This window comes from Canis lupus, chromosome 24 (assembly GCF_048164855.1).
Source record: "Canis lupus baileyi chromosome 24, mCanLup2.hap1, whole genome shotgun sequence".
Classification (NCBI taxonomy): domain Eukaryota; kingdom Metazoa; phylum Chordata; class Mammalia; order Carnivora; family Canidae; genus Canis; species Canis lupus.
The window spans coordinates 827482-971660 of record NC_132861.1 but is presented as its reverse complement, the minus strand read 5'-3'; the positions used below and the strand labels follow the sequence as shown (position 1 = coordinate 971660).

The 144179-nt window shown below is 43.1% G+C and overlaps 1 long non-coding RNA gene across 4 annotated transcripts; it reads right to left on the bottom strand.

Moving 5' to 3' along the window:
* Positions 1 to 45266: 45266 nt before the first annotated feature.
* Positions 45267 to 137817, bottom strand: LOC140616581 (uncharacterized). Of its 4 annotated transcripts, none has more exons than XR_012017002.1 (3): positions 136527 to 137817; positions 95088 to 98155; positions 45267 to 47683 (listed from the first exon to the last, which is right to left on the bottom strand). It is a non-coding gene; the product is annotated as an uncharacterized lncRNA (long non-coding RNA). The 4 variants fall into 4 exon arrangements; XR_012017001.1 differs by lacking the exon at positions 45267 to 47683 and adding an exon at positions 48399 to 48536; XR_012017000.1 differs by lacking the exon at positions 45267 to 47683 and adding an exon at positions 50522 to 51597.
* Between the last annotated feature and the right edge of the window lie 6362 nt (positions 137818 to 144179).

Genomic DNA, 144179 nt, shown 5'->3' with positions numbered 1-144179 from the left:
CTAAATTCTGCAGTCATGAAGTCTCTTGAGTCCTTTATACTTTTTTCTCGAGCCACCAGTAGCTGTATAATAGTGCTTCTGAATTGGCTTTCTGACATTGAATTGTAATCCAGATTTTGTAACTCTTTGGGAGAGAGGACTGTTTCTGATTCTTTCTTTTGAGGTGAGGTTTTCCTTCTAGTCATTTTGCTCAGTGCAGAGTGGCCAAAAGCAAATTGTATTGGGAAAAAGAGAAAAAGAGAGGAGAGAAAGAAGGAAAGAAAAGAGAAAGAGAAAAAAAAAGGGAAGAAAAAGAAAAAAAAACGAAAAAAAAAGAAGATAAAGAGAAAGAAAAAGAAAGGAGAAAAAAGAGGGTGGGGGAAGGAAACAAATCAAAAAGCAAAACAAAACAAAAAAAAAGGAACCACAGGGGAGTATCTTCTGATTCTGTGTACTTTAAGTCCCTTGGCTTCTCCTGGAAGTTGTCAGTCTAGCTGATCTTCTGGGGGAGGGGCCTGTTGTGCTGATTTTCAGGTGTTAGCAGTTGGGGGAGCTGCTGTGCCCCTGCCTGGTGCAGGGCTCAGTGGGGGTTGTTTACCCCGTGAGGCCGCAGGAGGAACAGCCCCAGTGGCGGGGCCAGCTCTGGAAACCTGGATTCAGCTCTGGCAGGAACTCCGTCTGCAGGGCCTGGAGGCTCCGGGGCGGGGCCGCTGATCTGCTCAGCTGGGGCAGGAGCGTCCTCGCTGTCCTGGGCCCTCCTGGCCTCTGCCTGTCCCGGGGGAGGCGGGATCCTGGGCTGTGTCCCGGCGCCCTGTGCTCCGGAGCCTGCGCTGTTGGATTCGCGCTCCCGGGCCGCGCAGCCCCCTCCGCGGAGCTGCCGCCCGAGCCCCTCCGAGCTGCTCCTGGAACCGCGCAGCCCCCTCCGCACGGAGCCTCTTCCTCCGTCCGAGCCCCTCCGAGCTGCTCCGGGTCCCGCCATGCGCGCTGCAGCCCTTAGGGAGCTCGGTGCACTCTCCTGGGCGCGCAGTTGCTCTGTTACTGTCCCAGGGAGCCCGAGGGCTTCTCCGCCCTCCTGGGTCCTGCTCCAACTCCCTGCGAGCCCCTTTCCCCCGGGAAGGTCGGTGCAGCTCCTGCGTCTCCGGGACGGGGCTCTCCTGTCCTGGGGACACTCGCCCCGGCCTCAGCCTGGCTCCTCGCGGGGCCCCTCCCCCTTGGAGGCCTTTGTTCCTTTATTTATTTTTCCCAGTCTTCCTACCTTGATAGAAGCGCGAACTCTTCTCACTGTAGCATTCCAGCTGGTCTCTCTTTAAATCTCAGGCCGAATTCATAGATTTTCAGGATAATTTGAAGGTTTTCTAGGTAGTTTGGTGGAGACAGGTGATTTGGGGACCCTACTCTTCCGCCATCTTGCTCCTCCCCCCCATTCAATTCTTTTCGATTCGAATTGATTCGATGCAATTCTTTCAATTCGATTCTTATCGATTCGATTCTTTTCGATTCGATAGATTCTTTTCTATTCGATTCAATTTGATTCGATTCGATTCATCTTTTTGATTCGATTCGTTTCGATTCGATTCTTTTCAGTTCGATTCGATTGAAATCTTTTCGATGTGATTCAATTCGATTCTTTATGAATCAATTTGATTCTTTTCAATTCGACTCGATTTTTTTCGATTCAATTCGATTCTTTTCCATTCGATTTGATTCGATTCTTTTCGATACAATTCGATTCTATTCTTTTCGATTCGATTCTCTTCGATTCGATTCTATTCTTTTTGATTCGATTCGATTTTTTCAATTCGATTCGATTCCTTTAGATTCGATTCAATTCGATTCAAATCTTTCGTTTCGATTCGATTCTTTTCAATTTGATTCTATCTTTTTCGATTAGATTCGATTCTTTTCGATTTGATTCAATTCAATTCGAATCTTTTCGAATCGATTCTATTCTTTTCGATTCGATTCGATTCTTTTCGATTTGATTCGATTCTTTCGATTCGATTCAAATCTTTTTAAGTTTTTTTTTAAATTTTTTATTATTTACTTATGATAGTCACACAGAGAGAGATAGAGAGAGAGGCAGAGACATAGGCAGAGGGAGAAGCAGGCTCCATGCACCGGGAGCCTGACGTGGGATTCGATCCCAGGTCTCTAGGATCGCGCCCTGGTCCAAAGGCAGGCGCTAAACTGCTGCGCCAACCAGGGATCCCACGATTCAATTCTTTTTGATTCAATTCGATTCGATTTGATTCGATACTTTTCAATTCGATTCAATTCTTTTCGATTTGATCGATTCTTTTCAATTTGATTCGATTCGATTCGATTCAATTTGATTCTTTTCGATTCGATTCGATTATTTTTGATTTGACTCAATTCAATGGTTTGATTCGATTATTTTTGATTCGATTTGATTCGATTCGATTATTTTCGATTCAATTCGATTTTATTCGAATATTTTCGATTCGATTCGATTGCATTAGATTCGATTATTTTTTATTAAATTCAATACGATTATTTTGATTTGATTCGATTCATTGCGGTTCGATTCAAATATTTTCGATTCGAATCGATTCTTTTCAATTCGATTCGATTCTTTTCAATTCGATTCGATTTGATGCGAATCGATTATTTTCGATTCAATTCGATTCGATTCGATTATTTTCGAATCAATTTGATTCGATTCGATTCTTTTCAATTTGATTAGATCATTTTCGATTCGAATCAATTCGATTCTTTTCGATTGGAATCTTTTCGATTCGATTCGATTATTTTCGATTCAATTCGATTAGATTATTTTCGATTCGATTCGATGCTATCGATTATTTTCGATTCAATTTGATTCGATGCAATTATTTTCGATTCAATGCAAATCAATTTGATTATTTTTGATTCGATTTGATTCGATTATTTTCGATTCGATTCAATTCTTTTTGATTCGATTTGATTCTTTTTGATTCAATTCGATTATTTTCGATTCAATTCGGTTCGATTCGAATCGATTATTTTCGATTCAATTCGATGTGATTCGGTTCGATTATTTTCGATTTGATTCGATTATTTTTGATTCAATTCGATTCGATTCAATTCGATTATTTTCGATTCAATTTGATTCGATTATTTTCGAATCAATTCGGTTCGATTCGATTCGATTATTTTAGATTCAATTCAGTTCGATTCGGTTCGATTATTTTCGATTTGATTCGATTGGATTAGTTTAGATTATTTTCGATTCAATTCGATTCTTTTCAATTCATTTTGATTATTTCCGATTCGATTCGATGCGAATTGATTATTTTCGATTCGATTACATTCAATTCGATTCGATTATTTTTGAATCAATTCGGTTCGATTCAATTCGATTATTTTATTTTTATTTTTATTTTTTTTAATTAATTAATTTATTTATTTATGATAGTTACAGAGAGAGAGAAAGGCAGAGACACAGGCAGAGGGAGAAGCAGGCTCCATGCACCGGGAGCCCGATGTGGGACTCGATCCCGGGTCTCCAGGATCGCGCCCTGGGCCAAAGGCAGGTGCCAAACCGCTGCGCCACCCAGGGATCCCCAATTCAATTATTTTAGATTCAATTCGGTTCGATTCGGTTCGATTATTTTCGATTTGATTTGATTGGATTAGTTTAGATTATTTTCGATTCGATTCGATTCTTTTCAATTCATTTCGATTATTTCCAATTCGATTCAATGCGAATTGATTATTTTCGATTCAATTACATTCGATTTGATTCGATAATTTTTGATTCGATTCGATTCTTTTCAATTCGATTCAATTCTTTTCAGTTCAATTCAATTCTTTTTGATTCGATTCAATATTTATGATTCAAATGACTCAATTCTTTTCGATTCAATTATTTTTGATTCGATTTGGTTATTTTCAATTTGATTATTTTCAATTCGATTCGATTCGATTATTTTTGATTCGATTCGATGTGAATCGATTATTTTCTAATCGATTCGTTTTAATTCGATTCGATTCGATTCAATTCGATTTGATTATTTTCGATTAGATTCGATTATTTTTGATTCGATTCGATTCGATTATTTTTGATTCGATTCGATTATTTTCGATTTGATTCTTTTCAATTCGTTTCGATTATTTTCCATTCGAATCGATTCGATTATTTTTGATTCGATTCGATGTGAATCGATTATTTTCTAATCGATTCGTTTTAATTCGATTCGATTCGATTCAATTCGATTTGATTATTTTCGATTAGATTCGATTATTTTTGATTCGATTCGATTCGATTATTTTTGATTCGATTCGATTATTTTCGATTTGATTCTTTTCAATTCGTTTCGATTATTTTCCATTCGAATCGATTCGATTATTTTCGATGCGATTATTTTCAATTCGATTCGATTACTTTCGATTCGGTTTGATTATTTTCGATTCAATTCAATTCAATTCTATTATTTTCTATTCGATTCGATTTGATAAGAATCGATATTTTGATTCGATTCGATTATTTTTGATTCGATTTGTTTCGATTATTTTTGATTCAATTCGATTTGATTCGATTATTTTCGATTCAATTCGATTCTTTTCAAATCTATTCGATTCTTTTGGTTTCCATTTATTTGATTGTTTTCGATTCTATTGATTTGATTCGATTATTTTCGATTCGATTCTCTTCGATTCGATTTGATGATTCGATTAGATTATTGATTCGATTTGATTTGATTCTTTTCGATTCAATTCGATTATTTTCGATTCGATTATTTTTTATTCAATTCGATTATTTTTTATTCGTTTCGATTCAATTATTTTTGATTCGATTCGATTCTCTTCGATTCCATTCTTTTCGATTTGAATCCATTCGATTATTTTCGATTCGATTCTTTTATATTTGATTCGATTATTATCGATTCGATTCGATTATTTTCGATTCAATTATTTTTGATTTGATTCAATTTGATGCGAATCGATTATTTTTTATTCGATTCGATTCGATTTGATTATTTTCGATTCGAATCGATTTGATTCTTTTCGATTCGATTGGATTATTTTCGATTCGACTCGATTTGATTCGATTCGATTATTGATTCCATTCAATTTCAATTATTCTCGATTCAATTCGATTTGATTCGATTATTTTTTATTCAATTCGATTCAATTATTTTCTATTCGATGTGATTCAATTCGATTTGATTCTTTTCGATTCAATCAATTCGATTTGATTCTTTTCAATACAATTCTATTCTTTTCGATTCGATTTGATTCTTTTCGATTTGATACGATTCGATTCTTTTTGATTCAATTCAATTCAGTTTGATTATTTTCAATTCGATCTTTTCCATTTGATTCGATTCTTTCCGTTTCGATTCAATTCTTTTCGATTCGTTGCTTTTCGATTCAATTCGATTCTTTTCAATTCAATTCAATTCTTTTCGTTTCTATTTGATTCTTTTCTATTTTATTTGATTCGATTCATTTCAATTAGATTCGATACTGTTCGATTCGATTCTTTTCGATTCAATTCAATTGTAATCAATTCGATTCTTTTCGATTCAATTTGATTCGATTCGATACGATTCTTTTCGATTCGATTCTTTTCGGTTCTGTTCAATTCGATTCACTTTGATTCGATTCTTTTCGATTCGATTCGATTCTTTTCGATTTGATATGATTCGATTCGTTTCGATTTTTTTCGATTCTTTTCTATTCGAATCTATTCGATTCTTTTTTATTCAATTCGATTTGATTGATTCTTTTCGATTCAATTCGATTCGATTCGATTCCATTCAATTCGATTCTTTTAGATTCAATTCGATTCTTTTCAATTCGATATGATTCGATTCGATTCTTTTCGATTCGATTCAATTCAATTTGATTCTTTTCGATTCGATTCTTTTCAATTTGATTCTTTTTGATTCGATTCGATTCGATTCGACTCTTGTCGTTTCGATTCGATTCTTTTTGATTCGATTCGATTCTTTTCATTTCGATTAGATTCTCTTCGATTCAATTCTTTCCGATTCGATTCTTTTCGATTTGATCCGATTCGATTCTTTTTGATTCGATACGATTCAATTTGATTCTTTTCACTTCGATTAGATTTGATTCGATTCTTTTCAATTCAAATCGATTCAACACGATTCGATTAGATTATTTTTGATTCGATGCAATTTGATTCGATTTTTTTTGAATCGATTTGATTGGATTCGATTATTTTCGATTCGACTCGATTTGATTCAATTATCAATTCAATTCAATTCCAATTATTTTCGATTCGATTCGATTATTTTTTATTCAATTCGATTCAATTATTTTTGATTCGATGTGATTCAATTCGATTCGATTCTTTTCGATTCAATCAGTTCGATTTGATTCTTTTTAATTCGATTCGATTCGATTCTTTTCATTTTGATTGCATTCGATTCAATTCTTTTCGATTCGATTCGATTCTTTTCGATGCAATTGGATTCTTTTCAATACAATTCTCTTCTTTTCGATTCGATTCGATTCTTTTCGATTCGATTCAATTTGATTCTTTTCGTTTCGATTAGATTCTCTTCGATTCGATTCTTTTCAATTCAATTCTCTTCGATTATATTTGATTCTTTTCGATTCGATTCGATAATATTCTTTTCGATTCGATTCGATAAGATTCTTTTCATTCGAATCATTTCTGTTCGATTCTATTCTATTCTATTCGATTCGATTCTTTTCAATTTGATTCTTTTCGTTTCGATTCGATTCTTTTCGATTTGATTTGATTCGACCATTTGGATTCGATTTGTTACATTTCGAATTGATTCTTTTCGATTCGATTCGATTCTTTTTGATTCAATTGGATTCGTTTAGATAATTTTTTTATTTTTCGTTTAGATAATTTTTGATTCGATTCGATTCTTCGCCTAGCTTCGATTCATTTCTACTCGATTCGATTCATATTGATTCTTTTTGATTCGATTCTATTCGATTCTTTTCAATTCGGTTCGATTCTTTTCGATTCAATTCGATTCTTTTTTATTTGATTCGATATGATTTGATTCGATTATTTTTAATTCGATCCGATTTGTTTCGATTGTTTTTGAATCTATTTGATTTGATTCGATTATTTTCAATCGACTCGATTTGATTTGATTCGATTCGATTATCGATTCGATTCAATTCCAATTATATTCGATTCGATTCGATTCGATTATTTTTTATTCAATTTGATTCAATTATTTTCGATTCGGTGCAATTCAATTCAATTCTTTTCGTTTCAATTCAATTCGATTTGATTCTTTTCAATTCGAATCGATTCAATTCTTTTCGATTCCATCTCATTCGATTCTTTTCGAATCGATTCATTTCGATTCTTTCTGATTCGATTCGATTTGATTCTTTTTGATTCGATTCGATTCTTTTCGATTCTTTTTGAGTCGATTTGATTCGATTCTTTTTGTTTTGATGCGATTCTTTTAGATTCGATACTTTTCGATTCTATTCATTTCGATTCTTTTCGATTCATTTCAATACGATTTGGTTCTTTTCAATTAGATTCTATATGATTCTATTCTTTTCAATCCGATTCGATTCTTTTCGATTCAATTTGATTAGATTCGATTCTTTTTGATTCGAATCAATTCAATTCGATTCGATTCGATCTTTCCGATTCGATTTGATTCTTTTCGCTTCGATTCGATATATTTCAATTTGATTCATTTTATTCAATTCGATTATTTTCAATTCGATTCGATTCAATTCTTTTTGTTTCGATTCAATTCTTTTCTATTTTATTTGATTCGATTCTTTTCAATTCGATTCGATTCGATTCTTTTCCTTTCGATTTGATTCTTTTCTATTTTATTTGATTCGATTCATTTCAATTAGATTCGATACTGTTCGATTCGATTCTTTTTGATTCAATTCGATTGGAATTGATTCGATTCTTTTCCATTCAATTCGATTCAATTCAATACGATTCTTTTCAATTCAATTCGATTCGATTCTTTTTGGTTCTGTTCAATTCGATTCTTTTCGATTCAGTTCGATTCGATTCTTTTCGATTCGATTCGATTCTTTTCCAGTCGATATGATTCAATTCGTTTCGATTTTTTTCAATTCGTTTCAATTCGAATCTATTCGATTCTTTTCGATTCAATTCGATTCGATTGATTCTTTTCAATTCAATTCGATTCAATTCCATTTGATTCGATTCTTTTCGATTTGATTCGATTCTTTTCTATTCGATACGATTTGACTCAATTCTTTTCGATTCGATTCAACTCAACTCGATTCTTTTCGATTCGATTTTTTCAATTCGATTCTTTTCTATTCGATTCGATTCTCTTCGATTTGATTCTTTTCGTTTCGATTCGATTCGATTCTTTTCAATTCTATTCGATTCAATTCGATTCTTTTCATTTCAATTAGATTCTTTTCGATTTTATTTGATTCGATTCTTTTCAATTTGATTCGGTACTGTTCGATTAGATTCTTTTCGATTCAATTCCATTGGAATCGATTCTTTTCGATTCAATTCGATTCGATTCGAATTCGATACGATTCTTTTCGATTGTATTCGATTCGATTCTTTTCAGTTCTATTCGATTCAATTTTCAATTCAATTCAATATGATTCGATTCTTTTTTATTCCATTCGATACGATTTGATTCTTTTCGATTCGATTAGATTCGATTCTTTTCATTTTGATTCGATTCGTTTCGATGCTATTCAATTCGATTCTTTTCGATTCGATTTGATTCTTTTCGATTCGATTAGATTTGATTCTTTTCTATTCATTTCGATTCTTTTCGATGCTATTCGATTAGATTCTTTTTGATTCGATTCGATACGATTCGATTCTTTTCGATTCGATTCGATTCCATGCTTTTCAGTTCTATTCGATTTGATTCTTTTCAATTCAATTAGATATGATTCAATTCTTTTCGATTCAATTCGATACCATTCGATTCTTTTCGATTCAATTCAATTCGATTCTTTTCGATTCGATTCGATTTGATTGTTTACGATTTGATTCAATATAATTGGATTCTTTTCGTTTCGATTCGATTCTTTTCGATTCGATTCATTTCGATTTGATTCAATTCGATTCTTTGGATTCGATTCGATACTGTTCGATTCAATTTAATTCTTTTGGATTCAATTCGATTGGTTTCGATTCTTTTCAATTCGATTCAAATCTTTTCACTTTGCTTAGATTAGATTCTACTCTTTTCATTTCAAATCGATCGATTCTTTTTGATTCGATCTATTCGATTATTTTGATTCGGTTCGATTAGATTCAATTTTCGATTTGATTCGATTCTTTTCCATTCGATCTGATTAGATTCGTTTCAAATTTTTTCGATTCGATTCGATTTGAATCTATTCGATTCTTTTCGATTCAATTCGATTCAATTCAATTCTTTTCGATTCAATTAAATTCTATTCGATTCCATTCGATTTGATTCTTTTCGGTTCGATTCGATTCTTTTCGATTCGATTCAATTCAATTGAATTCTTTTCGATTCGATTCAATTCAATTGAATTCTTTTCGATTCGATTCAATTCGATTCTTTTCGATTTGATTCGATTCTTTTCGATGCTATTCAATTTGATTCTTTTCAATTCGATTCGATTCGATACGATTCGATTCTTTTCGATTCGATTCGATTCGATTCTTTTCGGTTCTATTCGATTTGATTCTTTTCAATTCAATTAGATATGATTCGATTCTTTTCGATTCAGTTCGATACCATTCGATTCTTTTCGATTTGATTCAATTTGATTCTTTTCGATTCGATTCGATTTGATTGTTTACGATTTGATTCGATACAATTGGATTCTTTTCGTTTCGATTCGATTTTTTTCGATTCGATTCTTTTTGATTTGATTAGATTCTTTGCATTCGATTCTTTGCATTCGATTCTATACTGTTCGATTCGATTCAATTCTTTTGGATTCAGTTCGATTCATTTCAATTCTTTTCAATTCGATTCGAATCTTTTCACTTCGCTTCGATTTGATTCTACTCTATTCATTTCAAATCGATTCGATTCTTTTTGATTCGATCTATTTGATTATTTTTGATTCGGTTTGATTCGATTCAATTCTTTTCTATTTGATTTGATTCTTTTCCATTCGATCTGATTAGATTCGTTTCAAATTTTTTCAATTCAATTCGATTCGAATCTATTCGATTCTTTTCGATTCAATTCAATTCAAATTCCTTTCTTTTCGAATCGATTTGATTCGATTCGATTCCTTTTTATTCCATTCGAATCTATTTTTTCAATTCAATTCTTTTAGATTCAATTCAATTCAATTTTTTTCGATTCGATTTGATTCTTTTCGATTCGATTCGATTATATTCAATTCGATTCAATTCGATTTGAACCTATTCGATTAGATTCTTTTCAATTTGATTCTTTTCGATTTGATTCGATTTGGTTCTTTACGATTCGAATCGATTCTTTTCGATTAGATTCTATTCTCTAAGGTTCAATTCGATTTTTTTGATTCAATTCGATTCTCTTCGATTCGATTTGAGTCGATTCTTTTAGATTCGAATCGACAGTTCTCTATTCTTTTCGATTCCTTTTGATTCGATTCGATTCTTTTAGATTCGATTCTTTTAGATTCGATTCAATTCCTTTTGATTCAATTCGATTCGATTCTTTTCCACTCAATTCTTTTCCATTTGATTCGATTCTTTTCCATTTGATTCGATATTTTCGATTCGATTCGATTCTTTTTTATTAGATTTTTTTATTCTTTTCTATTCAATTCGATTCGATTCTATTCAAATTGATTTGATTCTTTTCAATTTGATTTGATTCTTTTCTATTCGATATGATTCAATTTGATCCTTTTCGATTTGATTTGATTCTTTTCGATTCGATTTTTTTATTTCGATTTGATAGTTTTTGATTCGTTTCTTTTTGATTCGATTCGATTCGAATCTTACGATTCGAGTCTTTTCGATTCGAATTCCTTTCTTTTCCAAACGATTTGATTTGATTCTTTTTTATTTGATTCTATTCTTTTCGATTCGATTCGATTTGATTTTTTTCGATGCGATTCAATTCGGTTCAATTTTTTTTCGATTTGATTCGATAGTTTTTTATTCGTTTCTTTTCGATTTGAATCTTTCGATTCGATTCAATTCTTTTCGATTCGATTCGATTCTTTACACTTCCATTCGATTTGATTCTTTTATTCCATGTGATTCGATTCAATTTTTTTTCCAATCGCGTTGATTCGATTCTTTTTGATTCGAGTCTTTTCAATTCGAATTCCTTTCTTTTCTAATGGATTTGATTTGATTCGACTCGATTCTTATCTATTTGATTCGATTCGAATCTTTCTATTCGAGTCTTTTTGATTTGAATTCCTTTCTTTTCGAATCGATTCGATTCCATTCTTTTCGATTCGATTCCATTCTTTTCGATTCGACTCTTCGATTCGATTATTTTGGATTCTATTCTTTTCGATTTGATTCGATTCTTTTCGATTCGATTATGTTCGATTCTTTTTGATTCAATTCGATTCGATTCTCTTCGATTCGATTCTTTCTATTCTTTTCAATTCGATTCGATTTGATTATTTTCGATTCGATTCGATTCTTTTTGATTCTTTTTTTCTAAACGATTCGATTCTTTTCGATTCCACTCCTTTCGACTCGATTCATTTGGATTCGATTCTTTTCGATTCGATTAGATACGATTCTTTTCGATTCCATTCAATTCGACTCGAAACTCTTCGATTAAATTCTTTTCAATTCGATTCGATTCAATTGTTTTCGGTTCGATTCGATTTAATTATTTTTTATTCGATTCGATTCTTTTCGATTCGATTTGATTTTTTTCTATTCGTTTTTTATTTGATTTGTTTCAATTATTTTCGATTCGATTCGATTCAATTCGATTCTTTTCCATTCGATTCGACTCTTTTTGATTCGTTTCGAATCAATTCGATCCCTTTCGATTCGATTCGATTTGATTTATTTCGATTCGATACAATTTTTTTCATTTCGATATGATAGTTTTTGATTCGTTTCCTTTCAATTCGATTCGATTTGATTCGATTGTTTTCGGTTCGATTCAATTTAATTCTTTTCGATTCGATTCGATTCTTTTCCATTCAATTCAATATTTTCAATACAATTTTTTATTAGATTTTTTCTTTTCGATTCGATTCGATTCTTTTCGATTTGGTTTGATTCTTTTCTATTCGATACGATTCGATTCAATCCTTTTCGATTCGATTCGATTTTTTTCGTTTTGATTCGATAGTTTTTGATTCGTTTCTTTTTTATTTGATTCGATTCGAAACTTATGATTCGAGTTTTTTCGATTCGAATTCCTTTCTTTTCCAAACGATTTGATTCGATTCGATTCTTTTCGATTCGATTCCATTGGATTTTTTTTGGATGTGATTCAATTCGATTAGATTTTTTTCAATTTGATTCGATTGTTTTCGATTCATTTCTTTTCAATTTGATTCGATTCGAATCAAATGTGTCGACTCGATTCTTTTCGATTCGATTCGATTCGATTCTTTTTGATTCGATTCTTTTCGATTCGATTCGATTCTTTACACTTCCATTCGATTTGATTCTTTTGATTCCATGCGATTCGATTCGATTTTTTCGAATCGATTCGATTCTTTCGATTCGATTTGATTCTTTTCGTTTCGGTTCGATTCGATTCTTTTCGATTCGATTCTTTTCTATTCTTTTCAATTCGATTCAATTCAATTATTTTTGATTCGATTCGATTCAATCGATTCGTTTTTTTCAAATCGATTTGACTCTTTTCAATTCCACGCCTTTCGACTCGATTTATTTTGATTCGATTCTTTTCAATTCGATTAGATTCTATTCTTTTCGATTCGATTCGATTCTTTTTGATTCGTTTCTTTTCGATTCGATTCTTTTCGATTCAATTCTTTCTGATTCATTTCGAATCGATTTGATCCTTTTCAATTCGATTCGATTCGATTTTTTTCGATTTGATATGATTTTTTACGTTTCGATATGATAGTTTCAATTCGCTTCTTTTCGATTCTATTCGATTCGATTCTTTTTGTTTCGATTCGATTTGATTCGAATCTTACTATTCGAGTCTTTTTGATTCGAATTCTTTTCTTTTAGAATTGATTCGATTAGATTCTTTTCGATTTCATTCGATTAGTTTCGATTCTTTTCAATTTGATTCGTTTCAGTTGTTTTGATTCGATTCGATTTGATTATTTTCGTTTCGATTCGATTCTTTCCGATTCGATTCGATTCATTTCGATTGGATTTGATTCTTTTCGATTCAACTTGATTCAATTCTTTTCGATTCGATCCGATTCTTTTCTATTCGATTTGATTCGATCTTTTTCAATTCGTTTCTATCCTTTTCTTTTTCTTTTTTTTTTATTTATGATAGTCACAGAGAGAGAGAGAGAGGCGGAGACACAGGCAGAGGGAGAAGCAGGCTCCATGCACCGGGAGTCCGATGTGGGATTCGATCCCGGGTCTCCAGGATCGCGCCCTGGGCCAAAGGCAGGCACCAAACCGCTGCGCCACCCAGGGATCCCGATTCGATCCTTTTCGATTTGATTTGATTCTTTTCTATTCAATACAATTCAATTCGATTCTTTTCGATTCGATTCAATTCTTTTTGATTCGATTCGATTCAATTCTTTTATTCGATTCGATTCGATCTTTTTCGATTCGATTCGATACGATTCGATTCGATTTTTTTGTTTCGATTTGATAGTTTTCTATTCATTTCTTTTCTATTCCATTCGATTCGGTTCTTTTCGATTCGATTCGATTCTATTCGAATCTTTCTATTCGAGTGTTTTTTATTTGAATTCCTTTCTTTTCGAGTCGATTCGATTTGATTCTTTTTGATTTGATTCTTTTTGATTCGATTGGATTCGATTCGATAATTTTCACTTCCATTGATTTTGATTCAGTGCGATTTGATTCGATTTTTTTATTCGATTCTATTCATTTCTTTACAATTCGAGTCTCTTCTATTCAAATTTCTTTCTTTTTGAATCGATTTGATTCGATTATTTTCATTTTGTTTCGATGCGATTCGATTCTTTTCGATTTGATTCGATTCTTTTCGATTTGATTTGATTCTTTTTTATTTGATTCTTTTCGATTCAATTCGATCGATTCTTTTCAATTCGATTCGATCCTTTTCGATTCGATTCGATTCTTTTCGATTTGATTTGATTCTTTTCTATTCGATACAATTCGATTCAATCCTTTTCGATTCGATTCTATTCTTTTCGATTCGATTCTTATATTCGATTTGATTCGATGTTTTTGATTCGATACGATTCTCTTTTATTCGATTCGATTTTTTTCGTTTCCGTTCGATAGTTTTCTATTCATTTCTTTTCTATTCAATTCGATTCAATTCTTTTCGATTCGATTCGATTCGAATCTTTCTATTCGAGTTTTTTTGAATTCCTTTCTTTTCGAATCGATTCGATTCGATTCTTTTCGATTCAATTCGATTCTTTTTGATTCGATTTGATTCGATTAATTTCACTTCCATTCTATTCGATTATTTTGATTCGGTGCGATTCAATTCGATTATTTTCGATTCCATTCGATTCGATTCTTTTCGATTCGAATTTCTTTCTTTTCGAATCGATTTGATTTGTTTCTTTTCTATTTGATTCGATTCGATTCTTTTTGATTCTATTTGATTCTTTTTTATTTGATTCGATTCTTTTCGAGTCGATTCGAATCAATTCGTTTTTTTCAAATCGATTCGATTCTTTTCGATTCGACTCTGATTCAATTCTTTTCAATTCGATTCGATTCTTTATGATTCGATCCTTTTCGATTCGATTCTTTTCGATTCAATTTGATTCGATTCTTTTCGATTCAATTTGATTCTTTTCATTTCGGTTCGATTCGATTGTTTTCGATTCGATTCGATTCTTTTCTATTCTTTTCAATTCGATTATTTTCGATTCGATTCGATTCAATCGATTCGTTTTTTTCGAATCGATTCGATTCTTTTCAAATCCACGCCTTTCGACTTGATTTATTTTGATTCGATTCTTTTCGATTCGTTTAGATTCTATTCTTTTCAATTCGATTCGATTCTTTTTGATTCATTTCTTTTCGATTCGATTCTTTTTGATTCATTTCGAATCGATTCGATTCTTTTCAATTCGATTCGATATGATTATTTACGTTTCGATATGATAGTTTTCAATTCGTTTCTTTTCAATTCTATTCGATTCGATTCTTTTTGTTTCGATTCGATTTGATTCGAATTTTTCGATTCGAGTATTTTTTATCTTTTAGAATTGATTCGATTAGATTCTTTTCGATTTCATTCGATTAGTTTCGATTCTTTTCAATTTGATTCGATTCAGTTCTTTTTGATTCGATTCGATTTGATTATTTTCGTTTTGATTCGATTCTTTCCGATTCGATTCGATTCATTTCAATTGGATTTGATTCTTTTCGATTCAATTTGATTCCATTCTTTTCGATTCGATCCGATTCTTTTCTATTCGATTTGATTCGATTCGATCCTTTTCAATTCGATTCGATTCTTTTCGATTTGATTTGATTCTTTTCTATTCGATACAATTCGATTCGCTTCTTTTCGATTCGATTCAATTCTTTTCGATTCGATTCGATTCGATTCTTTTATTCGATTCGATTCGATTTGATCTTTTTCGATTCATTCGATATGATTCGATTCGATTTTTTTGTTTCAATTCGATAGTTTTCTATTCGTTTCTTTTCTATTCCATTCGATTCCGTTCTTTTCGATTCTATTCGATTCTATTCTAATCTTTCTATTCGAGTGTTTTTGATTTGAATTCCTTTCTTTTCGAATCGATTCGATTTGATTCTTTTTGATTTGATTCTTTTTGATTCGATTGGATTTGATTCGATGATTTTCACTTCCATTGATTAGGATTCTTTTGATTCGGTGCGATTTGATTCGATTTTTTTATTCGATTCTATTCGTTTCTTTACAATTCGAGTCTCTTCTATTCAAATTTCTTTCTTTTTGAATCGATTTGATTCGATTATTTTCAGTTGGTTTCAATGCGATTCGATTCTTTTCGATTTGATTCAATTCTTTTCGATTTGATTTGATCCCTTTTTCTGATTTGATTCTTTTCGATTCAATTCGATTGATTCTTTTCGATTCGATTCGATTCTTTTCTATTTGATTCGATTCGATTCTTTTCTATTCGATTTGATTCGATCCTTTTCAATTCGATTCATTTTGATTCGATTGGATTCGATTCGATAATTTTCACTTCCATTGATTTTGATTCTTTTGATTCGGTGCGATTTGATTCGATTTTTTTTATTCGATTCTACTCGTTTCTTTTCAATTCGAGTCTCTTCTATTCAAATTTCTTTCTTTTCGAATCGATTTGATTCGATTCTTTTCGTTTTGATTCGATTCTTTTCGTTTTGATTCTATTTTCGATTTGATTTGATTCTTTTTGATTCAATTCGATTCGATTCTTTTCTATTTGATTTGATTCGATTCGATCCTTTTCGATTCAATTCAATTCTTTTCGATTTGATTTGATTCTTTTCTATTCAATACAATTCGATTCAATCCTTTTCGATTCGATTATTTTTGATTCGATTCGATTCGATTATTATATTCAATTTGATTCGATTTTTTCGATTCGATACGATTCTCTTCGATTCGATTCGATTCGATTTTTTTCGTATCCATTCGATAGTTTTCTATTCGTTTCTTTTCTATTCATTTCGATTTGATTCTTTTCGATTCGATTCAATTCGAATCTTTCTATTCGAGTGTTTTTGATTTGAATTCCTTTCTTTTCGAATCGATTCGATTCGATTCGATTCTTTTTGATTCAATTCGATTTGATTCTTTTTGATTCAATTCGATTCAATTCGATTATTTTCACTTCCATTCAATTCGATTCTTTTGATTCGGTGTGATTCGATTCTATTTTTCCCGATTTGATTCGATTCTTTTTGATTTGAGTCTCTTCGATTTGAATTTCTTTCTTTTCGAATCGATTTAATTCGGTTCTTTTCAATTTGATTCGTTTCGATTCTTTTCGATTTGATTCGATTCTTTTCGATTTGATTTGATTTTTTTCGATTAGATTCTATTCTTTTCGATTAGATTAGATTCTTTTCTATTCAATTTGATTCGATTCGATCCTTTTCGATTCGATTCAATTCTTTTCGTTTTGATTTATTTTCTATTCGATACAATTAGATTCGATCCTTTTCTTTTCGATTCGATTCTCTTCGATTCGATTCAATTCTCTTCGATTCGATTTTTTTCATTTACATTCGATAGTTTTCTATTCGTTTCTTTTCTACTCGATTCAATTCGATTCTTTTCGATTCGATTCGATTCAATTTGAATCTTTCTATTCGAAAGTTTTTGATTTGAATTCCTTTCTTTTCGAATCGATTCAATTCGATTCCTTTCGATTTGATTCGATTCGATTCTTTTAGATTCGATTCGATTTGATTCGATTATTTTCACTTCCATTAGATTCGATTCTTTTGATTCGGTGCAATTCGATTCGATTTTTTTCGATTCGATTCTTTTCGATTCGATTCTTTTCAATTCGAATGTCTTTCTTTTCAAATCGGTATGTTTCGATTCTTTTTGATTCAATTCGATTCGATTCTTTTCAATTCGATTCGATTCTTTTTGATTTGATTCGATTCGATTCTTTTCGAGTCTCTTTGATTCGGTTTATTCGAATCGTTTCGATTCGACTCTTTGATTCAATTATTTTGAATTCGATTCTTTTCAATTCGATTTGATTCTTTTTGATTCGATTTGATTCTTTTCAATTCGATTTGATTCGATTATTTTGGAATCGATTCGATTCAATTCGATTCATTTCTTTTAAATCTTTATTTTATTTAAACGATTCGATTCTTTTCCATTCCACTCCTTTGGACTCAATTCATTTGGATTCGATTATTTTTGATTCGATTAGATTTGATTCTTTTTCATTCATTCCGATTTGATTCTATTTAATTAATTTCTCTTTGATTCTATTCGAATGTTTTCGGATCGATTAGATTCTTTTCGATTCGAATTCCTTTCTTTTCTTTCAATTGTTTTCGATTGGATTCGATTGTTTTTGATTCGATTTGATTCAATTCTTTTCAATTCGACTTGATTCTTTTCGATTCGATTCAATTTTTTTCTATTCGATTCTTTTTAATTTGATTTGTTTCGATTATTTTCTATTCGATTCGATTTGATTCTTTTTGATTCGATTCGATGCTTTTTGATTTGTTTCGAATTGATTAGATACTTTTCAATTCGATTCAATTCGATTTTTTTAATTCGATATGATTTTTTTATTTTCGATATGATACTTTTCGATTAGTTTCTTTTTGATTGTATTCGATTCGATACTTTTTGTTTCAATTCGATTTGATTCTAATCTTTCGATTCGAGTCTTTTCGATTCGAATTCCTTTCTTTTAGAATCGATTCGATTCAATTCTTTTCGATTCAATTCAATTCGTTTTTTCTGAAGCAATTCAATTATTTTTTATTCTACTCTTTTCAATTAGATTCTTTTGGATTCGATACTTTTCGATTCGATTAGATTCAATTATTTTCGATTCGATTCTAGTCGATTACATTTCATTTGTTTCTTTTTGATTCCATTCAAATCTTTTCGGTTCGATTAAATTCTTTTCGATTCAATTCGATTTGATTCGAAATACTTCGATTCGATTCTTTTCGATTCGATTCTTTTCGATTCGATTCGATTCGATTTGATTCTTTTCAATTCGATTCAATTCATTTCATTTCGATTCGATTTTTTCCATTCGATTCCTTTTTATTTTTGTTTCAATTATTTTCTATTCGATTCGATTCTTTTTTTTTAAACCACAGAATATATTTAATTTAAATTAAACATGAAACTAAAATAATGTTCGGTCCTTATCAAGTAGCAATTACATTGTTAAAAAAAAGGAACAGTACATTTCTTTCTATATTCTGGCAATCAAAAAAGGCACAAGTCACATCCAGTTTGCTGAGGTGACAGATCCAGCAGTCAACATCGATGCTCATGGTTTTCAGGGGGTCGGGGAGGCACGACCATACTTCATACAAAACGATTCTGCAGCAATTGTGAAAGAGAGGAACCTCCTCCTAATCTATAAGAATGAGAGTCCAAGTAGCAGGAATTAGGAGAATTGCATAATGAATGTATTTTATTAAATAGACAGTTAACATGTTCCTGCTACTTCATTCCAGATTGTCTTTTGTGTAACCCACCTTGATGGCAGTGGCAAAGCTTCCTACACATGTCTCAGCGATAATACTCTTTCCATTATAGGTACTTTTTCTTTTTCTTTCTTTTTAATTTTTTTTGGCATGATATCTTTCCCAAGTAAAGAAAGCCAACTTCTTCAAGACACAGGTCATTCAGCTTAAAGTGTCACCCTCCACCTTCTCCTCGGGCTGTGGGGAGGTACAAGCCACAAGCTCAATCCAAAGGAGTGTGCATGCCTTGCAGGCAGGGGTCTGCTAGGCGCGAACCTGACAAGGCAGACACTTGGTTCTCACTTCGCTACTGTCCCGCATACAACGAAATGCTGTGGAAGCAGACCGCACAGGCAGTCAGGATGGCCGAGGTCAAGGCCATGAGCTCAACTCTCAAACTGTGTATGCTTTGCAGGCCGATGTCTGCTAGGCACTTATTCAGGGGAGCTAGAACCGAGCTACACTCCAACTGAACAAGGACGTTGGCAATTGCTGTGTTGAACTCAGATACACGAGAGTGCAGGCCTGTCACTTCCACAAGATTTTCACAAAACCCCTTCCAGCACCTCACGTACTTATGCTACGACCTATGTCTACAGGCAGTCAGGATGCGGGAGGGTTCTGCCCTGACCTCAGCTCTCACAAGGAAGCATGCCTCGAAGCCAGCTTTCAACCAGCTGCGTTCTCATGGCAGTGAGAACGCAGCAGTATTCTGAGTCAGGAGGTTCCCAGATTACCACTCTCCTGCACCTGGACACACCCTCCAGGTCTGCATTGTTCCACTTGTGTCTCAGAAGCCTCTGTCAAACGTCTCTGGTGAAGATGTTGGAAACTCATTCTGCAGGCAGTGTGGAACTGTGAGGGACTGAGCGTGAGCTCAACTCTCAGAAGTAAGTTGCCTTTGGACAGGGCGTTCAGCTAGCTTCTCACCTATGGAACTTAGTATGTAGCACCAGTCTCAGAGAGAAGTTACTAAGAAATCGCTGGGTTGAGCTTGGAGGCACTTGTCTTGTGTGCCCAGACATTCCACTTACGTCTCACAACACTTGAGTCACGCATCGAGCCTAGGCCTGTTTGCAGCGAAGTGTACCTGCAGGCAGGATGTGGGAAGTACAGGCCATAAGCTCAACACTCAAAAGTGTGTACGCCTGGGAGGCAGATGTCTGCTATCCACTCGTACATGGGAGGTAGAAACTAGCTACACTCTGATAGAAGAAGGCCGTTGGAAATCGCTGTATTCAACTCAGATAGGCGTGAGATCCGGCCCAACGCTTCCACATGCTTTTCTCACCACCTCTGCCAGCACCTAACCTAAGGATGTTAGCCTCTACGTCTACAGTCTGGCAGGATGCGGGAGGGTCCTGCCATGAGCTCTGCTCTCAAAAGGAAGCATGCCTGCAAGCTAGCTTTCCACTAGCTGAGTTGTTATGGCCGGGAAAACGAAGCAGCATTGTAAGTCAGGACGTTCCGTCAATACCGCTCTACCACCCCTGGAGACACAAACATTGAAGACTGCACCTTGGCCCTTGTGTCCCACGAGCTTCCGACAAACAAGTCTGGTGAGGATATTCGTAAATCCATGTGCAGGCAGAGTGGAACTGGGAAGTACCGTGTGTCAGCTCACCTCACAGGAGGAAGTTCCCCAGAGAGATAGCTTTCAACAAGGTACTAGGGTTTGGAAGTTAGTATGCGGCTCCCTTCTGAGGGAGGAATTGCTCAGAAGTCGCTGGATTGAGCGAAGAGTCACTTGCCGATCACAAAGCTTGCGTCCCGTATCGAACGAAATCCTTTGGAAGCGAAGCATACAGGTGGTCAACGTGTGGGAGGTACAAACCATAAGCTCAATCCAAAGGAGTGTGCATGCCTTGGAGGCAGCCGTCTGCTAGGCGCGAACCTGACAAGGCAGACACTTGGTTCTCACTTCGCTACTGTCCCGCATACAACGAAATGCTGTGGAAGCAGACCGTACAGGCAGTCAGGATGGCCGAGGTCAAGGTCATGAGCTCAACTCTCAAACTGTGTATGCTTTGCAGGCTGATGTCTGCTAGGCACTTATTCAGGGGAGCTAGAACCGAGCTACACTCCAACTGAACAAGGACGTTGGCAATTGCTGTGTTGAACTCAGATACACGAGAGTGCAGGCCTGTCACTTCCACAAGATTTTCACAAAACCCCTTCCAGCACCTCACGTACTTATGCTACGACCTATGTCTACAGGCAGTCAGGATGCGGGAGGGTTCTGCCCTGACCTCAGCTCTCACAAGGAAGCATGCCTCGAAGCCAGCTTTCAACCAGCTGCGTTCTCATGGCAGTGAGAACGCAGCAGTATTCTGAGTCAGGAGGTTCCCAGATTACCACTCTCCTGCACCTGGACACACCCTCCAGGTCTGCATTGTTCCACTTGTGTCTCAGAAGCCTCTGACAAACGTCTCTGGTGAAGATGTTGGAAACTCATTCTGCAGGCATTGTGGAACTGTGAGGGACTGAGCGTGAGCTCAACTCTCAGAAGTAAGTTGCCTTTGGACAGGGCGTTCAGCTAGCTTCTCACCTACGGAACTTAGTATGTAGCACCAGTCTCAGACAGAAGTTACTAGGAAATCGCTGGGTTGAGCTTGGAGGCACTTGTCTTGTGTGCCCAGACATTCCGCTTACCTCTCACAACACTTCAGTCACCCATCGAGCCTAGGCCTGTTTGCAGCGAATTGTACCTGCAGGCAGGATTTGGGAGTACAGGCCATAAGCTCAACACTCAAAAGTGTGTACGCCTGGGAGGCAGATGTCTGCTATCCACTCGTACATGGGAGGTAGAAACTAGCTACACTCTGATAGAAGAAGGCCGTTGGAAATCGCTGTATTCAACTCAGATAGGCGTGAGATCCGGCCCAACGCTTCCACATGCTTTTCTCACCACCTCTGCCAGCACCTAAACTAAGGATGTTAGCCTCTACGTCTACAGTCTGGCAGGATGCGGGAGGGTCCTGCCATGAGCTCTGCTCTCAAAAGGAAGCATGCCTGCAAGCTAGCTTTCCACTAGCTGAGTTGTTATGGCCGGGAAAACGAAGCAGCATTGTAAGTCAGGATGTTCCGTCAATACCACTCTACCACCCCTGGAGACACAAACATTGAAGACTACACCTTGGCCCTTGCGTCCCACGAGCTTCCGACAAACAAGTCTGGTGAGGATATTCGTAAATCCATGTGCAGGCAGAGTGGAACTGGGAAGTACCGTGTGTCAGCTCACCTCACAGGAGGAAGTTCCCCAGAGAGATAGCTTTCAACAAGGTACTAGGGTTTGGAAGTTATTATGCGGCTCCCTTCTGAGGGAGGAATTGCTCAGAAGTCGCTGGATTGAGCGAAGAGTCACTTGCCGCTCACAAAGCTTGCATCCCGTATCGAACGAAATCCTTTGGCAGCGAAGCATACAGGCGGTCAACGTGGGGGAGGTACAAAGCATAAACTCAATCCAAAGGAGCGTGCATGCCTTGGAGGCAGCTTTCCTCTAGGCGCGAAATTGACAATTCAGACACTTGGTTCTCGCTCTGCTACTCTACCGCATACATTGAAATGCTGTGGAAGCGAAACGTACAGGCAGTCAGGATGGCGGAGGTTGAGGCCATAAGCTCAACTCTCAGAAGTGTGTATGCTTTGCAGGCCGATGTCTGCCAGGCACTTATTGAGGCGAGGTATTCCCCAGCTGCACTCTAATTGAACAAGGGCACTGGCAATCGCTGTATTGAACCTAGATACATGTGAGTAGAGTCCTGACACTTCCACTCGCGTTTCTCCAAACTCTCCCAGCACCTCACTTAAGGATGTTAGCAGCTATGACTATGGGCAGGCAGGATAGGGGAGAGTCTTTCCCTGAGCTCCGCTCTCACAAGAGAGTATGCCTAGAAGCCAGCTTTCAATCAGCGGCGTTCTAATGGCTGTGAGACTAAAGCAGTCTTCTAACTCAGGAGGTTTGAAGAATACCACTCTACTGCACCTGGAGATGCCTTCCAGGCCTGCCTTATTCCACATGTGTCTCACAAGCTTTTGACAAATGTCTCAGGTGTAGATTTTTAAAACTCATTCTGCAGGCAGTGTGGAACTGTGAGGGACTGAGTGTGAGCTCAACTCTCAGAACAGAGATTCTTTTGGACTCGGGGTTCAGCTAGCTTCTCTCGTATGGAACTTAGTATGTAGCACCTGTCTAAGACAGGAATTACTGGGAATCGCTGGATTGAGCTTGGAGGCACTAGTTTTGTGTGCCCGAGACTTTCCACTTACCTCTCACAGTACTTCAGTCACGCATCGAGCCTAGGCCTGTTTGCAGCGAAGTGTACCTGCAGGCAGGATGTGGGAAGTACAGGCCATAAGCTCAACTCTCAAAAGTGTGTACGCCTGGGAGGCAGATGTCTGCTACCCACTCGTACATGGGAGTTAGAAACTAGCTACACTCTTTGAAGAAGGCTGTTTGAAATCGCTGTATTCAACTCAGATAATCGTGAGTACAGGCCTGACACTTTCACATGCATTTCGCCACCCTGTCCCAGCACCTAACATAAGGATATTAGCAGTTACGTCTAGGGGCAGGAAGAATGCAAGATGGTCCTGCCCTGAACTCAGCCTCAGAAGGAAGCATGCCTAGAAGCCAATTTTCTACTAGCTCGTTCTGATGGCCGTGATAACGTAGCAGCATTGTAAGGTGGGATGTTCCATGACTACCACTCTACTGCACCTGGAGACACAACCATTGAAGCCTGCCGCTGGCCCTTGCATCCCATGAGCTTCTGACAAACATGTCTAGTGAGGATATTTGTAACTGTATCTGCAGGCAGTGTGGAACTGGGAAGGACCATGTTTCAGCTTATCTCCGAGCGGGAAGTTCCCCAAGAGAGAGCTTTCAGCTACGTTCTCAGTTTGGAAGTTAGTATGTAGCTCCCATCTTAGGGAGGAATTCCTCAGAAGTCGCTGGATTGAACTAAGAGACACTTGGCTCTTGCAAAATTTGCATCCCAAATTGAACGAAATCCTTTGGAAGTGAAGCATACAGGCGGTCAGCATGTGGAAGGTACAAGCCATAAGCCCAAGCCAAAGGAGTGTGCATGCCTAGTAGGCAGCTGTCCACTAGGCGCGATTCTGACAAGGGAGACACTTGGTTTATACTCCGCTTCTCTCCCGTATACAACGAAATGCTGTGGAAGCCGAACTTTCAGGCAGTCAGGATTGGGGAGGTACATGCCATAAGCATAACTCTCAGCAATGTGTATGCTTTGCAGGCTGATGTCTGCTAAACACTTATCGAAGCATGGTATAGCCAAGCTACACTCTAATTGAACAAGGACGTTGGCAATCGCTGTATTGAAGTCAGATGCACGTGAGTACAGTCCTGGCACTTCCACTTGCATTTCTCCAACCTCTCCCATCATCTCACTTAAGGATGTTAGCAGGTATGACTATGGGCAGGCAGGATGCGGGAGGGTCCTGCCCTGAGGTCAACTCTCACAAGAGAGCATGCCTAGAAGCCAGCTTTCAACTGGCTGCGTTCTAATGGCCGTAAGATCATAGCAGTCTTCTAACTCAGGAGGTTCGAAGAATACCACTCTACTGCACTTGGAGACACCTTCCAGGCCTGCATTATTCCACTTGCTTCTCACAAGCTTCTGACAAACGTCTCTGGTGAAGATGTTCAAAACTCATTCTGCAGGCAATGTGGAACTCTGAGGGTTTGGGTGTGAACTCAACTCTTGGAAGAGAGATGCTTTTGGACTTGAGGTTCAGCTAGCTCTCACATATGGAACTTAGTATGTAGCACCTGTCTAAGACATGAATTACTAGGAAATCGCAGGATTGAGCTTCGAGGCCCTAGTCTTGTGTGCCGGGACTTTCGTCTTATCTCTCACAACACTTCAGTCACGCATCGAGCCTAGGCCTGTTACCAGTGCAGTGTACCTGGAGGAGGATGTGGGAAGTACAGGCCATAAGCTCAACTCTCAAAATGTGTACGCCTGGGAGGCTGATGTCTGCTACCCACTCGTACATTGGAGTTAGAAACTAGCTACACTCTGATTGAAGAAGGCCGTTTGAAATCGCTCTATTCAACTCTGATAATGGTGAGTACGGGCCTGATACTTCCACATGCAAATGGAATCGAAACAAATAGAATCACATCGAATAGAATCGAAAAGAAAGAATCAGAAACTATCGTACTGATACGAAAAAAAATGGAATTGAATCGAATTGAATCCAAAAGGATCGAATCGCATCGAATTGAAAAGAATCGAATCGAATCGAAAATAATTGAAACAAATCAAATAAAAAGGAATTGAATAGAAAAAATTGAATCGAAAAGAAATGAATTGAATCGAATCGAAAAGAATCGAATTGAATCGAATTGAAAAGAATCAAATTGAAAAGAATTCAATCGAAGAGTTTCCATTCGAATCAAATTGAATTGAAAAGAATCTAATCGAACCAAAAAGATTAGAATGGAATCAAAAAGAAACGAATCAAAAAGAATCTAATCAGGGATCCCTGGGTGGCACAGCGGTTTGGCGCCTGCCTTTGGCCCAGGGCATGATCCTGGAGACCCGGGATCGAATCCCACGTCGGGCTCTCGGTGCATGGAGCCTGCTTCTCCCTCTGCCTCTGTCTCTGCCTCTCTCTCTCTATGACTATCATAAATAAATAAAAAAATTTAAAGAAAAAGAGAATCTAATCGAATCGATTCATAAGAATCGAATCTAATCGAATTGAAAAGTTTCAAATCCAAATGAATCTAACCGAAAAGAATGGAATCAAAAAGAATAGGATTTTTTCAGAAAAAACGAATCGAAGTGAATCGAATCGAAAAGAATTGAATCGAATTGATTTTAAAAGAAAGGAATTTGAATTGAAAAGACTCGAATCCAAAGATTCGAATCAAATCGAATCGAAACCAAAAGAATCGAATCGAATAGAATCGAAAAGAAATTAATCGAAAACTATCATATCGAAAAGAAAAAAATAGTATCGAATCAAAAAAATCGAATCGAATTATATCGAAAAGGATCTAATCAATTCTAAACGAATCAAAAAGAATAGAATCGAATCAAAAAGAATCGAATCGAATAGGAAATAATTGAAATAAATCAAATAAAAAAGAATCGCATAGAAAAAATCGAATCGAAAAGAATCAAATCAAATCGAAAAGAATTGAATCAAATCGAATCGAAAACAATCGAATCCAATCGAATCGAAAACAATTGAATCGAAGAGTTTCGAATCGAATTGAATTGAATCGAAAAGAATCTGATCGAACCGAAAAGATTCGAATGGTTTCAAAAAGAAACGAATCAAAAAGAATTGAATCGAATCGATTCGAAAAGAATCGAATCTAATCGAATCGAAAACTATCGAATCCAAATGAATCTAATCGAAAAAAAGTAGAATCAAAAAGAATCGAATTGTTTCAGAAAAAACGAATCGAATTGAATCAAATCGAATAGAATTAAATGGAATCGATTTTAAAAGGAATTCGACTCGAAAAGACTCGAATCAAAAGATTCGAATCAAATCTAATCGAAACAAAAAGAATCGAATCGAATAGAATCGAAAAGAAACTAATCGAAAACTAACATATCGAAAAGAAAAAAATCGTATTGAATCAAAATAATCGAATTGAATCGAATCGAAAAGGATCTAATCAATTCTAAATGAATCAAAAAGAATCGAAACGAATCGAAAAGTATCGAATCGAATAGAATAGAAAATAATCAAAACAAATCAAATAAAAAAGAATCGAAGAGAAAAACATCGAATCGAATCGAAAAGAATCAAATCGAATCGAAAAGAATTGAATTGAATGGAATCGAAAACAATCGAATCCAATCGAAAACAATCGAATCGTAGAGTTTCAAATCGAATCGAATTCAATCGAAAAGAATCTAATTGAACCAAAAACATTCAAATGGAATCAAAAAGAAATGAATTAAAAAGAATCAAATCGAATTGAATCGAAAAGAATCGAATCAAATCGAATCGAAAATAATCGAATCCAAATGAATCGAGTCGAAAGGAGTGGAATCGAAAAGAATCGAATCGTTTAGAAAGAAACAAATCGAATTGAATTGAATCAAATAGAAAATAATCGAATCGAATCGCACCAAATCAAAAGAATTGAATCGAATGGAAGTGAAAATAATCGAATCAAATCGAATCGAATCAAAATAATCGAATCAAATCGAATTGAAAAGAATCGAATCGATTCAAAAAGAAAGGAATTCAAATCAAAAACATTCGATTAGAAAGATTCGAATCGAATCGAATTGAATAGAAAAGAATAGAATCAAATCAAATAGAAAAGAAACGGATAGAAAACTGTCGAATGGAAATGAAAAAAAATCGAATCGAATCGTATCGAAGAGAATCGAATCGAATCGAAAAAGATCGAATGGAATCGATATAAGAATCTAATCGAATCGAATCAAAAAGAATCGAATCGAATCGAAAAGGATCGAATCGAATTTTATCGAATGGAAAAGAATCAAATCAAATCGAAAAGAATCGAATCGAATCGAAAAGGATTGAATCGAATCAAATCGAAAAGAAAAGAATCAAATCAAATCGAAAAGAATCGAATCAGGGGATCCCTGGGTGGCGCAGCGGTTTGGCGCCTGCCTTTGGCCCAGGGCGCGATCCTGGAGACCCGGGATCGAATCCCACGTCGGGCTCCCGGTGCATGGAGCCTGCTTCTTCCTCTGCCTGTGTCTCTGCCTCTCTCCCTCTCTCTTGGTGACTATCATAAATAAATAAAAATTTAAAAAAAAAGAATCGAATCAAATCGAAAAGAATCGAATCAAATTGATTCAAAAAGAAAGAAATTCATATAGAAGAGGCTAGAATCGAAAAGAATCGAAACGAATCGAATCGAAAAATATCGAATTGAATCGCACCGTATCAAAAGAATCGAATCGAATGGAAGTGAAAATAATCGAATTGAATCGAATCGAATAAAAAAGAATCGAATCGAATCAAAAAGAATTGAATCGAATCGAATCGAAAAGAATCAAATCGAATCGATTCGAAAAGAAAGGAATTCAAATCAAAAACACTCGAATAGAAATATTCGAATCGAATCGAATCGAAAAGAATCGAATCGAATAGAAAAGAAACGAATAGAAAACTATCGAATGGAAACGAAAAAAATCGAATCGAATCGGAGAGAATCGAATTGAATCGAAAAAGATCAAATCGAATCGAATATAAGAATCGAATCGAATCGAATTGAAAAGAATCGAATCGAATCGAAAAGGATCGAATCGAATTGTATTGAATAGAAAAGAATCAAATCAAATCGAAAAGAATTGAATCGAATAGAAAAGAATCGAAAAAATCTAATAAAAAGGAATCGAATCGAATTGAATCGAAAAGAATCAAATCGAATGGAAAAGAATCGAATAGAAAAGAATCAAATCGAATCGAAAAGAATTGAATCAAAAAGAATCGAATCGAATCAAATCGATTGAAAAGATCGAATCAAAAAAATCAAAGAGAATCGAAACTAATCAAAACGAATCAAATCTAATCGAATTGAAAAGAATCATATTGAATCAAATCGAAAAGAATCTAATTGAATCGTATCGAATCAAAAAAAATCAAATTGAATCAAATAGAAAAGAATAGAATAGTATTTAATTGAATCAAAATAATCGAATCGAATTGAATCGAAACGAATCAAATCAAATCGAAAAGAATCGTATTGAATTGAATTGAATCGTAAAGAATCCAATCAAACGTAATCAATTCGAATTGAAAAGAATCGAATCGAAAAGAATCAAATCGAACCAAAAAGAAAGGAATCGAATCGAATAGAATCGAATCGAATGGTATCATTGAATCGAAAAGAATCGAATCATATCGAATTGAATTGAAAAGAATCAAATCGAATAGAATCGAAAAGATTCGAATTGAATCAAAAAGAATCGAATCGTATCGAATCAAATCGAATAGAATCGAGTCGAATACAACGAAAAGAATCAAAATGAATCGAAAAGAATCGAATCAAATCGAATCGAAAAGAATCGAATTGAATAGCATCGAAACGAATCGAATCGAAAAGAATCAAATTGAATAGCATCGAAATGAATCGAATCAAAATGAAAAGAATCGAATCGAAAAGAATCTAATCGTATCGAATGGAATCGAAAAGAATCGAATCATATCGAATTGAATTGAAAAGAATCGAATCGTATCGAATGGAATCGAAAAGAATCGAATCATATCGAATTGAATCGAAAAGAATCGATTCCAATCGAATTGAATTGAAAAGAATCGAATCGAACAGTACTGAATCAAATTGATAAGAATCGAATCAAATAAAATCGAAAAGAATCGAATTGAAACGAAGAGTCGAATCGAATGGAATTGAAAAGAATCGAAAAAATCGAATCAAATAGAATCGAGTTGAGTTGAATCGAATAGAAAAGAATCGAATCGAATCATATCGAATTGAAAAGAATCGAATTGAATCGAATTGAATTGAAAAGAATCGAATCAAACTGAATCGAAAAGAATCGAATCGAAATGTAACAAATTGAATCCAAATGATCGAATCGAATCAAATCGAAAAGAATCTAATCGAAACGAAAAGAATCGAATAGAATCGAACTGAAAATAATCGAATCTAATCGAATCGAATAGAATAGAATCGAACAGAATTGAATCGAATGAAAAGAATCTTATCGAATCGAATCGAAAAGAATCGAATCGAATCGAATGGAGAAGAATCAAATCGAATCGAATCGAAAAGAATTGAATTGAAAAGAATCGAATCGAAAAGAATCGAATCGAATCGAATGGAGAAGAATCAAATCGAATCGAATCGAAAAGAATTGAATTGAAAAGAATCGAATCAAAGAGAATCTAATCGAAACGAAAAGAATCAAATCGAATCGAAAAGAATAGAATCAAAACGAAAAGAGACGAATTGAATCAAATCGAAAAGAATCGAATAGAAAAAAATCGAATCGAATCGAATCGAAAAGAATCGAATTGAAAAGAATAGAATCAAAAAATTCGAATCGAATCGAATCGAAATGAATCGAATCGAATCAAATTGATTGAAAAGATCAAATCAAAAAACATCAAAGAGAATCGAAACGAATCAAAACTAATTGAATCGAATTGAAAAGAATCGTATCAAATCAAATCTAAAAGAATCGAATCGAATCGAAAAGAATCGAATCGAATTTAATTGAAAAGAATCGAATCGAATTGAATTGAGTTGAAAAGAATTGAATCGAACAGTATCAAATCGAATTGAAAAGAATTGAATCAAATGAAAAAGAATCGAATCGAAACGAAAAGAATCGAATCGAATCGAATTCGAAAGAATCGAATTGAATTGAAATGAGAAGAATCGAATCGAATTGCATCGAAACAAAAATAATTGAATCGAATTGAATAAAAAATAATCGAATCAAATCGAAAATAATTGGAATTGAATCGAATCGATAATCGAATCGAATCAAATCGAGTCAAATCGAAAATAATCGAATCGAATCAAATGGATTCAAAAACAATTGAATTGAATCGAATCGAAAAGAATCGAATTGAATCAAAAAGAATCAAACCGAATCAAAAAGAATCGAAAAGAATTGAATCGAGTAGAATCGAATCGAAGCTAGGGGAAAAGAATTGAATCGAATCAAAAATTATCTAAACGAATCCAATGAAATCCAGAAGAATTGAATCGAAAAGAATCGAATCGAAATGTAACAAATCGAATCCAAATGATCGAATCGAATCAAATCAAAAAGAATCGAATCGAAAAGAATCGAATTGAATTGAATCGATTCAAGAAGAATCGAATTGAATGGTATCAAATCGAAAAGAATTGAATTGTATCAAATCGAATCGAATCGAAAAGAATCGAATCGAAGAGAATCTAATCGAAACGAAAAGAATCGAATCGAATCGAATTGAAAAGAATCAAATCGAATCGAAAAGAATCGAATCAAATGGAATCGAATCGAATGAATCGAAAAGAATCAATCGAATCGAATTGAATAGAAAAGAATCGAATAGGGGATCCCTGGGTGGCGCAGCGGTTTAGCGCCTGCCTTTGGCCCGGGGCGCAATCCTGGAGACCCGGGATCGGATCCCACATCGGGCTCCCGGTGCATGGAGCCTGCTTCTTCCTCTGCCTGTGTCTCTGCCTGTCTCTCTCTCTCTCTGATGACTATCATAAATAAATAAAAATCTTTTTAAAAATGTTTTAAAAAAAGAATCGAATAGATTCGAATCGAAACGAAAAAATCGAAACGAATGGAATCATATCGAATGGAAAAGAATCCAATCGAATTGAAAAGAATCGAATCGAACGTAATCGAAAAGAATAGAATAGAAATGTAACAAATTGAATCCAAATGATCGAATCGAATCAAATCGAAAAGAATCGAATCGAAACGAAAAGAATCGAATAAAATCGAATTGAAAACAATCGAATCAAATCGAATCGAATGGAATAGAATCGAACAAAATTGAATCGAACGAAAAGAACCTTATCGAATCGAATCGAAAAGAATCTAATCGAATCGAATGAAGAAGAATCAAATCGAATCGAATCGAAAAGAATTGAATAGAAAAGAATCTAATCGAAACGAAAAGAATCAAATCGAATCGAAAAGAATCAAATTGAAATGAAGAGTCGAGTCGAATCGAATCGAAAAGAATCGAATAGAAAAAAAAATCGAATCGAATCGAATCGAAAAGAATCGAATTGAAAAGAATAGAATCGAAAAATTCGAATCGAATCGAACTGAAATGAATCGAATCAAATTAAATCGATTAAAAAGATCGAATCAAAAAGCATCAAAGAGATTCGAAACGAATCGAAACGAATCGAATCGAATCAAATCGAATTGAAAAGAATCGTATCAAATCAAATCTAAAAGAATTGAATCAATCGAATCAAAAAGAATGGAATCGAATTGATTCGCATCGAAAAGAATCGATCGAATCGTATTGAATCGAAAAGAATCGAATCAAATTGAAAAGAATCGAATCGAATGGAATCGAATCGAATCGAAATTAATCGAAAAGAATCGAATCGAATCGAATTGAATCAAAAAGAATTGAATCGAAGAATATCAAATCGAATTGAAAAGAATTGAATCAAATCGAAAAAAATCGAATTGAAACGAAAAGAATCGAATCGAATCAAATTCGAAAGAATCGAATTGAATTGAATGAGAAGAATCGAATCAAATTGCATCGAATCGAAAATAATTGAATCGAATTGAATAAAAAATAATCAAATCGAATCGAATCGAAAATAATTGGAATTGAATCGGATCGATAATCGAATCAAATCAAATCAAGTCGAATCGAAAATAATCGAATCGAATCAAATGGATTCAAAAACAATTAAATCGAATCGAATTGAATCGAAAAGAATCGAATTGAATCAAAAAGAATCAAACCGAATCAAAAAGAATCGAAAAGAATTGAATCAAGAAGAATCGAAATGAATTTAATCGAGTAGAATCAAATCGAAGCTAGGGTAAAAGAATCGAATCGAATCAAAACTTATCTAAACGAATCCAATTAAATCCAAAAGAATTGAATCAAATCGAATCGAAAAGAACCGAATCAAAATGTAACAAATCTAATCCAAATGATCGAATCGAATCAAATCGAAAAGAATCTAATTGAATCGAAAAGGATCAAACCGAATCAAAAAGAATCAAAAAGAATTGAATCAAGAAGAATCGAAATGAATTGAATCGAGTAGAATCAAATCCAAGCTAGGGTAAAAGGATCGAATCAAATAAAAAATTATCTAAACGAATCCAATTAAATCCAAAAGAATTAGGGATCCCTGGGTGGCGCAGCAGTTTGGCGCCTGCCTTTGGCCCAGGGCGCGATCCTGGAGACCCGGGATCGAATCCCACATCGGGCTCCCGGTGCATGGAGCCTGCCTCTCCCTCTGCCTATGTCTCTGCCTCTCTCTCTCTCTCTCTATCATAAATAAATAAAAATTAAAAAAAAATCCAAAAGAATTGAATTGAATCGAATCGAAAAGATTCGAATCAAAATGTAACAAATCGAATCCAAATGATCGAATCGAATCAAATCGAAAAGAATCGAATCGAATCGAAAATAATCGAATTGAATCGATTCGAGAAGAATCGAATCGAATGGTATCAAATCGAAAAGAATCGAATCGTATCGAATCAAATCGAAAAGAATCGAATCAAAGAGAATATAATCGAAACGAAAAGAGTCGAATCGAATCGAATCAAAAAGAATCGAATTGAAACGACAAGAGGCGAAGCGAATCAAATCGAAAAGAATCAAATTTAAAAGAATCGAATCGGGGATCCCTGGGTGACGCAGCGGTTTGGCGCCTGCCTTTGGCCCAGGGCATGATCCTGGAAATCCGGGATCGAATCCCACATCAGGCTCCTGGCGCATGGAGCCTGCTTCTCCCTCTGCCTATGTCTCTGCCTCTCTCTCTCTCTCTGTGACTATCATAAATAAATAAAAAATAAAAGAATCGAATCGAATTGAAAAGAATCGAATCGAAAAATTGAATCAAAAAGAATCGAATCGAATCATATCGAATCGAAAAGAATCGAATCGAATCGAAAAGAATCGAATCGAATCGAATCGAATTGAATCGAAAAGAATCGAATCGAATTGAATAGAAAAGAATCGAATAGATTCGAATCGACATGAATCGAAAAAAATCGAAACGAATCGAATCATATCAAATCGAAAAGAATCGAATCAAATCAAAAAGAATCGAATCAAACTGAATCGAAAAGAATCGAATCGAACAGACCGAAAAGAATCGAATCGAAAAGAATTGTATCGAATCGAATCAAATAGAATCAAAAGAATCGAATCGATTCAAATCGACTTGAATCGAAAGGAATCAAATCGAACAGTATCGAATCTAATTGAAATGAATCGAATCAAATAAAATAGAAAAGAATCAAATCGAAACGAAAGGAATCGAATCGAATTGAAAAGAATTGAATCGAATCGAAAAGAATCGAATCGAAATGAAAAGAATCGAATTGAATCGATCGAAATGATCGAATTGAAAAGTATCGAATTGAATCGTATCGAATCAAAAAGAATCAAATCAAATTGAATCGAAAAGAATAGAATCGTATTTAATTGAATCGAAAAGAATTGAATCGAAAAGAACCGAGTCGAATCAAAATGAATCGAATCAAATCAAATAGAATCGTATCAAATCGAATCGAATTGAATCGAAAAGAATCGGATCGAATCTTATATACTTGAATCAAAAAGATTCCAGTCGATTTGAATCGAAAATATCAAACCGAATAGAAAAGAATCGAATCGAAAAGAAAAGAATCGATTCAAATCGAAAATAATCGAATTGAATCAAAATGATTCGAATCGATACAAAACGAATCGAATCGAAAATAATAGAATCGAATTGAACCGAATCGAAATGAAAATAATCAAATTGAATCGAATTGAAAATAATCGAATCAAATCAAATCGAAAATAATTGAATCGAATCTAATAGAAAATAATCGATTCGCATTGAATTGAATCGAAAATAATCGAATTGAATTGAATTGAAAATAATGAAATCGAATCGAAAATAATCGAATCGAAAGTAATCTTATCGAATCGAAAATAATCGAATCGAATCTAATCGAAAATAATTGAACCGAATCAATCGAATTGAGTTGAAAATAATCGAATCGAACCGAATTGAATTGAAAATAATCGAATCGAATCGAAAAGAATCGAAACGAAACAAAAAGAATCGATCGAATCAAAAATAATCGGATCAAGTCGAAAATAATCGAATCAAATCCAATCAAATCGAATCGAAAATAATCAAATTGAATTCAAATGAATCGAAAATAATCGAATCGAACCGAAATGAATCGAATCAAATAAAAAATTATCGAATCGAATTGAATAAAAAATAATCGAATCTAATGCAATCGAATTGAATCGAAAATATTCTAATAGCATCGAATTGAATCGAAAATAATCGAATCGAATCGATAATAATCGAATCAAATCGAATCGAAAATAATCGAATCAAACCATCGAATTGAGTCGAATCAAAAATAATCGAATCGCATCAAAAAGAATCAAATTGAATCGAATCGAATCGAATTGAAAAGAATCGATCAAATCAAAAAGAATCGAATCGAAAAGAATCGAATCGAAAAGTATCGAATTGAATCAAATCAAATCGAACAGAATTGAATCGAATCGAATCGAAAAGAATCAAATCGAATCGAAAATAATAGAATCGAAAAGAATAGAATTGAATCGAATTGAAAAGAATAGAATTGATTCGAAAACATTCGAATCGAATTGAATCAAACCGAAAAGAATCAAATCGAAATCGAAATCAATCAAATCAAATCGAATCGAAAAAAATCTAATCAAATCGAAAAGAATCGAATCAAAACAAAAGATTTGAATCGAATTGAATCGAATCAAAAGGAATCGAATCAAAAAAATCCAAATTGAAAAGAGTAGAATCGAATTGAATCGAAGAGAATCAAATCGAAAAGAATAGAATTGAATTGTATCGAAAAGAATCGAATCAAATCGAATGGAAAAAATCGAATCGAATCGAAAAAAAATCGAGTCGAATTGAAAAGAATCGAATCGAATAGTAAAGAATCGAATTGAATCACATCAAAAAGATTTGAATCGAATCGAACTGAAAGGAATCGAATTGAAATGAATCGAATCAAAAAGACTCGAATCGAATCAAAAAGACTCGAATCGAATAAAATTGAATTGAATAGAAAAGAATCTATCTAATCAAAAAGAATCAAAACGATAAGAATCGAATTGAAAGAATTGAATCGAATCGATTCGAATCGAAAAGAATTGAATCATATCGAATCGAATCGAAAAGAATCGAATCGAATCAAATCCCTAACCTTAACCCCTAACCCCTAACACTAAACCTATCCTAACCCTAAGCCTTAACCCTAACACTTAACCCTAACCCTAACCCTAACCGTAATGCTAACCCTAACCCTAAACCCTAACCCTACCCCGAACACTAACCCTAAACTTAACCCGTACCCTAACCAAACCCATACCCTAACCCTAACAGGTACACTAACACTAACCTGTACCCCAACCCTAATCCGGACCCTAACCCGTACCCTAACCCTAAGCCTGTCCCCTAACCTGTACACTAACCCGTCCCCTAAACCTAACCTAACCAGTACTCTAACACTAACCCATACCCTAACCCATACCCTAACCCGTATCCTAACCCGAACACTAACACGTACCTAACCATAACCCTAACCCTAACCCTAACCCTAACCCCTAACCCTAACCCTAACACCTAACCACTAACCCTAACCCTAAACCAAAACCTAACCCCTAACCCTAACCTTAACCCCTACCCCTACCCCTAACCCTAACCTGAACCCCTAACCACTAACCCTAAACCTAACACTAACCTTTAACCCTAACCCTTAACCCTAACCCTAACCCTAACCCTAATCCTAACACTAACCCTAACCCAACCCTAAACACTAACCCTAACCTTAACCCCTAACCTTAACCCTAACACTAACACTAACCCTAACACCTAACCACTAACCATAGCCCTAACCCCTAACCGCTAACCCCTAACCCTACCCCTACCCCTACCCCTTAACCCTAACCCTTAACCCGAACCCTAACCCAAAACCTAACCCCTAACCCTAACCAAAACCCGTAATCCCTAACCCTAACCCTTAACCCTACCCTTAACCATAACCCTAACCCAAACCCTAACCCTAACCCCAAACCCTATCAGTAACCCCAAACCTTAACCCTAACCCTAACGCTAACACTACCCCTAACCCTAACCCCTAACCCTAACCTCTAATGCTCTCCGTAACCCTTAAACTCAACACTTAACCCTAAACCTAAACCTAAACCTTACCCTAACCTGTACCCTAACCCTAACCGAACCCTAACCGTAACCCGTACCCTAACCCTAACCCGTACCCTAACCCTGAACCATACCCTAACCCCAACCTTAACCCGTACACTAACCCTAACCCGTATCCTAACACTAACCCATACCCTAACCCTAACACGTAACCTAAATCTAACCCTGACCCTAACCCAAACAATAACCTAAACCTAAACCTAACCCTAATCCGTGCCCTAACCCTTACGCTAACCCCAACCCTAACGCTAACCCGTACACTAACCCTAAATGGTACCCTAACACTAACCCTAACCCGTACCCTAAACCTAACCCTAAAATTAACCCTAACCCGTACCCTAACCCTATACCATACCCTACCCTAGCCCTAAACATAACCCGTACCCCAACACTAAAACTACCCCTAAACCAAACGCTAACTCTAATCATAACCCTAACCCTTTCTCTAAACCTAACCCTAAACCTAACCTAAATGTAACCTTCACCCTAACCGTATCCCTAACACATAAACTAACCCTAACCCTAACCCTAACCCATAAACTAAACCTAACCCTAACCCTAACCCTAAACAGTGTCCTAACCCTAACATGTACCTTAACCCTAACCCTAACCCTAAACCTAACCCTAAGCCGTACCCTAACCCTAACCCTAATCCGTACCCTAACCCATACCGTGACCCTAAACCTAACCCGTACCCTAAACCTAACCCTAACCCTAAACTGAACCCTAACTCTAACCTGTACCCTAACCCTAAACCATAACGTAACCTGTACCCTAACCTGTACCCTAACCCGTACCCAAACCCTAATCCTATCCCGTTCCCTAACCCAAACCCTAACACTAACCCGTACACTAACCCGTAACCGTAGCCATACCCTAACCCATAAACAAAACTATACCCTACCCCTAACCTTAACCTGAACCCATACCCTAAGCCTAACCCTAACCCCAACCCTAACCCTAACCCGTTCCCTAACCCTAACCCAAAACATATCCCATACCCTAACCCGAACCTTAACCCTAACCCATAACCTAACCCTAACCCGTAACCTAAACCTAACACTATACCTAACCCTAAACAGTACCCTAACCCTAGCCCTAACCCTAAAGACTAACCCTACCCCTAACCCTAACCGAAACCTAACCCTAACACTAACCCTAACCGTAACCTACCCTAACCCTAACCCGTACCCTAACCCAAACCCTAACACCGTAAACCTAACCCTATCCTGTACCCTAACCCTAACTCTAACCCTAACCCTAACCCAAACCCTAACCGTTACCAGTACACTAACCCATACCTTAACCCGTACCGTGATCCATACCATATCTCTAAACTGTACCCTAACCCTAACCCTAACCCATACCCTAACCCTAATCTGTACCCTAACCTAAGCCTAAACCGAACCCTAATCATAACCCTAACACTAACCCTAACCCGTAGCCTAACCCGAACCCGAACCCTAAACATAACCCAAACTCTAACTCTAACCCTAACCTGTACTCTAACCCTAACCGTAACCCTAGCCTGTAACCTAACCCTAACCCTAACGCTGAACAGTACCCTAAACCTAACCCTATCCCATACACTAACCCTAAACCTAACCCTAAACCTAACCTTAACCCGTACCCTAATCCTAACCCGTACCGTAACGCTTACCCTAAGCCTCACCCGTACCCTAACCCAAACTCTAACCCATACCCTAACCCTAATCTTACCCCAACCCTAAACCTAACGAAACCCAATCCCTAATCCTAACCTTAACCCTAACCTAATCCTAACCTTAACCCTTACCCTATCCCTAACCCTAACTCGTAACCTAACCCTAACCCTAAACAGTACCCTAACTTTAACCCTAACCCGTACCCTAACCCTAACCCTAACCGTAAACCTAAACCGAACCCTAACCCGTACCCTAACCCTAACACTAACACTAACCCGTAACCTAACCCGTAACCTAACCCTAACCCTAAACCTAATCCTAACCCGTAGCCTACCCCTAACCCTAACCTGAACCCTAACCCTAACCCTAACCCTAACTCTAAGCTTAAACAGGACCCTAACCCTAACCCTAACCCGTAACCTAACTCAAACTTTACAGCGTTGGAAGTCAGGTCGTTCCATGAATAAAGCTCTACTGCACCTGGAGACACAACCTTGAAGCCTGCAGCTTGCCCCTTGTGTCCCATGAGCGTCTGACAAACATGTCTAGTGAGGATGTTCGTAACTCCATGTGCAGGCAGTGTGGAACTGGGAAGGACCGCGTGTCAGCTCATCTTTCAGAAGGAAGTTCCCCAGAGAGACAGCTTTCAACTAGGTACTCAGGTTTGGAAGTTAGTATGTAGCTCCCTTCTGAGGGAGGAATTACTCAGAAGTTGGATTGGGCTAGGAGACACTTGCCTCTCACAAAACTTGTGTTCCGTATCAAACGACGTCCTTTCGAAGTGAAAGGTACAGGCGGTCAGCATGTGGGAGGAACAAGCCATAAGCTCATCCAAAGGAGTGTGCATCACTTGGAGGCAGGTGTCCGCTAGTCGTGAATTGACAATGCAGACACTTGGTTCTCACTTGGCTATAGTCCCGCATAGAACGGAATGCTGTGGAAGCGATCCGTACAGGCCATCAGATCGTGGGAGGTACAGGCCATAAGCTCAACTCTGAGAAGCGTGTATGCCTTGCAGGCTCTGCTAGCCACTCTTTTATGGGAGTTAGAACCTAGCTACACTTTAATTGAACAAGGCTGTTGGAAATCGCTGTATTGAACTCAGTTACAAGTGACTACAAGCCTGAAATGTCTACATGCTTTTCACAACCTCTTCCAGCACCTAACATAAGGATGTTAGGACCTATGTCTACAGGCAGTCAGGTTGTGGGAGGGTCCTGTCCTCACCTCAACTCTCACAAGGAAGCATGTCTAGAAGCCAGCTTTCAACTAGCTGCATTCTTCTGGCCCTGAGAATGCAGCAGCATTCTAACTCAGGAGGTTCCAAGAATACCACTCTACTTCACCTGGAGACACCTTCCAGGCTTGCATTATTCCACTTGCGTCTCACAAGCTTCTGACAAGCTTCTCTGGTGAAGACGTTGGAAACACATTCTGCAGTCAGTGTGGAACTGTGAGGGACTGCGTGTGAGCCCAACTCTCGGATGTAAGTTGCCGTTGGATGCAGGGTTCAATTAGCTAGTATGGAACTTAGTATGTAGCACCAGTCTAAGACAGGAATTATTAGGAAGTCGCGGGATTGAGCTTGGAGGCACTACTCTTGTGGGCCTCACCTGGACGAGGTGACTGGTTCTCACCTGGGACTCAACTGGACCTGATAACTTCACTCCACACTTTGGCCTCACCTGGCCCTGATGACTCTGGGCCCCACCTAGGCCTCAATCTGGACTTGGTGACTGTGGTCCCCACCTGGGTCTCACCAGGACCTGGTGACTCTCGTTCCCACATGACCCACACCTGGACCTGGTGACTGTGGTGTTCTTGTAGACTCACATTTACCTGGTGATTCCAGTCCCCACCAGGGCCTCACCTGGATCTGGTGACTCTGGCCTGCAGGTTGGCCTCACCTGGACCTGGTGAGTGGGGTTGCCACCTGGGCCTCACCCATACCTGGTGACACAGGTCCCCACGTGGGTCTCAGTTGGACCTGGTGAATCTGGTCCTTACCTGGTCCTCACCCGGAACTGGTAACTCTGGTCACCACCTGGGCCTCACCTGGACCTGGTGAATCTGGTCCCCATCTGGGCCTCATGCAGTCCTGGTGACTTTGTTCCCCACCTGGACCTGATTGCTGTGGACTCCTTCTTGGCCTCACCTGGAACTGGTGACTCTGATCCTAACTGGGCCTCACCCAGATCTGGTGACTCTGGTCCTCACCTGTGGACCATTATGACCTGGATACTCTGTTCCACACCTGAGCCTCACCTGGACATGATGACTCTGGATCCCCTCTGGGCCTCACCCTGACATGGTGACTCTGGTCCCCATGTAGGGGGGTGATGCCACATGGACCAGGTGAATCTGGTACCCCTCTAGGCCTCAACTAGACCTGGTGACTCTGGTCCTCAACTGGGCCTCACCGGGACCTAGTGAATATGCTCCCCACCTGTGCCTCATCTGGACCTGGTGACTCTGGTTCTACCTGGGCATCATCGGGACATGGTTACTCTATTCCCCACTGGGACTGACCTGATCCTGGTAACTCTGGTCCTGACTTTGGCCTCTTCTGTACCAGGTGACTCTGGCTCCACCTGGGCCTCACCTGTAACTGGTGACTCTGATCCTCAGCATGGCCTCACCTGACCTGGTGACTGTGGTTCCCATCGGGACCTCACCTGGACCTCATGTCTCTGGTCCCACCTGGGCCTCACCAGGACCTGGTGTCTCTGGTACCCACCTGGATAGCATCAGGATATAGTTACACTGTTCACTAACAGTGACCCAGCTGGACCTATTAACTCTGGTCTTCACCTGGGCCACACCTGGACATTGTGACACTGGTTCCCACCTGGGTCTCACCTGGACCTGGAGAGTCGGATCTCCACCTGGTCCTCACCTGTAACTGGTGATTCTCATTCCCACATGGACATCATGTGGACCTGGTGTCTGCAGTGTTTCTAGCTTCTCATGTACCTCGTGACTCTGGTCCCCACCAGGGCCTCACTGGGACCTGGTGAGTGTGGTTGCCACCTGCACCTCACCTGGACCTGGTGATTCTGGTCTGCAACTGAGACTACCCTGGATCTGGTGACTGTGGTCCCCACCTGGGCTTCACCTGGATTTGGAGACTCCGATCCCCATCTGGGCCTCACCTGGCCCTGTTGACCATGGTCCTCAACTGGGCATAATTGGGACCCGGTGACTGTGTTCCACAACTGGGCCTCACCTGGACCAGGTGACTTTGGTCCCCCTCTGGGTCTCACCGTGCCCTAGTGACTGTGAACCCCACTTTGGCCTGACTTGGACCTGCTGACCCTGGTTGCCACCTGCGCCTGACCTCGAACTGTTGACTCTCGTTCTTTCAAGGGCCTCCCCTGTACCTGGTGATCCTGGTCCCCACCTGGGCCTCACCTGGATGTGGTGACTTGTCACCACCGGGGACTCACCTGGACCTGGTTACTGTGTTCCACACCTGGGCCTCAAGTAGACCTGTTGACCATGGTCCCCAAGCCGGCCTCACATGGACCTGTTGCCTCTGATCCCCACCGGGGCCTCACGTGTACCTGGTAACTCTGGTCCTCACCTGGGCCTCATCTGGACCTAGTGACTCTGGTCCCCACCTGGGCTTCACCTGGATCTGGTGACTCTGGTCCCCACCTGGACTTCACCTGGATCTGGTGACTCTGGTCCCCACCTGGACCTCTCCTGGACCTGGTGACTCTCTTTCCAATATGGACCTCACCTGGATCTGGTGACTCTGGTCCTCAGTTTGGCCTCACCTGGACCTGGTGTCTCTCGTCCCCACTTTGACCTAACTCAGAACTGCTGAATCTTGCCCCACCTAGGCCTCACCCAGACCTGGTGACTCTTGTCCCCAGCTATGCCTCAATTCGACCTGATGAATCTGGTCCTCATGTGGGCCTCACATGGACCTGGGACTCAGCTGGATAGATGGCTCTTGTTCCCACAAGGGGCTCACCTGATACTGGTGACTGTGGTCTTATTCTATGCCTCACCAGGACCTAGTGATTCTGATCCCCATCTGGGCCCTGCATGGCCCTAGTGACTCTGGTCCTCACCCAGGCATCATTGGGACCTGGATACTCTATTCCACACCTGGGCCTCACTTTGACCAGGGATCTCTGGTCCCATTCTGGGCCTCAAACTAAAATGGTTACTCTGATTCCCCCTCTGGGCCTCACCCTTACCTGGTGACTCTGGTCACCCCTTGGGCTTCACTTGGACCTGGTGAATCTGGTCCTTAGCTGGTCCTCACCTGGATCTGGTGCTGGTCACCACCTGGGCCTCACCTGGACTTGGTGAATCCTGTTGCCACCTGGGCCTCACCTGGACTTTGTGACTGTGGTCCCACCTAGACCTCACCTGGATCTGGTGGCTCTGGTTCCAATATGGGGCTCACCTGGACCTGGTTCCTGTGGTCTCCATCTGGCCTCACCTGGAACAAAATGACTCTGATCCATATTTGGGCCTCACCTGGACTTGTTGACTCTGGTCCTTACCTGGGCATCATTGGGACCTGGTTACTCTCATATATACCTGGGCCTCACCTGGACCTGGTGACTCTGGTCTCCCTCTGGACCTCACCCTGACCTGGTGACTGTGGTCTCACCTGGGCTTCACCTGGATGAGGTGACTGGTTCCCACAGGGACCTCACCTGGACCTGGTGACTCAGGTCCTCATATGGGCATCATGGGACCTGGTTTCTCAGTTCCACATCGGGGCCTCACCAGGACCTAGTGATTCCCGTCCCCCTCTGGGCCTCACCCTGACGTGGTGACTCTGGTCCCCACCTGGATATCACCAGAACCAGGTGACTCTGGTCCCCCTCTGGGACTCACCTGGAGCTGGGGACACTGGTCCTCAACTGGGCCTCAACAGGACCTGGTGAATCTACTCCTCACTTAGGCCTCGTCTGGACCTTGTGACTCTTGTCCCACCTGGCATCAATGGGACATGGTTACTCTGTTCCCCACCTGGGCCTCACCTGGACATGATAACTTTGCTCCACACTTTGGCCTCACCTGGCCTTGATGACTCTGGGCCCCCCACCTAGGCCTCAATCTGGACCTGGTGACTGTGGTCCCCACCTGGGTCTCACCTGGACCTGGTGACTCTCGTTCCCACATGAACCACACCTGGACCTGGTGACTGTGGTATTCTTGTAGACTCATATTTACCTGGTGACTCCAGTCCCCACCAGGGCCTCACCTGGATCTGGTGACTCTGGCCTGCAGGTTGGCCTCACCTGGACCTGGTGAGTGGGGTTGCCACCTGGGCCTCACCCATACCTGGTGACCCAGGTCCCCACGTGGGCCTCTTGGACCTGGTGAATCTGGTCCTTACCTGGTCCTCATCCAGACCCGGGGACTCTGGTCACCACCTGGGCCTCACCTGGACCTGGTGAATCTGGTTCCCATCTGGGCCTCACCCAGTCCTGGTGACTTTGTTCCCCACCTGGACCTGATTGCTGTGGACTCCTTCTTGGCCTCACCTGGAACTGGTGACTCTGATCCTATCTGCGCGTCACCCAGATCTGGTGACTCTGGTCCTCACCTGGGCATCATCGGTACCTGGTTACTCTGTTCCACACCTGAGCCTCACCTGGACATGATGACTCTGGAACCTCTCTGGGCCTCACCCTGACCTGGTGACTCTGGTCCCCATCTGGATGTCACCTGGACCAGGTGATTCTGGTACCCCTCTAGGCCTCGACCAGACCTGGTGACTCTGGTCCTCAACTGGGCCTCACCTGGACCTAGTGAATATGCTCCCCATCTGGGCCTCATCTGGACCTGGTGACTCTCGTCCCTACCTGGGCATCATCGGGACATGGTTCCACTGCATGGCCTGCAGGTTGGCCTCACCTGGACCTGGTAACTCTGGTCCGTACCTGGGCATCATCGGGATATGGTTCCTCTGCATGGCCTGCCGGTTGGCCTCACCTGGACCCGGTAACTCTTGTCCTCACTTTGGCCTCTTCTGTACCAGGTGACTCTGGCCCCACCTGGGCCTCACCTGGAACGGGTGACTCTGATCCTCAGCAGCATGCCTCAAATGCACCTTTCCACTAGCTGCGTTCATATAGCCATGAGAATGTAGCTACATTGTAAGTCAGGAGGTTCCATGTATACCGCTCTACTGCACCCAGAGACACAAACATTGAAGCCTGCAGCTAGCTCTTTTTGTCCTATGAGCTTCTGACCAACACGTCTAGTGAAGATGTTCAAAATTTCATCTGAAGCCATGTGGAACTGTGAGGGACTGGAGGTGAGCTCAAGTCTCAGAAGAAAGTACCCTTTGGACACTGCGTTCCACTAGCTTCTCATGTACTTACTATGTAGCACCAATCGTAGAGTGCAGTTCCTCACATATCTCTGGATTGGGCTTGGAGACACTAAGCGTGTGGGCCGGCACCTTCCACTAACCTCTCACAACCCTTCTGTCACGATTCAACCTAGGCCTGATAGGAGCGAAGTGTACCTGCAGTCAGCATGTGGGAGGTACAGGGAATAATTTCAACTCTCAGAAGTGTGTATGCTTTACAGGCAGATGTCTGCTAGACACTTACTTATGAGAGGTAGAACCGAGGTACACTCTAATTAAATAAGGACGTTGGCAATCGCTGCATTTAACTCAGATATTCGTGAGTCAGGCCTGTCACTTCCACATGCTTTTCACACAACCTCTTCCAGCACCTAACATAAAGATGCTAGAACTTATGTCTACAGGCAGTCAGGATGCGGGACGGTCCTGCCCTGACCTCAGCTCGTACAAAGAAGCATGCCTAGAAGTCAGCTTTCAACTAGCTGCGTTCTTATGACAGTGAGAATGTATCAGTATTGTAATTCAGGAGGTTCCAAGATTACCACTCTACTGCACCTGGAGACACCTTCCAGGCCTGCATTATTCCACTTGCGTCTCACAAGCTTCTGACAAACGGCGCTGGTGAAGATGATCAAAACTCATTCTGCAGGCAGTGTGGAACTGTGCGGGACTCGGTGTGAATTCAACTCTCAGAAGAGAGACTCTTTTGGACTCGGGGTTCAGATAGCTTCTCACGTATGGAAATTAGTATGTAGCACCTGTCTAAGACAGGAATTACTAGGAAGTCGCTGGATTGAACTTGGAGGCACTAGTCTTGTGTGCCAGGACTTTCCACTTACCTCTCACAACACTTCAGTCACGCCTCGAGCCTAGGCCTTTTAGCAGCGAAGTGTACCTGCAGGCAGGATGTGGGAAATACAAGCCATAAGCTCAACTCTCAAAAGTGTGTACGTCTGGGAGGCAGATGTCTGCTACCCACTCGTCCATGGGAGTTAGAAACTAGCTACACTCTTTGAAGAAGGCCGTTTGAAATAGCTGTATTCAATTCAGATAATCAGGAGTATGGGCCTGAAACTTCTACATGCATTTCACCTACCTCTCCCAGCACCTAACATAAGCATATTAGCAGGTACGTGTATGGGAAGGCAGGATGCGGGAGGGTCCTTCCATGAGCTCAGCTCTCAGAAGGAAGCATGCCTAGAAGCCAGCTTTTTACTAGCTCGTTCAGATGGCCGTGAGAACGTAGCAGCATTGTAAGGCAGGACGTTCCATGAATACTGCTCTACTGCACCTGGAGACACAACCATTGAAGCCTGCAGCTGGCCCTTGCATCCCATGAGCTTCAGACAAACATGTTTAGTGAGGATTTTCGTAACTGCATCTGCAGGCAGTGTGGAACTGGGAAGGACCGCGTGTCAGCTCATCTCCGAAAGGGAAGTTCCCCAGAGAGAGAGCTTTCAGCTAGGTACTCAGGTTTCGAAGTTAGTATGGAGATCCCATCTGAGGGAGGAATTCCTCAGAATTCGCTGGATGGAGCTAAGAGACACTTGCCTCTCACAAAACTTGCATCCCATATCGAACGAAATCCTTTAGAAGCATAGCGTACAGGCGGTCAACCTGTGGGAGGTTCAAATCCTAAGCTCAATCCAAAGGAGTGTGCATTCCTGGGAGGCAGCTGTCCCTAGGCGCGAAATTGACAAGGCAGACACTTGGTTCTCACTCCGCTCCTCTCCCGCATACACCGAAATTCTGTGGAAGTGGAACGTCCATGTAGTCAGGATGGGGGAGGTACAGGCCATAAGCTCAACTCTCAGAAGTGTGTACGCTTTGCAGGCCGATGTCTGCTAGACACTTATCGAGGCGAGGTATATCCGAGCTACACTCTAATTGAACAAGGACATTGGCAATCGCTGTATTGAAGTCAGATGCACGTGAGTACAGTCCTGGCACTTCCACTGGCATTTCTCCAAACTCTCCCAGCACCTCACTTAAGGATGTTAGCAGCTATGACAATGGGCAGGCAGGATTCGGGAGGGTCCTGCCCTGAGCTCAGATCTCACAAGTGAGCAAGGCTAGAAGCCAGTTTTCCACTAGCTTCATCCTAATGGCCGTGAGACCATAGCAGTCTTCTAACACAGGAGGTTCGAAGAATACCAGTCTCCTGCACCTGGAGATACCTTCCAGGCCTGCATTATTCCACTTGCATCTCATAAGCTTCTGACAAACGTCTCAGGTGAAGATGTTCAAAACTCATTCTGCAGGCAGTGTGGAACTGTGAGGGACTGGGTGTGAATTCAACTCTCAGAAGAGAGATGCTTTTGGACTCAGGGTTCAGCCAGCTTCTCACGTATTGAACTAAGTAGGTAGCATCTGTCTAAGACAGGAATTACTAATAAATCGCTGGATTGTGCTTGGAGGCACTAGTCTTGTGTGCCAGGACTTTCCACTTACCTCTCACAACACTTCAGTCACGCCTCGAGCCTAGGCCTGTTTGCAGCGAAGGGTACCTGTAGGCAGGATGTGAGAAATACAGGCCATAAGCTCAACTCTCAAAAGTGTGTACGCCTGGGAGGCAGATGACTGCTACCCAGTCATACATGGGAGTTAGAAACTGGCTACACTCTTTGAAGAAGGCCGTTTGAAATCGCTGTAATCAACTAGATAATCGTGAGTACAGGCCTGACACTTCCACAAGCATTTTGCCGCCCTCTCCCAGCACCTAACATAAGCATATTAGCAGTTACGTCTACAGGCTGAAGGATGAGGGAGGGTCCTGACCTGAGCTTAGCTCTCAAAAGGAAGCATGCCTAGAAGCCAGCTTTCTACTAGCTTGTTTTGATGGCCATGAGAACGTGACAGCATTGTAAGGCGGTACACTTACAATGAATACCGCTTTACTGCACCTGGAGACACAACCTTGAAGCATGCAGCTGGCCCTTGCGTCCCATGAGCTTCTGAAAACCTGTCTAGTGAGGATGTTCATAACTGCATCTGCAGGCAGTGTGGAACTGGGAAGGACCGCGTGTCAGCTCATCTCGCAGAAGGAAATTCCGCAGAGAGAGAGCTTTCAGCTAGGTACTCAGGTTTGGAAGTTAGTATGTAGCACCCCTCTGAGGGAGGAATTCCTCAAAAGTCGCTGGATGGAACTAAGAGACACTTGCCTCTTGCAAAACTTGCGTCCCGTATTGGACGAAATCCTTTGGAAGTGAAGCATACAGGCCATCAGCATGTGGGAGGTACAAGCCATAAGCTCAATCCAAAGGAGCGTGCATGCCTTGATGGCAGCTGTCCGCTACGCACAAAATTGACAAGGGAGACACGTGGTTTTCACTCCGCTACTGTCTCGGATACAACGAAATGCTGTGGACGTGGAACATACAGGCAGTCAGGATGGGGGAGGTACAGGCCATAAGTTGAACTCGGAGAAGTGTGTTTGCTTTGCAGGCCGATGTCTGCTAGACACTTATCGAGACGAGGTATACAGGGGCTACACTCTAATTGAACATGGATGTTGGAAATCGCTCTATTGAACTCAGATACATATGAGTACAGTCCTGACACTTCCACTGACATTTCTCCAACCTCTCCGAACACCTAATATAAGGATGTTAGCAGCTACGACTACGGGCAGGCAGGATGCGGGAGGATCCTGCCCTGAGCTCAGCTTTCAAAGGAGGCATGCCTGGAGGCCAGCTTTCTACTAACTGCGTTCTGATGGGCATGAGAACATGGCAGCATTGTAGTTCAGGATGTTCCATGAATACCGCTTTACTGCACCTGGACACAACCTTGAAGCCTGCAGCTTTCCCCTTGCATCCCATGAGCTTCTGACAAACATGTCTAGTGAGGATGTTTATAAGTGTATCTGCAGGCAGTGTGGAACTGGGAAGGACCACGTTTCAGCTCATCTCCGAGAGGGAAGTTCCCCAGAGTGAGCTTTCAGGTAGGTTCTCAGGTTTGGAAGTTAGTATGTAGCTCCCATCTGAGGGAGGAATTCCTCAGATGTTGCTGTATTGAAAAGAAAGAAAAGAAAGAAAGAAAAAGAAAGAAAGAAAGAAAGAAAGAAAGAAAGAAAGAAAGAAAGAAAGAAAGAAAGAAAGAAAGAAAAGAAAGAAGGAATGAAGGAAGGAAGGAAGGAAGGAAGGAAGGAAGGAAGGAAGGAAGGAAGAAAGAGTGGCACCTGTGTGGCTCTGTCAGTTAAGCTTCTGCCTTAGGCTCAGATCATGATCCAGGTCCCAAGGCAGGCTCCCTGTTCAACAGAGAACCTGCTTCTCCCTCTCCCTCTTCCCCTCTCGCTCATGCTTTATCTCTACTCTCTCTCTCAAATAAATAAAAAACATCTTTGAAAAAGAAACAAACAAATCCACAAGAAAGAGAAATTGCCATGTAGAATAATTTCAAACAATTTGTGAAGACATTCCACCCTCAAGTTCATGAGCATAGCTTCCCACTCTTAAGTGTGGAATACACATAGTAACTTCCTTCTACAAAATATAATATGAAAACCTTAACATAATAATGATAATATAATAATAATAATAATAATTAATAATAATAATAAAGAATCAGTTTACTACTGAGAAAGCTGACAAACACTACATCAGCAAGATGATCAGATCGATACCAAGACTGATAAATCATGTTGATAGTATCTATCCTTTATATGATATAATGAAAATGGCAGTATATCTCTGTATATAATCCACAAAAACAGTTCAGTCATGAGATAAACAACAGACATGTCCCAACTGAGGGAAATTTTACAAAATACTCTACATGTCAAAGTGTTCCAGTTCAACAACAAGAAAAGGCTGAAAGACTGTCACAATCCAGATGAGCCTAAGGAAAGAGGACAAATGGAATGTGATTTGAGGATTGGTAACTTAGCAAAAACTAAGGAAATCTGAATAAACTATGGTCTTTGTTTTTTTTTTTTTGTCTTTGTTTAATGCGAATTTTTTAATATTCATTCATTAGCTCATATTTGTACCGTATTAATATAAGATATCAATAATTGGAGAAATTGAGTGCAAGTGCATGCGAATGCTCTGTACTATCTTCTCAGTTTCCCTATAAATCTTTGTTTTTTTCCTAATAAATAAGATTTATTTTGAAAATGACTTAAATGAATCAGGCTCCAAGTGTGAAGACATTTTAAGAATTGTTGAATTAACTTTTGCCTTATTCTTAAAGAGTTCCTTTGATGGAAACAATTAAGAATTTTAGATCAAAGGAAAGAAAAACACTTATGAACACGTATAATGCCTCCTCAACCTGAAAAGCAGGAAAGGATAATAAATAGCAAAAATCAGATAAAAATACTTCTAGTACAATAGACACCATATTGCAAGTGCATTTAAAATTAGCGATGCATAACATTTATTTCCTTGACATTTGACTTCCAAAGAGTTCAAAGTGTTTCAGTGTCAGTTGAAACAGGGGAAGAATCTCAGGGAAGGATTCTTCACATAAATAATAGGACCACGGTAATAATGACTCTCAGTTCTTTCCAAATCCATAAAGATGCATTTCCTGATGAGTGACTGAGCTGTGAAGAAAGAGATGAGAAACCCTCATCCCTCTGAATTACTTGTGTCAGAATATTTTGACCATAGTACCACGGATAGTAAATTATCCTTATTAACAGGAAATATGTCTCAGATTGGAATCTGAGCAATCAGATGGGCAGAGAAAAAATGCTTTGACTCGCTCTTCATCTTTTAAAGACAAAGGAGAGCTTTTTTATGTACAAAGTCTATTGTCAAGATAGCCTTAGGGAATAAGAGTCTGCAGCATGGAATCCCCCTGCACATCTGGGAAGCCCGTGCCCCAGGTCTTCCTGATTCGAAATCCCTGGGCCTGTCCCCCAACACAGGCTGCCACGCTGAGGTCATTTTCAATTGCTCTCTTAGGAGCTCTGGGGAAGGGGGAAGGAGCTAGATAGGATGTGACTGGAAGCCTGGAGGCCTAGAAAATTAAGGCCATACCAATTTAAATTCAGTGTTAGCACAAGTCCAGCCATCCCAGGTCCCTGTGAAGAACAGCTGAAATTAACATTACTTCAGTTACCGGAAAAAGCAAAAGTTTACAGATTAATGTCCTAGAAAGCCCCACAATAGAAACAAAACTGAGTCAAGGCCAAGGACAGGAAGCCTCTATTAGAATGAGAACAGAGCTCAATGCCCTTGAATGACCCATATCAAAATGTAAACAGAACTTGAGGAATTGCTCCACCCCTTCTGGAGGTCCCTGAGACCAGCCCTTAAAACTAAGCTAAAACCCACCTCTGGGTCCAAGTCCCTGCTCCACTCTGTCAGGTATACTTGCACATAAGCTCTAGCTTGTAAATAAACCCTCATGTGTTTGCATCAGTGTCGGCTTCTTGGTGGTTTCTCGGATTCACAATCTTGGGCACAACACTCTGAGATAAAAAAAACAAAGCCAAAAGAAGCTCAGACGCAGGTAGAGTAAATGCAGGGTTCTGAGAGAATCGGTGGAGACCCAGGGGCTTGGGAGCTCTTCTGTGGAGGCCCATGCAGACTGGGGGGCAGGATGCTCAGCCCCAGAGCCAGAGGACCCAGAGACCCCACCCGCATCCGGCCCATCAGGGGGGGTCTCAAGGAGCAGCACTCTGCCGCTCACTGGAGGCCAGAGGTGCTGATGCCCACCCCACCTCTGACCCGCAGGTGCATCTACCACACAGATGTGCACCTGATAATCAGCGCCAGAGCCCATCCCCAGACCCTGCACAGACCACTCACTGCCACCATGTTGTCGGACCACAGAGGATGCAGAGATTCAGCTCTGCCTGGAAAGTAGGATATACCTTCCTTTGTACTTTGTGCTTTACTGTCATTTATTTTCCTTGATTTTTTTATTAATTGACTTATTTTAATTTTATGTATGTACCTTATATATTTCTTAATTTTACTTTCATGGTACTTTAATTGTGTTTCATATTTGGGGTTTAGAATCTTTTGAAATGCAGGCCAAAATAATCTGGTGGTTTTTTTTTGGAGAGCAGTTATTATTGTTTTCCTTGGTTTTCTTTTTCTTCCCTCTTTCTTTTCTGGAAAAGGTAATGAGATGGAGAAATTCACCTCCATAAAATAACATGAGATAGTACTCACAGCCAGGAAGTCCATCAATACACATATATGATGTCTAACTACATTTTAAAACAATGATTATAAAGATAGCAGCTGGGCTGGATAAAGAGCACAGAGGAAAACTAGAGAATCCCTTACTGTAGAAGTAAAACAACTAAAATCAGTCAGGCCAACGTTAAAAATGCTATAACTGAGATGCAGTCCCACGTGGAAGCCATAAAAACAAGAAAGGTTATGGACCACAGAGACAGACGTAGGGAAGTCAGCCACTTATTAAAAAATAACATTCATATCTTAGGAGACTCAGAAGCTGAAGAGAGAGAACAGGTGGGCCTTGCTCAGACATTAGAAACGACAAATAACCACCATTTGCTTCAACGTGGATGTAACTGGAAGGTATTATGCTGAGTGAAGTAAGTCAATCAGAGAAGGACAAACATTGTATGTTCTCATTCATTTGGGGAATATAGATAATAGTGAAAGGGAATATAAGGGAACGGAGAAGAAATGTGTGGGAAATATCAGAAAGGGAGACAGAACATAAAGACTCCTAACTCAGGGGATCCCTGGGTGGCGCAGCGGTTTAGCGCCTGCCTTTGGTCCAGGGTGTGATCCTGGAGACCCGGGATCGAATCCCACATCGGGTTGCCGATGCATGGAGCCTGCTTCTCCCTCTGCCTATGTCTCTGCCTCTCTTTCTCTCTCTCTCTGTGTGTGACTATCATAAATAAAATTTAAAAAAAAGGGATCCCTGGGTGGCGCAGCGGTTTAGCGCCTGCCTTTGGCCCAGGGCGTGATCCTGGAGACCCGGGATCGAATCCCACGTCAGGCTCCCGGTGCATGGAGCCTGCTTCTCCCTCTGCCTGTGTCTCTGCCTCTCTCTCTCTCTCTCTCTGTGTGTGACTATCATAAATAAATAAAAAAAAATTAAAAAAAATTAAAAAAAAAAGACTCCTAACTCAGGGAAATGAACTAGGGGTGATGGAAGGGGAGGAGGGCGGGTGGTGGGGGTGAATGTGTGATGGGCACTGAGGGGGGCACTTGACGGGATTAGCACTGGGTGTTATTCTGTATGCTGGCAAATTGAACACCAATAAAAAATAAAATTATTATTAAAATAAAAGAAAGAAATAAAGAAGAAAGAAATCGAAAGAATGAAAGAAAGAAAGATGAAAGAAAGAAAGAAAGAAAGAAAGAAAGAAAGAAAGAAAGAAAGAAAGGAAGGAAGGAAGGAAGGAGTGGCACCTGGGTGGCTCAGTCAGTTAAGCTTCTGCATTAGGCTCAGATCATGATCCAGGTCCCAAGGCAGGCTCCCTGTTTAGCAGGGAACCTGCTTCTCCCTCTCCCTCTGCCCCTCTCGCTCATGCTTTTTCTCCTCTCTCTCTCTCTCTCATATAAATAAATAACATCTTTGAAAAAGAAACAAACAAACTCAGAAGGAAGAGAAATCTCCCAAGTAGAAGAATTTCAAACAATTCGTGCAGACATACCACACTCAAGTTCATGAGCATAGCTTCCCACTCTTATGTGTGGAAAACACATAGTAACTTCCTTCTGCAAAATATATTATGAAAAACCTAAAATAATAATGATAATGATAATAATAATAATAATAATAATAATAATAATAATAGAATCACTTTACTACGGAGAAAGCTGACAAACACTACCTCAGCAAGATGATCAGATCGATACCAAGACTGATAAATCATGTTGATAGTATCTATCCTTTATATGATATAATGAAAATGGCAGTATATCTCTGTATATAATCCACAAAAACAGTTCAGTCATGAGATAAACAACAGACATGTCCCAACTGAGGGAAATTTTACAAAATACTCTACTTCTCAAAGTGTTCCAGTTCAACAACAAGGAAAGGCTGAAAGACTGTTACAATCCAGAGGAGCCTAAGAAAACAGGAGGACAAATGGAATGTGATATGAGGGATGGTAACTTAGCAAAAGCTAAGGAAATCTGAATAAAGTATGGTCTTTGGTTAATGCGAATATTTTAATATTGATTCATTAGCTCATATTTGTACTGTACTAATATAAGATATCAATAATTGGAGAAATTGAGTGCCAATGCATGCGAATGCTCTGTACTGTCTTCTCAATTTCCCTATAAATTCCCTCAATTCCCTATAAATCTTTGTTTTTTTCCTAATAAATAAGATTTATTTTGAAAATTGACTCATTTCTTGATGAGTGACTGAGCTGTGAATAAAGAGATGAGAAACCCTCATCCCTTTGAATTACTTGTGTCAGAATATTTTAACCATAGTACTACGGATAGTAAATTATTCTTAGTAACAGGAAATACATCTCAGATTGGAATCTGAGCAATTAGATGGGCAGAGAAAAAAAACTTTGACTTGCTCCTCATCTTTTAAAGATAAAGGACAGCTTTTCTATGTACAAAGTCAGTTGTCAAGATAGCCTTAGGGAATAAGAGTCTGCAGCATGGAATCCCACTGCACAGCTGGGACGCCCATGCCCCAGGTCTTCCTGATCCCAAATCCCTGGGCCTGTCTCCCAACATAGGCTGCCAAGCTGAGGTCATTTGCAATTGCTCTCTTAGGAGCTCCAGGGAAGGGGAAAGAGCTAGATAGGATGGGACTGGATGCAAGGAGGCTGAGAAAATGAAGGCCTTTCTACTTTAAGTTCAGTGTTCGAACAAGACCAGCCATCCCAGGCCCCTGTGAAGAAGAGCTGAAATTTACATTACTTCAGTTACAGGAAAAACAAACAAACAAACAAAAGTTTACAGCTTAATGTCCTAGAAAGCCCCACAATAGAATGAAACTGAGCCCATGCCAAGGGCTGGAAGCGCCTATTAGAATGAGAGCAGAGTTCAATACCCTTGAAGGCCTTATAACAAAATGTAAACAGAACTTGAGGAATTGCTCCAGCCCTTCTGGAGGACCCCGAGACAAGCCCTTAAAACTAAGCTAAAACCCACCTCAGGGTCCAAGTCCCTGCTCCGCAGTGTTGGGTGTACTTGGACGCAAGCTCGAGTTTGGAAATCAACCCTTGTGTGTTTGCATTGGTGTCAGCTCCTTAGTGGTTTCTTGGATTCGCAATCTTGGGCACAACATCGCCATGTTCCCTCCCACCTTGGTTGAACCGCTATCCCCTCCCACCCAGGGTGACACTCAGTCACCTCCCTCCCTACAACAGCTGGGCACAGGCCGTCACACAGGTCCCATGGGCACAGTGGGCACTCTCACCGTCCCTGGCCTCCCAGAGGAAGGAAGGAGGTTTTGGCAGTACCCACTCCATGGTGGCCTCAGGGCTCCCTGCCCAGGACAGACAGGATAGGGTCTGTGTCCCTGACGCCAGCTCCTCCTCCCCGGTTTTCCCACAGGAAATGAAGGAGGAGGCCCTGGTCTCCTCTAGGGACATCACACTGGGGGACCTGGACGTCAACAGGATATTCAGCAGTCACGTCATGTTTTGGGACTACTATGGGTTAGGGTGAAGCTGAGGGGCCAGGGGGATCGGGACCCGGGAGGACCGGGGGCTTCTGGGTAGGGAACATGGGGCTTCAGAGCCTGGGAGAGAAGAACAGCAGCCAACAACACATGGCTGCATGGTAGGTTGTTGGGGATGAACACCGTGCCCCCATCCTCGGGGTCTCAGGGATGAGGAGGCCACTAGGACGCGGCCTCCAGGGATTGCCATGTTAGCTGAACCCCAAAAGGGTGAGGGACAGCCGCCTGAAAAGCAGGGGGCTGGGGAGGGGGCCGTCGGGCCAGTAAGGGGACCTGGGGGCAGGGTGCATGGCCGTGACTGGAGGAAGACACACATCGATCTGATGAGGGTCGGACGGGTCAGGGTGATACCCACCCTCAGGACTTCATATATTTCTAAATTCTATGCAGTAAATTTGAGACAATTTGAAATTTGTAAACATACATTGTATGATGACCCCCAGATAATGCCCCTGGTCCAGCCAGGGCCCTGTACTCACCACACGGGGCCCCAGGGGCAGGTGTCACAGCATACCCCAGACTGGGGTCGCTTATATCTGTGGACGTCTCAGTGTGCATCTTAGAGAAAGAGGATGCCATGTGTCCGCCGGCCCCCCACACCATCCTCCCATTCCCCAGACCCACACCATCCCCTAACATCATCATCCCCCATGGCATAGCCCCTACACCATCCCCCTCACACACACACAGCCTCACACAATCCCCACCCACACTATACCCCAACACCATCCCCCCTACACCATCCCCCACACCCCACCACCATCATACCCATGCCCCCAAACCATCCACCCCCACACAATCGGCCCCGAGCAAGGACCCAGTGCAGCTGCACCCTGTGGGACATGCTCAGACTCCCCAGGGTTCTCTGGATACCCTGCTCCCATCAGAAGCCTGGGTGTCCCATTGAGTACCAGGGGTTGCAGGGAGGAGGGAAGGCAGGGAGCCCCGGACAGTGTGTGTGCAGGAGAGTGGTGCAGAGGACACACTGTGCCCTGCCTCCACCCTCTGTCCCTCCTGGAGGGTGGGACACCCTGCACAGGACACCAGGCCCTAACCCAGAGGGACCTGGGCTGACTTGGGCCCAGGCTCTGTGGGGGCTGGGTTGATTTGAGCCCACACCAGTCCCAACTCAAAGACTAATGGAATCAGGCCCCCATGGCCCTCGACAACCCTGGATTCTGGCGCCGGGCTCAGCGAGCCCTCTCAAAGCTGGATGTGGCCTACTGGGCCCTGGGCATGTCACACAGATACAGGTCGCTTATCTAGGGCAGCCCTGGGGATCCCAGGACACACCAGTGTGGGGAGTGGTGGGGTAAGCCGGTGGGCCACACCCGCACCCACACCATGAGGCAGGCTCCTCCAGGTGCTGGGACCCTAGAGGGCCCGAGGCCGGGGTCCAGCTGCCCTGCGGGGACCCAGAGCAGGAGCCCATGAGCTAGAGGTCCAGGTCAGCTCTGCTGTCCGCAGAACCGTCACTCAGGCTGAAACCTCAGGACACACGCCCCCACCCGGAGTCCACACATGCTCCCAGGTGGGGGACTCCATCACCAGCCCACCCACCCCGTGTGATTCTTGCCCCCACTTAAAGGATAGAAAAGTCTCCTTCCCCAGGGGAAGGCACGCACCCACGGCTCTGAGCCTGTTTGCTGTAGAAAGTCAATAAAGTGATGCGGTGCGAAAATGCACAGCCAGCCCATTTTTGTGTCTCCCAGAACTCTGTGCAAGGGGCGTGGAGAGACCCCCAGAGAGGAGGAGGGGGCACAACCTAGGCCCCAACCAGCCCCTGCAGGGGTACCGCCAGGCAAACACAGCTGACGTCCCCACGTGCCTTCCAGGGAAGGCCTGACCCACTGCCGGACATGGGAATGTGGCCGAGCCGGAACTTCCGCTCAGCTGGCCCTCCAGCTGAAAGTTCCTGCACGAGTTAGCCCCGGCGTAGCCAGGAGAGCTCAGCTAGCCGCCAAGCGCCAGCATCAGAAATGATATTCTGCTAACCATTTTGGGGTTTTGGGTGACCCAGACAGAGGATCCAATAGCTGCATGGGATAGCTGCATGTGATAGACACACACGCACCTCAAAACCAACAAAAGTCAGAATCCCCCCAATGTTGTCAAACAGCAGCCAGATGGTTACATACACTAAGCTGTGGTCCCCAATAGGATACATGGAAAACGCTATAAGCCATGACTGCAGAGGTGCTGGAGGCACGTAGATGTGCCTGCTTGTGTTCCAACAAGGAGGGCAGAGGGGCAGGAAGCATCCTCAGGATTGGGGGCACTCCTAGGAAAGGACACCAGGTCCCTATGAAGGCTACGGAGGGTGAAATCTGTCCTCCTCTCTTTCTGCTTCTGGTTTTCCTCCTAAATGCCATTTTCCTCAATCATATTAGCAAGAATTTTTTTTGTTTTTAAATTTCTTTTTATTGGAGTCTAATTTGTATGAATTCTTTCTTCAGCAAGTGTGTCATTCAGGAGGGAAAGAGAGATAAAGATTTTCCCAGACAGGGAACATATAAAGGAGTTCAGGACCACTTAACCAGTCCAGTAAGGAATTTTAAGACGGACTCTTCTAGTGGGGGAAAAAAAGAGACCAAAAGCAACAAAGACTAGAAAGGCCGAGAGAACGTCACCAGAAACACTAACTCTTCTGGTAACACAAATGCACAAAGTTCATATCTTTGAATAATCACTCTGAATGCTGATAGACTAAATGCTTCAATCAAAACATATAGGGTATCAGAGTGGCTTAAAAAGCAGGATCTGGGATGCCTGGGTGGCTCAGGGTTTGACCCTCTGCCTTTGACTCAGGGTGTGATCCTGGAGTCTGGGATCGAGTCCCATATTGGGCTCCTGGTGGGGACCCTGTTTCTCTCTCTGCCTAATTTTCTGCCTCTCTCTCTCTCTCTCTCTCTCTCTCTCTCTCTCACACACACACACTATCATAAATAACATTATTATTAAAAAACAACATCCATCTGTACGCTGCCTACTAGATGCTCACCTTAGACCTATAGACACCAACAGATTGAAAGTCAGGGGATAGAAAATCATTTATGACGCTAATAGATATCAAAAGAAAGATGGAGGACCCATACTTATATCAGACAAACGAGATTTGAAACCAAACCCTGGGGGACACCTGGTGGCTCAGTGGTTGAGCATGTGCCTTCGGCTCAGGGTGTGATCCTGGGATCCCAGGATCGAGTCCCACATCAGGCTCCCTTTGGGGAGCCTGCCTCTCACTCTGCTATGTTCCTTCCTCTGCTTTTCTGTGTATCTCTCATGAATAAATAAGTAATTTAAATTTCAAAAAAGAAAGAACAAATACTGTAAGAAGAGATGAAGAAGGGCATTATTTCATAATTAAAAAGACTATCAAGATCAAACAACTAAATATTTATGCTGCCAACATGGGAGTATCTAAATATAGAAACCACTGTTGGTGGGAATGTGAACTGGTGCAGCCACTCTGGAAAACTCTGTGGCAGTCCCTCAATGAGAAAAAAATAGACCTGCACAACGACCCAGAAATTGCACTGTTGGGGATTTACCCCAAAGATTCAGATGCAATGAAACGCCGGGACACTGGCACCCTGATGTTTATATTAGGAATGTCCACAATAGACAAACTGTGGAAGGAGCCTCGCTGTCCATCAAAAGATAAATAGATACAGAAGATGTGGTTTATGTATACAATGGAATATTACTCAGCCATTAGAAATGACAGATACCCACCATTTGCTTCAATGTGGATGGAACTGGAAGGTATTATACTGAGTGAAGTAAGTCAATCGGAGAAGGACAAACAGTGTGTGTTCTCATTCATTTGGTGAATATAAATAATACTGAAAGGGAATATAAGGGAATGGAGAAGAATTGTGTAGGAATTATCAGAAAGGGAGACAGAACATAAAGACTCCTAACTCTGGGAAACGAACTAGGGGGTCTGGGAGGGGAAGAGGGTGGAAGTGTGGGTGAATGGGTGATGGGCACTGAGGGGGACATATGATGGGATGAGCACTAGGTGTTATTCGGAATGTTGGTCAATTCAACATCAATACAAAATAAATTTATTTAAAAAAAAATCCAACAACTAAATATTTATGCTGCAACATGGGAGTACCTAAATATAGAAACGAATTAACAACAAACATACAGGAACTCACTGATAATAATACAATGACAGGGGTTTTAACACCCACTTATGGCAATGGACCGATCGTCTATGCAGAAAATCAACAGGGGAACAATAGCCTTGACACACTGGACCACAGGGACTCAACAGATATAGTCTGAACATTTCTTCCTAAATCAAAATACACATTCCTTTCAAGTGCACATGGGACATTCTCCAGAACAGATCATATCATGGGCCACAAATCAGCCCTCAACAAGTACAACAGGTACAAGAAGGTTAATATAACATGCTGTACATTTTCGGAACATGATGCTATGAAACTCGAAGTCAACAGTAAGAAAAAAAATTTTGGACAGACAAAAAATATGTGGAGATTATGAACATCCTACTAGAGAATGAATGGATCAACCAGGAAATTAAACAGGAAATTTAAAACAAATGAAAATGAAAATATGTTTTTCCAAAACTCTGGGATGTAGCAAAGGCAGTCCTAAGAGGTAAGTACATAGCAATACAGGACTACCTCAAGAAACAAGAAGTCTCCAATACACAACCTAACCCTACACCTAAAGGAGCTGGAAAAGAAATAGCAAACAAAGCCTAAAGCCTACAGAAGAGGGAAAAAATAATGATGAGAGCAGAAATAAACAATACAGAAACAACAAAACAGTAGAATGGAATAACGAAACTAAGAGCTGGTTCTTCAAAATAATTAATAAAATGGATCAAGCCCTAGCCAGCTTTATCAATGAGAAAAGAGAAAAGACCTAAATAAATAAAGTAACAGATGAGAGAAGAGAGATCACAATCAACACCAGCAAAATTAGACAATTATAAGGGAATACTATGAAATTATACGCAAACAAACTGGAAGACCTGGAAGAAATGGACAAATCCCTAGAAATGTGCAAACGAGCTGAACTGAAATAGAAAGAAATAGAAAATGTGAACAGACCTATAATGAGCAAAGGAATTGAATCAGCAAGGTACCTGGGTGCATCAGGGGTTGAGCATCCGCTTTGGCTCAGATCATGATCCCGGGGTCCTGGGAAATCATGTCCAACATCAGGGCCAGCTGGAGCCTCATTTTCCCTCTGCCTTTACCTCTGCCTTTCTGTGTCTCACATGAATACATAAATAAAATATTTAAAAAAGAAAAAAGATAAAAAGTGAGAAAGGACCCAAATAAAATCATAAATGGGAAAAGAGAAATAACAACCAACACTAGAGAAATAGAAACGATTATAAGAGAACATTATGAAAAATTATATGCCAGCAACCTAGAACCTGGAAGAAATAGATCAATTCCTGGAAATATATAACATAGCAAAAATGAAAAAGGAAGAAATAAGAAACTTGAACAGACATATAACCAGCAACGAAATTGAATCAGCAATCAAGGATCTCCCAACAGGAGATGCTTAGATCAACAGAACAGAATAGAAAGCCGAAACAAGATACAAACCTGTAACTCTATGATCCATTAATTGACAACAAGGCAGCAAGGAATATCCAATGGCACAAAGACAGTCTCTTCAACAAACCCTAACCCTGACCCCAGGAAAGGAACAAATAGTGTTGGGAAAACCAGGCAGCCACATGCAGAAGAATCAAACTGGACCACTTTCTTACACCATATATATAAAAAATAAATTCAAAATGGATGAAAGACCTAAATGTGAGACCTGAAACCATATACAAAGAAGAAAAGGTAGGCAGCAACGTCTTTGATATTGGTCATTGGATCTTCTTTCTAGATATGCCTCTGACGTGAGGGAAACAAAAGCAAAAATACTATTGGGACTTCATCAAATTTAAAAGCTTCTGCAAAGTGAAGGAAACAACCAAAGCTAAAAGGCAACATACAAAATGAGAGGAGATATTTATAAACAACCCATCCAATAAAGAGTTAGTATGCAAAATACATAAAGCAAATATAAATCTCAGCATCCTAAACACAAATTATCCAACTACAGATGGGCAGAAGAGATGAATGGACTTTGTCTCTGACAAGACATCCAGATGGCCACCAGACACACGGAGAGACACTCAGCGTCACCCATCATCAGGGAAATGCAAACCACAATGAGATGTCACCTGACAGCCATCAGAATGGCTAAAATTAACAACACAAGAAACAACAGGTGTTGGTGAGGCTATGGAGAAGGAGAGGCCCCTTACACTCCTGGTGGGCATGCGAAAATGTACAACCACTGTGGAAAACAGTGTGGAGGGTCCTCGAAATTTTAAAAATAGGGGATCCCTGGGTGGCGCAGCAGATTGGCACCTGCCTTTGGCCCATGGCGCAATCCTGGACACATGGGTTTGAATCGTACTTCGGACTCTTGGTGCATGGAGCCAGCTTCTCCCTCTGCCTGTGTCTCTGCCTCTCTCTCTGTGACTATCATAAAAAAAATAAAATAAAAAGAAGTTAAAAATAGAGCTAACCTATGATTCCAAAATTGCACAGCTAGGTATTTACCAAAAGGATACAAAAGTAGTTTAGTAGATTGGAAGAGGGACACGGAGCCCAGTGTTTGCAGCAGCGTTATCAACAAAAGCCAATCTGTGGATACAGCCCAGATGTCCATCGACAGAAGAATGGGAAGAGACGATGTTCTAAATATACACACTGTGACATCACTGGGTCATCAGAAGGGATGAAATGAAGCCATTTAAAATGACGTGGGAGAAGTGGAAAGGACTTATGCCAAATGAACTCAGTCAGTCAGAGAAAGACAGATACCAAATACCATACAATGGCATTCACATGTGAATTTTAAAAAACCAAACAAACTGGCAAAGGGGCAGAGGGGGGTTGAGAGAAGCAAACCAAGATACACACTCTTAACCACAGAGAATAAACTAATCAACACCAGATGATGGTGGGGGAAAGGGGAATCGGGGGATGGGGATACTGGAGGGCACCTGTGACCAGTACCAGGAGTTGTATCCAAGGATTAAATCACTATGTGGTAAACCTGAAAGTATATCATACTGTGTTTACAAACAGGAATTCAAGTAAAACTTTAAAATGATAATTGGTAGTATTGAGGAAACATGTGCACACAAGAGATAAAATCAGAAAGGCAACTGAAAATCCAAATAGAGTATTTAGAGGCACAAATCCCCTCCTTAGCTCAGCTCGGGAGAAGCCTGCCATCTCTATTCTGACCCCTGGAGAAGCCTGGATTTTGATTCTCTGGGGAGGCCACTGACTTGGTGGAGTCAGGCTATCTTTGAACCCAAAACCTAAATAGAGTGCATAAAACTAAACTGCCCAAGATACTAGGAGTCCCAGTGAGGCACATGCCAAGACCCAAACTCTAACCATACACAGACATAACCCTAACCCTACACTTAATCCTAATGTTAACCTAAACCTTAAACAAGACCCATCACTAATCAAAAACCAAACACAAACCACAAGACCAAAATACATTCACTAAACCTTCCTGCCAACCCTCACCCTAACTCCTAAACCTATTCTAAACCCTTAAGCCTGACCCCTACCTTAAATCTAAACTTAAGCTTACCCTCTAACCCTAAACTTAACTTAATATACTCAAATACTATTCCTAACCTTAACCAGTACCCTAACCCTAACACTCTAATACTAATCCTATCTCATACCCCAAACTGTACCCTAACCCGTACCCTAAAACTAACCCCTAACCCACTCCCTAACCATATCTCTTACCCTTTTCCAAATCCATACCCTGACCCTGACCTAAACCTAAACCTAACACCTAACCAAACACATCCTAACCCCTAACCTTAAATGCAAACCTAAGCCCAACCCTAACTCTAACCATAACCCTAACCCCAACTCCAAACCTCCTGCCCTAATCCCTAGAGCCTAAACCCTAACCCTAACTCTAAATCCTGTCCCTAACCCTAACCCCCATCCTAACTCTTAACTACTGACCCTTACACTTATGCCTCACCTAACCTCTAATCTGTAACCATAAGCATAATCATAACTCCTAACATCTAACCTAAGCCTAACCACCAACTGCCTCCCCACCCCTGACCCTACCATTTATTCTACCCATTCACTTACCCTATGCTTGTGAGTAGTCCCTTCTGATATGGACGTGGCCCCCAATGGCGCCTCCAGAGTCCTCCACGGGGTCCTGAGTAATCCAGGATCATGTGAGTGCGGACGTGGCCCCACATGTTCCTGAGTCATAGTCAGCAGGTCCTGAGGACGCTGGGTCTCCTATCACTGTGGACTATGCCTCACATCCTCTGGAACCCTCACAGCAGCTCCTTAGGAGGCCGGGGGTCCTGTCAGCCTGGGCATGGCCCCACGTCCCCCAGAAAACTCACCGCAAGTCCTGAGGAAGGGCTCCTATCAGCATAGACACATCCCCATACGTCCCAAAGCCAAAGTGCAGGTGCTGAGGATGATGGGGGTCCTGTCACTGTGAATGGGGCACCCAGCTTCCAGAAGCCTCAACTTATGTCCGGAGGGGGCCTGGAGCTCCTGCCAGAGTGGAAGCGGTGCCACATCTTCCTGAAGTGTCCCCGTGGGTCCTGAAGCAGCTCAGGGGCTCCTGTCAGCGTAGATGCGGGCCCACAATTTCCTGAAGCCTCCCCGCAGGACCTGAGGCGGCTCAGGGCTCCTGGCAGCGTGATGCGGGCCCACATCTTCCTGAACCTCACTGCTGGTCCTGAGGAGACCAGGGCTCCTGTCAGAGTGAACGTGGCCCAATTTCCCCATGAGACTTCCCGCGGGTCCTGAGGAGGCTGGGATTCATCAGCGTGGACTCGTCCCCATGTCCTCCTCAGGCCTCCCCAGCACAGGCTGGCTCCCGTTAGTGAAGGCAGAGGAGGCCTACTGCACATGCGCACCCCTGGGTGAGGCCTGGGGTCGGGCGCCCCCTGCGGGACGCTCAGGCGCTGCAGGAGGCCATGCAGGAAGAGTGGGGTGCTCCAGAGGCCACACCTGTCTCATCCAGGTTCCAGCTGTGGCCTGTTAGCTTTGGAAACATCTCGCTGAAATGGAGCCCAACACCCGGATTCCCCAGAAATACTTAAGGACAAGGAATTGCAGCCACAGGACACGAAATGAAATGTGGACCAGACTTTTACCACGTCCTGCAAAACTCACTCAACACTCTTCCACTGTGGGTGGGACTGCGGGCTAGTGTAGCGCCCTGGACAGTGTGGAGGCTCCTCAGGAAGTTACAAATAGAGCCGTCCTGCGACCAGCAGGTGAACGGCCTGGAGCTCACTCCGAAGATACAGATGCAGTGAGACTCAGGACACCTGCACCCCAATTTCCACTGCAGCCGTGTCCACAGTAGCCACACTGTGGGAGGAGCCTTGGTGCCCTCGGGCAGATGATGGATAAAGAGGACGGGAGATAGATGATGGTCATAGAGAGAGGAATGGTACTCAGCTATCAAAGAGAAGGAAATCTTGCCATTTGCAATGATGTGGATAGAACTAGAAGGATCATGTTAAGTGAAATAAATCAGTCGGGAAAGAGAATGACCGTGTGGTGTCATTCATAGGTGGAATTAAAGAAGCAAAGCAGATAACAACTGTAAAGGGAAGGAAAAACAAATATGATAAAAAAAGATGCAGGAAATACAGACTCTTAATGATAGGAAACAAACTGAGGGGCGCTGGAGGTTGGGGATAACAGGGGACCGGCATGAAGGAGGGCACGTGATGTCACGTGCACTGCTGTTATCTCCAACTGGTGAATCCCTGAATTCTTCCTCTGAAAGTATAATACACTATACATTAATTAATTGGGTTTAAATTAAATTAAGTTAAAAAATCATTTGTATCAGAGCACATTTCCTTCTAGACTCTCAGTTTTGCTCATTCAGCTTATGACCACCCACCGTGGGACCACCCACCGTGGGTCTGGTTTGTCTAAATAGGCTCCATGCCTCATCCATGGCCCAGCCCAGGGCTAGAACTCATGACCCCTGAGATCAGGACCGGAGGTGAGGTCAGGAGTCAGATGCTTAACCAACAGAGCCAGCTGGGGGCCCGAGAACCACACTGCTTTATCCTGTGTCTCTGTGACATCATTTGAAATAGGAAAGTGCTGCGTTCTGCTCTCTCCTGCTTCTCCAATACTGATTTGCTGTCCGGGGTCATTTGTGGGGGCGGATGGATGTTATGGTTTTTTTTTTTTCCTATTTCGAAGATCTGCCACCATGATTTTGATAGGAATGACATTGAATCTGAGGGTGGATTCAGGAACTGCGGACATTTTCACAAGATGAGGCTCTCACCCCACGAGCCCAGGACGGCCTCCCAGAGCCTGGTATGGCTCAGTGCAGAAGTCTTGTGCTCCTTTGGTTCAGTCTCATTATTAAATCTCCTTGATGCTCCTGAGAAGGGAGTCACATACTTCATTTTTTTCCTGAGTGCTCATTGTCGGGACACAGCAAGGCTACTCTGCTCTGTAGGGTCAGTTTGTGTCCGTGACTTTACTGAACTCACTCCTTAGTTCTAACAGGTTTTGGTGGAGGCTCTCGGGTGTCCTTCTTCTAGCACCGCATCTTCAGCATATAGGGACAGTGTACGTCCCCCTTCCAGGTGTGGAACCTTTGCTGATTAAAGTTTAATGTCCTAGAAAGACCCATAATAGAATCAAAACTGAGCCCAGGACAAGGACAGGAAGGCCCTATTAGAATGAGAACAGAGCTCAATGCCCTTGAAGGCCCTATATCAAAATGTAAACAGAACTTGAGGAATTGCTCCAGCCCTTCTGGAGGTCCCCAAGACCAGCCCTTAAAACTAAGCAAAAACCCACATCGGGGTCCAAGTCCCTGCTCCACTCTGTCGGGTATACTAGGACACTAGCTTGATCTTGTAAATAAACCCTCATGTGTTTGCATTCGTGTCGGCTTCTCAGTGGTTTCTCGAATTCGCAATCTTGGGCACAACAGACTGAGATAAAAAACAAAACCAAAAGAAACTCGGATGAGAGCAGAGTGAAAGCAGGATTCTGAGAGAAGTAGCAGAGACCCGGGGGCTTGGCGGCTCTTCTGTGGTGGGCCTGCAGACTGGGGGGCGGGATGCTCAGCCCCAGAGCTAGAGGACCCAGCGTCCCCACCTGCATCCCTCCCATTAGCATGGAGTCTCAGGGAGCAGCACAGTGCCACCCGCTGGAGGCCAGAGGCGCTGAAGACCACCCCACCTCTGACTCCACAGGTGCATCTCCCAGGCAGATGTGCACCTGACAATCAGCGCCACGGGCCATTCCCAGACCCCGCACAGACCACTTGCTGCCACCAAGTTGTTGGACCGCAGAGGCTGCAGAGCTTGAGCTCTGCCTGGAAAGTAGGGTCTAGCTTCCTTTGTACTTTGTGCTTTATTTTCATGTATTTTCTTTGATTCTAGTTTATAAATTGCCTTATTTTAAATTTTATGTATGTACCTTATATATTTCTTATGTTTAGTTTCATGGTACTTTAATTGTGTTTCTTATTTTGGGATTTAGAATCTTTTAACAAGCAGGCCAAAATAATCTGGTGTTCTTTTAGGAGGGCAAATTTATTGTTTTAATTGGTTTTTCTTTTTCTTCCTTCTTTCTTTTTTGGAAAAAATAATGAGATGGAGAAATTCACCTTCATAAAATAACATGAGGTAGTACTCACAGCCAGGAAGTTCATCCATTCACATATATGATGTCTAAATACAGTTTAAAACAATGATTATAAAGACAGCAGCTGGGCTGGAAAAAGAGCACAGAAGAAAACTAGAGAACCCCTTACTGTAGAAATAAAAAAAGTAAAATCTAGTCAAGCCAATGTTAAAAATGCTATAACTGAGATGCAGTCCCAAGTGGAAGCCTTAAAAACAAGGAAGGTTATGGACTACAGAGGCAGACATAGGGAACTCAGCCACTTATTAAAGCAATAACATTCATATCATAGGAGACTCAGAAGATGAAGAGAGAGAAAAGGTGGGCCTTGATCAGCCATTATAAATGACAAATACCCACCATTTGCTTCAACGTGGATGTAACTGGAAGGCATTACGCTGAGTGAAGTAACTCAATCAGAGAAGGACAAACATTGTATGTTCTCATTCACTTGGGGAATATAAATAATAGTGAAAGGGAATATAAGGGAAGGAAGAAGGAATGTGTGGGAAATATCAGAAAGGGAGACAGAACATAAAGACTCCTAACTCTGGGAAACGAACTAGGGGTGATGGTAGGGGAGGAGGGCTGGGGTGGGGGTGAATGTGTGATGGGCACTGAGGGGGGCAGTTGATGGGATGAGCACTGGGTGTTATTCTGTATGTGGGCAAATTGAACACACACACAAAAAATAAATTTATTATTAAGAAAAAAAAAAGAAGGAAGAAAAAGTGGCACCTGGGTGGCTCAGACAGTTAAGCTTCTGATTTAGACTCAGATCATGATACAGGTCCCAAGGAAGACTCCCTGTTCAGCAGGGAACCTGCTTCTCCTTCTCCCTCTGTCCCTCTCGCTCATGGTTTTTCTCTCCTCTCTCTCTCAATTAATTAAATAGCGTCTTTGAAAAAGACACAAACAAACCCAGAATGAAGAGAAATCTCCCATGTAGAAGAATTTCAAACAATTTGTGCAGACATTCCACCCTCAAGTTCATGAGCATAGCTTCCCACTCTTATGTGTGCAATACACATAGTAACTTCCTTCTACAAAATATATTATGAAAAACTTAAAAAATAATGATAATATAATATTAATAATAATAATAACAATAACAATAAAGAATCACTTTACTACGGAGAAAGCTGACAAACACTACATCAGCAAGATGATCAGATGGATACCAAGACTGATAAATTATGTTGATAGTATCTATCCTTTATATGATATAATAAAAAAGCAGTATATCTCTGTATATAATCCACAAAAACAGTTCAATCATGAGATAAACAACAGACATGTCCCAACTGAGGGAAATTTTACAAAATACTCTACTTCTCAAAGCATTCCAATTCAACGACAACAAGGAAAGGCTGAAAGACTGTCACAATCCAGAGGAGCCTAAGAAAACATGAGGACAAATGGAGTGTGATATGAGGAATGGTAACTTAGCCAAAACTATGGAAATCTGAATAAAGCATTGTCCTTGGTTAATGCAAATATTTTAATATTGATTCATTAGCTAATATTTGAACCATACTAATATATCAATAATTGGAAAAATTGAGTGCAAGTGAATGAGAATTTTCTTACTATCTTCTCAATTTCCCTATAAATCTTTGTTTTTATTCCAATAAATAAGATTTATTTTGAAAATTGAGTTAAATAAATCAGGCTCCAAGTGTGAAGACATTTCAAGAATAGTTGAAGTAACTTTTGCCTTATTCTTAGAGAGTTCCTTTGTTGGGAACAAAGTAAAAATTTTATATCAGAAGAAAAGAAAAACAGTTATGAACCCGTACAAGTCCTTCTCAACCTGAAAAGCAGGAAAGGATAATAAATAGCAAAAATCAGATTAAAAAACTTCTATTATAATAGACACCATATTGCAAGTGCATTTAAAATTAGCAAGGCATAACATTTATCTCCTTGACATTTGTCTTCCAAAGAGTTCACAGTGTTTCAGTGTCAGTTGAAACAGGGGAAGAATTTCAGGGAAGAATCCTTCACATAATAATAGGACCATTGGTAATAATGTCTCTCAGTTATTTCCAAGTCCATAATGATGCATTTTCTGATGAGTGACTGAGCTGTGAAGAAATAGTTGAGAAAGCCTCATCCCTCTGAATTACTAGTGTCAGAATATTTTAACAATACTACTACGGATAGTACTTTATCCATATTAACAGTCAATACGTCTCAGATTGGAATCTGAGCAATCAGATGGGCAGAGAAAAAACGCTTTGACTTTCTCCTCATCTTTTAAAGGCAAAGGAGAACTTTTCTATGTACAAAGTCAGTTGTCAAGATAGCCTTAGGGAATAAGTCTGCAGCATCAAATCACGCTGCATAGCTGAGACGCGGATCTCCAGGTCTTCCTGATCGCAAATCCCGAGGCTTGTCCCCCAACACAGGCTGCCACGCTGAGGTCATTTGCAATTGCTCTCTTAGGAGCTCTGGGGAGGGCGGCAGGAGCTAGAGAGTATGGGACGGGCCGCGTGGAAGCCGAGAACATTACGGCCATTCCACTTTAAGTTCAGCATTTGCACAAGTCCAGCAATCCCAGGCCCCTGTGATGAAGAGCTGAAATTTGCATTACTTCAGTTACAGGAAAAAAACAAAAATTTACAACTTAATGTCCAGAATGCCCCAGAATAGAATAAAAACTGAGCCAAAGCCAAGGGCTGGAAGCCCCTATTAGAATGAGAAGAGTGCTCAATGCCCTTGAAGGCCCCATATCAAAAAGTGAACAGAACTTGAGGAATTGCTCCAGCCCTTCTGGAGGTCCCTGAGACCAGGCCCTTAAAACTAAGTTAAAACCGTCCTCGGGGTCCAACTCCCTGCTCCACTCTGTGGGGTATACTTGGACCCATGCTCGAGTTTGTATAACAACCCTCGTTGTTTGCATCAGTGTCGGCTCCTTAGTGGTTTCTCGGATTCGCCATCTTGTGCACAACACCCCCATGTCCCCTTCCCACCTGGACTGACCCCCTGTCCCCTCCCACCCAGGCTGACCCTAAGTCACCTCCCCGCACACAACAGCTGGGCACAGGCCCTCACACAGGTCCATGGGCATGCTGGGCACTCCTGCCATCCCCAGCTTCCCAGGGGAAGGAAGGAGGATTCGGCAGGACACAGTCCCATGGTGGCCCCTGGGCTCCCTGCCCAGGATGGCACCTGGTGACATGTCGGGGTCTGAGTCCCTGACGCTGGCTCCTCCTCCATGGTATTCACACAGGAAATGAAATAAGAGGCCCTGGTCTCCTCCAGGGACATCAATCATGTGGACCTGGACATCAACATGACGTTCAGCAGTCACATCATGTTTTGGGACTACTACGGGGTAGGGTGAGGCTGAGGTGCCAGGGGGGATTGGGACCCAGGAGAGGACTGGTGGCTTCTGGGAAGGGAACATGGGGCTTCTGAGGCCAGGGGAAGAACAGCAGCCAACAAAACACAGCGGCATGGTAGGGTGCTGAGGATGACCTCCGTGTCTCTACCTCTGGTGTCTCAGGGATGAGGAGGCCACTAGGATGGGGCCTCCAGGGGTTGCCATGTGAGCTTATCTCCAAAGGGGTGACGGACGGCACCCTGAAAACCAGGTGCCTGGGTGGGGGCCATGGGGGGCATTAAGGGGACCTGGGGGCAGGTTGCATGGCTGTGACTGGAGGAGGACACACATTGATCTGATGAGGGTCTGAAGGGTCAGAGTGACACCCACCCTCGGTGCTTTATATATTTCTAAATTCTATGCATTTAATTTGAGACAACTTGCAATTTGTAAACATACATAGTATGATGACCCCCAGATAACGTGCCCAGTCCAGCCAGGGCCCTGAACTGACCACACGGGGCCCCTGAGACAGGTGTCACAATAAACCTAAGACTGTGGTCGCCTTTATCTGTAGATGTCTCGGTGTGCATCTTAGAGAAAGGGGATGCCCTGTGTCCGCAGGCCCCCCACGCCATCCCCTTCATTCCCCACTCACACACTATCCCCCTACATCATTATCCCTCATGGCATCCACCCTACACCATCCCCCTCAAACCCACACAACCCCAAACAAACCCCACCCACACTATACCCCAACACCATCCCCCCTACACCATCTCCCTCAATCCACCACCATCATACCCCTGCCCCCACACCATCCACTCACACACCATCGCACATCAGCAAGGACCGGGTGCAGCTGCCCCCTGTGGATCATGGTCAGCCTCCCCATGGTTCTCTGGACAGCCTGCTACCATCAGAAGCCCGGTGTCCCATAGTGTATCCAGGGGTTGCAGGGAGGAGGAAAGACAGGGAGCCCCCGTCAGGGTGGGTGCAGGTGCATGGAGCAGAGGAAGCACTGTGCCCTGCCTCCTCCTACTCTTCCTCCTGGAGGGCGGCACAACCTGCACAGGACACCAGCCCCTAACCCAGAGGGACCTGGGCTGACTTGGGCCCAGGCTCTTTGGGGGCTGCGTTGATTTGAGGCCACACCAGTCCCAACTCAAAGACTAATGGAATCAGGCCCCCATGGCCCTGGCCAGCCCTGGATTCTGGCCCTGGGCTGAGTGAGCCCTCTCAGAGCTAGATGTGGCCTCCTGGGCCCTGGGCGTGCCCCACAGATCCAGGTCACTGATCTAGGGCAGCCCTGGGGATCCCAGGACACACCAGTGTGGGGAGAAGAGGGGTAAGCCAGTGGGGCCCACCCACACCCACACCAGGAGGCAGACTCCTCCAGGTGCTCCAGCGCCAGAGAGCCTGAAGCCGGGGTCCTACTGCCCTGCGGGGACCCAGAGCAGGAGGCCATGAGCGACAGGTCCAGGTCAGCTCTGCTGTCCTCAGAACCGTCACTCAGGCTGAAACCTCAGGACACTTGCCCCCACCCGGAGTCCACACATTCTCCCGGGTGGGGGACTCCAGCACCCGCCCCCCCCGTGTGATTCTTGCCCCCCCCTTAAAGGACAGAAAGGTCTCCTTCCCCAGGGGAAGGCACGAACTCATGGCTCTGAGCCTTTGCTGTAGAAAGTCAATAAAGTGTTGTGGTGTGAAAATTCAGAGCCAACCCAATTCTGTGTCTCCCAGAACTATGTGCACGGGGCATGGAGAGACCCCCAGAAAGGAGGAGGGAGCACCACCTAAGCCCCAACCAGCCCCTGCAGGGGCACCTCCAGGCACACACAGCTGACCTCCCCACATGCCTTCTAGGGGAGGCCGGATCCACTGCTGTACATGGGAATGTGGCTTTGCCGGAACTTCCAGCTCTGCTGACCCTCCAGCTGAAAGTTCCTGCAGTAGTGAGCCCCAGCATGGCCAGGAGAGCCCAGCTAGCCGCCCAGCGCCAGCACCAGAAATGATGTTCTGCCAACCATTTCGGGGTTTTGCGTGACCCAGCCAGAGGATCTGATGGCTGCACGGGATAGCTGCATGTGATAGACACACACGCAGCTCAAAACTACAAAAGTCGGAATCCCCCCAATGTTGTCAAACAGCAGCCAGATGGTTACATACACTACAATGTGGTCCCCAATAGGATATTTGGAAAACGCTATAAGCCATGACTGCAGAGGTGTTGGAGGTACGGAGATGTCTTTGCTGTGTTCTAAAAAGGAGGACAGAGGGGCAGGAAGCATCCTCCGGAGGTGGGGGGCCCTCCTAGGAAAGGAAACCAGGTCCCTATGAAGGCTACGGAGGGTGAAATCTGTCCTCCTCTCTTTCTGCTTCTGGTTTTCCTCCTAAATGCCATTTTCCTCAATCAAAATAGCAAAAATTTATTTTATGTTTTTAAATTTCTTTTTATTGGAGTCCATTTGTATCAATTCTTTCTTCAGCAAGAGTGTCATACAGGAGAGAAGGAGGGAGAAAGATTTTCCCAGACAGGCAACATATAAAGGAGTTCATGACCAATTAACCAGTCCAGTATGGAATTTTAAGATGGACTCTTCTAGTGGGGGAAAAAAAGAGACCAAAAGGAACAAAGACAAGAAAGGCCCAGAGAACATCACCAGAAACACCAACTCTTCCGAGAACACAAATGCACAAAGTTCATATCTTTGAATAATCACTCTGAATGCTGATAGACTAAATGCTCCAATAAAAAGATATAGGGTATCAGTGGGGCTTAAAAAACAGGATCCGGGATGTCTGGGTGGCTCAGGGGTTGAGCCTCTGCCTTTGAATCAGGGTGTGATCCTGGAGTCTTGGAACGAGTCCCATATTGGGCACCTGGTGGGGAGCCTGTTTCTCTCTCTGCCTAATTTTCTGCCTCTCTCTCTCTCTCTCGCTCTCTCTCACACTATCATAAATAAAATTATTATTAAAAAAACAACATCCATCTGTACGCTGACTACAAGATGCTCACCTTAGACCTATAGACACCAACAGATTGAAAGTCAGGTGATAGAAAATAATCTATGAAGCTAATGGATATCAAAAGAAAGCTGGAGGATCCATACTTATATCAGACAAATGAGATTTGAAACCAAACCCTGGGGGACACCTGGTGGCTCAGTGGTTGAGCATCTGCCTTCAGCTCAGGGTGTGATCCTGGGATCCCAGGATCAAGTCCCACATTAGCCTCCCTTTGGGGAGTCTGCCTCTCACTCTATGTTCCTTCCTCTGCTTCTCTGTGTAATTCTCATGAATAAATAAATAAAGATTTTAAATTTCAAAAAAGAAAGAACAAATACTGTAAGAAGAGATGAAGAAGGGCATTATTTCATAATTAAAAAGACTCTCTATCATGATCAAACAACAAAATATTTATGTTGCCTACATGGGAGTACCTAAATATAGAAACCACTGTTGGTGGGAATGTGAACTGGTGTAGCCACTCTGGAAAACTCTGTGGAGGTTCCTCAATGAGATAAAAATAGAATTGCACAAGGACCCAGAAATTGCACTGTTGGGGATTTACCCCAAAGATTCAGATGCAATGAAACGCCGGGACACTGGCACCTCGATGTTTATATTAGGAATGTCCACAATAACCAAACTGTGGAAGGAGCCTAGGTGTCCATTGAAAATTGAATGGATAAAGAATATGTGGTTTATGTATACAATGGAATATTACTCAGCCATTAGAAATGATACCTACCATTTAATTCAACATGGATGGAACTGGAAGGTATTATGCTGAGTGAAGTAAGTCAATCAGAAAAGGACAAACAGTGTATGTTCTCATTCATTTGGGGAATATAAATAATAGTGAAAGGCAATATAAGGGAATGGAGAAGAATTGTGTAGGAAATATCAGAAAGGGAGACAGAACATAAAGACTCCTAACTCTGAGAAATGAACTAGGGGTGCTAGAAGGGGAGAAGGGCGGGAAGTGGGGGTGAATGGGTGATGGGCACTGAGGGGGACACTTGATGGGATGAGCACTGGGTGTTATTCGGTATGTTGGTCAATTCAACACCAATAAAAAATAAATTTATTTAAAACAAAGATCCAACAACTAAATATTTATGCTGCCAACATGGGAGTACCTAAATATAGAAACCAATTAACAACAAACATACAGGAACTCACTGATAATAATACAATGACAGGGGATTTTAACACCCACTTATGGTAATGGACCGATCGTCTATGCAGAAAATCAACAGGTGAACAATAGCCTTGACACACTGGACCACAGGGACTCAACACATATAGTCTGAATATTTTTTCCTAAAGCAGAATACACATTCCTTTCAAGTGCACATGGGACATTCTCCAGAATAGATCATATCATGGCCCACAAATCAACCCTCAACAGGTACAAGAAGGTTGATATCACACTCTGTACATTTTCGGACCACGACACTATGAGACTCGAAGCCAACAGTAAGAAAAAAAATTGGACAGACCAAAAATACTTGGAGATTATGAACATCCTACTAGAGAATGAACGGAGCAACCAGGAAATTAAAGAGGAAATTTAAAACAAATGAAAATGTAAACATGTTTCTCCAAAACTCTGGGATTTAGCAAAGGCAGTCCTAACTGGGAAGTACAAAGCAATACAGGCCTACCTCAAGAAACAAGAAGTCTCCAATACACAACCTAACCCTACACCTAAAGGAGCTGGTAAAGGAATAGCAAACAAAGCCTAAAGCCTACAGAAGAAGGGAAAAAATAAAGATGAGAGCAGAAATAAACAATACAGAAACAACAAAACAGTAGAATGGAGTAACAAAACTAAGAGCTGGTTCTTCAAAATAATTAATAAAATGGATCAAACCATAGGCAGCCTTATCAATGAGAAAAGAGAAAAGATCTAAATAAATAAAATCACAAATGAGAGAAGAGAGATCTCAATCAACAGCAGAAAAATTAGACAATTATAAGGGAATACTATGAAATTATACGCAAACAAATTGGGAGACCTGGAAGAAATGGACAAATCCCTAGAAATCTGCCAATGAGCAAAACTGAAATAGGAAGAAATAGAAAATGTGAACAGACCCATAACTAGCAAAGGAATTGCTAGCTAGGAATTGCACCTAGTCACCTAGGTGCCTCAGTGGTTGAGCATCTTCTTTGGCTCAGGTCATGTTCCCAGGGTCCTAGGGGATCACATCACACATCAGGCTCCCTGCATGGAGCCTCATTTTCCCTCTACCTATACCTCTGCCTCTCTGTGTTTCTCATGAATAGATAAATAAAATCTTTAAAAAAGAAAAAAGATAAAAAGATGAGAAAGGACCCAAATAAAATCACAAATGGGAAAAGAGAAATATCAACCAACACTACAGAAAAACAAACGATTATAAGAGAACATTAAGAAAAATTATATGCCAGAAACCTAGAATCTGGAAGAAATAGATCAATTCCTGGAAATATATAACAGCAAAAATGAAAAAGGAAGAAATAAGAAACTTGAACCGACAGATAACCAGCAGAGAAATTGAATTAGCAATCAAGAATCTCCCAACAGGAGACACTTAGATCAATAGAACAGAATGGAAAGCCGAAACAAGATACAAACCTGTAACCCTATGATCCATTAATCGACAACGAGGCAGGAAGGAATATCCAAAGGCACAAAGACAGTCTCTTCAAGAAACCCTAACCCTGACCCCAGGATAAGAACAAATGGTGTTGGGAAAACCAGGCAGCCACATGCAGAAGAATGAAACTGGACCACTTTCTTACACCATCTATATAAAAAATAAATTCAAAATGGATGAAAGACCTAAATGTGAGACCTGAAACCATACAAAGAAGAAAAGATAGGCAGCAACGTCTTTGACATTGGCCATTGGATCTTCTTTCTAGATATGCCTCTAAGGTGAGGGAAACAAAGCAAAAATACTATTGGGACTTCATCAAATTGAAAATCTTCTGCAAAGTGAAGGAAACAAACAAAGCTAAAAGGCAACATACAGGAGGAGGGGCAAGATGGCGGAAGTGTAGAGTCCCCAAGTCACCTGTCCCCACCAAATTACCTAGATAACCTTCAAATCATCCTGAAAATCTACGAATTTGGCCTGAGATTTAAACAGAGCCCAGATCGAATGCTACAGTGAGAAAAGTTCATGATTCTATCAAGGCAGGAAGACGGGAAAAAAAATAAAGAAACAAAAGGCATCCAAGTGTGAAGGGCCCTGAGAGGAGCCCGGCTGAGGCCGGGGTGAGTGTCCACAGGACAGAAGAGCTCTGTCCTGGGAGAAGGAGGAGCTGCACCAATCTTCCAGGGCGGAATGGCACCTTCAAGGAGTCAGAGAAGAACCCCAGGAGGGCGGGGGTGCTGTAGGGCTCCCTGGGACACTAACAGAGACCTGCACTCCCAGGAGAGTGCACCGAGCTCCCTAAGGGCTGCAGGGAACATGCATTGACCAGGGAGTAGCACTGAGGGGTCCGGCGGTGGCTCTGCGTGTAGGGGTTTGAGGGGCCCCGGGAGCATCTTGGCGGTGGCGTCTCCTGCAAAGGAAGAGGCGCCGTGTGGAGGGGGCTGCGCGGCTCCAGGAGGAACTCGGAGGGGCTTGGGCGGTGGCTCTGCAGTGAGGCAGCTGTATGGCCAGGAGTGAGAATCCAACAGCGCAGGCCCCGGAGCACAGGGCGCCAGGACACAGCCCAGGATTTGGCCTCTGCTGGGACAGGCAGAGGCACGGAGGGCCCAGGATAGCAAGGACGCTCCTGCTCAGAGCTGAGCAGATCACCGGCCCTGCCCAAGAGCCTCCAGGCCCTGCAGATGGACTGCTACCGAGTTACTGCGGGGGCTGAATAGAGGTTTCCAGAGCTGACCGCTGCCACTGGGGTTGTTCCTCCTGGGGCCTCACGGGGTAAACTAACTGCACTGAGCCCTGAACCAGGCAGGGGACAGAGCAGCTCCCCCACGTGCTAACACCTGTAAATCCACACAACAGGCCCCTCCCCTGGAAGACCAGCTAGACGGACAAGTCCAAGGGAGGTCAAGAGACTTAAAGTATACAGAATCAGAAGATACTCCCCCATGTTTTTTTTTTTTTATTTCTGATTGCTACCCCCACCCTCTTTCTCCACTTTCTTTCTTTTCTTTCTCTCTTTATTCTCTTTTTTCCTTCTTTCTTCCTTTATTCTTTTTTCTTTTTCTCTTTTCTTTCCTTCTTTCTCTCCTCTCTTTTTGTCCTATTCCCAATTCAATTTGTTTTTGGCCAATCTGCACTCAGCAAAATGACTAGAAGGAAAACCTCACCTCAAAAGAAAGAATCAGAAACAGTCATCTCTCCCACAGAGTTACAAAATCTGGATTAAAATTCAATGTCAGAAAGCCAATTCAGAAGCACTACTATACAGCTACTGGTGGCTCTAGAAAAAAGCATAAAGGACTCAAGAGACTTCATGACTGCAGAATTTAGATCCAATCAGGCCGAAATTAAAAAGCAATTGAATGAGATGCAATCCAAACTGGAAGTCCTAACGACGAGGGATAACGAGGTGGAAGAACGAGTGAGTGACATAGAAGACAAGTTGATGGCAAAGAAGGAAACTGAGGAAAAAAGAGACAGACAATTAAAAGACAAGGAAGACAGATTAAGGGAAATAAACGACAGCCTGAGGAAGAAAAACCTACGTGTAATTGGGGTTCCCGAGGGTGCCAAAATGGACAGAGGGCCAGAATATGTATTTGAACAAATCCTAGCTGAAAACATTCCTAATCTGGGAAGGCAAACAGGCATTCAGATCCAGGAAATAGAGAGATCCCCCCTAAAATCAATAAAAACTGTCCAACACCTTGACATTTAATAGTGAAGCTTGCAAATTCCAAAGATAAAGAGAAGATCCTTAAAGCAGCAAGAGACAAGAAAATCCTGACCTTTATGGGGAGGAGCATTAGGGTATCAGGAGATGTCTCCAAAGCGACCTGGCAGGCAAGAAAGGGCTGGCAGGATATATTCAGGGTCCTCCATGAGAAGAACATGCAACCAAGAATACTTTATCCAGCAAGGCTCTCATTCAAAATGGAAGGAGAGATAAAGAGCTTCCAAGACAGGCAGGAACTGAAAGAATATGTGAACTCCAAACCAGCTCTGCAAGAAATTTTATGGGGGACTCTTAAAATTCCCCTTTTAGAAGAAGTTCAGTGGAACAATCCACAAAACAGGAGCTGAAAAGATATCATGATGACACTAAACTCATATCTGTCGATAGTAACTCTGAACGTGAACAGGCTTAATGACCCCATCAAAAGGCGCAGGGTTTCAGACTGGATAAAAAAGCAAGACCCATCTATTTGCTGTCTACGAGAGACTCATATTAGACAGAAGAACACCTACAACCTGAAAATGAAATGTTGGAGAAAAATTTACCATTCAAAGGGTCCTCAAAAGTGAGCAGGGGTAGCCATCCTTGTATCAGATAAACTAAAATTTACCCAGAAGACTGTAGAGAGAGATGAAGAGGGACACTAAATCGTACTTAAGGGATCTATCCAACAAGAGGACTTTACAATCCTCAATATATGCCCAGAATGTAGGAGCTGCCAAATATTTAAACCAATTAATAACCAAAGTGAAGAAATACGTAGATAATAATACACTTATACTTGGTGACTTCAATCTAGCTCTTTCTACCCTCGATAGGTTTCTAAGGACAACATTTCCAAAGAAAGAAGAGCTTTAAATGATACACTGGAGCAGATGGATTTCACAGAAATCTACAGAACTTTACATCCAGACTGAACTGAATACACATTCTTCTGAAGTGCACATGGAACTTTCTCCAGAATAGACCACATACTGGGTCACAAATAGGGTCTGAACCAATACCAAGGGATTGGGATCGTCGCCTGCATATTCTCAGACCATAATGAATTGAAATTAGAACTAAATCACAACAAGAAGTTTGGAAGGACCTCAAACATGTGGAGGTGAAGGATCATCCTGCCAGAAGACGAAAGGGTCAACCAGGAAATGAAGGAAGAATTAAAAAGATACATGGAAACTAATGAGAATGAACATACAACCGTTCAAAATCTTTGGGATGCAGCAAAAGCAGTCCTAAGGGGAAAATACATCACAATACAAGAATCCATTCAGAAACAGGAAACTACTCAAATACAAAAGCTAACCTTACACATAAAGGGGCTAGAGGAAGAAAAAGCAGATATATCCTACACCCAACAGAAGAAGAGAGTTAATTAAAATTCGAGCAGAACTCAAGGAAATCGAGACCTGAAGAAATGTGGAACAGATCAACAGAACGAGTAGTTGGTTCTTTGAACGAATTAATAAGATAGATAAACCATTAGTCATCCTTATTAAAAAGAAGAGAGAGAAGACTCAAATTAATAAAATCATGAATGAGAAAGGAGAGGTCACTACCAACACCAAGGATTTACAAACGATTTTAAAAACATTATGAACAGCCATACGCCAATAAATTAGGCAATGTAGAAGAAATGGACGCATTCCTGGAAAGACACAAACTACCAAAACTGCAACAGGAAGAAATAGAAAACCTAAACAGGACAATAACCAGGAAGGAAATTGAAGCAGTCATCGAAAACGTCCCAAGACACAAAAGTCCAGGGCCAGATGGCTTCCCAGGGGAATTCTATCAAACGTTTAAAGAAGAAACCATACCTATCCTACTAAAGCTGTTTGAAAAGATAGAAAGAGATGGAGTACTTCCAAATTCGTTCTATGAAGCCAGCATCACCTTAATTCCAAAACCAGACAAAGACCCCACCAAAAAGGAGAATTATAGATCAATAGCTCTGATGAACATGGATGCAAAAATTCTCAACAAGATACTAGCCAATAGGATCCAACAGTACATTAAGAAAATTATTCACCATGACCTAGTAGGATTTATCCCCGGGACACAAGGCTGGTTTAACACTCGTAAAACAATCAATGTGATTCATCACATCAGCAAGAGAAAAACCAAGAACCATGTGATCATCTCATTAGATACAGAGAAAGCATTTGACAAAATAGAGCATCCATTCCTGGTCAAAACACTTCAGAGCATAGGGATAGAGGGAACATTCCTCGACATCTTAAAAGCCATCTATGAAAAGCCCACTACAAATATCATTCTCAATGGGGCAGCACTGGGAGCCTTTCCTCTAAGATCAGGAACAATACACGGATGTCCACTCTCACCACGGTTATTCAACATAGTACTGGAAGTCCTGCCTCAGCAATCAGACAACAAAAAGAAATAAAGGCATTCAAATTGGCAAAGAAGAAGTTAAACTCTCCCTCTTCACCGATGACATGATACTCTACATAGAAAACCCAAAAGCCTCCACCCCAAGGTTGCTAGAACTCATACAGCAATTTAGTAGCATTCAAGGATACAAAATCAATGCCTGGCAATCAATGGCATTTCTATACACTAACAATGAGACTGAAGAAAGAGAAATTAAGGAGTCAATCTCATTTAAAATTGCACCCAAAAGCATAAGATACCTAGGAATAAACCTAATGATGGAGTTAAAGGATCTATACCCTAAAAACTATAGAACACTTCTGAAAGAAATTGAGGAAGACACAAAGAGATGGAAAAATATTCCATGCTCATGGATTGGCAGAATTAACATTGTGAAAATGTCAATTTTACCAAGGCAATGTTCACCTTTAATGCAAACCCTATCAAAATACCATGGACTTTCTTCAGAGAGTTAGAAATAATTATTTTAATATTTGTGTGTAATCAGGATCCCTGGATGGCGCAGCCATTTGGCACCTGCTTTTGGTCCAGGACACGATCATGGAGACCTGGGATAGAATCCCATGTCAGGCTCCCGGTGCATGGAGCCTGCTTCTCCCTCTGACTGTGTCTCTGCCTCTCTCTCTCTCTCTGTGTGTGTGTGACTATCATAATAAAGACTTGTGTGGAATCAGAAAAGACCTTGAATAGCGAGGCGAATTTTAAAAAAGACAGCCATATCTGGGGCTTCACAATGCCAGATTTCAGGGTGTACGACAAAGCTGTGGTTCAAGACAGTGTGGTACTGGCACAAAAACAGACAAATGGATCAATGGAACAGAAGAGAGAACCCAGAAGTGGACCCTGAACTTTATGGTCAACTAATATTCAATAAAGGTGGAAAGACTATCGATTGGAAGAAAGACAGTCTCTTCAATAAATGGTGCTGGGAAAATGGACATACACATGCAGAAGAATGAAACTAGACCACTCTCTTTCAGCATACACAAAGTTAATCGCAAAATGGATGAAAGATCTAAATGTGAGACAAGAGTCCATCAAAATCCTAGAGGAGAACACAGGCAATAAGTTTTTTGAACTTGGCCACAGTAACTTCTTGGAGATACATCCACAAAGGCAAAATAAACAAAAGCAAAAATGAACTATTGTGATTTCATCAAGATAAGAAGCTTTTGCATAGCAAAGGATACAGTCAACAGAACTAAAAGATAACCTAAAGAATGGAGAAGATATTTGCAAATGACGTATCAGATAAAGGGCTAGTTTCAAAGATCGATAAAGAACTTCTTAAAATCAACAACAAAGAGACAAAGAATCCAATCATGAAATGGGCAAAAGACATGAAGAGAAATCTCACAGAGGAAGACGTTGCCATGGCCAACATGAACATGAAAAAGTGCTCTGCATCACTTGCCATTAGGGAAATACAAATCAAAACCACAATGAGAACCACCTCACACCACTGAATGGGGATAATTAACAGGGCAAGAAAAAACAAATGTTGGAGAGGATGCGCAGAAAAGGGAAGACTCTTACACTTTTGGTGGGAATGGGAACTGGTGTAACAACTCTGGAAAACTGTGTGGAGGTTCCTCAAAGAGTTAAAAATAGACCTGCCCTACGACCCAGCAATTGCACTGTTGGGGATTTACCTCAAAGATTCAGATGCAATGAAACGCGGGGACACCTGCACCCCGATGTTTATAGCAGCAATGTCCACAATAGCCAAAATGTGGAAGGAGGCTTGGAGTCCTTTGAAAGATGAATGGATAAGGAACATGTGGTTTATGTATACAATGAAATATTACTGAGCCATTAGAAACGACAAATACCCACCATTTGCTTCAACATGGATGGAACTGGAGGGTATTACACTGAGAGAAGTAAGTCAATCGGAGAAGGACAAACATATGTTCTCATTCAATTGGTTAATATAAATAATAGTGAAAGGGAATATAAGGGAATGGAGAAGAAATGTGTGGGAAATATCAGAAAGGGAGACAGAACATAAAGACTCCTAACTCTGAGAAAGAAACAAAGGATGCTGGAAGGGGAGGAGGGCAGGGGGTGCGGGTGAATGGGTGATGGGCACTGAGGGGGGCACTTCCCTAGATGAGCATGGGTGTTACTCTGCTTGTTGGTAAATTGAACACCAATAAAAAATAATTAAAAAAAAAAAGTTCAAACAACTAAATATTTATGCTGCCAACATGGGAGTACCGAAATATAGAAACCAATTAACAACAAATGTAAAGGAACTCACTGATAATAATACAATGACAGGGGATTTTAACACCCACATATGGCAACGGACCAATCGTCTATGCAGAAAATCAACAGGGGAACAACAGCCTTGACACACTGGAACACAGGGACTCAAAGATATAGTCTCAACATTTCATCCTAAAGCAGAATACACATTGCTTTCAAGTGCACATGGGACATTCTCCAGAACAGATCATATAATGGGCCACAAATCAGCCCTCAACAGGTACAACAGGTACAAGAAGGTTGGTATCACATCATATACATTTTTGGACAATGAGGCTATAAAACTCGAAGTTGACAGTAAGAACAAATTTGGACAGACCAAAAATACGTGGAGATTATGAACATCCTACTAGAGAATGAATGGATCAACCAGGAAATTAAAGAGGAAATTTAAAACAAATGAAAATGAAAACATGTTTCTCCAAATCTCTGGGATGTAGCAAAGGCAGTCCTAAGAGGGAAGTACATAGCAATACAGGCCTACCTCAAGAAACAAGAAGTCTCCAATACACAACCTAACCCTACACCTAAAGGAGCTGGTAAAGGAATAGCAAACAAAGCCTAAAGCCTACAGAAGAAGGGAAAAAATAAAGATGAGAGCAGAAATAAACAATACAGAAACAACAAAACAGTAGAATGGAATAGCGAAACTAAGAGCTTGTTCTTCAAAATAATTAATAAAATGGATCAAGCCCTAGCCAGCCTTATCAACGAGAAAAGAGAAAACCTAAATAAATAAAATCACAAGTGAGAGAAGAGAGATCACAATCAACACCAGAAAAATAAGACAATTATAAGCGAATACTATGCAAGATTATACGCTAACAAACTGGGAGACCTGGAAGAAATGGACAAATCCCTAGAAATGTGCAAACGAGCAAAACTGAAATAGGAAGAAATAGAAAATATAAACAGACCCATAACTAGCAAAGGAATTGAATCAGCAAGGCACCTGGGTGCCTCAGTGGTTCAGCATGTGCTTTGGCTCAGGTCATGATCCCGGCGTCCTGGGGAATCAAGTCACACATCAGGCTCCCCGCATGGAGCCTCATTTTCCCTCTGCCTATACCTCTGCCTCTCTGTGTCTCTCATGAATACATAAATAAAATCTTTAAAAAAGACAAAAAGCCAAAAAGATGAGAAAGGACCCAAATAAAATCACAAATGAGAAAAGAGAAATAACAACCAACACTAGAGAAATAGAAACGATAATAAGGGAATATGATGAAAAATTATATGCCAACAACTGAGAACCTGGAAGAAATAGATCAATTCCTAGAAATATATAACATAGCAAAAATGAAAAAGGAAGAAACAAGAAACTTGAACAGACAGATAACCAGCAGAGAAATTGAATCAGCAATAAGGGATCTCCCAACAGGAGATGCTTAGATCGATAGAACAGAATGGAAAGCAAAAAAAGATAAAAACATGTAACTCTATGATCCATTAATTGACAACAAGGCAGGAAGGAATATCCAATGGCACAAAGACAGTCTCTTCAAGAAACCCTAAACCTGACCCCAGGATAAGAACAAATGGTGTTGGGAAAACCAGGCAGCCACATGCAGAAGAATGAAACTGGACCACTTTCCTACACCATCTGTATAAAAAATAAATTCAAAATGGATGAAAGACCTAAATGTGAGACCTGAAACCATACAAAGAAGAAAAGATAGGCAGCAACATCGTTGACATTGGCCATTGGATCATCTTTCTAGATATGCCTCTTAGGTGAGGGAAACAAAAGCAAAAATACTATTGGGACTTCATCAAATTGAAAAGCTTCTGCAAAGTGAAAGAAACAACCAAAGCTAAAAGGTAACATACCGGAGGAGGGGCAAGTTGGAGGAAGAGAAGGGTCCCCAAGTCACCTGTCCCCACCAAATTACCTAGATAACCTTCAAATCATCCTGAAAATCTAGGAATTTGACCTGAGATTTAAACATATACCAGCTGGAATGCTACAGTGAGAAAAATTTGTGCTTCTATGAAGGTAGGAAGATGGGAAAAAGAAATAAACAAAAGGCATCTAAGGGGGAGAGGCCACCGAGGAGCCGGGCTAGGCCAGGGCAAGTGTCCCCTGGTCAGGAGAGCTCTGTCCCAGAGAATCAGGAGCTGCACCAATCTTCCAGGGTGGAATGGCGCTCGCAACAATTCAGAGCAGGACCCCAGGAGGATGGGGAACCCTTGGGGTCCATGGAACACTAACAGACACCTGCACTCCCAGGAGAGTGCACCGAGCTCCCTAAGGGTTACAGGGCACATGCATTGACCCAGGAGCAGCTCTGAGGGGCTCGGGTGGCCGCTCTGTGCAGAGGGGGCTGTGGGTCCCTGGGAGGAGCTAGGTGTCAGCACCTAGGGCAAAGGAAGAGGCGCCGTGTGGAGGGGGCTGCGCGGCTCCTGGAGCAGCTCAGAGGGGCTAGGGCGGCGGCTCTGTGGAGAGGTGGCTGCACGGTGGGGAGCGAGAATCCAACAGCGCTGGCCCCGGAGCACAGGGCGCCGAGACACAGCCCAGGATTCGGCCTCCCCCGGTACAGGCAGAGGCCTGGAGGGCCCAGGACAGCAAGGACGCTCCTGCCAAGAGCTCAGCAGACCAGCAGCCCACCCTGGAACCTCCAGGCCCTGCAGATGGATTTCTCCGGAGTTACTGCAGGGCTGAATACCGGTTTTCAGACCTGGCCACTGCCACTGGGGTCGTTCCTCCTTGGGCTTCACGGGGTAAACAACCTCCACTGAGTGCTTCACCAGGCAGGGGGAGAGGAGCTCCCCCAAGGGCTAACACCTGAAAATCAGCACAACAGGCCCCTCCCCCAGAAGACCAGCTAGACGTACAACTTCCAGGGGAAGTCAAGGGATTTAAAGTATACAGAATCAGAAGATACTCCCCCATGGTTTTTTTTTTATTTCTGATTGTTTCCCCCACCCTTTTTCTCCCCTTTTCTTTCTATAATTTCTCCTTTTATTCTTTTTTCTTTTTTTCTTCCTTTTTACTTTTTTCTTTTTCTCTTCTCTTTCCTTCTTTCTCTCCTCTCTTTTTCTCTTAAGCCCAATACAACTGGTTTTTGGCCACTGTGCACTGAGCAAAATGACTAGAAGGAAATGCTCACCTCAAAAGAAAGAAACAGTCCTCTCTCCCACAGAGTTACAAATCAGGATTACAATTCAATGTCAGAAAACCAATTCAGAAGCACTATTATACAGCTACTGGTGGCTCTAGGAAAAAGCATAAAGGACTCAAGAGACTTCATGACTGCAGAATTTTGATCCAATCAGGCCGAAATTAAAAATCAATTGAATGAGATGCAATCCAAACTAGAAGTCCTAATGACGAGGGATAACGAGGTGGAAGAACGAGTGAGTGACATAGAAGACAAGTTGATGGCAAAGAAGGAAACTGAGGAAAAAAGAGACAGACAATTAAAAGACAAGGAAGACAGATTAAGGGAAATAAACGACAGCCTGAGGAAGAAAAACCTATGTGTAAATGGGTTTCCTGAGGGCGCTGAAAGGGACAGCGGGCCGGAATGTGTATTTGAACAAATCATACCTGAAAACTTTCCTAATCAAGGAAGGGAAACAGGCATTCAGATCCAGGAAATAGAGAGATCCCCCCTAAAATCAATAATAACCATCCATCACCTCGACATTTAATAGTGAAGCTTGCAAAGTCCAAGGATAAAGAGAAGATCCTTAAAGCAGCAAGAGACAAGAAAATCCTGACCTTTATGGGGAGGAGCATTAGGGTATCAGGAGATGTCTCCAAAGCGACCTGGCAGGCAAGAAAGGGCTGGCAGGATATATTCAGGGTCCTCCATGAGAAGAACATGCAACCAAGAATACTTTATCCAGCAAGGCTCTCATTCAAAATAGAAGGAGAGATAAAGAGCTTCCAGGAAGGGCAGGAACTAAAAGAATATGTGACCTCCAAACCAGCTCTGCAAGAAATTTTAAGGGGGACTCTTAAAATTCTCCTTTAAGAAGAAGCTCAGTGGAACAATCCACAAAAACAAGGACTGAATACATATCATGATGACACTAAACTCATATCTGTCGATAGTAACTCTGAACGTGAATGGGCTTAATGACCCCTTCAAAGGCGCAGGGTTTCAGACTGGATAGAAAAGTAGGACCCAACTATTTGCTGTCTACAAGAGACTCATATTAGACAGAAGGACACCTACAATCTGAAAATAATGTGTTGGAGAACCATTTACCATTCAAATGGTCCTCAAAAGAGAGCAGGGTTAGCCATCCTTATATCAGTAAACTAAAATTTACCCTGAAGACTGTAGTGAGAGATCAAGATGGACACTAAATCATACTTAAGGATCTATCCAACAAGAGGACTTACCAATCCTCAATATATATGCCCTGAATGTGGGAGCTGCCAAATATTTAAAACAAATAATAACGAAAGTGAAGAAATATTTAGATAATTATTATCTTATACTTGGTGACTTCAATCTAGGTCTTTCTACCCTCGATACGTCTTCTAAGCACAACATCTCCAAAGAAACGAGATCTTTAAATGATACACTGGAGCAAATAGATTTCACAGATATCTACAGAACTTTACATCCAAACTGAATTGAATAAACATTCTTCTCAAGTGCACATGGAACTTTCTCCAGAATAGACCACATCCTGGGTCACAAATCGCATCTGAACTGATACCAAAAGATTCAGATCATCTCCTGCATATTCTCAGACCATAATGGATTAAAATTAGAACTAAATCACAACAAGAAGTGTGGAAGGACTTCACACATTGGAGGATAAGGACCATCCTGCTTAAAGATGAAAGGGTCAACCAGGAAATTGAGGAAGAATTCAAAAGATTCATGGAAACTAATGAGAATGAAGACACAAACGTTCAAAATCTTTGGCATGCAGCAAAAGCAGTCCTAATGAGGAAATACATCACAAAACAAGCATCCATTCAAAAACTGGAAAGAACTCAAATACAAAAGCTCACCTTACTCATAAAGGAGCTAGAGAAAAAAACAGCAGCTATATCCTACACCCAACAGTATAAGAGAGTTAATGAAAATTTGAGCAGACCTCAAGGAAATCGAGACCAGAAGAAATGTGGAACAGATCAACAAAACCAGGAGTTGGTACTTTGAAAGAATTAATAACATACATAAACCATTAGCCAGTCTTATTAAAAAGAATAGAGAGAAGACTCAAATTAATAAAATCATGAATGAGAAAGGAGAGATCACTACCAACACCAAGGAAATACAATCGATTTTAAAAACATATTATGAACAGCCATACGCCAATAAATTAGGCAATCTAGAAGAAATGGACGCATTTCTGGAAAGCCCCAAACAAGCAAAACTGGAACAGGAAGAAATAGAAAACCTGAACAGGCCAATACCCAGGAAGGAAATTGAAGCAGTCATCAAAAACCTCCCAAGACACAAAAGTCCAGGGCCAGATGGCTTCCCAGGGGTATTCTATCAAATGTTTAAAGAAGAAACCATACCTATCCTACTAAAGCTGTTTGGAAAGATAGAAAGAGATGGAGTACTTCCAAATTCGTTCTATGAAGCCAGCATCACCTTAATTCCAAAACCAGACAAAGACCTCACCAAAAAGGAGAATTACAGACCAATAGCCCTGATGAACATGGATGCAAAAATTCTCGACAAGATCCTAGCCAATAGGATCCAACAATACATTAAGAAAATTATTCACCATGACAAAGTAGGATTTATCCCCAGGACACAAGGCTGGTTCAACACTCGTAAAACAATCAATGTGATTCATCATATCAGCAAGAGAAAAACCAAGAACCATATGATCATCTCATTAGATGCAGAGAAAGCATATGACAAAATAGAGCATCCATTCCTTATCAAAACACTTCAGAGAGTAGGGTAGAGGGAACAATCCTCGACATCTTAAAAGCCATCTAGGAAAAGCCCACTACAAATATCATTCTCAATGGGGCAGCACTGGGAGCCTTTCCCCTAAGATCAGGAACAAGACAGGGATGTCCACTCTCACCACTGCTATTCAACGTAGTATTGGAAGTCCTAGCCTCAGCAATCAGACAACAAAAAAACATTAAAGGCATTCAAATTGGCAAAGAAGTCAAACTCTCCTTCTTCGCCGATGACATGATACTCTACCTAGAAAACCCGAAGCCCTCCCCCGCAAGATTGCTATAACTCATAGCAATTTGGTAGCATTGCAGGATACCAAAATCACTGCCCAGAAATCAATGGCATTTCTATACACTAACAATAAGACTGAAGAAAGAGAAATTAAGGAGTCAATCTCATTTACAATTGCACCCAAACCATAAGATACCTAGGAATATACCTAATCAAGGAGGTAAATGATCTATACCCTAAAAACTATAGAAAACTTCTGAAAGAAATTGAGGAAGACACAAAGAGATGGAAAAATATTCCATGCTCATGGATTGGCGGAATTAATATTGTGAAAATATCAATGTTACCCAGGGCAATGTATACGTTTAATGCAATCCCTATCAAAATACCATGGACTTTCTTCAGAGAGTTAGAACAAATTATTTTAAGATTTCTGTGGAATCAGAAAAGACCCCGAATAGTCAGTGGGATTTTACTTTATTTTTTTAAAATTTATTTATTTATGATAGACATAGAGAGAGGCAGAGACACAGGAGGAGGGAGAATCAGGCTCCATGCAGGAGCCTGATGTGGGACTCGATCCCAGGTCTCCAGGATCACGCCCTGGGCTGCAGGCAGCACTAAACTGCTGTGCCACTGGGGCTGCCCAGTCAGTGGGATTTTTAAAAATAAAACCATATCTGGGGGCATCACAATGCCAGATTTCAGGATGTACTACAAAGCTGTGGTCATCAAGACAGTGTGGTACTGGCACAAAAACACACATAGATCAATGGAACAGAATAGAGAACCCAGAAGTGGACTTTGAACTTTATGGTCAACTAATATTCGATAAAGGAGGAAAGACTATACATTGGAAGAAAGACAGTCTCTTCAATAGATGGCGCTTGGAAAATTGGACATCCACCTTCAGAAGAATGAAACTAGACCACTCTCTTTCACCATCAACAAAGATAAACTCAAAATGGATGAAAGATCTAAATGTGAGACAAGAGTCCATCAAAATCCTAGAGGAGAACACAGGTAACACCCGGTTTGAACTTGGCCACAGCAAGTTTATGCAAGGTACATCCATGAAGGCAAAAGAAACAAAAGCAAAAATGAACTATTGTGACTTCATCAAGATAAGAAACTTTTGCACAGCAAAGGATACAGTCACCAAAACTAAAAACAACCTTCAGCATGGGAGAAGATATATGCAAAAGACGTATCAGATAAAGGGCTAGTTTCCAAGATCGATACAGAACTTCTTAAAATCAACACCAAAAGACATACAATCCAATCACGAAATGGGCAAAAGACATGAAGAGAAATCTCACAGAGGAAGACATTGACATGGCCAACATGCACATGAAAAAATGCTCTGCATCACTTGTCATTAGGGATATACAAATCAAAACCACAATGAGATACCACCTCACACCAGTGAGAATGGAGAAAATTAACAAGGCAGGAAACCGCAAATGTTGGAGAGGATGCGGAGAAAAGGGAACCCTCTTACACTGTTGGTGGGAATATGAACTGGTGCAACCACTCTGGAAAACTGTGTGGAGGGTCCTCAAAGAGTTAAAAATAGACCTGCCCTACGACCCAGCAATTGCAGTGTTGGGGATTTATCCCAAATATTCAGATGCAATTCAACGCTGGAACACCTGCAACCCGATGTTTATAGCAGAATGTCCACAATAGCCAAACTGCGGATGGAGCCATGGTGTCCATCGAAAGATGAATGGATAAAGAAGATGTGGTTTATGTATACAATGGAATATTACTCAGCCATTAGAAACGACAAATACCCACCATTTGCTTCAAAGTGGATGGAACTGGAGGATAGTATGCTGAGTGCAGTAAGTCAATCGGAGAAGGACAAACTGTATGTTCTCATTCATTTGGGGAATATAAATAATAGTGAAAGCGAATCTAAGGGAATGGAGAAGAAACGTGTGGGAAATATCAGAAAGGGAGACAGATCATAAAGACTCCTACCTCTGGGAAATGAACTAGGGGTGCTGGAAGGGGAGGAGAGCAGGGGGTGGGGGTGAATGGGTGACGGGCACTGAGGGGGACACTTGCCAGGATGAGCACTGGGTGTTATTCTGTATGTTGGTCAATTGAACACCAATAAAAAATAAATTTGGGATCCCTGGGTGGCGCAGCAGTTTGGTGCCTGCTTTTGGCCCAGGGCGCGATCCTGGAGACCCGGGATCGAGTCCCACATCAGGCTCTCAGTGCATGGAGCCTGCTTCTCCCTCTCCCTCTGTCTGTGTCTCTGCCTCTCTCTCTCTCTCTCTCTCTCACTGTGTGCCTATCATAAGTAAATAAAAATAAATAAAAATAAAAAAAATTTATTTAAAAAAAAGACCAAACAACTAAATATTTATGCTGCCAACATGGGAGTACCAAAATATAGTAACCAATTAACAACAAAAGTACAGGAACACACTGATAATAATACAATGATAGGGGATTTTAACACTCACTTATGTCATGGACCGATCGTCTATGCAGAAAATCAACAGGGGAACAGCCTTGACACACTGGACCACAGGGACTCAACAGATATAGTCTGAACTATTATTCCTAAAGCAGAATACACATTCCTTTCAAGTGCACATGGGACATTCTCCAGAACAGATCATATCATGGCCCACAAATCAGCCCTCAACAGGTACAACAGGTACAAGAAGGTTGGTATCACACCATATACATTTTTGGACAATGAGGCTATGAAACTCGAAGTCGACAGTAAGAACAAATTTGGACAGACCAAAAATACGTGGAGATTATGAACATCCTACTAGAGAATGAATGGATCAACCAGGAAATTAAAGAGGAAATTTAAAACAAATGAAAATGAAAACATGTTTCTCCAAACCTCTGGGATGTAGCAAAGGCAGTCCTAAGAGGGAAGTACATAGCAATACAGGCCTACCTCAAGAAACAAGAAGTCTCCAATACACAACCTAACCCTACACCTAAAGGAGCTGGTAAAGGAATAGCAAACAAAGCCTAAAGCCTACAGAAGAAGGGAAAAAATAAAGATGAGAGCAGAAATAAACAATACAGAAACAACAAAACAGTAAAATGGAATAGCAAAACTAAGAGCTTGTTCTTCAAAATAATTAATAAAATGGATCAAGCCCTAGCCAGCCTTATCAACGAGAAAAGAGAAAACCTAAATAAATAAAATCACAAATGAGAGAAGAAGATCTCAATCAACACCAGAAAAACAAGACAATTATAAGCGAATACTATGCAAGATTATACGCTAACAAACTGGGAGAATTGGAAGAAATGGACAAATCCCTAGAAATGTGTAAACGAGCAAAACTGAAATAGGAAGAAATAGAAAATATGAACAGACCCATAACTAGCAAAGAAATTGAATCAGCAAGGCACCTGGGTCCCTCAGTGGTTGAGCATGTGCTTTGGCTCAGGTCATGATCCCGGGGTCCTGGGGGAGCACGTCCCACATCAGGCTCCCCGCATGGAGCCTCATTTTCCCTCTGCCTATACCTCTGCCTCTCTGTGTCTCTCATGAATACATAAAGGTGCAGCCACTGTGGAAAACAGTCTGGAGGGTCCTCGAGAAGTTAAAAATAGGGGATCCCTGGGTGGCGAAGCCGTATGGCACCTCCCTTTGGCCCAGTGCGTGATCCTGGAGACCGGGGATCGAATCCAACATCAGACTCCCGGTACATGTAGCCTGCATCTCCCTCTGCCTGTGTCTCTGCCTCTCTCTCTGTGACTATCATAAAAAAACTTAAAAAAAAAGAAGTTAAAAATAGAGCTACCCTACGATACCAAAATTGCACAGCTAGGTATTTACCCTGAGGATACAAAAGTAGTTTAGTAGATTTGAAGAGGAACACACAGCCTAGTGTTGGTAGCAGCGTTATCAACAATAGCAAAACTGTGTATACAGCCCAGATGTCCATCGACAGATGAATGGGCAGAGACGATGTGGTAAACATACACACTGTGACATCACTTGGTCATCAGATGGGATGAAAGGAATCCATTTACAATGACGTGGGAGAAGTGGAAGGGACCTATGCTAAATGAACTCAGTCAGTCAGAGAAAGACAGATACCAAATACCATACAATTGCATTCACATCTGAATTTTAAGAAACCAAACAAATTGGCAAAGGGGCCAAGGGAGGGATGAGAGATGCAAACCAAGAAACACATTTTAACCACAGTGAATAAACTAATAAATACCAGAGGAAGGAGGGGGGGATGGGGAATAGGGGATGGGGATAGTGGAGGTCACCCCTGACCAGAACCAGGCGTTGGATTCAAGGGTTGAATCACTATGTGTAAACCTGAAACTACATCATACTGTGTTTATAAAGAGGAATTCAAATAAATCTTTAAAATAATAATTGGTAGTATAGAGAAAACATGTGCACAAAAGAGATAAAGTCAGAAAGGCAACTGAAAATCCAAACAAAGAGTCTTTAGAGCCACAAATCCCCTCCTTAGCTCAGCTCAGGAGAATCCTGCCATGCCTATTCTCACCCCAGCAGAAGCATGGATTTTGATTCTCTGGGGAGGCCACTGACTTGGTGGAGTCAGGCTATGTTTGAACTCAAAACCTAAATAGAGTGCATAAAACTAAACTGCCCAAGATGCTAGGAGTCCCAGTGCAGGCACATGCCAAGACACAAACTCTAACCATACACAGACATAAGCCTAACGCTCCACTTAAGTCTAATGTTAACATAACCCTTAAACAAGAAATATCACTAATCAAAAACCAAACACAAACCCCAAGACCGAAACACATTCACTGAACCTTCCTGCCAACCCTCACCCTAACTCCTAAACCTATTCTAAACCCTTAACCCTGACCCTTACCTTAAATCTAACCCTAACCCTAACCTCTAACCCTAACCTTATCTTAATGTACTCAAATCCTATTCCTAACCTTAACCTGTACCCTAACCCTAACCCTCTAATACTAATCCTATCTCATATCCCAAAGTGTACCCTAACCCTACCCTAAAAGAAATCCCTAACCCACTGCCTAACCCTCTCTTACCCTTTTCCAAAACCGTGCCCTGACCCTGACCTAACCCTAACCATAACCCCTAATCAAACACTAACCCTAACCCTAGCCCTAACCCCTACCCTAAAACTAACCCTCGCCCTAACCCTAAACCTAGCCCTAACTTTAACTCTAAACCCTAAAACTAACCCCTGACCCTAACTCACACCCTAACCCCTAACCCCAACTGCAAACCTAGCCTAAACCTAACTCTAACCATAACCCAAACCCCAACTCGTAACCTCCTGCCCTAATCCCTAAATTCTAAACCCTAACCCTAAGTCTAACTCCTGTCCCTAATCCAAACCCCAATCCTAACTCCTAACAAGTGAACCTTACCCTTATCCCTCACCGTAGCCTTTAATCCGTAACCATAAGCATAATCACTAACCCCTAACATCTAACCTAAGACTAACCACCAACTGCCTCCCCTCCCCTGTCTTACCATTCATTCTACCCATTCACTTACCCAGAGTTCTGAGGAGTCCCTTCTGACATGGACGTGGCCCCCAACGGCACCTCCAGAGTCCTCCAAGGGGTCCTGAGGAAGCCGGGCTCCTGTGAGTGGGGACGTGGCCCCACGTGTTCCTGAGTCATAGTCAGCGGGTACTGAGGACCCGGGTCTCCTGTCAACCTGGATTATGCCTCACATACTCTGGAAGACTCACAGCAGGTTCTCAGGATGCTGGAGGCTCCTGTCAGCCTGGACATGGACCCACGTCCCCCAGAAAACTCACAGTGGGTCCTGAGGAGGCTGTGGGTTCCTGTCAGCCTAGACGCAGCCTCATGTGTCCCGAAGCCAAAGTGCAGGTCCTGAGGAGGACATGGCCCCACATTTTCCTCTGCCTCACCATAAGACTTGAGGAGCCTGGGAGCTCCTGTCAGCACGGACATGGCCCCAAATCATCCCGATCCTTCACAGTGCATCCTGAGGAGGCTGGAGACTCCTGTCAGTGTGGATTCAGCATCCACATCTTCCTTAGGCTTCACCACAGGCTCTGACAAGGCTGGAGTCTTCTGTCTGCATGGACGCATCCCCATATTTCCTGAAGACTACACCGGGTGTCCTGAGGACATCAGTGTCTGTTGTGTGGACGTGGCCCCACGTCCTCCCAAAGCGACACCACAGGATCTGAATGGCTGCGGCTCCTGTCACTGTGGATGCTGCCCCCAGCTTCCAGAAGCCTCAACTTATGACCTGAGGAGCCAGTTAGCTCCTGCCAGAGTGGACACAGCGCCACATCTTTCAGAAGCCTCCAGGCATGTCCTCAGGTGGCCCAGGGGCTCCTGTCAGCATGGATGCAGGCCCACATCTTACTGAAGCCTCCCCGCGGGTCCTGAGGCAGCCCAGGGGCTCCTGTCAGGGTGGGTGCAGGCCCACAATTTCCTGAAGCCTCCCCGCAGGGCCGGAAGCGGCCCAGGGTCTCTTGTCAGGGTGGATGTTGGCCCACATCTTCCTGAAGCCTCACCGTGTGTCCTGAAGAGACTGAGGCTCCTGTCATCATGAACGCTGCCCAATATCCCCCTGAAGACTCCGCGTAGTTTCTGAGGAGGCTGTGGCTCATCCACGTGGACATGTCCCCACGTCTTCCTCAGGCCTCCCCAGCACAGGCTGGCTCCTGTTAGTGCAGGCAAAGGAGGCCTACTGCACATGCATGCCCCCTGGGCGGTGCCTGGGCTCGGGCACCCACTGCGGGATGCTCAGTCACTACAGGAGGCTGTGCAGGAGGCAGCGTGCCCGTCTCTGGGCCCACCTCTGCCTCCTTCCAGGCTCTAGCTGTGGCCTGTTATCTTCGGAAACATCTGCCTGAAAAAGAGCCCAACACCCAGCTTCCCCAAAAATATTTAGGGAGAAAGAATTGGAGCCCAAAGGACGCGAAACAAAATGTGGACCAGACTTTTACCACGTCCTGTAAAACTCACTCAACCCTCTTCCACTGTGGGCGGGACCGTGGGCAGCTGCAGGCACCCTGGAAACAGTGTGGAGGCTCCTCAGGAAGTTGCAAATAGAGCCGTCCTGCGACCAGCAGGTGTACGGCCTGGAGCTCACTCCGAAGATACAGATGCAGTGAGACATGGGACAACTGCACCCCAATGTCCACAGCAGCGGGGTCCACATTGCCACACTGTGGGAGGAGCCTCGGTGCCCTGTGGCAGATGAGGGATAAAGAGGATGGGAGATAGATGATGGTCATAGAGAGAGGAATGGTACTCAGCTATCAAAGAGAAGGAAATCTTGCCATTTGCAATGTCATGCATAGAACTAGAGGGATCATCCTAAGTGAAATAGGTCATTCGGAAAACAGAATGACCCTGTGGTGTCATTCATAGGTGGAATTAAAGAAGCAAAGCAGAAGATCTGTGAAGGGAAGGAAAAACAAATAAGATGAACACAGATGCAGGAAATACATACTCTTAAGTATAGGAAACAAACTGAGTGTTGCTGCAGGGGAGGGGATGGGGGAGGGGATAACAGGGGACCAGCATGAAGGAGGGCATGTGATGTCACGAGCACTGCGGTTATCTCCAACTGGTGAATCCCTGAATTCTTCCTCTGAAAGTATAATACACTATACGTTAATTAATTTGGTTTAAATTAAATTAATTTTAAAATATCAGTTGTATCAGAGCACGTTTCCTCTGGACTCTCGGTTCTGCTCCTTCAGCTTATGCTGGGACCAACCCTCGTGGGTCTGGTTTGTTTAAGTAGGCGTCAGGCCTCATCCATGGACCAGCCCAGGGTTAGAACTCACGACCCCGTGATCAGGACCGGAGGTGAGGTCAGGAGCCGGATGCTTAACTTACAGAGCCAGGTGGGATCCCGAGGACAACACTGCTTTATCCTGTGTCTCTGTGACATCGTTTGAAATAGGAAAGTGCTGCGTCCCGCTCTGTCCTGCTTCTCCAATACTGATTTGCTGTCCGGGGTCATTTGTGGAGGCGGATGGGTGTCACAGGTTTTTTTTTTTTTTCCTATTTATAGGATCTGCCACCATGATTTTACAGGAATGACATTGAAATTGAGGGTGCCTTCAGGAACTACCGACATTTTCACAAGATGAGGCTCCCAACCCACGAGCCCAGGACGGCCTCCCAGAGCCTGGTGTGGCTCAGTGCACAAGTCTTGTGCTCCTTTGGTTCAGTCTCATTATTTATTCTCTGTGATGCTCCTGAGAAGGGAGTCATGTCCGTCATTTCCTTCCTGAGTGCTCATTGTCAGGACACAGCAAGCCCAACAGTAGAATAAAAATTGAGCCCAGGCCAAGGGCAGGAAGGCCCTATTAGAACAGATCTCAATGCCCTTGAAGGCCCCATATCAAAATGTAAACAGAACTTTAGTAATTGATCCACCCTTCGGGAGTTCCCCGAGACCAGCTCTTAAAACTAAGCTAAAACCCACCTGGGGGTCCAAGTCCCTGCTCCACGGTGTCGGGTATACTTGGACACAAGCTCGAGCTTGTAAATAAACCCTCGTGTGTTTGCATCAGTGTCGGCTTCTCGATGGTTTCTCGGATTCGCAATCTTGGGCTCAACAGTCTGAGATAAAAAAAAAAAAAAAAGAAGCTCGGACACAAGTCGAGTGAATGCAGGGTTCTGAGAGAAGAGGCGGAGACCCGGGGGCTTGGGGGCTCTTCTGTGGAGGCCCCAGCAGACTGGGGGGCGGGATGCTCAGCCCGAGAGCCAGAGGACCCAGCGTCCCACCCGCATCCCGCCCATCAGGGCCAGGTCTCAGGGAGCAGCACAGCGCTGCCCGCTGGAGCCCAGAGACGCTGATGCCCACCACGCCTCTGCCCCCGCAGGTGCTACTCCCAGGGAGATGTGCACCTGACAATCAACACCACGGCCCATCTGCACACCCACACAGACCATTCGCTGCCACCAAGTTGTTGGACCACAGAGGCTGCTGAGCTTCAGCTCTGCCTGGAAAGTAGGGTCTAGATTCCTTTGTACTTTGTACTTTGTGCTCTATTTTCAATCATTTTCTTTTACTTTTTTATTAATTGCCTTATTTTAATTTTTATGTATGTACCTTAGATATTTCTAATTTTTACTTTCATGGTACTTCATTGTGTTTTTTTTTAAATTTTTTTCAATTTATTTATGATAGTCACAACAGAGAGAAAGAGAGAGAGAGAGAGAGAGGCAGAGACACAGGCAGAGGGAGAAGCAGGCTCCATGCACTGGGAGCCCGATGTGGGATTTGATCCAGAGTCTACAGGATCATGCCCTGGGCCAAAGGCAGGCGTTAAACCACTGCACCACCCACGGACCACCTTAATTGTTTCTATTTTGGGATTTAGAATCTTTTAACAAGCAGGCCAAAATAATCTATTGGTTTTTTTGTGGGGGGGGAGGGCAGTTGTTATTGTTTTTCTTGTTTTTTCTTTTTCTTCCTTCTTTCTTTTCTGGAAGAAATAATGAGATGGAGAAATTCACCTCCATAAAATAACATGAGGTTCTACTCACAGCCAGGAAGTTCATCAATACACATATATGATGTCTAACTACAGTTTAAAACAATGATTATAAAGATAGCATCTGGGCTGGAAAAAGAGCACAGAGGAAAACTAGAGAATCCCTTACTGTAGAAATAAAACAACTAAAATCTAGTCAGGCCAATGTTAAAAATGCTATAACTGAGATGCAGTTCCAAGCGGAAGCCTTAAAAACAAGAAAGGTTCTGGACCACAGACACAGAAATAGGGAAGTCAGTCACTTATTAAAACAGTAACATTCATACCATAGGAGACTCAGAAGATGAAGAGAGAGAAAAGGTGGGCCTTGCTCAGACATTAGAAACAACAAATAACCACCATTTGCTTCAACGTGGATGTAACTGGAAGGTATTATGCTGAGTGAAGTAAGTCAATCAGAGAAGGACAAACATTGTATGTTCTCATTCATTTGGGGAATATAGATAATAGTGAAAGGGAATATAAGGGAACGGAGAAGAAATGTGTGGGAAATATCAGAAAGGGAGACAGAACATAAAGACTCCTAACTTAGGGAAACGAACTAAGGGTGATGGAAGGGGAGGAGGGCGGTTGGTGGGGGTGAATGTGTGATGGGCACTGAGGGGGACACTTGACGGGATGAGCACTGGGTGTTTTTCTGTAGGTTGGCAAATTGAACACCAATTCAAGAATAAAATTATTATCAAAAACAGAAAGAAAGAAAGAAAGAAAGAAAGAAAGAAAGAAAGAAAGAAAGAAAGAAAGAAAGAAAGAAAGAAAGAAAGAGTGGCACCTGTGTGGCTCAGTTAGTTAAGCTTCTGCATTAAACTCAGATCATGATCCAGGTCCCAAGGCAGGCTCCCTGTTCAGAAGGGAACATGCTTTTCTCTCTCCCTCTGCCCCTCTCGCTCATGCTTTTTCTCTCCTCTCTCTCTCAAATAACTAAAAAACATCTTTGCAGAAGAAACAAACCCACAAGGAAGAGAAATCTCCCATGTAGAAGAATTTTAAACAATTTGTGCAGACATTGCACCGTCAAGTTCATGAGCATAGCTTCCCACTCTTAAGTGTGGAATACACATAGTAACTTCCTTCTACAAAATATAATATGAAAAAGTTAAAATAATATTGATAATATAATAATAATAATAAAAATAATAATTAATAATAATAAAGAATCAGTTTACTGTGGAGAAAGCTGACAAACACTACCACAGCAAGGTGACCAGATTGATACCAAGACTGCTAAATCATGTTGATAGTATCTATCCTTTATATAATATAATGAAAATGACAGTATATCTCTGTATATAATCCACAAAACAGTTCAATTATGAGATAAATGACAGACATGTCCCAACTGAGGGAAAGTTTACAAAATACTCTACTTCTCAAAGTGTTCCAGTGCAACAACAAGGAAAGGCTGAAAGACTGTCACAATCTAGAGGAGCCTAAGAAAACAGGAGGACAAATGGAATGTGATATGAGGGATGGTAACTTAGCAAAAACTAAGGAAATCTGAATAAACTATGGTCTTTTGTTAATGCGACTATTTTAAATTTGATTCCTTTGGTAATATTTGTACCATAGTAATATAAGATATCAATAATTGGAGAAATTGAGAGCAAGTGCATGTGAATGCACTGTAATATCTTCTCAATTTCTCTATAAATCTTTGTTTTTTTCCTAATTAATAAGATTTATTATGAAAATCGACTTAAATGAATCAGGCTCCAAGTGTGAAGACATTTTAAGAATCGTTGAATTAACTTTTGCCTTATTCTTAAGAGTTCCTTCGATGGAAACAAAGTAAGAATTTCATATCATAAGGAAAGAAAGACAATTATGAACACGTATAATGCCTCCTCAACCTGAAAAGCAGGAACAGATAATAAATAGCAAAAATCAGATAAAAATACTTCTAGTATAATAGACACCATATTGCAAGTGCATTTAAAATTATCAATGCATAACATTTATTTCCTTGACATTTGTCTTCCAAAGAGTTCAAAGTGTTTCAGTGTCAGTTGAAACAGGGGAAGAATCTCAGGGAAGAATCCTTCACAAAATAATCGGACCATTGGTAATAATGACTCTCAGTTCTTTCCAAATCCATAAAGATGCATTTCCTGAGGAGTGACTGAGCTGTGAAGAAAGAGATGAGAAACCCTCATCCTTCTGAATTACTTGTGTCAGAATATTTAACCATAGTACTACGGATAGTAAATTATCCTTATTAACAGGAAATATGTCTCAGATTGGAATCTGGGCAATTAGATGGCCAGAGTAAAAACGCTTTGACTCGCTCCTCATCTTTTAAAGATAAAGGAGAGCTTTTCTATATACAAACTCAGTTGTCTAGACAGCCTTAGGGAATAAGAGTCTGCAGCATGGAATCCCGCTGCACAGCTTGGATGCCCACGAGCCAGGTCTTCCTGATCCCAAATCCCTGGGCCTCTCCCCCAACACACGCTGCCAAGCTGAGGTCATTTGCTCTCTTAGGAGCTCTGGGGAAGGGGGAAAGAGCTAGATAGGATGGGACGAAATGCAAAGAGGCCGAGAAAATGAAGGCCTTTCTACTTTAAGTTCAGTGTTCGAACAAGTCCAGCCATCCCAGGCCCCTGTGAAGAAGAGCTGAAATTTACATTATTTCAGTTACAGGAAAAAAACAAAGTTTACAGCTTAATGTCTTTGAAAGCCCCACAACAGAATGAAACCGAGCCCATGCCAAGGGTTGGAAGTGCCTATTAGAATGAGAGCAGAGCTTAATACCCTTGAAGGCCCCATATCAAAATGTAAACAGAACTTGAGGAATTGCTCCAGCCCTTTTGGAGGACCCCAAGACAAGCCCTTAAAACTAAGTTAAAACCCACCTCGGGGTCCAAGTCCCTGCTCCGCTGTGTTGGGTGTACTTGGTCGCAAGCTCGAGTTTGGAAATCAACCCTTGTGTGTTTGCATTGGTGTCAGCTCCTTAGTGGTTTCTCGGATTTGCAATCTTGGGCACAACACCCCCATGTTCCCTCCCACCTTGACTGAACCCCTATCCCCTCCCACCCAGGGTGAAACTCAGTCACCTCCCTGACTACAACAGCTGGGCACAGGCCGTCACACAGGTCCCACGGGCACGGTGGGCACTCCCGCCTTCCCTGGCCTCCCAGAGGAAGGAAGGAGGTTTCGGCCGGACACACTCCCATGGTGGCCCCAGGGCTCCCTGCCCAGCACGGCACCTCGTGACAGGTCGGGTCTCTTTCCTGACGCCTGCTCCTCCTCCCCGGTTTTCCCACAGGAAATGAAGCAGGATGCCCTGGTCTCCTCCAGGGACATCACGCAGGTAGACCTGGACGTCATCAGGAAGATCAGCAGCCACACCATGTTTTAGGACTGCTAGGCGGACGGGTGAGGCTGCTGGGCCAGGGGGCTTCCGGGCCTCAGAGGCTTTTGGGTAAGGTAAATGGGGCCTCTGAGGCCAGGGGGAGCAATAGCAGCCAACAACACATAGCTCCATGGTAGGGTGATGGGGATGACCACACCTCCGGGGCCTCAGGTATGAGGAGGCCACAAGGATGTGGCCTCCAGGGGTTCCCATGGGAGCTGAACACCAAAGGGGAGAGGGACGGCCCCCTGAGAAGCAGGGGATGGGGTGGGAGACATGGGGGATAGGAACCGGACCTGGGGTCTGAGCGGCATGTCCGCGGCTGGAGCAGGACACACATCGATCCCATGAGGGTCGGACGGTTCAGAGTGACACCCACTCTCAGTGTTTTATATATTTCTAAATTCTGTGCATTTAATTTGAGACAATTTGCAATTTGAAAACATACATATTATGATGACCCCCAGATAATGCCCCTGGTACAGCCAGGGCCCTGCACTCACCACATGGGGCCACAGGGGCAGGTGTTACAACAAACCCCAGAATGGGGTCGCCTTTATTTGTAGACGTCTCTGTGTGCATCTTAGAGAAATGGGATGCCCTTTGTCTGCCGGCCCCCACGCCATCCCCCCATTCCCCAGACCCACATCATCCCCTAACATCATCATCCCCCATGGCATCGCCCCTACCCCATCCCCCTCAAACACACACAGCCTCACACAATACCCAACCACAGTATACCCCAACACCATCCCCCCTACACCATTCCCCACATTCCACCACCATCATACCCATGCCCCCACACCATCCACCACCACACCATCGGCCCCCAGCAAGGACCCAATCTAGCTGCCCCCTGTGGGACATGATCAGCCTCCCTGGGGTTCTCTGGATACCCTCTCCCATCAGAATCCCGGGTGTCCCATAGAGTACCCAGGGGTTGCAGGGAGGAGGGACGGCAGGGAGCCCCCAACAGTGTGTGAGCAGATGAGTGAATCAGAGGAACCACTGTGCCCTGCCTCCACCCACTGTCACTCCTAGAGGGCAGGACACCCTGCACAGGACACCAGGCCCTAAACCAGAGGTACCTGGGCTGATTGGGCCCAGGCTCTGTGGGGGCTGGGTTGACTTGAGCCCCCACCAGTCTCAACACAAAGACTAATGGAATCAGGCCCCCATGGCCCTGGCTAGCCCTGGATTCTGGCCCCAGGCTGAGCAAGCCCTCTCACAGCTGGATGTGGCCTGCAGGGCCCTGGGCGTGCCCCACAGATCCAGGTCGCTGATCTAGGGAAGCCCTGGGGATCCTGGGACACTCCAGTGTGGGGAGAGGAGGGGCAAGCTGGTGGGCCCCACCCACACCCACACCAGGAGGCAGGCTCCTCCAGGTGCTGGGACCCAAAGAGGCTCCAAGGCCGGGATCCAGCTGCCCTTCAGGGACCCAGCACAGGAGCCCATGAGTTGTAGGTTCAGGTCAGCTCTGATATCCTCAGTACCATCACTCAGGCTGAAACCTCAGGACACACGCCCCCACCCGGAGTCCACACATGCTCCCAGGAGGGGGACTCCAGCACCTGCCCCCCCACCCTGTGTGATTCTTGCCCTCCCCTTAAAGGACAGAAAGGTCTCCCTCCCCAGGGGAAGACACAAAACCACGGCTCTGAGCCCGTTTGCTGTAGAAAGTCAATAAAGTGTTGTGGTGCCATAATGCATTGCCAGCCCGTTTCTGTGTCTCCCAGAACTCTGTGCACGGAACGTGTAGAGACCCCCAGAGAGAGGAGGGGGCACCACCTTGGCCCCAACAAGCCCCTGCAGGGGCGCCACCAGGCACACACAGCTGAAGTCCGCACGTGCCTTCCAGGAGTGGCCAGACCCACTGCCGGACATGGGAATGTGGCCGGCTGGAACTTCAAGCTCAGCTGACCCTCCAGCTGAAAGTCACTGCACGAGCGAGCCCCGGCACTGCCAGGAGAGCCCAGCTAACTGCCCAGAGACAGGACCAGAAATGATTTTGTACCAACCATTTCGGGGTTTTTTGGTGACCCAGCCAGAGGATCCGATTGCTGCACAGGATAGCTGCATGTGATAGAGACACACACACCTCAAAAGCAACAAAAGTCAGAATCCCCCCAATGTTGTCAGACAGCAGCCAGATGGTTACATACACAACGCTGTGGTCCCCAATAGGATACATGGAAAACGCTATAAACCACGACTGTAGAGGTGCTGGAGCTGTGCCGGCTGTGTTCCAACAAGGAGGGCAGAGGGGCAGGAAGCATCATCCTGAGGAGGGGCCACTCCTAGGAAAGGAAACCAGGTCCCTGTGAAGGCTACGGAGGGTGAAATCCGTCCTCCTCTCTTTCTGCTTCTGGTTTTCATCCTAAATACATTTTCCTCAATTATATTAGCAAGAATTTACTTTATGTTTTTAAATTTCTTTTTATTGCCATCCAATTTGTATGAATTCTTTCTTCAGTAAGGGTGTCATTCAGGAGAGATAAAGATTTTCCCAGACAGGCAACTCCATATAAAGGAGTTCATGACCACTTAACCAGTCCAGTAAGGAATTTTAAGAGGGACTCTTCTAGTGGGGGAAAAAAGAGACCAAAAGCAACAAATACGAGAAAGGACCAGAGAACTTCACCAGAAATACCAACTCTTCCAGTAACACAGAGGCACAAAGTTCATATCTTTGAATAGTCACTCTGAATGATGATGGACTAAATGCTGCAATAAAAAGATATAGGGTGGGATCCCTGGGTGGCACAGCGGTTTGGCGCCTGCCATTGGCCCAGGGCGCGATCCTGGAGACCCTGGATCGAGTCCCACGTCGGGCTCCTGGTGCATGGAGCCTGCTTCTCCTTCTGTCTGTGTCTCTGCTTCTCTGTCTCCCTCTGTGTGACTATCATGAATAAATAAATAAATAAATCTTTAAAAAAAAAGATATAGGGTATGGAGTAGTTAAAAAACAGGATCCGGGATGCCTGGGTGGTTCAGGGGTTGAGACTCTGCCTTTAACTCAGGGTGTGATCCTGGAGTCTGGGATCGAGTTCCATATTGGGCTCCTGGTGGGGAGCCTGCTTCTCTCTCTGCATAATTTTCTGCCTCTCTCTCTCTCTCTGTCTCTCTGATAAATAAAATTATTATTAAAAAAACAACATCCATCTGTACGCTGCCAACAAGATGCTCACCTTACACCTATAGACACCAACAGATTGAAAGTCAGGGGATGGAAAATCGTCTATCACACTAATGGATATCAAAAGAAAGGTGGAGGACCCATACTTATATCAGACAAACGAGATTTGAAACCAAACCCTAGGGGACACGTGTTGGCTCAGTGTTTGAGCATCTGCCTTCGGCTCAGGGTGTGATCCTGGGATCCCAGGATCGAGTCATCATCGGCCTCCCTTAGGGGAGACTGCCTCTCACTCTGCTATGTTTCTTCCTCTGCTCCTCTGTGTATCTCTCACGAATAAATAAATAAAACATTTAAATTTCAAAAAAGAAAGAACAAATAGTGTAAGAAGAGATGAAGAAGGGCATTTTTTCATAATTAAAAAGACTCTCTATCAAGATCAAACAACTAAATATTTATGCTGCCAACATGGGAGTACCTAAATATAGAAACCAATTAACAACAAATGTACAGGAACTCACTGATAATAACACAATGAAAGGGTATTTTTACACCCACTTATGTCAATGGACCAATCGTCTACGCAGAAAATCAACAGGGGAACGATAGCCTTGACAAACTGGAGCACAGGGACTCAACAGATATAGTCTGAACATTTCATCCTAAAGCAGAATACACACTCCTTTCAAGTGCACATGGGACATTCTCCAGAACACATCATATCATGGCCCACAAATCAGCCCTCAACAGGTATAACAGGTACAAGAAGGTTGATATCACACCATGTACATTTTCAGAACACGACGCTATGAAACTTGAAGTCGACAGTTAGAAAAAAAATTGGACAGACCAAAAATACGTGGAGATTATAAACATCCTACTAGAGAATGAATGGAGCAACCAGGAAATTAACGAGGAAATTTAAAACAAATGAAAACGAGGGGGATCCCTGGGTGGCGCAGTGGTTTGGTGCCTGCCTTTGGCCCAGGGCGCGATCCTGGAGACCCGGGATCAAGTCCCACGTTGGGCTCCCGGTGCATGGAGCCTGCTTCTCCCTCTGCCTGTGTCTCTGCCTCTCTCTCTTTCTCTCTCTGTGACTATCATAAATAAATAAAAATTAAAAAAAAAACAAATGAAAATGAAAACATGTTTCCCCAAACCTCTGGGATGTAGCAAAGGCAGTCCTAAGAGGGAAATACATAGCAATACAGGCCTACCTCAAGAAACAAGAAGTCTCCAACACACAACCTAACCCTACACCTAAAGGAGATGGAAAAGGAATAGCAAACAAAGCCTAAAGCCTACAGAAGAAGGGAAAAAATAAAGATGAGAGCAGAAATAAACAATACAGAAACCACAAAACTGTAGAATGGAATAACAAAACTAAGAGCTGGTTCTTCAAAATAATTAATAAAATGGATCAAGCCCTAGCCAGCCTTATCAATGAGAAAAGAGAAATGACCTAAATAAATAAAATCACAAATGAGAGACGAGAGATCACAATCAACACCAGAAAAATTAGACAATTATAAGGGAATACAAAGAAATTATACGCTAACAAACTGGGAGACCTGGAAGAAATGGACAAATCCCCAGAAATGTGCAAACGAGCAAAACTGAAATGGGAAGAAATAGAAAATGTGAATAGACCCATAACTAGCAAAGGAATTGAATCAGCAAGGCACCTGTGTGCCTCAGGGGATGAGCATCTGCTTTGGCTCAGGTCATGATCCCGGGGAGCTGGGAGATCAAGTCGCACATCAGGCTCCCCGCATGGAGCCTCATTTTCCCTCTGCCTATCCCTCTGCCTCTCTGTGTCTCTCATGAATCTATAAATAAAATCTTTAAAAAAGAAAAAGATAAAAAGATGAGAAAGGACCCAAGTAAAATCACAAATGAGAAAAGAGAAATAACAACCAACACTACAGAAATACAAACGATTATAAGAGAACATTATGAAAAATTATATGCCAAAAAAAAGAAAAATTATATGCTAGCAACCTAGAACCTGGAAGAAATAGATCAATTCCTGGAAATATATAACATAGCAAAAATGATAAAGGAAGAAATAAGAAACTTGAGCAGACAGAATACCAGCAAATAAATTGAATCAGCAATCAAGAATCTCCCAACAGGGGGATCCCTGGGTGGCGCAGCAGTTTGGCGCCTGCCTTGGCCCAGGGCGTGATCCTGGAGACCCAGGATCGAATCCCACGTCGGGCTCCCGGTACATGAAGCCTGCTTCTCCCTCTGCCTGTGTCTCTGCCTCTCTCTCTCTCTCTCTCTCTCTGTGTGTGACTATCATAAAAAAAAAAAGAATCTCCCAACAGGAGACGCTTAGATCAATAGTACAGAATGGAAATCTGAAACAAGATACAAACCTGTAACTCTATGATCCATTAATCGACAACAAGGCAGGAAGGAATATCCAAAGGAACAAAGACAGTCTCTTCAACAAACCCTAACCCTGACCCCAGGATAAGAACAAATGGTGTTGGGAAAACCAGGCAGCCACATGCAGAAGAATCAAACTGGACCACTTTCTTACACCATGTATATAAAAAATAAATTCAAAATGGATGAAAGACCTAAATGTGAGACCTGAAACCATACAAAGAAGAAAAGATAGGCAGCAACGTCTTTGACATTGGCCATTGGGTGTTCTTTCTAGATATGCCTCTGAGGTGAGGGAAACAAAAGCAAAAATACTATTGGGACTTCATCAAATTGAAAAGCTTCCGCACAATGAAGAAAACAACCAAAGCTAAAAGGCAACATACAGGAGGAGGGGCAAGATGGCAGAATTGTAGGGTCCCCAAATCACCTGTCCCCACGAAATTACCTAGATAACCTTCAAATCATCCTGAAAATCTACGAATTCAGCCTGAGATTTAAGCAGAGACCAGTTTGAATGCTACAGTGGAAAAGTTCGTGATTCTATAAAGGTAGGAAGACGGGAAAAAGAAATAAAGAAACAAAAGGCATCCAAGGGTGAGGGGCCCTGTGAGGAGCCTGGCTATGGCCAGGGCGAGTGCTCACAGGGCAGAAGAGCTCTGTCCTGGGAGAAGGAGGAGCTTCACCAATCTTCCAGGGCAGAATGGCCCCTTCAAGGAGTCAGAGCAGGACCCCAGGAAGGCGGGGATGCCCTAGGGCACCCTGGGACACTAATAGAAACATGCACTCCCAGGAGAGTGCAGCGAGCTCCCTAAGGGCTGCAGGGCACATGCATTGACCGGGGAGCAGCTCTGAGGGGCTCAGGTGGCAGCTCTGCACAGAGGTGTTTGCACGGCCCAGGAGCAGCTTGGCAGCGGCGCCTCCTGCAACGGAAGAGGCTCCATTCAGAGGGGGATTTGGAGCTCTGGGAGCAACTTGGAGGAGCTCAGGCGGTGGCTCCACAGTGAGGTGGCTGTACAGCTGGGAGCGAGAATCCAACAGTGCAGGCCCCAGAGCACAGGGCGCCGGGACACAGCCCAGGATTCGGTCTCCCCCGGGACAGACAGAGGCCCAGAGGGCCTAGGACACCAAGGACGCTCCTGTCCAGAGCTGAGCAGATCAGCGGCCCAGCCCCAGAGCCTCCAGGCCTGCAGATGGACTGCTCCTGTGTTACTGCGGGGGCTGAATACAGGATTCCAGAGCTGGTCGCTGACACTGGGGTTGTTCCTCCTGGGGCCTCACGGGGTAAACTGCCCCCACTGAGCCCTGCACCAGGCAGGGGACAGAGCAGCTCCCCCACGTGCTAACACCTGAAAATCAGCACAACAGCCCCCTACCCCAGAAGACCGGCTAGATGGACAAGTTCCAGGGGAAGTCAAGGAACTTAAAGTATACAGAATCAGAAGATACTCCCCATGTTTTTTTTATTTATGATTGCTTCGCCCTCCACTTCCTCCCTTTCTTTCTTTTTCTTTCTCGTTTTATTCTCTTTTTTCCTTCTTTCTTCCTTTATTCTTTTTCGTTTTTCTCTTTTCTTTCCTTCCTTCTCTCCTCTCTTTTTCTCCTTTTCCCAATACAATTTGTCTTGGCCACTCTGCACTCAGCAAAATGACTCGAAGGAAAACCTCACCTCAAAAGAAAGAATCAGAAACAGTCGTCTCTCCCACAGAGTTACAAAATCTGGATTACAATTCAATGTCAGAAAGCAAATTCAGAAACACTACTATACAGCTACTGGTGGCTCTAGGAAAAAGCATAAAGGACTCAAGAGACTTCATGACTGCAGAATTTAGATCCAATCAGGCCGAAATGAAAAATCAATTGAATGAGATGCAATCCAAACTGGAAGTCCTAACGACGAGGGATAACGAGTTGGAAGAACAAGTGAGTGACATAGAAGACAAGTTGATGGCAAAGAGAGAAACTGAGGAAAAAAGAGACAGACAATTAAAAGACAAGGAAGACAGATTAAGGGAAATAAACGAGAGCCTGAGGAAGAAAACCCTACGTGGAATTGGGGTTACCGATGGTGCCAAAATAGACAGAGGGCCAGAATATGTATTTGAACAAATCCTAGCTTAAAACAACCTAATCTGGGAAGGCAAACAGGCATTCAGATCCAGGAAATAGGGAGATCCCCCCTAAAATCAATAAAAACTGTCCAACACCTCGACATTTAATCGTGAAGCTTGAAATTCCAAAGATAAAGAGAAGATCCTTAAAGCAGCAAGAGACAAGAAAATCCTGACCTTTATGGGGAGGAGTATTAGGGTAACAGCAGACCTCTCCACAGTGACCTGGCAGCCCAGAAAGGGCTGGCAGGATATATTCAGGGTCCTCCATGAGAAGAACATGCAACCAAGAATACTTTATCCAGCAAGGCTCTTATTCAAAATGGAAGGAGAGATAAAGAGCTTCCAAGACAGGCAGGAACTGAAAGAATATGTGACCTCCAAACCAGCTCTGCAAGAAATTTTATGGGGGACTCTTAAAATTCCCCTTTAAGAAGAAGTTCAGTGGAACAATCCACAAAACAAGAGCTGAAAAGATATCATGATGACACTAAACTCATATCTGTCGATAGTAACTCTGAACGTGAACAGGCTTAATGACCCCATCAAAAGGCGTAGGGTTTCAGACTGGATAAAAAAGCAGGACCCATCTATTTGCTGTCTACAAGAGACTCATATTAGACAGAAGGACACCTACAACCTGAAAATGAAATGTTGGAGAAAAATTTACCATTCAAAGGGTCCTCAAAAGAGAGCAGGGGTAGCCATTCTTATACCAGATAACCTAAAATTTACCCCGAAGACTGTAGTGAAAGATGAAGAGGGACACTAAATCATACTTAAACGATCTATCCAATAAGAGGACTTAACAATCCTCAATATAAATGCCCCGAATGTGGGAGCTGCCAAATATTTAAACCAATTAATAACCAAAGTGAAGAAATACTTAGATAATAATACACTTACACTTGGTAACTTCAATCTAGCTCTTTTTTTTAAAAGATTTTATTTATTCATGATAGACACAGAGAGAGAGAGAGGCAGAGACACAGGCAGAGGGAGAAGCAGGCTCCACGCAAGGAGCCCGATGTGGGACTTGATCCCGGGACTCCAGGATCACACCCTGGGTTGAAGGCAGGTGCTAAACCGCTGAGCCACCCAGGGATCCCCTCAATCTAGCTCTTTCTACCCTCGATAGGTCTTCTAAGCAAAACATCTCCAAAGAAACGATACCTTTAAATCATACACTGGACCAGATGGATTTCACAGAAATCTACAGAACTTTATATCCAAACTCAACTGAATACACATTCTTCTCAAGTGCACATGGAACTTTCTCCAGAATCGACCACATACTGGGTCACAAATCGGGTGTGAACCGATACCAAATGATTGGGATTGTCCCCTGCATATTCTCAGACCATAATGCCTTGAAATTAGAACTAAGGTATCCCTGGGTGGCGCAGCAGTTTGCCACCTGTCTTTGGCCCAGGGCGCGATCCTGGAGACCCAGGATCGAATCCCACGTCGGGCTCCCAGTGCATGGAGTCTGCTCCCCCTCTGCCTATGTCTCTGCCCCCGCCCCTATCTCTCTCTCTCAGTGTGGCTATCATAAATAAATTAAAAAAAGAAAAAAAAAAAGAAAAAACACACCTTCCCTACAATCAAGCAATTGCACTGTTGGGGATTTACCCAAAGATTCAGATGCAATGAAATGCCGGGTCACCTGCACCCCGATGTTTATAGCAGGAATGTCCACAATGGCCAAACTGTGGAAGGAGCCTCGTGTCCATTAAACATGAATGGATAAAGAAGATGTGGTTTATGTATACAATGGAATATTAATCAGCCATTAGAAACGACAAATACCCACCATTTGCTTCAACGTGGATAGAACTGGAGGGTATAATGCTGAGTGCAGTAAGTCAATCGCAGAAGGACAGTGTATGTTCTCATTCATTTGGGGAATATAAATAATAGTGAAAGGGAATATAAGGGAATGGAGAAGAAACCTGTGGGAAATATCAGAAAGGGAGACAGAACATAAAGACTCCTAACTCTGGGAAATGAACTAGGGGTGCTGGAAGGGGAGGAGGGCGGGAAGAGAGGGTGAATGGGTGATGGCCACTGAGTGGGACACTTGACGGGATGAGCACTGGGTGTTATTCTGTATGTTGGTCAATTGAACACCAATAAAAAATAAATTTATTTTAAAAAAAAGTTCCAACAAATAAATATTTATGCTGCCAACATGGGAGTACCTAAATATACAAACCAATTAACAACAAACATACAGGAACTCACTGATAATAATACAATGACAGGGGATGTTAACACCCACTTACGTCAATGGACCGATCATCTATGCATTAAATCAACAGGGGAACAATAGCCTTGACACACTGGACCACAGGGACTCAACAGATACAGTCTGAACATTTCAACCTAAAGCAGAATACACATTCCTTTCAAGTGCACATGGGACATTCTCCAGAACAGGTCATATCATGGGCCACAAATCAGCCCTCAACAGGTACAACAGGTACAAGAAGGTTGATATCACACCCTGTACATTTTCGACCACGACGCTATGAAACTCGAAGTCGACAGTAAGAAAAAATTTGGACAGACCAAAAATACGTGGAGATTATGAACATCCTACTAGAGAATGAATGGAACAAACAGGAAATTAAAGAGGAAATTTAAAACAAATTAAAATGAAAACATGTTTCTCCAAACTTCTAGGATGTAGAAAAGGCAGTCCTAAGGGGGAAGTAGAATAGCAATACAGGCCTACCTCAAGAAACAAGAAGTCTCCAATACACTACCTAACACTACACCTAAAGAGTCTGGAAAAGGAATAGCAAAAAAAGCCTAAAGACTACAGAATAAGGGGAAAAAAAGGTGAGAGCAGAAATAAACAATACAGAAACAACAAAGCAGTAGAATGGAATAATGAAACAAAGAGATGGTTCTTCAAAATAATTAAGAAAAGGATCAAGCCCTAGCCAGCCTTATCAACGAGAAAAGAGAAAAGACTTAATAAATAAAATCACAAATGAGAGAAGAGATCACAATCAACACCAGAAAAATTAGACAATTATAAGGGAATACTATGAATGATTATACGCTAACAAACTGTGGGACCTGTAAGAAATGGACAAATCCCTAGAAATGTGCTAATGAGCAAGACTGAAATGGGAAGAAATAGAAAATGTGAGCAGACCCATAATTTGCAAAGGAATTGAATCAGCAAGGTACCTTGGTGTATCAGGTGTTGAGCATCTGCTTTGGCTCAGATCATGATCCCGGGGTCCTGGGGAATCATGTCCACCATCAGGGCCAGCTGGAGCCTCATTTTCCCTCTGCCTTTACCTCTGCCTTTCTGTGTCTCACATGAATACATAAATAAAATATTTAAAAAAGAAAAAATATAAAAAATGAGAAAGGACCCAAATAAAATCACAAATGGGAAAAGAGAAATAACAACCAACACTAGAGAAATACAAACGATTATAAGAGAACATTATGAAAAATTATATGTCAGCAACCTCGAACCTGGAAGAAATAGATCAATTCCTAGAAATATATAACATAGCAAAAATGAAAAAGAAGAAATAAAAAACTTGAACAGGCAGATAACCAGCAAAGAAATTGAATCTGCAATCAAGAATCTCCCAACAGGAGACACTTAGATCAATAGAACAGAATGGAAAGCCAAAACAAGATACAAACCTGTAACTCTATGATGCATTAATCGACAACAAGGCAGGAAGGAATATCCAATGGCACAAAGACAGTCTCTTCAACAAACCCTAACACTGACCCCAGGATAAGAACAAATGGTGTTGGGAAAACCAGGCAGCCAATTGCAGAAGAATCAAACTGGACCACTTTCTTACACCATATATATAAAAAAATAAATTCAAAATGGATGAAAGACCTAAATGTGAGACCTGAAACCATATACAAAGAAGAAAAGATAGGCAGCAACATCTTTGATATTGGCCATTGGGTCTTCTTTCTAGATATGCCTCTGACGTGAGGGAAACAAACAAAAATACTATTGGGACTTCATCAAATTTAAAAGCTTCTGCAAAGTGAAGGAAACAACCAAAGCTAAAAGGCAACATACAAAATGAAAGGAGATATTTGTAAACAACACATCCAATAAACAGTTAGTATGCAAACTACATAAAGCAAATATAAATCTCAGCATCCTAAATACAAATTATCCAACTACAGATGGGCAGAAGAGGTGAATGGACTTTGTTTCTGACAAGACATCCAGATGGCCACCAGACACATGGAGAGACACTCAGCGTCACCCATCATCAGGGAAATGCAAACCACAATGAGATGTCACCTGACAGCCATCAGAATGGCTAAAATTAACAACACAAGAAACAACAGGTGTTGGTGAGGCTATGCAGAAGAGGGAGCCCTGTTACACTCCTGGTGTGCATGCGAACAGGTGCAGCCACTGTGGAAAACAGTTTGGAGGGTCCTGGACAAGTTAAAAATCGGGGATCCCTGGGTGGCACAGTTGTTTGGCACCTGCCTTTGGCCCATGGCACAATCCTGTACACCCGGGTTCGAATCGCACGTCGGACTCCTGGTGCATGGAGCCAGCTTCTCCCTCTGCCTGTGTCTCTGCCTCTCTCTCTGTGACTATCATAAATAAAAATAAAATAAAAAGAAGTTAAAAATAGAGCTACCCTACGATTCCAAAATTGCACAGCTAGGTATTTTCCACGAGGATACAAAAGTAGTTTAGTAGATTGGAAGAGGGACATGCAGCCCAGTGTTTCTAGCAGTGTTATCAACAAAAGCCAATCAGTGGATACAGCCCAGATGTCCATCGACAGAAGAATGGGCAGAGACGATGTGCTAAATATACACACTGTGACATCACTGGGTCATAAGAAGGGATGAAATGAAGCCATTTAAAATGACGTGGGAAAAGTGGAAAGGACTTATGCCAAATGAACTCTGTCAGTCAGAGAAACACAGATACCAAATACCATACAATGGCATTCACATGTGAATTTTAAAAAAACAAACAAACTGGCAAAGGGGCAGAGGGGGGATGAGAGAAGCAAACCAAGATACACACTCTTCACCACAGAGAATAAGCTAATCAACACCAAAGGAAGGTGGGGGAATGGGGAATCAGGGGATGGGGATACTGGAGGGCACCTGTGACCAGTACCAGGAGTTGTATCCAAGGATTGAATCACTATGTGGTAAACCTGAAACTATATCATACTGTGTTTACAAACAGGAATTCAAGTAAAACTTTAAAATGATAATTGGTATGATTGATGAAACATGTGCACACAAGAGATAAAATCAGAAAGGCAACTGAAAATCCAAATAGAGTATTTAGAGGCACAAATCCCCTCCTTAGCTCAGCTCGGGAGAAGCCTGCCCTGTCTATTCTGACCCCAGCAGAAGCCTGGATTTTGATTCTCTGGGGAGGCCACTGACCTGGTGGAGTCAGGCTATCTTTGAACCCAAAACCTAAATAGAGTGCATAAAACTAAACTGCCCAAGACACTAGAGGTCCCAGTGCAGGCACATGCCAAGACCCAAACTCTAACCATACACAGACATAACCCTAACCCTACACTTAATCCTAACGTTAACCTAACCCTTAAACAAGAACTATCAATAATTAAAAGCCAAACACAAACCCCAAGACCGAAACACATTCACTGAATGTTCCTGCCAACCCTCACCCTAACTCCTAAACCTATCCTAAACCCTTAAGCCTGACCCCTACCTTAAATCTAACCCTAAGCCTACCCTCTAACCCTAACCTTAACTTAATGTACTCAAATCCTATTCCTAACCTTAACCAGTACGCTAACCCTAACACTCTAATACTAATCCTATCTCATATCCCAAACTGTACCCTAACCTGTACCCTAAAACTAACCCCTTTCCCACTCCCTAACCGTATCTCTTACCCTTTTCCAAATCCATACCCTGACCATGACCTGAACCTAAACCTAACACCTAACCAAACACTAACCCTAACCCTAGCCCTAATCCCTATCCTAACCCTAACCCTCGCCCTAACCCTAAACCTAGCCCTTCTTTAACTCTAACCCCTACCCTTAACCCTAACCCACATCCTAACCCCTAACCTTAAATGCAAACCTAAGCCCAACCCTAACTCTAACCATAACCCTAACCCCAACTCCAAACCTCTTGCCCTAATCCCTAGAGCCTAAACCCTAACCCTAACTCTAAATCCTGTCCCTAACCCTAACCCCCATCCTAACTCTTAACTACTGACCCTTACACTTATGCCTCACCTAACCTCTAATCCGTAACCATAAGCATAATCATAACTCCTAACATCTAACCTAAGCCTAACCATCAACTGCCTCCGCTCCCCTGACCCTACCATTTATTCTACCCATTCACTTACCCTATGGTTGTGAGTAGTCCCTTCTGATGTGGACGTGGCCTCCAATGGCGCCTCCAGAGTCCTCCACGGGGTCCTGAATAATCCAGGCTCATGTGAGTGCGGACGTGGCCCCACATGTTCCTGAGTCATAGTCAGCAGGTCCTGAGGACGCCTATTCTCCTATCACTGTGGACTATGCCTCACATCCTCTGGAACCCTCACAGCAGGTCCTCAGGAGGCCGGGGCTCCTGTCAGCCTGGGCATGGCCCCACGTCCCCCAGAAAACTCACCACGAATCCTGAGGAGGCTGTAGGCTCCTGTCAGCATAGACGCATCCCCATATGTCCCGAAGCTAAAGTGCAGATGCTGAGGAGGATGGGGATCCTGTCACCGTGAATGGGGGACCTAGCTTCCAGAAGCCTCAACTTATATCCTGAGGGGGCCTGGAGCTCCTGCCAGAGTGGAAGCGGTGCCACATCTTCCTGAAGTGTCCCCGTGGGTCCTGTGGCGGCTCAGGGGCTCCTGTCAGCGTAGATGCAGGCCCACAATTTCCTGAAGCCTCCCCACGGGACCTGAGGTGGCCCAGGGCTCCTGGCAGCGTGGATGCGGGCCCATATCTTCCTGAACTTCAGCGCTGGTCCTGAGGAGACCAGGGCTCCTGTCAGTGTGAACGCGGCCCAATTTCCCCCTGAGACTTCCCGCGGGTCCTGAGGAGGCTGGGATTCATCAGCGTGGACACGTCCCCATGTCCTCCTCAGGCCTCCCCAGCACAGGCTGGCTCCTGTTAGTGAAGGCAGAGGAGGACTACTGCGCATGCGCACCCCTGGGTGGGGCCTGGGCTCGGGTGCCCCCTGCAGGACACTCAGGTGCTGTAGGAGGCCATGCAGGAGGAGTTGGGTGCTCCAGAGGCCGCACCTGCCTCATCCAGGCTCAAGCTGTGGCCTGTTAGCATCGGAAACATCTCACTGAAACGGAGCCCAACACCCGGTTTCCCCAGAAATACTTAAGGACAAGGAATTGGAGCCCACAGGACACGAAATGAAATGTGGACCAGACTTTTACCACATCCTGCAAAACTCACTCAAACCTCTTCCACTGTGGGTGGGACTGCGGGCTAGTGCAGCCGCCCTGGACAGTTTGGAGGCTCCTCAGGATGTTACAAATAGAGCCGCCCTGCGACCAGCAGGTGAACGGCCTGGAGCTCACTCCGAAGATACAGATGCAGTGAGACGTCGGACAACTGCACCCAGTGTCCACAGCAGCTGGGTCCACAGTAGCCACACTTTGGGTGGAGTCTTGGTGCCCTCAGGCAGATGATGGATAAAGAGGATGGGAGATAGATGATGGTCATAGAGAGAGGAATGGTACTCAGCTATCAAAGAGAAGGAAATCTTGCCATTTGCAATGACGTGGATAGAACTAGAGGGATCATGTTAAGTGAAATAAATCAGTCGGGAAAGGGAATGACCGTGTGGTGTCATTCATAGGTGGAATTAAAGAAGCAAAGCAGATAACAACTGTAAAGGGAAGGAAAAACAAATATAATAAAAACAGATGCAGGAAATACAGACTCTTAATGAAAGGAAACAAACTGAGGGCCGCTGGAGTTTGGGGATAACAGGGGAGGTGTTGTCACGAGCACTGCTGTTATCTCCAACTGGTGAATCCCTGAATTCTTCCTCTGAAAGTATAACACACTATACATTAATTAATTGGGTTTAAATTAATTTAAGTTAAAAAATCATTTGTATCAGAGCACATTTCCTTCTAGACTCTCAGTTTTGCTCATTCAGCTTATACTGGGACCACCCACCGTGGGTCTGGTTTGTCGAAATAGGCTCCTTGCCTCGTCCATGGCCTAGCCCAGGGTAGAACTCATGACCCCTGAGATCAGGACCGGAGGTGAGGTCAGGAGTCGGATGCTTAACCAACGGAGCCAGCTGAGGGCCCGAGAACCACACTGCTTTATCCTGTGTCTGTGTGACATCATTTGAAATAGGAAAGTGCTGCGTCCCGCTCTCTGAGGCTCTCCAATACTGATTTGCTGTCCGGGGTCATTTGTGGGGGCGGATGGATGTTATGGGTTTTTTTTTTCCTATTTATAGGATCTGCCACCATGATTTTGATAGGAATGACATTGAATCTGAGGGTGGATTCAGGAACTGCGGACATTTTCACAAGATGAGGCTCCCACCCCACGAGCCCAGGATGGCCTCCCAGAGCCTGGTATGGCTCAGCGCACAAGTCTTGTGCTCCTTTGGTTCAGTCTCATTATTAATTGAGAATGGAGAAGGGAGTCATATCCTTCATTTCCTTCCTGAGTGCTCATTGTCGGGACACAGCAAGGCTACTCTGTTCTGTAGGGTAAGTTTGTGTCCCGTGACTTTACTGAACTCACTCCTTAGTTCTAACAGGTTTTGGTGGAGGCTCTCGGGTGTCCTTCTTCTAGCACCGCATCTTCAGCATATAGGGACAGTGTACGTCCCCCTTCCAGGTGTGGAACCTTTGCTGATTACAGTTTAATGTCCTAGAAAGCCCCACAATAGAATCAAAACTGAGCCCAGGACAAGGACAGGAAGGCCCTATTAGAATGAGAACAGAGCTCAATGCCCTTGAAGGCCCCATATCAAAATGTAAACAGAACTTGAGGAATTGCTCCAGCCCTTCTGGATGTCCCCGAGACTAGCCCTTAAAACTAAGCAAAAACCCACCTTGGGGTCCAAGTCCCTGCTCTGCTGTGTCGGGTATACTAGGATACTAGCTTGATCTTGTAAATTAACCCTCGTGTGTTTGCATTCGTGTCGACTTCTCGGTGGTTTCTCATATTCGCAATCTTGGGCACAACAGTCTGAGATAAAAAAACAAAACCAAAAGAAACTTGGACGAGGGCAGAGTGAAAGCAGGGTTCTAAGAGAAGCGGCAGAGACCCAGGGGCTTCGCGGCTCTTCTGTGGTGGGCCTGCAGACTGGGGGGCAGGATGCTCAGCCCCAGAGCAAGAGGACCCAGCGTCCCCACCCTCATCCCTCCCATCAGCGCTGAGTCTCAGGCATCAGCGCAGTGCGACCCGCTGGAGGCCAGAGGCGCTAAAGCCCACACCACCTCTGACCCCGCAGGTGCATCTCTCAGGCAGATGTGCACCTGACAATCAGCGCCATGGCCCATTCCCAGACCCCACACAGACCACTCGCTGCCACCAAGCTGTTGGACCACAGAGGCTGCAGAGCTTCAGCTCTGCCTGGAAAGTAGGGTCTAGCTTCCTTTGTACTTTGTGCTTTATTTTCATGTATTTTCATTGATTCTATTTTATAAATTGCCTTATTTTAATTTTTATGTATGTACCTTATATGTTTCTTATGTTTAGTTTCATGGTACTTTAATTGTGTTTCTTATTTTGGGATTTAGAATCTTTTAACAAGCAGGCCAAAATAATCTGGTGTTCTTTTAGGAGGGCAGTTTTTATTGTTTTTCTTGGTTTTTCTTTTTCTTCCTTCTTTCTTTTTTGGAAAAAAATAATGAGATGGAGAAATTCACCTTCATAAAATAACATGAGGTAGTACTCAAAGCCAGGAAGTTCATCTATTCACATATATGATGCCTAAATACAGTTTAAAACAATGATTATAAAGATAGCAGCTGGGCTGGAAAAAGAGCACAGAAGAAAACTAGAGAATCCCTTACTGTAGAAATAAAAGAACTAAAATCTAGTCAAGCCAACGTTAAAAATGCTATAACTGAGATGCAGTCCCAAGCGGAAGCCTTAAAAACAAGGAAGGTTATGGACCACAGAGGCAGATTTGGGAACTCAGCCACTTATTAAAGCAATAACATTCATATCATAGGAGACTCAGAAGATGAAGAGAGAGAAAAGGTGGGCCTTGATCAGCCATTATAAATGACAAATACCCACCATTTGCTTCAAGGTGGATGTAACTGGACGGTATTATGCTGAGTGAAATGAGTCAATCGGAGAAGGACAAACATTGTATGTTCTCATTCACTTGGGGAATATAAATAATAGTGAAAGGGAATATAAGGGAAGGGAGAAGGAATGTGTGGGAAATATCAGAAAGGGAGACAGAACATAAAGACTCCTAACTCGGGATCCCTGGGTGGCGCAGCGGTTTGCGCCGGCCTTTGGCCCAGGGCGCGATCCTGGAGACCCGGGATCAAATCCCACGTCGGGCTCCCGGTGCATGGAGCCTGCTTCTCCCTCTGCCTGTGTCTCTGCCTCATTCTCTCTCTCTCTCTGTGACTATCACAAATAAATAAAAATTTAATAAAAAGACTCCTAACTCTGGGAATTGAACTAGGGGTGATGGTAGGGGAGGAGGGCTGGGGTGGGGGTGAATGCGTGATGGGCACTGAGGGGGGCACTTGACGGGATGAGCACTGGGTGTTATTCTGTATGTGGGCAAATTGAACACACATAAAAAAATAAATTTATTATTAAGAAAAAAAAAAGAAGGAAGAAAAAGTGGCACCTGGGTGGCTCAGTCAGTTAAGCTTCTGACTTAGGCTCAGATCATGATCCAGGTCCAAGGAAGGCTCCCTGTTCAGCAGGGAACCTACTTCTCCCTCTCCCTCTGCCCGTCTTGCTCATGGTTTTTCTCTCCTCTCTCAATTAATTAAATAAAGTCTTTGAAAAAGACACAAACAAACCCAGAATGAAGAGAAATCACCCATGTAGAAGAATTTCAAACAATTTGTGCAGACATTCCACCCTCAAGTTCATGAGCATAGCTTCCCACTCTTATGTGTGCAATACACATAGTAACTTCCTTCTACAAAATATATTATGAGAAACTTAAAAAAATAATGATAATATAATAGTAATAATAATAATAATAATAATAAGAAGAAGAAGAAGAAGAAGAAGAATAAAGAATCACTTTACTACGGAGAAAGCTGACAAACACTACATCAGCAAAATGATCAGATCGATACCAAGACTGATAAATTTGTTGATAGTATCTCTCCTTTATATAATAAAAATAGCAATATATCTCTGTATATAATCCACAAAAACAGTTCAATCATGAGATAAACAACAGACATGTCCCAACTGAGGGAAATTTTACAAATTACTCTACTTCTCAAAGCGTTCCAGTTAAACGACAACAAGGAAAGGCTGAAAGACTGTCACAATCCAGACGAGCCTAAGGAAACAGGAGGACAAATGGAGTGTGATATGAGGAATGGTAACTCAGCAAAAACTATGGAAATGTGAATAAAGTATTGTCCCTGGTTAATGCAAATATTTTAATATTGATTCATTAGCTAATATTTGAACCGTACTAATATAACATATCCATAATTGGAAATATTGAGTGCAAGTGCATGAGAATTCTCTTAGTATCTTCTCAATTTCCCTACAAATCTTTGTTTTATTTTCTAATAAATAAGATTTATTTTGAAAAGTGACTTAAATAAATCAGGCTCCAAGTGTGAAGACATTTCAAGAATAGTTAACATTTGCCTTATTCTTAAGGAGTTCCTTCGTTAGGAACAAAGTAAAAATTTTATATCAGAAGGAAAGAAAAACACTTATGAACACGTACAATGCTTCCTCAACCTGAAAAGCAGGAAAACATAATGAATAGCAAAAATCACCTAAAAATACTTCTATTATAATAGACACCATATTGCAAGTGCATTTAAAATTAGCAAGGCATAACATTTATCTCCTTGACATTTGTCTTCCAAAGAGTTCACAGTGTTTCAGTGTCAGTTGAAACAGGGGAAGAATTTCAGGGAAGAATCCTTCACATAATAATAGGACCATTGGTAATAATGTCTCTCAGTTATTTCCAAATCCATAAAGATGCATTTTCTGATGAGTGACTGAGCTGCGAAGAAATAGTTGAGAAAGCCTCATCCCTCTGAATTACTAGTGTCAGAATATTTTAACAATACTACCACGGATAGTACATTATCCATATTAACAGTCAATACGTCTCAGATTGGAATCTGAGCAATCAGATGTGCAGAGAAAAAACGCTTTGATTGCTCCTCATCTTTTAAAGGCAAAGGAGAACTTTTCTATGTACAAAGTCAGTTGTCAAGATAGCCTTAGGGAATAAGAGTCTGCAGCATCAAATCACGCTGCATAGCCGAGACGCCCGATCTCCAGGTCTTCCTGATCCCAAATCCCTGGGTTTGTCCCCCAACACAGGCTGCCACGCTGAGGTCATTTGCAATTGCTCTCTTAGGAGCTCCGGGGAGGGCGGCAGGAGCTAGAAAGTATGGGACGGGACGTGGGGAGGCCGAGAACATTACGGCCATTCCACTTTAAGTTCAGCATTTGCACAAGTCCAGCAATCCCAGTCCCCTGTGAAGAAGAGCTGAAATTTACATGACTTCAGTTACAGGAAAAAAACAAAAATTTACAGCTTAATGTCCTAGAATGCCCCAGAATAGAATAAAAACTGAGCCGAAGCCAAGGGCTGGAAGCCCCTATTAGAATGAGAAGAGAGCTCAATGCCCTTGAAGGCCCCATATCAAAATGTGAACCGTACTTGAGGAATTGCTCCAGCCCTTCTGGAGGTCCCCAAGACCAGCCCTTAAAACTAGGCTAAAACCGTCCTCAGGGTCCAAATCCCTGCTCCACTCTGTGGGGAATACTTGGACCCATGCTCGAGTTTGTAAAACAACCCTCGTTTGTTTGCATCAGTGTCGGCTCCTTAGTGGTTTCTTGGATTCGCCATCTTGTGCACAACACCCCCATGTCCCCTTCCCACCTGGACTGACTCCCTGTCCCCTCCCACCCAGGCTGACCCTCAGTCACCTCCCCGCACACAACAGCTGGGCACAGGCCCTCACACAGGTCCATGGGTATGCTGGGCACTCCCGCCATCCCTGGCCTCCCAGGGGAAGGAAGGAGGATTCAGCAGGACACACTCCCATGGTGGCCCCTGGGCTCCCTGCCCAGGGTGGCACCTGGTGACATGTCGGCGTCTTAGTCCCTGATGCTGGCTCCTCCTCCCTGGTATTCCCACAGGAAATGAAGTAAGAGGCCCTGGTCTCCTCCAGGGACATCAAGCAGGTGGACATGGACATCAACATGACATTCAGCAGTCACATAATGTTTTGGGACTCCTACCGGGTAGTATGAGGCTGAGGTGCCAGGGGGGATTGGGACCCGGGGGAGGACTGGTGGCTTCTGAGTAGGGAACATGGGGCTTTGAGGCCGGGGGAAGAACAGCAGCCAACAAAACACGGCAGCATGAAAGGGTGCTGGGGATGACCTCTGTGCCCCCACACCCAGTGTCTCAGGTCAGGAGTGTCTCAGGAGGTCACTAGGATGGGTCGTCCAGGGTTTGCCATGGGAGCTGAACCCCAAAGGGGTAACGGACGGCACCCTGAAACCAGGTGCCTGGGTGGGGGCCATGGGGGGCGTTAAGGGGACCTGGGGGCAGGTTGCATGGCTGTGACTGGAGGAGGACACACATCGATCCGATGAGGGTCGGAAGGGTCAGAGTGACACCCACCCAACGTGCTTTATATATTTTGAAATTCTATGCATTTAATTTGAGACAATTTGCAATTTGTAAACATACATAGTATGATGACCCCCAGATAATGCACCCGGTCCAGCCAGGGCCCTGCACTGACCACCCGGGACCCCTGGGGTAGGTGTCACAATAAACCCCAGACTGTGGTCGCCTTTATCTGTAGATGTCTTGGTGTGCATCTTAAAGAAAGGGGATGCCCTGTGTCTGCAGGCCCTCCACGCCATCCCCCTCACTCCCTACCCATACACTATCCCCCTACATCATTATCCCTCATGGCATCCCCCCTACACCATCCCCCTCAAACCCACACACCCCCACACAAACCCCACCCACACTATACCCCAACACCATCCCCCCTACACCATCCCCCTCAATCCACCACCATCATACCCCTGCCCCAACCAAAATCATCCATTCACACACCATCGCCCCCCAGCAAGGACCCAGTGCAGGTGCACCTTGTGGGACATGCTCAGCCTCCCCGTGGTTCTCTGGACAGCCTGCTACCATCAGAAGCCCGGTGTCCCATAGAGTGTCCAGGGGTCCAGGGGTTTCAGGGAGGAGGAAAGACAGGGAGCCCCCGACAGGGTGGGTGCAGGTAGGTGGAGCAGAGGAAGTACTGTGCCCTGCCTCCTCCCACTCTTCCTCCTGGAGGGAGGCACAACCTGCACAGGACACCAGCCCCTAACCCAGAGGGACCTGGGCTGACTTGGGCCCAGGCTCTTGAGGGTTGGGTTGATTTGAGTCCCCACCAGTCTCAACTCAAGGACTAATGGAATCAGGCCCCATGGCCCTGGCCAGCCCTGGATTCTGGCCCCGGGCTGAGCAAGCCCTCTCACAGCTGGATGTGGCCTCCTGGGCCCTGGGCGTGCCCCACAGATACAGGTCGCTGATCTAGGGCAGCCCTGGGGATCCCGGGACACACCAGTGTGGGGAGAGAAGGGGTAAGCCGGTGGGCCACACCCGCACCCACACCAGGAGGCAGGCTCCTCCAGACACTGGGGCCCCAGAGAGCCCAGGCCGGGGTCCAGCTGCCCTGCGGGGACCCAGAGCAGGAGCCCATGAACTGCAGGTCCAGGTCAGCTCTGCTGTCCTCAGAACCGTCAATCAGGCTGAAACCTCAGGACACTCACCCCCACACGGAGTCCACACATGCTCCCAGGTGGGGGACTCCAGCACCCGCCCCCCCACCCCATGTGATTCTTGCCCCCCCTTAAAGGACAGAAAGGTCTCCTTCCCCAGGGGAAGGCACGAACTCATGGCTCTGAGCCCTTTGCTGTAGAAACTCAATAAAGTGTTGTGGTGTGAAAATGCAGAGCCAGCCCATTTCTGTGTCTCCCAGAACTATGTGCTTGGGGCATGGAGAGACCCCAGAGAGGAGGAGGGGGCACTACCTAGGCCCCAACCAGCCCCTGCAGGGGCGCCACCAGGCACACACAGCTGATGTCCCCACATGCCTTCCAGTGCAACCAGACCCTCTGCTGGACATGAGAATGTGGCCGAGCCAAAACTTCCAGCTCTGCTGACCCTCCAGCTGAAAGTTCCTGCATGAGTGAGCCTCGGCGTGGCCAGGAGAGCCCAGCTAGCCGCCCAGTGCCAGCACCAGAAATGATGTTCTGCCAACCATTTCGGGGTTTTGCGTGACCCAGCCAGAGGATCTGATGGCTGCACGGGATAGCTGCATGTGATAGACACACACGCAGCTCAAAACCAACAAAAGTCGGAATCCTCCCAATGTTGTCAAACAGGAGCCAGATGGTTACATACACTACACTGTGGTCTCCAATAGGATATTTGGAAAAATGCTATAAGCCATGACTGCAGAGGTGTTGGACGCATGGAATGTGTTTGCAGTGTTCCAACAGGGAGGGCAGAGGGGCAGGAAGCATCCTCTGGAGTGGGGGGGCCCTCCTAGGAAAGGACACCAGGTCCTTGTGAAGGCTACGGAGGGTGAAATCTCCTCCTCTCTTTCTGCTTCTGGTTTTCATCCTAAATGCCATTTTCCTCAATCATATTAGCAAGAATTTATTTTATGTTTTTAAATTTCTTTTTATTGGAGTCCAATTTGTATGAATTCTTTCTTCAGCAAGGGTGTCATACAGGAGAGGCGAGTGAAAGATTTTCCCAGACAGGCAACATATAAAGGAGTTCATGACCACTTAACCAATCCAGTAAGGAATTTTAAGAGGGACTCTTCTAGTTGGGGAAAAAAAGAGACCAAAAGCAACAAAGACAAGAAAGGCCCAGAGAATGTCACCAGAAACACCAACTCTTCCGGGAACACAAATGCACAAAATTCATATCTTTGTTTTTTTTTTTAATATTTTTTCAATTTTTATTTATTTATGATAGTCACAGAGAGAGAGAGAGAGAGGCAGAGACACAGGCTGAGGGAGAAGCAGGCTCCATGCACCGGGAGCCCGATGTGGGATTCGATCCCGGGTCCCCAGGATCGCGCCCTGGGCCAAAGGCAGGCGCCAAACCGCTGCGCCACCCAGGGATCCCAAACTTCATATCTTTGAATAATCACTCTGAATGCTGATAGACTAAATGCTCCAATAAAAAGATATAGGGTATCAGAGTGGCTTAAAAAACAGGATCCGGGATGTCTGGGTGGCTCAGGGGTTGAGCCTCTGCCTTTGACTCAGGGTGTGATCCTGAAGTCTTGGATCGAGTCCCATATTGGGCTCCTGGTGGGGAGCCTGTTTCTCTCTCTGCCTAATTTTCTGCCCCCCCCTCTCAGTCTCGCTCTCTCTCACACTATCATAAATAAAATTATTATTAAAAAAACAACATCCATCTGTACGCTGCCTACAAGATGCTCACCTTAGACCTATAGACACCAACAGATTGAAAGTCAGGGGATGGAAAATCACCTATGACGCTAATGGATATCAAAAGAAAGATGGAGGACCCATACTTATATCAAACAAATTAGATTTGAAAACACACCCTGGGGGACACCTGGTGGCTCAGTGGTTGAGCATCTGCCTTCGGCTCAGGGTGTGATTTTGGGATCTCAGGATCGAGTCCCACATCATCCTCCCTTTGGGGAGCCTGCCTCTCACTCTGCTATGTTCCTTCCTCTGCTTCTCTGTGTAATTCTCATGAATAAATAAATAAAGATTTTAAATTTCTAAAAAGAAAGAACAAATACTGTAAGAAGAGATGAAGAAGGGCATTATTTCATCATTAAAAAGACTCTCTATCATGATAAAACAACTAAATATTTATGCTGCCAACATGGGAGTACCTAAATATAGAAACCACTGTTGGTGGGAATGTGAACTGATGCAGCCACTCAGGAAATCTCTGTGGAGGTTCCTCAATGAGATAAAAATAGACCTGCACAACGACCCAGAAATTGCACTGTTGGGGATTTACCGCAAAGATTCAGATGCAATGAAACGCCGGGACACCTGCACCCCGATGTTTATATTAGGAATGTCCACAATAGCCAAACTGTGGAAGGAGCCTCGATGTCCATCGAAAGTTGAATGGATAAAGAAGATGTGGTTTATGTATACAATGGAATATTACTCAGCCATTAGAAATGGACTGCTCCCGAGTTACTGCGTGGGCTGAATACAGGTTTCCAGAGCTGGCTGTTGCCACTGGGGTTGTTCCTCCTGCGGCCTCACGGGGTAAACGAACCGCACTGAGCCCTGCACCAGGCAGGGGACAGAGCAGCTCCCCCAAGTGCTAACACCTGTAAATCCACACAACAGGCCCCTCCCCTGGAAGACCAGCTAGACAGACAAGTTCCAGGGGAAGTCAAGGAACTTAAAGTATACAGAATCAGAAGATACCCCCCATGTTTTTTTTATTTATGATTGCTTCCCCCACCCTTTTTCCCCATTTTCTTTCTTTTCTTTCTTTTTTTATTCTCTTTTTTCCTTCTTTCTTCCTTTATTCTTTGCCTTTTTCTCTTTTCTTTCCTTCTTTCTCTCCTCTTTTTTTCTCCTTTTCCCAATTCAATTTGTTTTTGGCCACTCGGCACTCAGGAAAATGACTAGAAGGAAAACCTAACCTCAAAAGAAAGAATCAGAAACAGTCGTCTCTCCCACAGAGTTACAAAATCTGGATTACAATTCAATGTCAGAAAGCAAATTCAGAAGCACTATTATACAGCTACTGGTGGCTCGAGAAAAAAGCATAAAGGACTCAAGAGACTTCATGACTGCAGAATTTAGATCCAATCAGGCCGAAATGAAAAATCAATTGAATGAGATGCAATCCAAACTGGAAGTCCTAACGATGAGGCATAACGAGGTGGAAGAACGAATGAGTGACATAGAAGACAAGTTGATGGCAAAGAGAGAAACTGAGGAAAAAAGAGACAGACAATTAAATGACATGGAAGACAGATTAAGGGAAATAAGCGACAGCCTGCGGAAGAAAAACTTACGTGTAATTGGGATTCCCAAGGGCGCCAAAATGGACAGAGGGCCAGAATAAGTATTTGAACAAATAATAGCTGAAAACATTCCTAATCTGGGAAGGGAAACAGGCGTTCAGGTGCAGGAAATAGAGAGATCCCCCCCTTAAATCAATAATAACCATCCAACACCTCGACATTTAATAGGGAAACTTGCAAATTCCAAAGATAAAGAGAAGATCTTTAAGCAGCAAGAGACAAGAAAATCCTGACCTTTATGGGGAGGAGCATTAGGGTAACAGCAGACCTCTCCATAGCAACCTGGCAGCCCAGAAAGTGCTGGCAGGATATATTCAGGGTCATCAATGAGAATAACATGCAACCGAGAATACTTTATCCAGCAAGGCTCTCATTCAAAATGGAAGGAGAGATAAAGAGCTTCCAAGACAGGCAGGAACTGAAAGAATATGTGACCTCCAAACCAACTCTGCAAGAAATTTTAAGGGGGACTCTTAAAATTCCCCTTTAAGAAGAAGCTCAGTGGAACAATCCACAAAAACAAGGACTGAATAGATATCATGAAGACGCTAAACTCATATCTGTCGATAGTAACTCTGAACGTGAATGGGCTTAATGACCCCATCAAAAGGCACAGGGTTTCAGACTGGATAAAAAAGCAGGACCCATCTATTTGCTGTCTACAAGAGACTCATATTAGACAGAAGGACACCGACAACCTGAAAATAAAATGTTGGAGAACTATTTACCATTCAAAAGGTCCTCAAAAGAAAGCAGGGGTAGCCATCCTTATATCAGAAAAACTAAAATTTACCCCGAAGAGTGTAGTGAGATATGAAGAGGGACACTAAATCGTACTTAAGGGATCTATCCCACAAGAAGACTTAACAATCCTCAACATATGCCCCGAATGTGGGAGCTGCAAAGTATTTAAACCAATTAATAACCATAGTGAAGAAATACTTAGATAATAATACACTTATACTTGGTGACTTCAATCTAGCTCTTTCTACCCTTGATAGGTCTCTAAGCACAACATCTCCAAAGAAAAAAAGAGCTTTAAATGATACACTGGGCCAGATGGATTTCACAGAAATCTACAGAAGTTTACATCCAAACTCAACTGAATACACATTCTTCTCAGGTGTACATGGAACTTTCTCCAGAATAGACCACATACTGGGTCACAAATAGGGCCTGAACCGATACCAAGGGATTGGGATCATCCCTTGCATATTCTCAGACCATAATGCCTTGAAATTAGAACTAAATCACAACAAGAAGTTTGGAAGGACCTCAAACACATGGAGGTGAAGGACTATCCTGCTAAAAGATGAAAGGGTCAACCAGGAAATTAAGGAAGAATTAAAAGCTTTCATGGAAACTAATGAGAATGAACATACAACCGTTCAAAATCTTTGGGATGCAGCAAAAGCAGTCTTAAGGGGGATATACATCGCAATAAAAGCATCCATTCAAAAACTGGAAAGAACTCAAATACAAAAGCTAACCTTACACATAGAGGAGCTAGAAAAAAAAAAAGATATATCCTACACCCAATAGAAGAAGAGACTTAATTAAAATTCGAGCATGGGATCCCTGGGTGGCACAGCGGTTTAGCGCCTGCCTTTGGCCCGGGACGTGATCCTGGAGACCCGGGATCGAATCCCACGTCGTTCTCCCGATGCATGGAGCCTGCTTCTCCCTCTGCCTATGTCTCTGCTTCTCTCTCTCTCTGTGACTATCATAAATAAATAAAAAATAAATAAAAAAAATTCGAGCAGAACTCAAGGAAATCGAGACCAGAAGAAATGTGGAACAGATCAACAGAACCAGGAGTTGGTTCTTTGAACAAATTAATAAGATAGATAAACCATTAGCCAACCAGATTAAAAAGAAGATAGAGAAGACTCAAATTAATAAAATCATGAATGAGAAAGGAGAGATCACTACCAATACCAAGGAAATACAAACGATTTTAAAAACATGTTATGAACAGCTATACGCCAATAAATTAGGCAATCTAGAGGAAATGGGCGCAATCCTAGATAGCCACAAACTACCAACTGGAACAGAAAGAAATAGAAAACCTAAACAGGCCAATAACCAGGGAGGAAATTGAATCAGTCATCCAAAACCTCCCAAGACACAAAAGTCCAGGGCCAGATGGCTTCCCAGGGGAATTTTATCAAACGTTTAAGGAAGAAACCATACCTATCCTACTAAAGCTGTTTGGAAAGATAGAAAGAGATGGAGTACTTCCAAATTCATTCTATGAAGCCAGCATCACCTTAATTCCAAAACCAGACAAAGACCCCACCAAAAAGGAGAATTACAGACCAATATCCCTGATGAACATGGATGCAAAAATTCTCAACAAGATACTAGCCAATAGGATCCAACAGTACATTAAGAAAATTATTCACCATGACAAAGTAGGATTTATCTTCGTGACACAAGGCTGGTTCAACACTCGTCAAACAATCAATGGGATTCATCGCATCAGCAAAGAAAAACCAAGAACCATATGATCCTCTCATTAGATGCAGAGAAAGCATTTGACAAAATAGAGCATCCATTGCTGATCAAAACACTTCAGAGCGTAGGGATAGAGGGAACATTCCTCGACATCATAAAGGCCATCTACGCAAAGCCCACAGCAAATATCATTCTCAATGTGGAAGCACTGGGAGCATTTCCACTAAGATCAGGAACAAGACAGGGATGTCCACTCTCACCACTGCTATTCAACATAGTACTGGAAGTCCGAGCCTCAGCAATAAGACAACAAAAATAAATAAAGGCATTCAAATTGGAAAGAAGAAGTCAAACTCTCCTTCTTCGCCGATGACATGATACTCTAACTAGAAAACCCAAAAGCTTCCCCCCCAAGATTGCTAGAACTCATACAGCAATTTGGTAGCGTGGCAGGATACAAAATCAATGCCCTGAAATCAATGCCATTGCTATACACTAACAATGAGACTGAAGAAAGAGAAATAGAGGAGGCAATCTGATTTACAATTGCCTCCAAAAGCATAAGATACCTAGGAATAAACCTAACAAAGGAGGTAAAGGATCTCAACCATAAACATTATAGAATGCCTCTGAAAGAAATTGAGGAAGACACAAAGAGATGGAAAAATATTCCATGCTCATGGATTGGCAGAATTAATATTGTGAAAAAGTCAATGTTACCCAGGGCAATGTACACGTTTAATGCAATCCCTATCAAAATACCATGGACTTTCTTCAGAGAGTTAGAACAAACTATTTTAATATTTGTGTGGAATCAGGAAAGACCCCGAATAGCCAGGGGAATTTTAAAAAAGAAAACCATATCTGGGGGCATCACAATGCCAGATTTCAGGTTGTACTACAAAGCTGTGGTCATCAAGACAGTGTGGTACTGGCACAAAAACAGACTCATAGATCAATGGAACGGAATAGAGAACCCAGAAGTGGACCCTGAACTTTATGGTCAACTGATATTCAATAAAGTAGGAAAGACTAATCATTGGAAGAAAGACAGTCTCTACGATATATGGTACTGCGAAAATGGACATCCACACTCAGAAGAATGAAACTAGACCACTCTCTTTCACAATACACAAAGATAAACTCAAAATGGATGAAACATCTAAATGTGAGACAAGAATCCATCAAAATCCAAGAGAACTCAGGCAACACCCTTTTTGAACTCGTCCACAGTAAATTCTTGCAAGGTACATCCATGAAGGCAAAAGAAACAAAAGCAAAAATGAACTATTGTGACTTCTTCAAGATAAGAAGCTTTTGCACAGCCAAGGGTACAGTCAACAAAACTAAAAGACAACCTACAGAGTGGGAGAAGATGTTTGCAAAAGACGTATCAGATAAAGGGCTAGTTTCCAAGATCTATAAAGAACTTCTTAAACTCAACACCAAAGAAACAAACAATCCAATCCTGAAATGGGCAAAAGACATGGATAGAAATTTCACAGACAAAGACATAGATATTGCCAACATGCACATGAGAAAATGCTCTGCATCACTTGCCTCAGGGAAATACAAATCAAAACTACAATGAGATACCACCTCACACCAGTGAGCATGGGGAAAATTAACAAGGCAGGAAACCACAAATGTTGGAGAGGATGCGGAGAAAAGGGAACCCTCTTACACTGTTGGTGGAAATGTGAACTGGTGCAGCCACTCTGGAAAACTGTGTGGAGGTTCCTCAAAGAGTTAAAAATAGACCTGCCTTACGACCCAGCAATTGCACTCTTGGGGATTTACCCAAAATATTCAGATGCAATGAAATGCCGGGACACGTGCACCCCGATGTGTTTAACAGGAATGTCCACAATAGTGAAACTGTGGACGGAGCCATGGTGTCCATCGAAAGATGAATGGATAAAGAAGATATGGTTTATGTATACAATGGAATATTACTCAGCCATTAAAAACGACAAATACCCACCATTTGCCTCGACGTGGATGGAACTGGAGGGTATTATGCTGAGTGAAGTAAGTCAATTGAAGAAGGACAAACATATGTCCTCATTCAATTGGTTAATATAAATAATAGTGAAAGGGAATATAAGGGAATGGAGAAGAAATGTGTGGGAAATATGAGAAAGGGAGACAGAACATAAAGACTCCTAACTCGGGGATCCCTGGGTGGCTCAGCAGTTTAGCGCCTGCCTTTGGCCCAGGGCATGATCCTGGAGTCCCAGCATCGAGTCCCACATCGGGCTTCCGGCATGGAGCCTACTTCTCCTTCCTCCTGTGTCTCTGCCTCTCTCTCTCTCTCTCTCTCTATGTCTATCATAAATACATAAATATTTTTATAAAAAGACTCCTAACTCTGAGAAAGGAACTAGGGATGCTTTAAGGGGAGGAGGGCTGGGGGTGAAGGTGAATGGGTGAAGGGCAGTGAGAGGCGCCCTTGCCGGGATGAGCACTGGGTGTTATTCTGTTTGTTGGTAGATTAAACACCAATAAAAAATAAATTTATTTAAAAAAATGTTCAAACAACTAAATATTTATGCTGATACATGGGAGTACCTAAATATAGAAAGCAATTAACAACAAACATACAGGAACTCATTGATAATAATACAATGACAGGGGATTTTAACACCCACTTATGGCAATGGACCGATCGTCTATGCAGAAAATCAAAAGGGGAACAATAACATTGACACACTGGACCACAGGGACTCAACAGATATAGTCTGAACATTTCTTCCTAAAGCAGAATACACATTCCTTTCAAGTGCACATGGGACATTCTCCAGAACAGATCATATCATGTCCCACAAATCAGCCCTTAACAGGTACAACAGGTACAAGAAGGTTGATATCACACCCTTTACATATTTGGACCATGATGCTATGAAACTGGAAGTCGACAGTAAGAAACAAAATTGGACAGACCAAAAATACATGGAGATTATGAACATCCTACTAGAGAATGAATAGAGCAACCAGGAAATTAAAGAGGAAATTTAAAACAAAAAAAAAATGAAAACATGTTTCTCCAAACCTCTGGGATGTTGCAAAGGCAGTCCTAAGAGGGAAGTACATAGCAATACAGGACTATCTCAAGCAACAAGAAGTCTCCAATTCGCAACCTAACCCTACACCCAAAGAGGCTGGAAAAGGAATAGCAAACAAAGCCTAAAGGCTACAGAAAAAGGGAAAAAATAAAGATGAGAGAAGAAATAAACAGTGCAGAAAAAACAAAACAGTAGAATGGAATAATGAAACTAAGAGCTGGTTCTCCAAAATAATTAAGAAAATGGATCAAGCCCTAGCCAGTCTTATCAACGAGAAAAGAGAAAACCTAAATAAATAAAATCACAAATGAGAGAAGAGAGATAACAATTAACACCAGAAAAATAAGACAATTATAAGGGAATACTATGAAAGAATATACGCTAACAAACTGGGAGACCTGCAAGAAAAAGACAAATCCATAGAAATGTGCAAATGAGCACATGTGCAAAACTGAAATAGGAAGAAATGGAAAATATGAACAGACCCATAACTAGCAAGGAAATTGAATCAGCAAGGCACCTGGGTGCCTCAGTGATTGAGCATCTGCTTTGGCTCAGGTCATGATCCCAGGGTCCTGGGGGATCACGTCCCACATCAGGCTCCCCATATGGAGCCTCATTTTCCCACTGCCTATAACTCTGCCCCTCTCTGTCTCTCATGAATAAATAAGTAAAGGTGCAGCCACTGTGGAACAGTCTGGAGGGTCCTCGAGAAGTTAAAAATAGGGGATCCTTGGGTGGCACAGCGGTTTGGCGCCTGCCTTTGGCCCAGGTCGTGATCCTGGAGACCTGGGATCGAATCCCACGTCGGGCTCCCGGGGCATGTAGCCTGCTTCTCCCTCTGCCTGTGTCTCTGCCTCTCTCTCTGTGACTATCATAAAAAAAATTTTAAAAAAGAAGTTAAAAATAGAGCTACCCTATGATTCCAAAATTGCACAGCTAGGTACTTACCCTGAGGATACAAAAGTAGTTGAGTAGATTCGAAGAGGAACACGCAGCCCAGTGTTGGTAGCAGCATTGTCAACAACAGCGAAACTGTATAGAGCCCAGATGTCCATCGACAGATGAATGGGCAGAGACGATGTGGTAAATATACACACTGCGACATCACTCGGTCATCAGAAGGGATGAAAGGAAGCCATTTACAATGACGTGGGAGAAGTGGAAGGGACTTATGCTAAATGAACTCACTCAGTCAGAGAAAGACAGATACCAAATACCATACAATTGCATTCACATGTGAATTTTAAGAAACCAAACAAACTGGCAAAGGGGCAGAGGGGGGATGAGAGAAGCAAACAAAAAAACACACTCTTAACCACAGAGAATAAACTAATAGATACCAGAGGAAGGGGGGGGAAGGAGAATCAGGGGATGGGCATAGTGGAGGTCACCTCTGACCAGAACCAGGCGTTGTATTCAAGGGTTGAATCACTATGTGGTAAACCTGATACTATATCATACTGTGTTTAGAAAGAGGACTTCAAGTAAAAGTTTAAAATAATAATTGGTAGTATTGATGAAACATGTGTGCACAAGAGATAAAATCATAAAAGCAACTGAAAATCCAAAGAGTCTTTAGAGCCACAAATCCCCTCCTTAGCTCAGCTCAGGAGAAGCCTGCCATGCCTATTCTCACCCCAGCAGAAGCCTGGATTTTGACTCTCTGTGGAGGCTGCTGACTTGGTGGAGTCAGGCTATCTTTGAACCCAAAACCTAAATAGAGTGCATAAAACTAAACTGCCCAAGATGCTAGGAATCCCAGTGCAGGCACATGCCAAGACACAAACTCTAACCATACAGAGATATAACCCTAACCCTCCACTTAAGCCTAATGTTAACCTAAACCTTAAACAAGACCTATCACTAATCAAAAACCAAACACAAACCCCAAGACCGAAACACATTCACTGAACCTTCCTGCCAACCCTCACTGTAACCCCTAAACCTATTCTAAACCCTTAACCCTGACCCTTACCTTAAATCTAACCCTAACCCTAACCTCTAACCCTAACCTTATCTTAATGTACTCAAATCCTATTCCTAACCTTAACATGTACCCTAACCCTAACCCTCTAATACTAATCCTATCTCATACCCCAAACTCTACCCTAACATGTACCCTAAAACTAATACCTAACCCACTGCCTAACCCTCTCTTACCCTTTTCCAAAACCATACCCTGACCTGACCCTAACCCTAACCCCTACCAAACACTAACCCTAACCATAGCCCTAACCCTTATCCTAAACCTAACCCTCGCCCTAACCCTAAACCTAGCCCTAACTTTAACTCTTCCCCCTAACCCTAATGACTAACCCAAACTCACACCCTAACCCCTAACCCTAACTGCAAACCTAGCCCACCCCTAACCCTAACCATAACCCAAACCCTAATTCCTAACCTCCTACCCTAATCCCTAAAGTCTAAACCCTAAACCTAACTCTTACTCCTGTCCCTAACCCAAACCCCCTTCCTAACTTCTAACCACTGACCCTTACCCTTAACCCTCACCCTAACCTCTAATCCATAACCATAAGCTTAATCACTAACCCCTAACATCTAACCTAAGCCTAACCACCAAATGCCTCCCCTCCCCTGACCCGACCATTCATTCTACCCATTCACTTACCCTATGGTTCTGAGGAGTCCCTTCTGACATGGACGTGGCCCCAACGGTGCCTCCAGGGTCCTCCAGGGGGTCCTGAGGAAGCCGGGCTCCTGTGAGTGCGCATGTGGCCCCATGTGTTCCAGAGTCATAGTCAGCAGGTCCTGAGTACGCCGGGTCTCCTGTCACCGTGGAGTATGCCTCACATCCTCTGGAAGCCTCACAGCAGGTTCTCAGGAGGCTGGGGGCTCCTTTCAGCCTGGACATGGCCCCACATCCCCCAGAAAACTCACCGCGGGTCCTGAGGAGGCTGTGGGTTCCTGTCAGCCTAGACGCAGCCCCATATGTCCCGAAGCCAAAGTGCAGGTCCTGAGGAGGACGGGGGTCCTCTCAGTCTTGACGTGGCCCCATATTTTCCTCAGCCTCACCATAAGACCCGAGGAGGTTGGAGGCTCCTGTCAGCATGGACAGGGCCCCAAATCATCCCAAACCTTCACAGTGTGTCCTGAGGTGGCCTGAGACGCCTGTCAGTGTGGATTCGGCATCCACATCTTTCTTAGGCCTCACCACAGACTCTGACAAGGCTGGGGTCTTCTGTCCGCATGGACGCATCCCCATATGTCCCGAAGTCTACACCGGGGGTCCTGAGGACATCAGCGTCCAGTTCTGTGGACGTGGCCCCACATCCTCCCGAAGCGTCACCGCTGGTTCTGAGGTGGCCGGGCTCCGGTCACTGTGGATGCGGCCCCCAGCTTCCAGAAGACTCAACTTATGTCCTGAGGGGCCCGTTAGCTCCTGCCAGAGTGGACGCTGCGCCACATTTTTCAGAAGCCTCCCCGCGTGTCCTGAGGCAGCCCAGGGGCTCCTGTCAACGTGGATGCAGGCCCACATCTTACTGAAGCCTCTCCGCGGGGCCTGCAGCAGCCCAGGAGCTCCTGTCAGGGTGGGTGAGGGCCAACAATTTCCTGAAGCCTCCCAGCAGGACCTGAAGTGGCCCAGGGGCTCCTGTCAGGGTGGGTGTGTACCCACATCTTCCTGAAGCCTCACCGTGTATTCTGAGGAGACCGGGGCTCCTGTCAGTGTGAACGTTGCCCAATATCCCCCTGAAGGCTCCACGCAGGTTCTGAAGAGGCTGTGGCTCATCAGCGTGGATGTGTCCCCACGTCTTCCTCAGGCCTCCCCAGGACAGGCTGGCTCCTGTTAGTGCAGGCAGAGGAGGCCTAATGCGCATGCATACACCCTGGGCGGTGCCTGGGCTCAGGCGCCCCCTGTGGGATGCTCAGACGCTGCAGGAGGCTGCAGGAGGCAGCATGCCAGTCCGTGTCCCACGACTGCCTCCCTCCAGGCTCCAGCTGTGCCCTGTTACCTTCGGAAACGTCTGATTCAAAAGGAGCCCAACACCCAGTTTCCTCAAAAATACTTAAGGAGAAGGAATTGGAGCCCAAAGGACGCGAAATGAAATGTGGACCAGACTTTTACCACATCCTGTAAAAATCACTCAACCCTCTTCCACTGTGGGCGGGAACACGGGCTGCTGCAGCAGCCTTGGAAACAGTGTGGAGGCTCCTCAGCAAGTTACAAATAGAGCAGCCCTGCGACCAGCAGGTGAACGGCCTGGAGCTCACTCTGAAGATACAGATGCAGTGAGATGTGGGACAACTGCACCCCAATGTTCACAGCAGCCGGGTCCACAGTAGCTACACTGTGGGAGGAGCCTTGGTGCCCTGTGGCAGATGATGGATAAAGAGGATGGGAGATAGATGGTATCATAGAGAGAGGAATGGTACTCAGCTATCAAAGAGAAGGAAATCTTGCCATTTGCAATGACGTGGATAGTACTAGAGGGATCGGGATCCCTAGGTGGCACAGCGGTTTGGCGCCTGCCTTCGGCCTAGGGCGCGATCCTGGAGACCCAGGATCGAATCCCACATCGGGCTCCCGGTGCATGGAGCCTGCTTCTCCCTCTGCCTGTGTCTCTGCCTCTCTCTCTCTCTCTCTGTGACTATCATAAATAAATAAAAATAAAAAAAAAATCTTAAAAAAAAAAAAGAACTAGAGGGATCATCTTAAGTGAAATAGGTCAGTGGGAAAAGAGAATGACCATGTGGTGTCATTCATAGGTGGAATTAAAGAAGCAAAGCAGATGAACATCTGTGAAGGGAAGGAAAAACAAATAAGATGAACACAGATGCAGGGAATACAGATCGAAACAATAGGAAATGAACTGAGTGTCACTGCAGGGGAGGGGATGGTGGAGGGAATAACAGGGGACCGGCATGAAGGAGAGCATGTGATGTCACGAGCACTGCGGTTATCTCCAACTGGTGAATCCCTGAATTCTTCCTCTGAAAGTATAATACACTATACATTAATTAATTGGGTTTAAATTAAGTGAAGAAATCAGTTGTATCAGAGCACGTTTCCTTCTAGACTCTCTGTTCTGCTCTTTCAGCTTATGCTGGGACCAAACCCTCATGGGTCTGGTTTGTTTAAGTAGGCATCAGGCCTCGTCCATGGACCAGCCCAGGGCTGGAACTCACAACCCCGAGATCAGGACCGGAGGTTAGGTCAGGAGTCGGAGGCTTAACCGACAGAGCCAGGCGGGGTCCCGAGGACAACACTGCTTTATCCTGTCTCTGTGACATCATTTGAAATAGGAAAGTGCTGCGTCCTGCTCTGTCCTGCTTCTCCAATACTGATTTGCTCTCCGGGGTCATTTGTGGGGGCGGATGGACGTTATGGGGTTTTTTTCCTATTTATAGGATCTGCCACCATGACTTGACAGGAATGACATTGAAATTGAGGGTGGCTTCAGGAACTGGGGACATTTTCACAAGATAAGGCTCCCAACCCATGAGCCCAGGACAGCCTCCCAGAGCCTGGTATGGCTCAGTGCACAAGTCTTGTGCTCCTTTGGTTCAGTCTCATTATTTATTCTCTGTGATGCTCCTGAGAAAGGAGTCACATCCGTCATTTCCTTCCTGAGTGCTCATTGTCAGGACACAGCAAGCCCTACAATAGAATAAAAACTGAGCCCAGGCCAAGGGCAGGAAGCCCCTATTAGAAGGAGAACAGAGCTCAATGCCTTTGAAGGCCCCATATCAAAATGTAAACAGAACTTGAGGTATTGCTCCAGCCCTTCGGGAGTACCCCGAGACCAGCCCTTAAAACTAAGGTAAAACCCTCCTCGGGGTCCAAGTCACTGTTCCGCTGTGTCGGGTATACTTGGATAGAAGCTCAAGCTTGTAAATAAACCCTCGTGTGCTTGCATTGGTGTCGGCTTCTCGGTGGTTTCTCGGATTCGCAATCTTGGGCACAACAGTCTGAGAAAAAAAACAAAACCAAAAGAAGCTCGGGCGCATGTAGAGTGAACGCAGGGTTCTGAGAGAAGCGGCGGAGATCGGGGCCTTGGGGGCTCTTCTGTGGAGGCCCATGCAGACTGGGGAGCAGGATACTCAGCCCCAGAGCCACAGAACCCAGCGTCCCCACCCACATCCCGCCCATCAGGGCCAGGTCTGAGGGAGCAGCACAGCGCTGCCCACTGGAGGCTAGAGGCGCTGACGCCCACCCTGCCTCTGACCCCCGCAGGTGCATATCCCAGGCAGATGTGCACCTGACAATCAGCACCACATCCTATCCCCAGACCCTGCACAGACCACTCACTGCCACCAAGTTCTCAGACCACAGAGGCTGCAGAGCTTCAGCTCTGACTGGAAAGTAGGGTCTAGATTCCTTTGTACTTTGTGCTCTATTTTCATTCATTTTCTTTGATTCTTTTTTATTAATTGCCTTATTTAATTTTTATGTATGTACCTTAGATATTTCTAATTTTTACTTCCATGGTACTTTAACAGGAAAAGAAAACAGGAGGTACAGGAGGAAAGATGACAAACACTACCTCAGCAAGATGATCAGATCGATACCAAGACTGATAAATCATATTGATAGTATCTATCCTTTATATGATATAATAAAAATGGCAGTATATCTCTGTATATAATCCACAAAAACAGTTCAATCATGTGATAAAAAGACATGTCCCAACTTAGGGAAATTTTACAAAATACTCTACTTCTCAAGTGTTCCAGTTCAACAACAAGGAAAGGCTGAAAGACTGTCATAATGCAGAGAGCCTAAGAAAACATGAGGACAAATGGAGTGTGATATGAGGGATGGTAACTTAGCAAAAACTAAGGAAATGTGAATAATGTATGGTCTTTGGTTACTGCATATATTTTAATATTGATTCATTAACTAATATTTGTACCGTCATGATATAAGATATCAATAATTGGAGAAATTGAGAGCAAGTGCATGTGAATTCTCTGTACTGTCTTCTCAATTTCCCTGTAAATCTTTGTTTGCTTTCTAATAAATAAGATTTATTGTGAAAATTGACTTAAATGAATCAGGCTCCAAAGGGGAAGACATTTTAACAATAGTTGAATTAACTTTTGCCTTATTCTTAAAGAGTTCCTTCGATGGGAACAAAGTAAGAATTTCAAATCAGAAGGAAAGAAAAACACTTATGAACACGTATAATGCCTCCTCAACCTGAAAAGCAGGAAAGGATAATAAATAGCAAAAATCAGATAAAAATACTTGTATTATAATAGACACCATATTGCAAGTGCATTGAAAATTAGCAGTGCATAACATTTATTTCCTTGACATTTGTCTTCCAAAGAGTTCACAGTGTTTCAGTGTCAGTTGAAATAGGGGAAGAATCTCAGGGAAGAATCCTTCACATAATAATAGGAACATTGGTACTAATGTCTCTCAGTTCTTTCCAAATCCATAAAGATGCATTTCCTTTTTTTTTAAATTTTTATTTATTCATGATAGTCACAGAGAGAGAGAGAGTGAGAGAGGCAGAGACACAGGCAGAGGGAGAAGCAGGCTCCAAGCACCGGGAGCCCGACGTGGGATTTGATCCCGGGTCTCCAGGATCGCATCCTGGGCCAAAGGCAGGCGCTAAACCGCTGCGCCACCCAGGGATCCCATATAAAGATGCATTTCCTGATGAGTGACTGAGCTGTGAAGAAAGAGATGAGAAACCCTCATCCCTCTGAATTACTTGTGTCAGAATATTTTAACCATAGTACCACAGATAGTAAATTATCCTTATTAACAAGAAATACGTCTCATATTGTAATCTGAGCAATCAGATGGGCAGAGAAAAAACACTTTTACTCACTCTTCATCTTTTAAAGATAAAGGACAGCTTTTCTATGTTCAAAGTCAGATTTCAATATAGCCTTAGGGAATAAAAGTCAGCAGCATGGAATCCCGCTGCACAGCTGGGACGCCCGCGCCCCTGGTATTCCTGATCCCAAATCCTTGGGCCTATCCCCCAACACCCGATGCCATGCTGAGGTCATTTGCAATTGCTCTCTTAGGAGCTCCTGAGAAGGGAGAAGGAGCTAGATAGGATGGGACAGGATGCAAGGAGGCCCAGAACATTATGGCCATTCCAATTTAAATTCAGCATTAGCACATGCCCAGACATCCCAGGCCCCTGTGAAGAAGAGCTGAAATTTACATTATTTCAGTTACAGGAAAAAAACAAAAGTTTACATCTTAATTTCTTAGAAAGCCCCACAATAGAATAAAAACTGAGCCCAAGCCAAGGGCTGGAATCCCCTATTACAATGAGAAGAGAGCTCAATGCTCTTGAAAGCCCCATATCAAAATGTAAACAGAACTTGAGGAATTGTTCCAGCCCTACTGGAGGTCCCCGAGATCAGCCCTTAAAACTAAGCTAAAACCGTCCTCGGGGTCCAACTCACTGCTCCACTGTGTGGGGTATACTTGGACCCATGCTCGAGTTTGTAAAACAACCCTCGTGTGTTTGCATTGGTGTCGGCTCCTTAGTGGTTTCTCAGATTCACAATCTTGTGCACAACACCCCAATGTCCCCTCCCCTCCTGGACTGACCCCTTGTCCCCTCCCACTCAGGCTGACCCCCAGTCACCTCCCCGCCCACAACAGCTAGGCACAGGCCCTCACACAGGTCCCACGGGCACGGTGGACACTCCCGCCATCCCCAGCCTCCCAGGGGAAGGACAGAGTTTTCGGCAGGACACACTCCCATGGTGGCCCCAGGGCTCCCTGCCCAGGACAGACAGGTCAGGATCTGTATCCTTGATGCCAGCTCCTCCTCCCCGGTTTTCCCACAGGAAATGAAGGAGGAGGCCCTGGTCTCCTCCAGGGACATCACGCTGGGGGACCTGGACGTCACCAGGATGTTCAGCTGTCATGTCATGTTTTGAGACTACTACGGGGTAGGGTGATGCTGAGAGGCCAGGGGGTATCGGGTCCCGGGGAGGACCAGGGGCATCTGGGTAGGGATCACGGGGCTTCGGAGGGACATACTGTGCCCTGCCTCCACCCACTGTCCCTCCTGGAGAGCGGGACACCCTGCACAGGACACCAGCCCCTAATCCAGGGGTACCTGGGCTGATTGGCCCACCCTCTGTGGGCGCTGGGTTGATTTGAGCCCCTACCAGTCCCAACACAAAGACTAATGGAATCAGGCCCCCATGGCCCTGGCCAGCCCTGGACTCTGGCCCCGGGCTGAGCGAGCCCTCTCACAGCTGGATGTGACCTACTGGGCCCTGGGAATGCATGACAGATCCAGGTCGCTGATCTAGGGCAGCCCTGGGGATCCCGGGACACCGAAGTGAAGGGACAGGAGGGGTAAGCTGGTGGGCCCCACCAGGACCCACACCAGGATGCAGGCTCCTCCAGGTGCTGGGGCCCCAGAGGGCCCAAGGCTGGGGTCCAGCTGCCATGCGGGGACCTAGCACAGGAGCCCATAAGCTGCAGGTCCAGGTCAGCTCTGCTGTCCTCAGTACCGTCACTCAGGCTGAAACCTCAGGACACACGCCCCCACCCAGAGTCCAAACATGCTCCCAGGTGGGGGACTCCAGCACCCGCCTCCCACCCCGGGTGATTCATGCCCCCCTTAAAGGACAGAAAGGTCTCCCTCCCCAGGGGAAGGCACGCAACCACGGCTCTGAGCCCGTTTGCTGTAGAAAGTCAATAAAGTGTTGTGGTGCGAAAATGCACAACCAGCCCGTTTCTGTGTCTCCCAGACTCTGTGCACAGGGAGTGGAGAGACCCCCAGAGAGGAGGAGGCGGCACTACCTAGGCGCCAACTAGCCCCTGCAGGGGCGCCACCAGGCACACACAGCTGATGGCCCCCCGTGCCTTCCAGGGGTGGCCAGACCCACTGCTGGACATGGGAATGTGGCTGAGCCGGAACTTCAAGCTCAGCTGACCCACCAGCCGAAAGTCACTGCATGAGTGCGCCCTGGCGCTGCCAGGAGAGCCCAGCTAACCACCCGGTGCCAGCACCAGAAATGATGTTGTGCCAACCATTTCGGGGTTTTTTGGTGACCCAGCCAGAGGATCCGATAGCTGCATGTGACAGCTGCATGTGATAGACACACACACACCTCAAAACCAAGAAAAGTTGGAATCCCCCCAATGTTGTCAAACAGCAGCCGATGGTTACATACACAACACTGCGGTCCCCAATAGGATAGATGGAAAATGCTATAAGCCACGACTGCAGAGGTGCTGGAGGCACGGAGCTGTGCCTGCTGTGTTCCAACAAGGAGGGCAGAGGGGCAGGAAGCATCCTCCGGAAGGGGGGCTCCTCCCAGGAAAGGA